Raw genomic sequence first — 125688 nt, 5'->3', positions numbered from 1 at the left:
TGGAGTTTCAGAATGTAGGCTTGCATCAGAATTGCCCGGGCTGCTTGTTATTCAAGTCCCATCACCGGCCATCTAAGTGCTCAGGTGCGCTCTCTCAGTATCTTTGCCATGAATGAGTCAGACTCTGCATGTGAAACACTTGGCAGGTTGTCCTGGGACACCCTGCTCCTGACCTCAGATGGACACCTGCTGAGCGCTGGCCTCTGTTTCAGAGCCGACATCTCTCTCGGTCCTCAGGCTCCAGTCACTTGAATTTAGGGCCAGCCCAGGAGGCTAGTGGTCATTCTGGAAAACACACCTCAGGGGTGATGAGGATGACAAGGGCAGGCAGAAGTGGTGAGGGTATGCAGCCTCTGTCTATGGAGCAGGGAAAGCCTGGAAAGAGTTGTGGCACTGGAGAGAGCCGGGTGTGCCGGAACGATGCTCACCCTGCATCTCCAGCTTGGCCGCCGCCTCCTTCAAGTGCTCAGGAGTCCTCGGGAACCGGTGCAGTGGGCTCCTGCCTAGATCTCACTCTCCTCAAAGATCTCCTCCATGGTGTGCACCAGGGTGAAGTCACCCTCGCTGCTCTCCGACAGGCTGCTGCCGCGGGGCCAGGCTGCGTGGCCTTGACGAGGCGGGGTGCCTGCCACCCCTAGGCTCTCCCTGGTCGAGTGCAGGAGCCGCCCACCACCAGGCGAGGGCCGCGCCTTCTGCAGCGACCCAGAGTTGGTCCCTTTCGAGAGCTTCTTGGGACATTTCCCCAGGAATCGGAAGTTCTTCCCCAGGACCCAGGCTCTGCAGCCCGAGTGGTGGGCTAGCAAGAAGCGGGCCCACTGCTTTCGCAGCTCGGCCTTCACCTGCCAGGTGAGAAGAGAGCAAGGTTACTGCCCGGGAATCATTGAATCCTGCATCCACTCAGCAAATGCGTGTTGAGTGGCTACTCAGGACCACCCTTCGGAAACTTGCATTCTCACTAGGGGAGAGGAAGAGAGAAGCAAACAGACACATTTGAGCAGACCAGAGGGTGGTAACACCTGAGGCTGTTAAGCAGGACCACGGGAGGAGGCAACAAAAATATGAGACACAGTGTTTAGAAAAGGACTGTGTCAAGGTGGCATTTGACACCTGCTTGATGAATTAAGGGTCCCTGCGTGAAGACATAGAAAAGGCAGCAGTGAGCAACAGACAAGGTTTTGCTGTCAAGCAGCTTACATTCTAGTGGAAGGTGGCAGAGATCAATATTTAAACCTGGGGTTGGGAGAGGGGAGGGTGAAAGGGAGCTGGAAATCCCACCGGCTCCTAAGTCAGGAGCAAACTGCTCCAGCCTGGGCCCTTCCCGCTTGCAAGCCTCTTTCCAAGTGAGCAGAGAGCTGACTGGGGCTCTGCGCCATAATAAATGTAACCATTGTTACGAGGCAGGGGACCTTTACCACACACACCCCAGGGTAACACCGCAAGGCAGGGACTGTTGCTACTCCCATTTACAGACTGAGGTTCCAAGAGCCGTGGTGACCTAACACAGAGCTCCTAAGCGGGTGAGTCTTCACGGCTTGATGCGAATTTTTGGACTCTAGACCTGCAGCTGGTTCCCTCTATCACACTTTGATCCTCCTGGCTGGCATAGCTCCAGCAGGACCATGGTTGGGTTCTGTAAAGAAAACGCACCCCAACCCCTTGTCCCCGGAGTCTCAGCTGCCTCTTCTCTCCACTGGACACTCGAGGTGCCCGTTTGTCCCAACACATGCTGGTCACTGCATGTCTCCCCATGCCACTGTCATATAAACTGAACCCTCCAGGGGGCAGCAGGATGCCAGCCCCAGCCTTGCAGGAAGCTAGAAGTCAGCACAGAAAGCTTACCTCTCCGTTAGCGAAGCAATACTGCGAGGCCACCAGTAGCCCCTGGAATGAAAGGAAGAGGTGGTGTGAAGCTCTGCTCGGTAGAAGATGTGTCTGAGGGTCACTTGGAATGTCCGCAGGCCAGCCCTAGTCTCAGCAGCTTCTACAAGAGGCAGGCAGCTACTTGCTTGTGCTAACTAGAGTTAGTCTAGTTAGTATGTACTGGTGACATTAACTCGGATTTCCATGGGGTCTCTTCTTACTTTGACACCCACCGCCCATATCAGCCAAGGCATTTGCTTAGGTGGTCATAGGTCAGTGATGTGTGTGTGTGTTAGTCGCTCAGTCATGTCCGACTTTTTGCAGCCCCATGGACTGTAGCCTGCCAGGCTCTTCTGTCCATGGGAGTCTCCAGGCAAGAATACTGGAGTGGGTTGTCATTCCCTTCTCCAGAGGATCTTCCTGACCCAGGGATCAAACCCAGGTCTCCTGCAATGCAGGCAGATTCTTTACCATCTGAGTCACCAGGAGAAGCCCAACATCATTTATCCAGTTAAACAAATACTGAAAAAGGCAAATGTCCCATTTCTACTTGTCCATAGTGGGCAATTAAACTATTTTTGTTTTTGCCTGACTTGCATCCTTTCCTGACCCTTCCCCAGTCCCTGGGCTTCTGGCAGGGCTGTCAATCATGTGGTCCTCATGTTCTGTGAAAGCTATCATCACCATAAGCTGCTCAAATGGTCATGTGACCCTAGCAGGGCCAATCACAGTTCTTTTCACTAACAAAGAAGGCTTCATCTCTTCCCCACATTGGCCAACTTCAGAGTCAAAGTCAGTCTGGAGACACTCAAGGGCATCTCTCCCAGCCACACAGAGTGAGCCCATCTGAGTAGGCCAACATAGAGAAAAGTTGAGGCTGGAGATTGTCAAGAGATGGGTTTCGGTGATACTGCTATGGCTTTCCCTGAGACACGAGGGTCTCTGGGACTTAGACTGTGTGTCTGATACAGTGGAGCTCCATATGTGTGCAGGACCCAAGGGCTTGAGTGTTTATGGGAAGAACATCATAAAATGCCAGGACTCACAAGGAAAGGACACATTTCCAAACAGAGAGTGAAGGTCATGGCGTAGGCTGACTCCTCCATCCCTCTTGATAACATTTCCCTCATCTACTGTTGCTAGGGTGGGAGGTTTGGTGCTGGGAACAGAGCTGGAATTGAAAAGGAATTATAAAATGTTGTTCTGGGGGGGTAGATTTTTATGCTCGTCCTCAGGGAAGCCAGAGATCGCCATGCGGGCTGACATGACATCAGTCACGTGTTTGGATTCTGCCCAGGGGCTGGGAATTTTCCTTCTCCTGGGCACCTTTAATCCATGGCTACAGAATGTCTCTGCTCTAGGGCTCCTAAAGGGGGCACAGTGCAACCAGTTTACCATTCTCACACACTCGGTCTCCTTGGAGGGTCAGAGCTGCTCCGTGCAGTTGGCAGGGCAGGTGTTATTTGCCTCTGGGTCTAGGATATTAGAACAGGGTGCTGGAACTCTCGTGAATCAGTTGGCTAAAATAGGATTCCACATCACAAGTGTGTCTTTCACTTCTTTGCATTCCTGAATCATGGATGGAGGAACATCCTGGAGTCTGGTTAATTCTTGTTCTAGATGAAGCAGGTGTGAAGGGCTCGGCCCCCGAGCAGATGGCTCTCACCCCATATGTCACCACCACATGGCAGTCTCTCCACAGATCCCTTGAGAGCAGAGGGAGGCTGATGAAATCCTCTAAGCAATAAGACCTTGGGAGAGCAAAGGCTCCCCCACCAAAGCAGTTCAGTTCAGTCGCTCAGTTGTGTCCGACTCTTTGTGACCCCATGAATCGCAGCATGCCAGGCCTCCCTGTCCATCACCAACTCCCGGAGTCCACCCAAACCCATGTCCATTGAGTTGGTGATGCCATTCAACCATCTCATCCTCTGTCGTCCCCTTCTCCTCCTGCCCTCAATCTTTCCCAGCATCAGGGTCTTTTCCAGCTCTTCCCATCAGGTGGCCAAAGTATTGGAGTTTCAGCTTCAACATCCGTCCTTCCAATGAACACCCAGGACTTATCTCCTTTAGGATGGACTGGTTGGATCTCCTTGCAGTCCAGGGGACTCCCAAGAGTCTTCTCCAACTCCACAGTTCAAAAGCATCAATTCTTCGGTGCTCAGCTTTCTTTATAGTCCAACTCTCACATCCATACATGACCACTGGAAGAACCATAGCCTTGACTAGACAGACCTTTGTTGACAAAGTAATGTCTCTGCTTTTGAATATGGTGTCTAGGTTGGTCATAACTTTCTTTCCAAGGAGTAAGCATCTTTTAATTTCATGGCTGCAGTCACCATCTGCAGTGATTTTGGAGCCCCAAAAAAGAAAGTCTGTCACTGTTTCCGCCGTTTCCCCATCTATTTGCTATGATGATGGGACCAGAGGCCATGATCTAGTTTTCTGAATGCCAAAGCAGTAAGGGAAGGAAACTGTTGGATCCAGTGCTGATTCCTGTGGCGGAGCCACTAAGACACAGCCCCCTGATTATGCGCCTGCTCACCTGAGCTCCCACCTCTGCCCAGTGGCCTGGAGGGAAGAGCACAGGGGTATTCAGGAGGGCAGCCTCTGCCCCGGCACGAGGCTCTCAGTGTGCTTTTGGCTCTTTCTGGAGAGCCCATCTGATTCCTCACCCTCCTCGGCAGTGCTCCGGGGGAGCGGGGCTGTAGGACCAAGTGAGCAGTGCAGTAGCTGATCTCCAGAGACCCCCCCAAGGTTTTCTCCCCTTCCTTTATGTGACTCCAGACATCAAGAGGTGGATCTTATCTTCCCTCCCCTCGAGGCTGGGATGATCTTGTGACTCCTCCTATGAGCACAATGTGGTGGGAACTGACATTCTGGGAATTCTGACCCTCCCTCTTAGAACACTTGCTCTGGGGATGTTCTGGGAGTCCAGCTGCCATGCTTCGAGGCACACAAGATACATGGAGAAGCCATGTGGAGGAGGATGGAGGCTCTCTGATCCATATCCTCAGCGGAGCTCCCACATAGCCGTCCATGGCAACATCCAGCGTGTGAATGAGCCGTCTTGGATGTTCCAGACCAATCCAGCCTTCAGATGTTTGCAGCCTCATTCAAAGATGACATGTATCAAGAGGATCACTCTGACCCCAGCTCACAGAATCATTCAGGATAATAACATAGTTACTGCTTCAAGCTACTTCTTTGGGGGCTAGTTTGTTACACAATAATGGGTGACCCAAACATGCTTCCAGTCACCAGAGAGTTTGATAGGCTAGGATTCTTTCTCAGAAATCTGACCCATGAGACTCCACATGAATGTCTGATCTTCAGCTGGCTTTGGGTATGTGAGATCAGCTGATCGAGGGGTCGCTTGACGGATCAAGCTCTCTAAGGAAGAAAGGGCACCAGATACTTCTGACAGAACAGCTGTAGGCTTTTTTGTTGTCATTTCTCATTCGGGATTACTTTTTAAAGAAGATTAAGACCAAGCAACATAGGAAATCCAAATGACTAAACTATATAGCCTTTGAAATCCCCCCAAAAGATTGAAATAAACATGGTTTCAAAATGAAAAAAATTATTAGTGTGTGCTCTCTGTTCAAAACTACGTGCAGTTCAGCTCTAACAGAAGGAAAAAAGGGCCATTGTCCAGTGACCCCTACCACCCCTCAGGCTTGGTCTCCCTGGCCTCTGGTGAGTGTGCAGTGGTCAGGGGCATTTTCTTCACTCTGCCCACAGAATCTCAGTACCTGACAGTGTCTGCTGGTGGTGGCTACAGGACTGTGATATAGGGACTTCCCTGGTGGTCCAGTGGCTAAGACCCCATGCTCCCAATGCAGGGAATCCAGGTTCGATCCTGGTTAGGGGACTAGGTCCCACATGCAGCCACTAGAGTTCATAAGGCACAACTAGAAGATTCTGCCTGCCTCAACTAAGACAAGGTGCAGCCAAATACATAAATAAAAATAAATATTAAAAAAGAGACTCTGCTATAGGTAACTTGGGTCTGACCTTCACAGAGCACCTGAGAAGCCCTACTGCATAGTGGTTACAAGCAAGGCTTAATCTCTGAATGCAAATCTCATCTCTGTTACTTGTTAGCATATGCAAAAGTTCCTCTGAGCCATGGATTTCTCAACTATTAAAACGATAGAATAGTCACTCCCTCACAGTGAGAATGTGAGGATTCAATGACATTTATTTTGACCCAAACAAAACCACTTCTGGTGGCATCTCTGCCAATGCAGGAGATGCAAGAGACGTGGGTTTGATCCCTGGGTCAGGAAGATCCCCTGGAGAAGGAAATGGCAGTCCACTCCAGTATTCTTGCCTGGGGAATCCCATGGACAGAGGAGCCTGGTGGGCTGCAGTCCATGGGGTTGCAAAGAGTCAGACGTGACTGAGCACAGCACAGAAAATCACTTCAGCCGGCCTCAGCCATCTGGGTCTGCAAAGCTTAGGCTCTAGATGAGTGGGGAAGTCATCTAGAAAGTTCAGCCCAGGAATCCCATGAAAGAGACGTGAGACAGACCTGCTATGTCCTACCTGGATTCCTGCCCCCCAGAATCATGAGAAATAATAAAGATGACTGTCATTTTAATGCGCTAAGTAATGGATGACAGTTTAAGCGATGGATGAGCAAAACGCCTAGGTACCTCAGCCACAGCTGGCATCTTGTTTCTAGATTCAGCTCCCACACAACTGTCAAGGTTCAAGAGCCTCCTGGTCTCTACTCACTGTTCATTTTGCACAAGCTCTGCGGAGAACCCAGCGAAAATAGGCACTTAATAAAAGACTCCATGCTGACACTCGCAGAGAAAATGATCGTGAGTCACGCCAACTATTACAGAGCGGGAAGCAAACCACTTTCCCTTTTGTAGTCACCAAGTCATGCTGGCAAGATCAAAGCAACATTTCCCTCGCCACACCCTCCTAATTTAAAAGGCCCTAGCTGATCAATCCTGCCATTACTTTTTTCCACCTGCAGGCTCTCGAAATTCTGAGTCTGTATGGATCAAAGGCATTAGGCTTCCTACAAAGGCAAGAAGTCCTTGTTCAGACATCTACTTACATGGAAGGAGCTCAGAGTCAATTGAATGAAGAGTCGTATAAGTCTTGGAAATCCTTCAACTTGATCATCAGTGATGAAAGAGAAGAGAATCTCATGAACGCCCAATAAAGGGATGAGGACCAGTGTGGACTTGGCCAATCTGCAAATAATAACCGAACAGGTGTCATGAAAGCCACCCTGGGAACAGGCAACATTTTCTCCTCTTCTGTGTACTGATTGTGCTTAGTCGTTCAGTCGTGTCTCTTTGTGACCCCATGGACTGCAGCCCGCCAAGCTCCTCTGTCCACAGGGACTCTCCAGGCAAGAATACTGGAGTGGGGTTGCCATGCCCTCCTCCAGAGGGTCTTCCCAACCCAGGGATTGAACCCAGGTCTCTCGCATTGTAGGTGGATTCTTTACCATACAAGCTACCAGGGAAGCCCAAGAATACTAGAGTGGGTAGCCTTTGCCTTCTCCAGAGGGAATTTCTCAACCCAGGAATTGAACTGGGGTCTCCTGCACTGCAGGGGGATTCTCTACCAGCTGAGCTACCAGGGAAGCCCTTTAGGGTAGCTCTAATCGTATTGATAAATAGTTGGTTTTTCTGTTTGTCTCCTTGGGTACATACACATTGAATGCCCTAAGAGCCAGTATGGTCTTGTTCACAGATGCATCCCCACACTTGACTCATGGAAGATGCTCAAAAACCATGAATTAGATGGATGAATGGATCCCCCCATACAGATTATGATATACCTACAGATCTTAACGTTGTGTTTGATGGATATATTTACATGTACATGAGTGTCCCCCTGGGACATTACACAACAAGTTTCCTATTACCTGGCCACCAAGTGTCTCTACTTCTTTCTCTAGTCAGGACTTCAACGTCAATGCCTTACAGAGCCAGAGAAGGGAAAGAAAATGACTTGCCCAGGGTCACACAGCCACTAAGCGGTACCTCCCAGCCCGGAAGCAGGGCTTCTGACCTCACACTCAGGCCTTGCACACTACAAGCAGGATTTCATCATCTGTCCCCATGCTGCTCCCAACCCGACAGCGAGGGCAGCAGGAAATGAGATACTGATCCTTCTCATAAAAAGCACCGTGTGGACACCGCTGTTGTATACACTCTACACAAAAAAGACAAACATTCCTTTGTACCACCCACATGCAAATACACAGCTGGGACCCAGACATTCCGTACCGCATACCGGTGGTTCCCAAATGGGCTATGAGAATTCCTACAAAGCTTTGGGGGGGGGGGGAAATATATATATATTATATATATATATATATATATTATTATTATATATATATTATATATTATATATATTATATATATATTATATATATATTATATATATATTATTATATATATATAATATATATATATTATTGGTTGGCTCTCAATACAGCTTCATGGGCCCCATGTCAACCCCCTGAATCAAAATCTCTGGAGGCTGGGTCCAGGGAATGAGGATTTGTAAAGGACTCCCCATGGGATATCAAGCAGCCACATTTGGAAACAACTTCTCTTCACTGTTGAGCAGCTTAATTTCAAACTAACTACATGAGCAAAGGTGACTCACATTTAGGGCATAAACAAAGCTACTGTCTGATACACATTTGGGGAAAAAAGAGCTTAAATGTAATGATTTTTTTTTTGCCCAAGTCACTTGTCTTAAAGGGCCAGACTAGAAGTTTCCTTTCTCCTCACTGAATAAAAACCCATGGAGTTAAAGATGTGGAGGGACTTCCCTGGCAGTCCAGTGGTTAAGACTCTGCACTTCCACTGCAGGGGTTCAGTCCCTGGTCAGGGAACTAAGATTCCACATGCTGCATCTTGAAGTCAAAAAAAAAAAAAAAAAGGTGTGGGAACAGAGAGGGTCAGCAGCCCCCATGTGCAGTATCTTCAGGGAGGCTTAATTTTATCCAAGAGAAAGCATCTACTATGAATCTTGTGTTTGAATGTTTTCAGTGAAATGAAAACCCTCACCTTTGCACCCTAAAAGGACCTACAGCCAATAAGAGTTGAGCAGGAGTCACCGAGGAGGGGGACACCCCCCACCCCCAGCACGTGGGCTGAGCGTCCCAGGACAGAGCCCTGGGACTGAGGCGTGGAGAATCTGAGATGCAGCCACCGGTTAGGTGATCCTCCTGGGCCGAGCGCACGCCTACTAGAGCTCCCACACCCACCTGCACACGCTCACTCAGCTGAGCCACATTAAGGTGTTCCCATGCAGAGACTATATCAAGAGTTTTGGGTTTTGCTTGTTTGTTTCTCTAATTTCCAGGAGTGTCTTAAATCAGAGGTGGCAAATTGGCATCCATGGGTTATATTTGACCTGCTGACAGCTTTTGCTTATGCTAGGTAGTGATCTTTGCTATTGGAGCCGCCCTTAAATAATGAGATTTCAAGCAAAGAGGTCCAGATGTTCAGCTTCTTTTGAAAAGTGGGGAGATCTGGCCAGGTTGGGCCCCAGTTCCTTGTTGCCAATCGGCATCTACAGCCGTTAGAGGGAACACGTTTCTCCAACCCAAAGAGACTGTTTGGCCCTTGCAAGTATGTGAGTCTTTGACCCTTGCTCTGAGTTACTTAAAAAATATTTATTTATTTATAAAAATATTAAAATATGTATGTATTGATTTATGGGTTATTTTTTAAAAAAGATTTATTTAGCTGTATTGAGTCTTCGTTGTGGCACATGGGATCTAGCTCCCAGACCAGGGATCAAACCCATAGCTCCCTGCATGAGGAGCTCAGAGTCTTAGTCCCTGGACTACCATGGCAGTCCCTATTTTGAATTTTAATAACACATACTTTCATGCATGTCTTATCATCAACTTATTCTCAGGGCCATGCTATGACATTATGTTTTTTAAATAAACTGTTCATCTTGCAACACTTTTAGATCTACAGAAAAGTAGCAAAGATCACACAGAGAATTCCCACATACCCTTTCCTTCCCCTAATGTTTAAATCTTACAGACCCATGGGACCTTTGGCAGCACTAAGAAACCAGTGTTGGCACGTGGCCAATAACTATCCTCCAGACTCTACCCAGATTTTCACCAGCTTTTCCAATAACGTTCTTTACACATTCCAGAATCCAGTCCAAGGTCCCCACACTTAGCATGGAAGAATTGTTAAGGAATGATCATCTTCTAATGACTTTTTGGGTCATTTTAGTAACTGCTATCTCTCTGTGCATATTTCAAAGGAATTTCCCATTCCTCATATGATTCTGAGTTCTCTTTGGACAAAAGACTATTTACATCTCTGTTTGGATGAAAATCCATAAGTACCTGTAGCAGCTCCTCTTCTGAACTGTGTTTATGCCCCGTTTTCATCTACAGTCGTTTGTTTATTTTAACGGTTTCGTTTACTGCAGTCAGTTAGCTCTTCAACTGGAGAAGGAAATGGCAACCCACTCCAGTATTCTTGCCTGGAGAATTCCGTGGATGGAGGAGCCTGATGGGCTGCTGTCCATGGAGTCCCACAGAGTTGGACACAACTGAAGTGACTTAGCATGCATGCATGCATTGCAGAAGGAAATGGAAACCCACTCCAGTACTCTTGCTTGGAGAATCCCAGGGACAGAGGAGCCTGGTGGGCTGCTGTCTTTGGGGTCGCACAGAGTCAAACACGACTGAAGCGACTTAGCAGCAGCAGCAACTCTTCAACAAATATTTATTGGGCATCTGTTCTGGACATGTGAGTAAGTACAGAGAGTAGGAGGAGGAGCTGGGGCCAAAGGCAGTGGGACTCGAAGACAGTACCTGGGGCTGGGGTTTGAATCCCAGCACTGCCAATTACTAGCGATGTGGCCCTGGGCAAATTATTTAACCTCTCTACCTGTAAAAATAAGGATTATACTACTACTATCATATGCAATGTTAAAATAATAATACAAATATTATTATTAATAATAATTCCTAACATTGCCATTTTAAGGACTAACTAACATGGGGCCAACCCTCAGACTAAACCATACCTGATATGTGAAGCATAATCAATAACATTTAGTTGTCACTATTTTTAAAGAAGCCATCTCTCCCTCAGGTTGCTCACAGTCTCAGTGACTTGGATCAATTTGTCTTCCATTTGTGACATTTTTCTGAAAGTCCTTTATAAGTTCACTAACAAATGGTTCTGGGCTTCCCTGGTGGTCCTGTGGTTAAGAATTTGCCTTGCAATGCAAGAGACACCAGTTTGATCACCCGTCCAGGAAGATGCCACATGCGGCAGGGCAACTAAGGGCATCACAACTATTGAGCTGCAACTGCTGGAGCCCATGCTCCACAACAAGAGAAGCCAGTGCAATGAGAAGCCCATGCACCATAACTAGAGGGTAATCCTCGCTCTCCACAACTAAAGAAATCTGCAGGCACAGCAACGAAGACCCATCACAACCAAAGACAGATAAATATATTTTTTTAAGTTATGTACTTTAAAAAATAAAATAAAAATAAATTTTTAAAAAGACATGATTCTCCTTTATAAGTTCATTAAGAATCCTGCCCCACGCATCACACAGAAAGTTAAGATCATTTATCTAGGAGGAGCGTGTCACCTCTGTGCCGTGAACCACAAGGAACAGAGAACTCCCTCCAAGCTGAGGGTCTGCTGGGGTCTGTCCACAATCCAGGGACACTGCTCTCTCTCCAGGTCTGCCTCAGTTGTCCTTTGCCAGACCATGCAGCTGGGCTGGTTACAGTTTACTGCTTGAATGATGGAAGCCGGGGAATGAGGGATAGGATTACAGAAGGTTCTGGAGTCCTAGCAACTTGCCTCTTTGGCGAGTCTCAAGTGTGTCTAATTTAAACTTTCCTAAAATATACTCCTGGAGGGGGTCCAACTCTTGAGAACTACATTCTGAAAGTTCTCGAAAACCTGGGAGAGTTGGAAGCCGGACTGTTCCTACCAGAGTTTGGACAAAATGCATTGGCTTCATCACCCCCTTCTCCTCATCCTTGCAGGGGCCCCAGTAGAGGGGAACGTGGAAGAGGAGGACCTTCCAACATGGGGGAGGGCAGTATGAGCTGAGTGTGCTCATGACCCCTTGGGGTGACGGGAAGCAGCCCTCCCAGCAGTTAGAAATGAGGGAGTTAGCACTGCTCAGACAGAAAGATGGGCAAAGGCACAATTCCCTGGACCAGGTGGTAAAATATGGTGGCCCAAGAGACAGATCCCTGGGGACTCCCCTCGTAGTCCAGTGGTTAAGAATCTGCCTTGCCATGCAGGGGCTGTGGGTTTGACCCCTGGTTAGGGAACCAAGACTCTGCATGTCACAGGGCAACTAAGCTCAAGCACAACTATGGAGCCTGCATGCTCGAGAGCCCACAAGACACACCTGGAGAGTCCTCGTGCTGCAATGGAAGATCCCATATGATGTGTCAAAGATTCGTGTGCCACAACTAAGACCCACTGCAAATAGATAAAAATAAGTAAATGTTTTTTTAAAAAAAGAAAAGAGAAGTTTGAGAGCCATTGTCTTGGATAACTCTAGAGAAGAGCTTGGAAAAGAGGACGTCAGGCTGCTTAGAAACATACTTTTCATGGTACAGCAAGAAAATTCCATGCATCTGGTCCCATGGTCTGTGTATTCTGACTGTGTATCAGAATCTTCTAGGAACTCTCCTGCAAATGGGCGGGGAACACTGGTGGTCCAGTGGTTGCAATCTAGAACCTGTGTTCACAACAAGAGAAGCCCCCCACGCAACTAGCGAAAACCTGTACACTACAACAAAGACCCAGCAAAAGAACCCCCCACCCAAAAGAAGTCCATGTGGTGGGGCTCCATGCCTCGATACTGAATCTAATACCCAGTGGAGGGGTTCATGAGTCAGGGCTTTGGGGCTGGCTATCTGGTGATGCTTAACATAGCCAGGATGGAAAGCTATCATGGGGGCCACTGAGGGTCTGCAGCTCAGGGATGACCCAGTGGTCCATGGTGGACTTTGGCAGGGTTTAGGCACTCTGTCTGTGTGAAAGGTGGTGCCTTGACACTTGTCTGCCCCTGTTTCTGCCTCTTGGGAGTGCTGTCCTCTGATGGGTTTTCATGGTGACTGGGTTTCCCCGGTGCCTGGTTAGTGAGAGGATTCCCCAGTGAATGGACCCAGGCAGGGTAGGGGGGAGAAGCCCTGCTCTTGGCCTTGGATCTCCACCCTCAGAGAGGGGTGAGACTCTTAGCCTTGGGAAAAGGGCCAGAGAGGCTGTCAGCCACTTGGAGGCTTGGCCAGAGGTGCCCAGAAAGACACATAGCTCTGTGTGGTCCAAGCCAGCCCAAATACCCCCCGGCAATGGGGGTTTGCATAATATCTGAGTCAACAACTGTATATATTTGCCTGGTCCTGAACTGTATGTGTTTATGCTTCTGAAACTCCCAAGGGTAAGGGGTTCAGCTGATAGGATTTGGGGTCTGGAAACCCCAGGCAAATACTATTCATTGCGTCTAATTAGGACCTCCTTGAACCCTCATCACAAGTTGAGGATGGGTCTGGGGTGACTCTCCCAGGTGACACACCAAAAAGCAGACCTGGGGAGGCCAAGCGACTTGCCCAAGGTCAATCCAGGGTGAAGGTCAGCGTCGGCCCTCCTGATTCATCCTACACCCACATCCCCAGCCTTGGCGCGCTGGAATGTGTGCTCCTCACAGATGGGGGCCCCATCCTACTTTCCTTTTAGTTGAAGAACAGTGACGGCACAGCATAGACCCTCACTGAACGTCTGTCGGAAAAATGAAAAGCGACTTTCCCAGCACACCTGGCTCAGGGTGGCTTCTGGCCTTAGAGAGGGAGAAGTCCAGCTATATAACCACTCTCACGCACATCTCTGCCCCTGGTCTGCCACGTGGACTAAAACCTCTTAGGTTTTGAGCAAAACTTTGGGTTAAAACACTGCATCCCCAAGAAGCACACACATGCTATAGAAAGTAGAATAACGGGGAAAAGAGGAGGGGAGGGGGACCTTTGTCTCGCATTCATTCAGCATTTGATTGACAGCAACGCAGAGGTAAGTAATCACCCACGATCTGACACTGTGAGATGGGACTGTGGTCGCCATGGAAACAGAACAAGGGATGCAGCAAAAGTAAGTCCCAGAGAAAGCATGACTGTGTTAAAAATGTACTTCTTTGGGCTCCAAAAGTTTGTGATCTTATTACTTGAGGTCTTGCTGCTGCTGCTGCTAAGTCGCTTCAGTCATGTCCGTCTCTGTGCGACCCCAGAGACGGCAGCCCACCAGGCTCCCCCGTCCCTGAGATTCTCCAGGCAAGAACACTGGAGTGGGTTACCATTTCCTTCTCCAATGCATGAAAGTGAAAAGTGAAAGTGAGGTCGCTCAGTCATGTCCGACTCCTAGCGACCCCATGGACTGCAGCCTACCAGGCTCCTCCGTCCATGGGATTTTCCAGGCAAGAGTACTGGAGTGGGTTGCCATTGCCTTCTCCAGCTCAAGGTCTTAAAAATACCCAAATACTCTCTTCTGAGTTGTTGTTGTTCAGCTGCTACGCCATAACCGACCCTTCTGTGACCCCATGGACTGTAGCCCCCCAGGCTTCTCTGTCCATGGGATTCTCCAGGCACAGATACCGGGGTGGGCTCCCATCTCCTTCTCCAGGGGCTTCTGAGTTACGCTGTCTTTTATTCTGTTACCTCAAACAAGGCAACTGTCCAGCTCCCCTTCATGTGATTCTTTCCTGTCCCTGTAAACCACCCACTCTTAGGGGCATTTTTCACCGTTTCCTCCTGGGAATGTGTTTGCCCTTGATTACTCACCACTGACTTCATTTTCATGGGACCAGAAGGTCCTCGATCTTTAGCAAAAGCCTTACATGACACCCTAACACTTTTCTGAGGGGCTCTCACAGACACCATCATCTCAGGAGAGAAACATACGAATGCCATTTTCCCCCTTCCTGGGACATTAGCCAGAATAGCCAGAAGGGGTCAAAATAAACTTTGACTGTTCAGTACTGACCTCAGGCCACTCACCTGTATTTATAATCTCTGAAGCACATTTGATGAGCTTTGAGCTTAGAAATGAGAAGCTTGAGAATTTTCAGGAAGATGAAGAAATTGACCTTGAAATAAAAAGCAGATATAAATAAGTGATCGACTCTATGTGGCTATGAATATCAAGGTCACCCTAGACCCGGCCATCAGATCCTTGTCCATGGAAATGGAATGGGGCAGTTAATAGGGTAGTCACCTCTCCCCCAAAGGCCAGCTCAACTGAGAGCCTGGAGAGGATTCTAAAGAGTCACTTATCCTTCTGGTTCTGGGAGACCCACTGCAATAGCCATCTGAGAAAGGCAAACAGACATGTACATTACTATTTTTAATTAAAATTATTGAGGGACTTTCCTGGTGGTCCAGTGGTTAAGAATCCACCTTGCAATGCATGGGACACAGGTTCGATCCCTGGTCAGGAAAATAAGACCCCCACATGCCACAAGACATTGCCAAAAAAATTTAAAAATAAAAATAAGTAAAATAGAAAAGGCTTTAAAATGCCTCTATGCAATGGAGAAAGAGCCCATAGAGATGGTGGTCAGGTTACAGTTAATGTAATGAAGTCTCTATAGACATTGAGCCAACACAATACTGATGTCCTTGTCTCAAACCACAGATTGAAACACAAGCTGAAGAATCCAACATGTACCTGTTATTACTTGTCTTATTGGCCTGGGGAAAATCGATACTCAAAGCTAAGAGGACAGGGTTTCAGGCAAGAGGCTATGTATCCAAGCTGCAAGCCAACAGGGAGAAGGGAAATTCCCAGCCAAGGAATATTTAGTAACAGAACACTTAGAGGCAAACTAAGTGTAACCAAGTACTTTATCCCCTTTAATGGGATATCTGTTTTTCATCACAAAGAGAAAACGTTGTGTCCTTGGCTTAGTGGCTTGTTGAACTTAGGCATTTTTCTGTAAGCCTAACAGGGAAAGGCACGTATTTCAGGGAATTAATTTCAACCAGGACTGTCTCGTAGGAAATGAAGGTTTGTGATGAGCGTGTTGATTCATTGTCCTTTGCACCTTCCAGAGACCAGACAAGAGAAAATGGGCATCGACCACTGACACGGAATGAAATACCAGCCTAGTGGACCACAGAACCTCCATCCATCCAGGTACCCCAGGACTCAGGGCTCAGCAGTCACAGTGGGATGGGGTGGTTTCTCATCTGTACACCATCTGGAAAGGGGCTGAAGGGGGACATTTTTTTTAACAAGATTTTTTTTTTTTTTTTGGCTGCACTGGGTCTCCATTGCTGTGTGCAGGCTTTCCCAAGTCACAGTGAGTGGGGGCTACTTTGTGTTGTGGTGCGCAGGCTTCTCATTGTGGTGGCTTCCCTCCCTCGGCGCACAGGCCCCAGGGCACGCGGGCTCAGTAGTTGCAGCTCCCAGGCTCTAGAGTGCAGGCTTCCACAGTGACGGCACGCGGGCTCCGTTGCTCCGCGGCATGTGGACTCATCCCAGATCGGGGGTTGAACCTGTGTCCCCTGCATTCGTGGGCGCATTCTTATCCACTCTGCCACCAGGGTCCTGAAGGAGGACATTTTTGAAGAACCAAGCCAACTCCTGTTGGATTCTGTGACCAGACATGGGACACTTACGATCCCAAACATATTCAATTCAGTTCAGTTCAGTTGCTTAGTCGTGTCCGACTCTTTGCAACCCCATGGACTGCAGCACACCAGGCTTCCCTGTCCATTACCAACTCCCAGAGCTTACTCAAACTCATGTCCATCAAGTCAGTGATGCGATCCAACCATCTCATCCTCTGTCATCCCCTTCTCCTCCTGCCTTCAATCTTTCCCAGCATCAGAGTCTTTTCCAGTGAGTCAGTTCTTCACATCAGGTGGCCAAAGTATTGGAGTTTCAGCTTCAGCATCAATCCTTCCAATGAATATTCAGGACTGATTTCCTTTAGGATTGACTGGTTTGATCTCCTTGCTGTCCAGGGGACTCTCAAAAGTCTTCTCCAACTCCACAGTTCAAAAGCATCAATTCTTCAGTGCTCAGCCTTCTTTGTGGTCCAACTCTCATATCCATACATGACTACTGGAAAAACCATAGCTTTGACTAGATGGACCTTTGTTGGTAAAGGTCCTAGATGGACCTGATGTCGCTGCTTTTTAATATGCTGTCTGGGTTGGCCATAGCTTTTCTTTCAAGGAGCAAGCATCTTTTAATTTCAGGACTGCAGTCACCATCTGCAGTGATTTTTGGAGTCCAGGAAAATAAAGCCTCTCACAGAATACATACAGTCAAATGTACTGTTCTTGATGACATTTCTTTGGCACCACCCAGCTGCCATGCTCAGATCTGGGTCTGCAGGTTGGCAGGGGTGGTTGTAGCAAGGTGGGGGCTCAGAGTTTGCTGTCATGTAACCCAAAACTCATCTGCCTCCCCGCCACCCTGTCAGCCCCCTCAACCCCCTCTTGCTCCTGCTGCATGGACTAAAATGCCTACATTAGAACTACTCCTTTGGGTTAAAACACTGCATTCCTAAGAGTCCTGCTTAAGGAAGGGCACACCAAAGGTGAAGGGTGGCTGGAGGGGGATTTCTCTTTATCTGCTCACTCGTTCATCTTTACAACAAGGAAGGATTCAATAAATACCTATGATCTGGCTTGCTCTCATCACGAGAAGGAGAAGATAGGATACAGCAAAGGAAAACAACCCACATGCTGCAACCACTGAAGCCCAAGCACCTAGATCCTGAGCCAAGAAGAGCCACCGCAATGAGAAGCCTGCACACCGCAACAAAGAGTAGCCCCACTCACTGCAACTAGAAAGCCCATGCTCAGCAATGAAGTGCAGCCAAAAATAATAAGTAAATATGTATGTTTTAAAGAAATAAAGGCCCTTCCTCTGCAAGGTCTCAGAGTAGCGTCACCAACTGACTCTAACCCTCAGCACAGTTTTGGGTTAATAGTGATTGATTGTATTTTTTCCCCCCTCTAAAAGAAGCTTCCTTAGTCTCCCCTCTCTCCTGCTAATAGTGTTGAAATCCAGGCCCATAGCTTTGCTGTCCCTGGACTTGTCCATGATTGAAGACCCTGCGGCCCCAGGGTTTGTCCACATCGAAGACAGTTGATAGGGGGTCACCGAGCTGACTACGGGTTTCCTTACATAGTCTGAAAACCCAGAGAGAGAGAGGCTTAGAGTGTGAGCCTGGATTTAGGTCCTGAACCAAAACAAGAAGTTTCTTTCTCGTGGGAGAGGGGATTATATGGCACACTTACTTCTGCCATGACACAACACCCAAGAGGAGTTTCTTACTTGTTTCTTCTTGTTCAACAGATCGAAATCACGGCTCAGCATCTTCATCTCGAGGGATCTGGCCCAGGTTCTTTCTGAGCCAGAGGATTTGATGGGAGGCAGGGAAGGGGGTGGGGTCCTCCACAGCTGCTGAGCTCAGAGAGGGAAAAGGGTGGGTGGGGTGGTCCTCACCATTACGCAGAGCAGCATGGGTCCTCGGATGATCCACCAGATATTCTTGTTCCTGTTGGTTCCCCAGCACCTAAGGCAAAGAGTGGGCTGTAGAAGACTTACAGCTGAGACAGTAAAGACCCAGAGCTCCCTGGAAGAACGCTCACTTGGTGTGGGGAGGGAGGGCTCAAACCCCTTCTTATTAGGTTGACACTGTCGACTTTTTTTTTTTTTTCGTGAACCAGGAAAGTGGTCTTCATGCTAACAGCTTGCAGTGTATCCTTCTACATATTTTTCCATGTTCACACAAACATAAACTCTTTATTATATGGGCACACCTCATTTTCCTATGCTTCTCTTTGTTGCACTTTGCAGATACTGTGTTTTTTACAAATCGAAGGATTATGGCAAGCTTGCATCGGGCAAGTCTATTGGCGCCATTTTTTCCAACAGCATTTGCTCACTTCATGTGTGTCTCTGCGTCACATTCTGGTAATTTTCACAATATTTCAAGCTTTTTCATTGTTGTTACACTTGTTATGGTGATCTGTGATCAGTGGCCTTTGATGTCACCATGGTCATTGTTTTGGGGTGCTGTGAACTGTGCCCATATAAAACGCTGAACTTAATAAATGTGTGTTTCTGACTGCTCCACCAACTGCCCGTTCTCCCATCTCTCTCCCTCTCCTCAGGCCTTACTATTCCCCAAGACACAAACAGTGAAATGTAATCCTACAAAAGGCCTCTAAGTGTTCAAGTGAAAGAAAGAGACATATCTCTCACTTGAAGTCAGATGTTAAAAATGATTAAGCTTAGTGAGGAAGGCATGTCACAAGCTGAGACTGGCTGAAAGCTAGGCTTCTTGCCCCAAACAGAGAAGCTGTGAACACAAAGGAAAAGTTCTTGAAGGAAATTAGAAGTGCTACTCCAGTGAACACACAAATGATAAGAAAGCAAAACACCTTTCTGGCTGATATGGAGACAGTTGGAGTCTGGAGAGAAAATCAAACCAGCCACAACATTCCTTTAAGCCGAAGCCTGGTCCAAGCAAGGTCCTAACCCTCTTCAATTCTGTGAAGGCTAAGAGAGCTGAGGAAGTTGCAGAAAAAAACAGTGTGAAATTAGCTGACATGGGTTAATGAGCTTTAGGAAAGAAACCTTCTCTATGAGATGAAAGTGCAAGGGGAAGCAGCAAGTGCTCGGGGCAGAAGCTTCAGTGAGTTGTCTGGAAGATCTAGCTAAGACCACAAATGAAGGTGGCTACGTTGAACAACAGATTTTCAAGGTAGGCTAAGCAATCTTCTATTGGAAGAAGATTCCATCCAGGACTTTCATAACTAGAGAGGAGAAGTCAGTGCCTGGTTTCAAAGCTTCAAGGGACAGGCTGACTCTCTAGTTAGGGGGCTAATGCAACTGGTGACTTTAAGTTGAAACCAGTGCTCATTTATATTCCAAAAATCCTAACGTGTACTAGAGCTACCCTGCCTGTGATCTATACATGGAACATCAAAGCAAGGATGACAGCACATCCATTTACAATGTGGGTTACTGAAAATTTTAAACTCACTGTTGGAAACTACTCAGAAAAAAAAAAATCCTTTCAAAAAATTTTCTGCTCATTAACAATCCACCTGGTCACACAAGAGCACTATATGAGAGTATTTGATCTTAGTTCCAGGACCAGGGATCAAGCCTGCATACCCTGCATTGCTAGGTTGATTCTTAACCACTGAACCAGCAGGGAAGTCCCTGTTTTGTTTTTAACTTCTGAATTTCTTATTGTGTGACTCCTCTCTTCAATCTCATTTGAGACATAAGAATCAGGGACACACTTTTCTTGTGCTTATGTTCCTATCTTCACACATACCATTTTTCAGTCTTCACCCAAGAGCTCCGATGAAGATGTGCAACGGGATTAATGTTTTCATGCCTACTAGCATAATGTCCGTTCTGCAGTCCATAGATCAAGGAGTAACAGATGAATTACTACAAATCTTTGATTCTTTTATCTATCAGTTCAGTTTAGTTCAGTCACTCAGTCGTGTCCGACTCTTTGCGACCCCATGAAGCGCAGCAAGCCAGGCCTCCCTGTCCATCACCAACTCCCGGAGTTCACTCAGACTCATGTCCATCGTATCAGTGATGCCATCCAGCCATCTCATCCTCTGTCGTCCCCTTCTCCTCCTGCCCCTAATCCCTCCCAGCATCAGAGATTTTTCCAATGAGTCAACTCTTCACATGAGGTGGCCAGAATACTGGAGTTTCAGCTTTAGCATCATTCCTTCCAAAGAACACCTAGGGCTGATCTCCTTCAGAATGGACTGGTTGGATCTCCTTGCAGTCCAAGGGACTCTCAAGGGTCTTCTCCAACACCACAGTTCAAAAGCATCAATTCTTCGGCGCTCAGCTTTCTTCACAGTCCAACTCTCACATCCATACATGACCACAGGAAAAACCATAGCCTTGACTAGACAGACTTTTGTTGGCAAAGTAATGTCTCTGCTTTTCAACGTGCTATCTAGGATGGTCATAACTTTTCTTCCTAGGAGTAAGCGTCTTTTAATTTCATGGCTGCAGTCACCATCTGCGTGATTTTGGAGCCCCCCAAAATAAAGTCTGACACTGTTTCCACTGTTTCCCCATCTATTTCCCATGAAGTGATGGGACCAGATGCCATGATCTTCGTTTTCTGAATGTTGAGCTTTAAGCCAACTTTTTCACTCTCCTCTTTCACTTTCATCAAGAGGCTTTTTAGTTCCACTTCACTTTCTGCCATAAGGGTGGTGTCATCTGCATATCTGAGGTTATTGATATTTCTCCCAGCAATCTTGATTCCACCTAGTGCTTCATCCAGCCCAACATTTCTCATGATGTACTCTGCATATAAGTTAAATAAGCAGGGTGACAATATACAGCCTTAACGTACTCCTTTTCCTATTTGGAACCAGTCTGTTGTTCCATATTCAGTTCTAACTGTTGCTTCCTGACCTGCATATAGGTTTCTCAAGAGGCAGGTCAGGTGGTCTGGTATTCCCATCTCTTTCAGAATTTTCCACAGTTTATCGTGATCCACACAGTCAAAGGCTTTGGCATAGTCAATAAAGCAGAAATAGATGTCTTTCTGGAACTCTCTTGCTTTTTCGATGATCCAGTGGATGTTGGCAATTTGATCTCTGGTTCCTCTGCCTTTTCTAAAACCAACTTGAACATCTGGAAGTTCACAGTTCATGTATTGCTGAAGCCTGGCTTGGAAAATTTTGAGCATTACTTTACTAGCGTGTGAGATGAGTGCAATTGTGTGATAGTTTGAGCATTCTTTGGCATTGCCTTTCTTTGGGATTGGAATGAAAATTGACCTTTTCCAGTCCTGTGGCCACTTCTGAGTTTTCCAAATTTGCTGGCATATTGAGTGCAGCACTTTCACAGCATCATCTTTTAGGATTTGAAATAGCTCAACTGGAATTCCATCACCTCCACTAGCTTTGTTCATAGTGATGCTTTCTAAGGCCCACTTGACTTCAAATTCCAGGATATCCTGCTCTAGGTGAGTGATCACACCATCGTGATTATCTTGGTCATGAAGATCTTTTTTGTATAGTTCTTCTGTGTATTCTTGCCACCTCTTCTTAATATCTTCTGCTTCTGTTAGGTCCATACCATTTCTGTCCTTTATCAAGCCCATCTTTGCATGAAATATTCCCTTGGTATCTCTAATTTTCTTGAAGAGATCTCTAGTCTTTCCCATTCTGTTGTTTTCCTCTATTTCTTTGCATTGATCGCTGAGGAAGGCTTTCTTATCTCTTCTTGCTATTCTTTGGAACTCTGCATTCAGATGCTTATATCTTTCCTCTTCTCCTTTGCTTTTCACTTCTCTTCTTTTCACAGCTATCTGTAAGGCCTCCTCAGACAGCCATTTTGCTTTTTTGCATTTCTTTTCCATGGAGATGGTCTTGATCCCTGTCTCCTGTACAATGTCACGAACCTCCGTCCATAATTCATCAGGCACTCTATCTATCAGATCTAGTCCCCTAAATCTATTTGTCACTTCCACTGTATAATCATGAGGGATTTGATTTAGGTCATACCTGAATGGTCTAGCGGTTTTTCCTATTTTCTTCAATTTAAGTCTGAATTTGGCAATAAGGAGTTCATGATCTGAGCCACAGTCAGCTCCTGGTCTTGTTTTTGCTGACTGTATAGAGCTTCTCCATCTTTGGCTGCAAAGAATATCATCAATCTGATTTCTTAAATATATTCTAGATCGCCCAAATGGAAGGGAGTAAATATACTCTTTGGGAAAATGATTTATTTCCTTATATTGGGGCCTGTCTTGGAATGCGGCTTCTCAGGTAGCTCAGTGGTAAAGAACCTGCATGCCAATGCAGGAGATCCAGGAGATGTGGGTTCAATCGCTGGACTAGGAAGATCCCCTGGGAAGGAAATGGTAACCTGCTCCAGTCTTCTTGCCTGTGAAATCCCATGGACAGAGGGAGTCTGGTGGGCTGCAGTCCATGTGGTCACCAAGAGTTGGACATGGCTGAGCACACCACATAGTACATCTCGGAATAACTAGCTCATGGAAGTTCAAAAAAAGGTGAGCTACCTACCCGGTATTCTCCAGCTGAGCACGGGCAATGCTCCAGGGCACAACGAAGAGCACCGGGAAGGCTGGGAGAAAACATGGACATGGAGTCAAGGGCTGGTTGGCCACACTTGCCTACTGCCCACCCCACCCTGATGGGCCAAGTACACCTGGTTAAAATTATAAAAAACCAGACATCATAGAAATGTGGACTGTGAGAGCTGGAGAGACCTACAGATGGCACAGAGCCATCCATTTGTTGGGAAACCTGGGGGCAGAGAGGAGAAAAAATTTGCCACCTGTCACAAAGTAGCTTAGAGTAAATCCAAAGATGTTAATCAAGCCTCCTGAATCCCAGGCCAGAGTTAGTCCCTCTGATTATTGCAACCTCAACTTCCCCAAGAATCTATGGCAGCAAGAGCTCCAGATCTCATCCTGGAGATTTGGTTGGCCCATGGACTGAATGTTTGTGTCCCCCAAATGCATACGTTGAAGCCCTAAACCCCAGTGTGATGGCATTTGAAGAAGGGACCTTTGGAGGTAATTAGGTTTAGATGGCATGTGTGTAGGAGCTGGTCATCATGATGGGATTACTGTCCTTATCAGAAGAGACCAGAGAGCTTGCTTCCTCTCTCTCTCTCTACACTGATATGAGGCTACAGCTAGAAGGCAGCTGTCTGCAAGCCAAGAAGAGGAACTTCATCAGAACTCAACCATCCTGGTGCCACAGTCTCACACTTCTCAGCCTCCAGAATCTTGAGAAATAAACATCTGCATTTTAAGCCACACAGTCTGTGGCATTTGTTATGGCAGCCCTAGTAGATAACACAGTTGGGGACAGGTTAGGAGGAAGGTCATCTGATCCTACCAGAAACCTTCCCAATTTTTGAATGTGTGTATTGGGTCTACAGCACCTATATCTACATAAATGTACACGCAGGTGCATGCACACATGTGTACACACACGTGCATATGCGCGCACGCACACACACACACACACACACGCACACTACCTCTCTCTTCAGAGTCTCTTGTCATTGACAAATTATCTATCCCAGAAACCTCCCTCCAACTCCAACCAAAAGCTCTACTGGGCTCCCATGTTCAGACAGATCCCGGTTCAGGTCACTCACCCCAACCCACCAGCAGGTATCTGGGCCACAGCCGCCTTTCTGAAAACACTATGGGCTCCAGCAGCGTGTGAAGGTAAAGGCCTTCGACGAGCAGCCACGAGTAATTGGCGCCCACAAAGTAGTGCAAGAGGACCTGGGCTGAGCGGCAGGAGGCAGAAATCTGGAAAGGACAGAGTACCTGGGGGTGAGTCCAGGTTCCTCAGCATCTGGACCACAGCGGAGGGGAGCAGGGCCTCCCCACACAAGTCCCTGCCTCTGAACTCCCCTCTCTCTCAGACACAATAGTTTTTTAGACACAGTGTTATTGCACACTTAATAGACTACAGCACAGTGTACATACACCACGGTCAGTGTTCTTGTTATATGCACTCTCTGCTATGCTTAGTCGCTCAGTCATATCCGACTCTTTGCAACCCATTCTCGGGATGTTGGCTTAAAAAAAAAAATCATGTGATGTATCTCTTACTGGAAAGACTGACACCCCTTTCTCTCTGTCATCCACTCCCCAGCCTCACCTTCCTGCTCTCTGATTCCCAGGACTGATCCACCAGGTAGAGCCCAGGGATGGGGAAGCACATACCTCCGACACGTAGGACAGCCACTCTTTCTCACTGTTGGGCTTCTTGGAGTAAGATTTGTAGAAGATGACGTCTTTCACCAGCACAGCCAGGGCTCTCAGGATGAAAGAGGCAAATAAGTTCATGTGGATGTAGTTACGTGTGCAGTGGAGTTTTCTGGGCAGGGAGAAAACCAAGGGTCTTCCCTCAGAAAAGAATGGCTCAGACCAACAGGCGTGTACCTGAAACCTGTGTATGCGCCACCAAAGGGCACAGGTTGCAGAGTGTAGGCTGCAGAGCTGGATGGATGGCGTAAAGGATCTTACCTCTCTCTGCCTCATTTTCCTCATCTGTAAGACGAGGAGAATAACAGGTACCATTTGATAACATGCCAGGCCACGCTCCAAGCTATTTGCATGTGGACGTATTTAAGGGCATCCTTACTCCTTGCAACCACTTACATCACAGTCCCAGAGAAGTAAGTGCCAGAGGTGAGATTTAGATTCAGATACTCTGAGGTCCATATATGGCTCTCCAAGTCTCTACTCCCTCTAAGAACATGAGCACTCGCCGCAAAGGCTACATGAGGATTCAACCAGTTAATGGGTGAAAAGTGCTCACACAGCACCTGGCACTTAATAAGTACCCAGAAAATGTCAACTCTCATGACCTCCCTCACCTACCTGAAGCCTCCAGCGCCAGTCGACGTAAAACTGCACCCTTGGTCTCTCTAGGCAAAAGGGCCCCTTTCCATCGCTGTGTTCTCAGAGCCCCGCCTATGCCCCCGTGCGGCACATGCCCTGTCCTGCCTCCCTCTAGAGCTATTATTACTTTTTCAGTTTCCAAAAAGATTTGAGCAGGTCTGGGTTTCATGATTCATGCATTCTTCTCCCTAGGCTGGGCAGGGACTGGGTCTTGCTCTCCTCAGAGCCAGAGACAAAAATGAAGACATGGTCGACCCAGGGGCTGCTCAAGTTACTTCTTCTGGGGCTGGGCAGTTATCTTCTCCTGGCCTTGTTCTGAGACTTTGGGAACGTGAGTGGAGGTGGTCACCGACGGCAGTGGGCACAGGCTGCAGAATTCTCTCCTGTTATTCGGCGATTGCTCTCCCACTGGGGCAGGTGGTCATGACCCCGCTCTCTGCTCCAGGAGCTAAAGAACATCATGGGGTTGAGGGAGCAGGTGGGGCCTGACCTGGACCTGGCAGAGCCCAGGTGGGAGTGGCTCTGGAACCAGCATCCAGGGTCCCCATCCAGGTCTCCGCATCTGTGTTGAATGCTCACTCTACCACGTTACACTCCATTAGGTTCTTGAATTGACCAAGACCAGGAGACAGCCCTGGAGGGCTCCTTAATGGGTCTGTAAGTATCTCACTTGAGTGACTTCTAAAATTCCTTAGTAAAATACACTCGTTTTGGATTCTGAAAAACACTACAATGAAGGAATGAAAGTGCTCAGCCTCTGGACCACCTGCTTATGATCTTGGCTCCATGACTCACCAGCTGTGTGACTGTGGGCAAGTCACTTCATCTCCCTGTGTTTCAGTTAACCCACTCATAAAATGGGGGTGATAATAAGGCTAATCTCCAAGGATTAGAATTCATCTTAATTCTGATTAGAAAGAGACTTAAATGACTTAATGCATGTAACATGCTTTAGAACAGGGCCCAGCATCCTCAAATGGTTAATGGCTAATTGGAGTCCGAGGGTCCTGGGTTAAAACCCCAGCTCTCCCACTCACTAATATGCTTTGGGGAAGTTTCTTAATCTTGTCCATAAAAATAGTGCATCCAGTGGAGCTATGGTGAGAATGGGCTGTGGCAGGCATGGGTATGTAGAGCAGGAGTTTAGAGCAGGGACCAGGAGTTTGGGCAGAGCTCATCTAATCCAAAGAGACAAAGGCAGAGTTGGGAGCCCCAGATTCCAGTCCTAGCTGTGCTTTGCAACCCAGGGTGGCTCAGTACCTCTCCTTGGACCTCCCAGATCCCTTCCCTTTGCCTACAAAAATGGGATGGGTGGACTGGAGACTGTCACAGATCCCCTCCAGCTCTGATGAGCCATGGAGTCACCCAGCCTGGTCTCCTGCCTTCTCAAGGGAGCCAGTGAGCACATGCCTGGATACCTGCCTGAGCACGTGCAGGCAGCAGTTCCACTCACCGGAGAAACAAGAGGAGGGTGAAAGCCAGGAAGAGCGAGACGATGGAGAGAGAGTAGCCCACCGTGTACAACAGCTGCAGCGTCGACAGCAAGGTGCGGCGTCCAACCTGAGCGCAGAGGAACAGCAGACGTGACCAGTAAGCCAGGCAGCTGTGGCATCCGACCCTGGATCCATGCCCCCGACCACCACGGATCTAGGTTTGAACCCGAGGACACTTGTTGATACCATAGCCCTCTGGCACATCTCGGAGTTCAAGGAACCTTCATGAGTGAAGAATGGGTCTCACCTCCGTGGTTGGTCCCACCACCCAGCAGTGATGCACCAAGATTCACAATATCCTATGAGAACTGTGCCCAGGACCAGGGGGTGCCTTGGGAATGAAGACAGCTTCTTTGCCCCTGGATGTGCTGTTGCTAGAGTGTAGGGGCCTCTCTCTCTGGAAGACAGGGCCAGCTTTCCATCTCGATATCTCCCCCCTAAAATAACTCTTCATAGGTGATCCCTTAAACAAAGACCCAGTTGAACACTGGAATATTTTCTGAGTCCCAGGATAGCCCGATGGTGAACAGAGGATAGTTTACTGGAAATTCTGTGGGATTTTCTAATGGAATCCCTTCTCACTCAATCCATTGTGCATATAGCCATCAAGATAGGTTTCTGAATAAATTTTTGCACAAGAACCCACAGTTAATATGTATTATCTGCTAGATTATGCCTAAAGTTCTCTGCATAACCATAACAGAAGTTCATCAGCTTCACAGAAGTATAATTGGGATACAGAAAACTGCACATATTGAAAGTATAAACCTTGGGGAATTTGGACATGACCATATCTCTGATGTCATCACCACATTCAAGATAATGAACATTTCCATCACCTCCCCGAAGTTTCCTGTGACCCTTTGTAATTCATCTCCTCTGTTTCTTGCCCTTAGAGACAAGTTTGCATTTTCTAGAATGTTTATAAATGGAACCGTATACATATTCAATTTTCTGTCAGGCTTATTTCCCTCAGAGTAATTATTTAGAGATTCATCCTTGTCATAGCATGTATCTTAGCTCATTCCTTTGCTGTTGTTTTTGTTGTTCAGTTGCTCAGTCATGTCCAACTCTGCAACCCCATGAACTGCAGCATGCCAGGCTCTCTGTGTTACACTGTCTCCCAGAGATTGCTCAAACGTGTCCATTGAGTCAGTGATGCCATCCAACCATCTCATCCTCCCCTTCTCCTCCTGCCCTCAATTTTTCCCAGCATCAGGGTCTTTTCCAGTGAGTCATCTCTTCACATCAGGTGGCCAAATTATTTGAGCTTTGGCTTCAGCATCAGTCCTTCCAATGAGTATTCAGAGTTGATTTCCCTTAAGATTGACTGGTTCGATCTCCCTGCTGTTCAAGGGGCTCTCAAGAATACTACTCAGCCAGCATTTTTTGAAAATATGGATGAAGCTCGAGGGTATTATGCTAAGTGAAATAAGTCAGACAGTGAAAGATAAATACTGTATTATTTCACTTGTATGTGGAATATTAAAAATGAACAATCAAAAACAAACAAAACAAATAAATGATCAAATCAAACAAAAATAAACCTGTATACACAGACATCAGAGTGGTGGTTATCAGAGGGGGAGAGGCAGGGAGAAAGGTAAATTTGGTAAAGGAGATCAACTCTATGGTGATAGATGGAAAGTAAGCTTTTGGTGGTGAGCATGCTGTAGGGTTTACAGAGGTAGCAATACAGGGTCGCTCACGTGAAACTCAAATAATGTTATAAACCAGTATTACTGTTGAGTAGTATTCTATTATGAATATACCACAATTTACTTATACACTCACCCATTGATGGACTTTTGGATTGCTTTCAGAGTTTAACTTTCACAAATAAAGTTGCTCTGAAAAATTCTGTACAAGATTTTATATGGACACAGGTTTTCATTTCTCTCAGATAAATATCTAGAAATAGAATGACAGGGTAGCATGGTATATGCTTTAACTTCTTAAGAAACTGCCAGACTGTTTTCTAAATAAGTTGTGTCAGTTTACATTCCAGCCAGAGTGCCAGCTGCTCAAGAATCGACGAACGTTTCCTGTAATCAGTCTTTTGCATTTCAGTCATTCTAATGGGTATGCCGTAGTGTCTTATGGCGGTTTTATTTGCACTTTGCTAATGATTAATGATGTTGAGAATCACTTCATGTGCTTATTTGCCATCTGTATGTTTTATTTGGTAAAGTATCTATTCAAATATTTGGCTGTCTTTTAAACTGGATCATTGGTCTTAATTTTGAATTGTAAATCTTTATATATTCTAGACATAAACCCATCAGGTACATGTTTTGCAAGTATTTTCTTCTGCTTTATGGCTTGCCTTTTTATTTTTTTCAGTTCAGTTGCTCAGTCATGTCTGACTCTTTGGGACCCCATGGACTGTAGCACACCAGGCTTCTCTGTCCATCACCAACTCCTGGAACTTGCTCAAACTCATGGCCATTGAGTTGGTGATGCCATCTAATTACCTCCAGCATCAGGGTCTTTTCCAATGAGTTCTTCACATCAGGTGTCAAAGTATTGGAGTTTCAGCTTCAGCATCAGTCCTTCCCATGAATATTCAGGACTGATTTCCTTTAATCAACTGGTTTGATCTCTTTGCAGTCCAAGGGACTCTCAAGAGTCTTCTTCAACACCACAGTTCAAAAGGATCAATTCTTCAGCACTCAGCTCTCTTTATGGTCCAACTCTCACATCCATACATGACTACTAAAAAAACCATATCTTTGTCTAGACTGACCTTTGTTGGCAAAGTAATGTCTCTGCTTTTTAATATGCTGTCTAGTTTTGTCTAGGTTTATTTTATTTTTTAAGTGTCTTTAAAAGAGCCTAAGTTTTTAATTTTGATAAAGTCCAGTTTATCAACTTTTCTTTGGTCACTTAGTAGCCCTCTCGGTTATTAGCTAGACTGTCTTGGCACAGCAGAGTCTGTGTTTTAAGTGACCCTTATTCTACTTAGTTTGTTGTTGTTTAGTTCCTAAGTTGCATCTGATTCTTTGCAACCCCATGGACTGTAGCCTGCCAGGCTCCTCTGTCCATGGGATTTCAGGCAAGAATACTAGAGTGGGTTATCATGCCCTCCTCCAGAGAATCTACCTGACCCAGGTATCAAACCCATATCTCTTATGTCTCCTGCATTAGCGGGTGGGTTCTTTACCACTGAGCCACCTGGGAAGCCCCATTCTACCTAACAATGGCCCCCAAAAGTAGTGATGCTGGCAATTTGGATGTGCCAAAGAGAAGTCATAAAGTGCTTACTTTAAGTGAAGAGATGAGAGCTCTTGAGTTAATAAGGAAAGAAAAAATCACATGTTGAGGTTGCTAAGATCTATGATAAGAACCAATCTTCTAACTGAAATTTTAGAGAATCAGTGGCGCTTGTTGTCACACTTCAAACTGTACAAGTTACGGCCACCGTGCATGATGAGTGCACAGCTAAGACAGAAACGGTATTAAGTGTGTACAGTTTTGAAAGACACTCACAGACACACACACACAATATCCTCAAAAAGCACCAATTACTATGCATAAGGACCCCCAGTGTGTTGTTAGTTGGAAGAACATAACACATCTCATTTTCCAAAACCCCAAAGGGCAAAGACTTACTAACACTAGCCTTGTTTGGGCAAAAATTCAACCCTCTACTAGAAACACAGGTAAACACGGCCAGAAACATTTTGTGAAGTGTTTGATTTCTTAGAAATATGATCGTTCACAGAGGAGGAGGCAATGTCTGTGTCTCACTGCTCTAAAGAGAGAACCTTTCCTTCCTGTCTTGAAAAGTTCAGCTTTTCAATCTTGTTTTGCAGTCCCAGTTGCCTGACCTGAGCCCAAAGCAAGTGGCAGGCATTTCACACCAGCTGGTGAATTCGGTCACCACTATATCCCTTCAGAGTCACCGGGGGAACCTCCCCATCGGTATGGATGCCTTGACCCCACCACATCCCCACTGACTCAGAATCTGTGGAACCATTCAATATTTATGAAGTACTCACTGTGCCAGAGGGTGGCAGCTGTTCAGATATGACTATGACTTTGTTATTATTCTCAAGCAGCTTTGTCCAGTAGGGAAGATAAGAAATGTATACAGTTTGCCCAAATCACAGCATGAAGTTAACAAGAGCATGGTGCTGTCACAACAGTCAGACAAAATCTTGAGATAAGCTGAATCCAACCCAACCGCAGGCATGATTTTAATAACTTTAAGAGGTGTGGCCTGTCACATGGTCTAGGGAACATGGAATTCTGCCAACGCCAGTCAAGGAATAAAGTTAAAGAGAGGTTTAGAAAAAATTCCCTGCAGATAGAGAGGCTGTGATGGAAGGCTCTTCATGCCTGATGGGAAGACGTGATAGACCTGAGACTCAAGGCCCGGCCAGTTCCCACTGGGGAAAGGAAGTGAACCACAAACACGATGATTCACTGCCCAGCAACCCAGATGGATCCTAAGGGTGGAGCTGGCACTCTTACTTTACGTCGTGGTGACGAGGGGTCAGGCTTTATCCGGAGACTTGTACGTCTGTCAGCTCTTTAAACCCTCGTGCGGTCTTGGGCAGTAAATGTGCTCTGCTGGGGCAGGGGGAAGCAGAGGCCCAGAGCAGTGAAGGGTGTGGTAAGAAGAGCTAGAAAGCAAAGGGGCTTCCCTGGTGGCCCAGGGGTTAAGGAGCCCCCCGCCAATGCAGGAGGCACGGATTCGATCCCTGATCCAGGAAGATCACACATGCCTCAGAGCAACTAAGCCCGTTGACCGCAGCTATTGAGCCTGTGCTCTAGAGCCTGGGAGTAGCAACCACCAAAGCCCGAGGGCCTAGAGCCCGTGCTCCACAGCAAGACAAGCCACAGGAACGAGAAGCTGGCTGGCTGCACCCAGAGAGCAACTCCCACTCACCTCAACTGGAGAAAGCCTGCGTGGCAACAAAGACTCAGCGCAGCCAAAAATAAATAAAATAAATTAGAAAAAAATTTTTTTAAGAATTAGAAACAGGGCTTCCCTGGTGGCTCAGTGATAGAGTCTGTCTGCCAATGCAGGAGACACGGGTTCAATCCCTGGTCTGGGAAGATCCCACACGCCAAGGAGCCACTAAGCCCATGCAGCACAACTCTCTAGAGCCCGGGAGCTGCAACGGCTGAGCCATGTGCCACAACTACTGAAGCCCGAGCTCCCTAGAGCTCTTGCTCTGCAGTGAGAGAAGCCACCACAGTGCGAAGCCTGTGGACTGAGACGAGAGCGGGGCCCCTGCTTGCCACCACGAGAGAAGAGCCTGCTCAGCAATGAGGACCCGCACGGCCCAAATAAATAAAACTATTTTTAAAAAAGAATTAGAAACAGTAAAAGAAAGAAATGGAAATTCCATATTTAAAAAAAAGAGAGAGAGAAAGCTAGGAAGCAAAGACTCTGGACATGAAGGTGGGCTGCCTGGGCCCTTGGCCTTGAGCTTGTAACCAGATGCTAGGTGTGTTCTCTCAGGACACTCTGTCGGAGAGTGACAGGTGCTGTCAAGGCTGGAGAGACCATTCTCCATGGGGTGGCCTTGGAAGACTTCGCTTGAAAGGAGACGTTGACTTTGAAATGTGACTTTGGGGAAGGAGAAGCCGAAGAACAGCTGGGGAAAGGTGGGCCAGGCGGCAGGAGCAGCAAGCACAGACGCTGGCTGTCTTTCCTTAGGGGTTCATGTCTCAGCCCAGCAGCAGAAGACAGGCTGTGTCTGCCACTGGAATTGCGGTTTTGTGTGACCAAAGACCTTGCCAAGTGAGTCTGGGGCCGATGCGCTGGGGCAGGCTCCTTGCGTGGAGCCCCTGCACAGGGTGGTTTGGGCCCCGAGGTCCGCCCTCACCGAGCCCAGCCAACTCACTTTTTGTTTGAAGCTGTGATCCTCGGCGCATTCAGAGTTGTCCTGCCAAATATCTGTGGAGTTTTCCAGCGTCTGCCAAGCACCCCGAGACAGGCAGTATCTGTAGGCCCTTCCTGAGTTCTCTGAAAGTAAACACAGCTCTAGGGGAAAGGTCAGAGCACGCAGCCCGCTCTCCGAGCACGTGGGAAGGCCCTCATTCTCACTGCAAAGCTGTGGAAAAATCCCAGGGAAGAGGAATTTTCACTTCCCCTTCGGGGGACTCGTTAGCATCCTCACTGTTTATTTGGGATGGAAGGAAAAACACGGAAGCCTCTACATTTTGTAGCAAACCACAATCCGTTAATGTCTGCTGTGTTTACCCAAAGTCCTTGGTGACTCAGATGTGACAGCCCTTCAAGGTGCAGCCCAGCTGGGAGACACAGACCTGGAGCCTGCTGATGCCCAAGAGGCCATACCATGGAGAATAAAGGGCACGACCAAGCCAGTTTCGCCTCCTACAAGCTCTGTGCCCTTGGGTGGGGTCCTACCCTCTCAGTCCCTCAGTTCCCACTTCTGATGACAAGTCTTGACTGTTCCACCTCCAGTTCTTTTCTTTCCTCTTTCCTCTTCTTCCCAACCTATTGCCTCTGCCTGAATCCACATCCTCATCCTCTTTTTCTGGACCACTGCAGGAGCTTCCAGACTTGCCCTTGTGATCTCCCTCCATCCCTCAGTCCATCGGCCACAGGCTACCCATGTCAGCTCCCCACACCACCTCCTCATGCCTTAACACCTTCAGTGGCTCCACATCTCTACAGAGGGGAGTTTAAAGCCCAAAGCATGAAGCACAGGCCCGGCTTCATTGCTCGGTCTTTTTCTGCCAGTATGCTCTCTTCCTTGGGCTTCCCTTCTAGCTCAGTCAGTAAAGAATCTTCCTGCACTGCAGGAGACCAGGGTTCAATCCTTGGGTCAGGAAGATGCCCTGGAGAAGGAAAGGGCAACCCATTCCACTATCCTTGCCTGGAAAATCTCATGGACACAGGAGCCTGGTGGGCTGCAGTCCATGGGGTCACAAAGGGTTGGGCATGACTGAGCAACTGACACTTACTTACTTATTCTCTCCCTTCTTACATTCTAAAATGCTTCTTCCTCTAAGCTCATCTCTCGAGAACTCTGCAGCCACATCTGTGGTAGCCAGGCCTGGATTTTCAAAGGAGAGAGGACCAGGATACAAGCAGAGCCTCCAGGCACAGAAGACTTGCAGGAAGACAAGAGAAGAAGCAGAGAGGAAAAGGAAGACGTGCTACTGACAGCTAAGAGGAGACCTTTCATGGGAGAAGAGGGCTGGAGAAAACTATCTGATTGGAGCCCCCTCCTAACCAAACCCTGGCTGCTCTATCCAGGGAAGCCTTAAAGGAAATGTTAGATATTGGTAAAATAAGACTTATTACCTTCGCGCCACCAAGGTAAGTAGGAAGGGCAGGGGACAGAGACATTTCCAGGTGTGGAATGAGGCCAGCACACGTACTGATCGAAGGTCCCATTACAGACTGTGCCTGCAGAGAAAAATGGGCAAAATAAACTGGTGGAGCCCAGAGCCCACCTCACTGGCACTGAAGCTGGTGTGGCCCAAGCAGGGACCAGCCAGGGCGTCCCACTCTCTGGTGTCAGATCAAGGATGAGGAGCCATGCGGGGAGGACGGGAATGCTTCACGCAGCCCCACATGTGGCTCTGTCTACCCAACCTGACCCCTGGCGGTGGTCCAGGCTTTCATGTCAACACACACGTCACACTGGTGTTGGTTTACTTTACACGGGCTGAACTCTCGCAGAAACTCAGGGTCAGGAGGACACTTAGAGGTTCAGCCAGCGTCTTCTGTCCTGTAATTAACTAAATAATTCTCAAACCCTCACCAGTTATATCTATGAAATGTGCAAAATGACCGGTGGATGGAAGGGCATCTGCAGGGTTGAGGTTCTCGTCACGTGTACCTGAGTCAAGCACTACTTGGTCAGATTCCTCTGTTTGAAGACGAAGCCGATGATCATTATGAAATATCTGGGACTCTCAAGCAGCTCAGAGGATGAGCTGGTGCTTGGCAATGAGATGCTATTAAGTAAGCATCAGCTTTATGAGCCCCCAGGATCAAACGAAGGGGCTTCAGGCTGGACCCCAAACTTCCACATTGCAAGCTCCTCACTCCTGGTTAGCAAACATCATTTCCTACCGTGGGCTCCCTATTAGGCTAGAACTCAGGGGCCACTCAGAGTGAAGAGCCAGGTTGTTGCTATCAGGACTGAGCCACAGGTCTGGAGCTTGGGGCACCCTGTAGACTGGCTGCTAGATCAGCACCCAGTCAGCACCTAGCCTGCGTGAGCTTGTCGAGATGAGCTGCCCACAGGGAGGCTCCAGATCAGCAAGGCCTCCCTATTCTTAGAAAGCAATTTTCCTCAAGATGGAAGTGGTTCCTATAATGAATCAAGCCTTGGCGGCCACCTGCTTAGCTAAAGGATATTTAAAAGGAAGGAGGCATGGCTTGGAGACCGGACTGCCTTTGGGTCAGGAAAAGGCAGAGAGAGTTTCTAGTGTCCTGTCAAGCTCCAGGTCCCTGAGTGAAGTCATCTGAAAGAAGCCAGGAGATGAAGGATGGGGCAGCTTCCATCCACAGCTGACCAGTCTCAGAGGCAGGGGGCCAAGGCTTCTTACTTCTTTCTTTTCTCGACAAAAAAGAATCTGGATGAACCCAGAGACCCAGCATGTAAACAGGAAAGGCTGTGGGCTGACCAAACTATTAACATCTTTGCTAGAATGCGCTCAACCTAGGGCAGTCCTAGATAAAAGTTAGCTCCACGGGAGACTGAAGGACACCACTCCCACACACACGTATGATAGATTCCTGGGTTCATCTATGACAGGGGCTCATGTCATGTGATTAGGTGGTCAAGGTACCATGACACAAGGCTTATATCAAACGCGGTCACAGGCATGTATATTCCATCTTGCATGCTCTTTTACATTGGAGGTGGGTAGCCTTTGTAACTGTCTGACCCAACTGAACACAGCAGAAGTGACTTCCAAGGCTAGGTCACAAAAGGCAACATGGCCTCTGTTCATGCTTGTGCTTGCAACCCAGCCACTGTGCTGTGAGGACGCCCAGGCCTTAGGAGAGGCCACGTGGATGTGGCCTGGCCAACAGCCCCAGCATGACTCCCAGCATCAACCAGCAGATGCAGGCATGAACCAGACTTCAGATGATTCCAGCCTCCGGTCTTTGAATCTTTCAGCTAAACTCCAGACATTGCAGAGCAGATATAAGCCCTCCCCAATATCCTCAGCCTGAATTCCTGACACACAGAAGCTGTGAGAGAAATGTGTGCACTCTAAGTCGTTCCAGTTGTGTCTGGCTCTTTGCAACACTGTGGCCTGTACCCCACCAGGCTCCTCTGTCCATGGGATTCTCTATGCAAGAATACTGGAGTGGGTTGTCATGCCCTCCTCCAGGGGATCTTCCTGACCAAGGGATCAAACTGGCATCCCTTACGTCTCCTGCATTGGCAGGCAGGTTCTTTACCACTAGCGCCACCTGAGAAGGTACATGAGACATAATAAATCATTGATATTACTGTTTTGAGCCACTAAGCTTTGGGACTATCTGTTACACAGCCATAGATAACTGATACATGTGCTTACCAGAAGTTTCCTTGAGTAAGTCTCTCAGACACTTCTCTTTGTACTGAGCCCACTTCCGAGTTGTCTCCTCAAGCAGAGATCCTGTAACCTGAGCAGAAAAAAAAAAAACAAAACATAGTGAACTCCAGTTACCAGCAAGCATGTTATCACATTTTATCACAAATTATTACCTCACACCATGATTCTCAAACCTCCCCACTGATAAGCCCACAATGGCCTGCACCACGGAGCAATTTCTTTTGTATCTTATGTCCTATCTTAAATATTGCTGCTGTTGTTTAGTCACTAAGTCACACCCAACTCTTTTGTGACCCCATGGACTGCAGCCCACCAGGCTCCTCTGTCCACTGGGATTTTCCAGGAAAGAATACTGGAGTGGGGTGCCATTTCCTTCTCCAGGGGGTCTTCCCGACCCAGGGATCAAACCTGCATCTCTCGCATTGGCAGGCAGGTTCTTTACCACTGAGCCACCTGGGAAGCCAGATATGGGGGAGGCTATTGTAAATTGCAGAGATATTCTATTGAAAGGCACTCAAACACACACATGCACACAGAGAGAACAAAACAAACGAAAACCATCCACGAGCCCTACAGGTAGCCAGTTTTCCCCTCCTGAGTAGTTAGTTCAGTCCACCTCACCCTCGCCCTCACCACTGCCCAGCATGCCCCAGACCCAGTCCCATGGCAGCCTCAGGGTCTGTGAGTAGTTCCTTCGCAAGTTTTCCAGACAGCTTTCTGAAGACAGCAAGTGTGGTCATCGTTAGACTAGAGGTTCCCAAACTTTCTCAATTCTTGCTTCCTTTCCAGTCTTAATAATTTTCCCACAGCACCCCCAGGCCAATAGAAATACCGAATCTAAAGTTCCATTAATCAGACTTCCCTGGAGGTCCGGTGGTTAAGAATTCGCCTGCCAATGCAGGGCACACGGGTTTGACCCCTGGTCCGGGAGGACCCAGCTTGCTGCAGGGCAACTAAGCCCCCATGCCACGAGTACTGAAGCCCGCACACCTAGAGCCTGTGCTCCACAGCACGAGGAGCCCCCTCACGGAGACGCCCATGTGCTGCACCTAAAGAAAGCCGTGCAGAGCAGAAAGACCCAGAGCAGCCAAAAACAAACAGAGTGCCATTAATTAAGTAAATAGGCCAAGCAACTTACTAAGTATCTAGTCTACCTCCCAACAACTTAGTACCTACTGGGGATGATGTGTGCTGTGCTTAGTCGCTCGGTCATTCCGAATCTCTGTGACCCCGTGGACTGGGGCCCGCCAGGCTCCTCTGTCCATGGGGATTCTCCAGGCAGGAATCCTGGAGTGGGTGGCCATGCCCTCCTCCAGAGGATCTCCCCAACCCAGGGATCGAACCCATATCTCCTGCATTGCAGGTAGATTCTTTACTGTCTGAGCCACCAGGGAAGCCCAGTGGGGATAGTAAAACATCTCAAGCCTAACAGTCAGATTGACCACTACCACCTGTGTTCCTGTTCCACCCTGATTTTTGCAGTGTTTGCTTTTTGTCACAGCAGCTGCAAAGAATCCCAGCTTTGCAAAGATACATCATCCAAGGGAAAGTAGTGCCATATAACGTTGAAACCATGGATTACCTCGAGTTCGTCATTCGCAGATGGAGTGTATCCCTGCTTCCCTCAAAAAATTAAAATTCCTAACAGCACCCCTGCCCGTTCACAGCAGGGGTGCCCTGGGACATGTTAGCACACAGTTTGGGAACCATGGGATTAGCCAGTAAGTAGTTATCATGATGATAATGATGATGAAATAATTGGTATTTATCCCTTGGTTTCTGTTTCCAGTGCATTTTAAATCTCCATTAATAATCTCTCTTTCTCTGTTATGGCCCGAGAGGCATGATGGTACATTAGCAACACACTGTTTAAAGAAATACACGTCCTAATGGGAACATAACTGACTATATTAATTTTACAAATTTGGCAAAGATGTTGATAACCAAATCGTCAGCTTCCAGAATCCTCCAAGTCACCCAAGTGACGACCTTTCCTTGGAAAAAGTAGTTTATATGCACCAGGACCTAACAGAGAGAGAGAGATAATAAAATCAATCGTATATGTGAGCTGTCTATGGACTAACATTCTCTTATCGCCCTGTTCTTTGCCATGACTAACAGCCATAGTCAAAAGGAAAAATAAAACCAAAGTAGCACTCAATCTGATCAGTCTAGAAAAGCTGGACAAACTCTGATCATCTTCCCAGGTACTTGTCCTAAGGACACCAAAAACATGAAAGGCTAATCTAAGTTCAATCACAGCCAAATCCTAATAAAGTCGTGATGAGTGGATATTTTCTAGCTGGAAAAATCCAGCTCAATCCTGATTCCTCTTTCTCTTGCAACGGTAACCAGCACCAACTCACTCAACAGAGAAGGGATTAAGAAAAAGGCAAAAAAAAAAAGCTTCTGTTGACTTACTTTCAACAAAACCTCTATTATTCTTTGTTACCAAAGGAATAGACTTCACTGTCGATAAAATAAAAAATGAAGACAAGCAGAAAGGGGAGAAGAAATGGAATCTTAGTCTTTTTACCCAGAAATAACTATCTCCCTTCAGACTCTTCTCTCTGCACTCATATACAATCCCTTCTCTTTTTTCTTTCTTTTCTCTCTCATTTTAACCCAAAAGAAAATCATATTGTTGTGCAGTCTCTTTTTCCACTAGAATATACACTGTGCCTATATTTCCATTTCAAAAACTATACTCCTAAAACACCATTTTAAGAGCTCTGTAATTTTCTATGGATGAATGTGATACAGTTTATTTCTCAAATCCTCTAGCAAATTGAACACCTACATTGTTCTAGATGTTTGCTAATATAAATTATGCTGTAATGAAAATATTCACAGCTAAACACTCGAGCACATCTTTGTTTTCTTAGGGAAAATTCTTTGAGTTGGAATTTCTGGGTCATCAACTATACATTTTTAAAAGCTTTTGACAATATACTGCCAAATGATCCTAGCCAGAAAGAATTTTTTTTAATTTATGCACCTTTCTATTAGGAAAGTATGAAAGAACCACACATTCACTTCTTAAAAAGCCTGAAGAGTTTATATTTTTTGACACCAAAGCAACTCCTAATTAACTCAGCTGAGCTGTGGGAAGGGGGCATGAAGATATAGTACTGTTTCCCAGCTTGAATTTAGAATCTAAACTATCCCTGAGAATTTCTCATTAAGGGAATTTTATGGTGACTTCCTGCCAAAAAAACATGCCATGGTCATTTATATCCATGCAGGGCGAACGTCTACGAGCAAAAGTCATCACGGAAATCTACGCCAAGGCTCGTATAACATAAACATCTGGAGAAAGAAGTTGGGTTTTAAGATGGGTGACCAAGAGGAGGGTCTTCAGGATTTTATACACATAACACAGGACAGAAAGAGGGAAGCGGTTCTGAAAACAGACTGGGTGGTGGAGGTGGGGAAGACAGGCTGCCCATAGGCACATTATCGATTATAAATATACCAAGGTGTGGCTTGGGCAGCGTCATCTGCCAGCCTGACTCACTGCAGATTCGGCTGTTGTCACATAGAAATATTCGTATGTCAACAGCTTCCAAGGAATGCTGGGGAAGAAAGAGCACAGGACTTTCAAGCACCCTGGGGGTAGGCGCAGTGTCTCCACCGCTCACAAGCTATATCATTGCAGGTGATCAGGCAAGATCCTGCGAATCTTGGTGGTCAGTGACAGTCACCTTCTCAGAGGCTCGTTGTGGGACTTGGGCAAGACCATTATGACAAAACGCCAAGTGCTGCAGCAGAACTTGGCACCTAAGGGACAGCTGACCCCTGGTTGTGGAGAAGAGATGCACAAAACCAGAGAGTTAGCTGGATATAAACTCCATTTGCATATGAGACAGGGAACTGGAGCAAGGGTGAGAGCTCTGTATCAACTCTTCCAACAACGGCCGCGCCACTAAGTCCCAGGCCACCTGCCCCCAGGAACGTTACGGTCACTCGCCGAGAGGCAGCCCCCATGGCAAGAATCCCAGGCAACCCTGGACTGGGTTCACACCTACTGTCTACAGCCTCTGGGAGGACGTGGATGTAGAGAATTTGGTGTGGGTTTTCTGCCCATCCAGTTCTGGACCAGCATCAGAGAAAGTCTGATAAGGTGAGCACTGATGAGACCCAGCACCCCAGCCCTCCCTCTGTGGGGGCAGGAGGGATACAGATTTTCAAGGCTGCAAGCAGAGATGAGCTCTGCCCATGGACCAAAGGAAGAAGAGAAGCATTGAGTTCTCAGAGTACTTCCTCACTCAGGTGAATGGAACTGAAGCTCCTTCACATCATGGCCCAGAATAAAGAAGAAACCTTGAGGGACCTCCCTGATGGTCCGGTGGCTAAAAATCCTCACTCCCATTGCAGGCGGCCCAGGTTCCATCCCTGGTCAGGATACTAGACCCCACATGCTGCAACTAAGAGTTCTCAGCTGGTTGGATGGCATCATAGACTCAATGGACATGAGTTTGAGCAAACTCCAGAAGATAGTGAAGAACAGGGACGCCTGGCATGCTGCAGTCCATGGGGTCACAAAGAGTCAGACACGACTTAGCGACTGAAAACAAATGCTGCAACAAGACCCCGCTCAGCCAAACACATTTTAAAAAATTGAAAAGAAAGGAATCTTGCAAAGGGAAGGGGCAAATGTCTCGTCTCCTTGGATACGAAAGAACAAGCTACCAGAATGCCCAACTAAAGAAGATAGTTACAAACATACATTATGATTTACCCCTGAAGTCCTTAAACATCATGCCGTGGAGCTCAATTTTCTGATAGAAAAACGTTCAACTTCCTTGAGCTTCAGTTTTCTCAACTGTAAATAAGATAAACAGGAAAACCTCCCTCCTAGGTTTGCTGAGAGCATGAAATAAGATAAAGAGCCCCAGACCTGCCACCAGACCTGGAGCATAGTAAGTGTTCAACAAAAATGTTAGCTTGGGTTTAATAAGTATTTTGTTAAGGAGAAAAGCAGATTGCAAGACAATATTTATAGTTAAGCCTCTGTTGTTTTTCTTTTAAACTATATGTAAATAAATGGTAGAAAAGTGTGAGTGTAAGCCAAAAAATGTGAATAAGGGTGATCTCTGGGTGGTGGGAGTAATTTGTAATTTGTAGTTTGTATTTATACATCTCCAGATTTTATGAGTTTATTTTTGTAAACAATAAGCATTCTGTATTTTTATAATAGGAAGGAAGGAAAAAGGAAGATAGGAAGGAAAGAAAAAAAAGTCCACTCATTCAATCTAAATACTCAAACCTGGAATAATGATGAACGTGAACAAAGGAAACATGCAGGAATCTTTAAATGCTATTTGCAGAGTTCACGCTGACATGCAAAAATGCTTATCATCTGATGTAAAGGGGAGACCAGGATACAAAATGTTTTCCACATCCTAATTCCAGCTGGGGAAGAAAAAAATGCATAGAAAAAGGATCTGAGGAACATATGCCAAAATATCAACAGTGATTACCTCTGAAGGCTTGGGTTATGGTTGATCGTCATTGCCTTAATACCATTTTACATTTTCCAAATTGCCTACAAGAGGCCTGAAGTGCTTCTATCATCAGAAAATACATACGACTGATAATCATAACAATAACAATAATAATACAAACGGCTCTTACTTGTTTGATGGAAAGCAGAAGCAGAAGGGCCAGGAAGGGCCTCGCAGGGGTCCAGCGAGCCAGCTTGCAGGGGGAGGAGAGAGGCCCAGCCCCCTGGGCAGCAGGGGTGCCTGTGAGCAGCACGTGGGCTCCGGGCAGGGGGCTCACTGCCCTCCTCCGGGACCCTGCCCAGCTCGGCCCCAGCCTCATCTTTCTCGCTGTGGGTCACAAGTGTCAGCACATCCTTCGAACAGTCCAAGATGTGCCGCCGGCAGCCGCCTCCTGCATTCCTCTTCCTCCAGCGAGAAGATGTTTGCACAAACCCTCCGCACGCCGCCCCCGAGAGCGTCTGGCCCAGTCTAGAGCCATCTACCGAATCTCCAAAGTTTCTCATCCCCCGCCCGGCCTCCCCCTCAAAAGGCAGGGAGATTTTTCCCAGACCTCCCCCAAGTGCTGGGACTTCCTGGGCAGAGGCTGCCCAGGAGAAGAGGCAAGGCAGCTGGTGGGTTCCACCTCTGAAGCCCCACCAGCTGCAAAGGACCAGGGTGGGACTGACCTGGATTCCAGGCCCTGAGGACCAGTGGAGGGAGGATGGGCCTCCAGTTCTGAGGTGGGCATCTTCATCACAGGGAACACTTGTTATTGAGGCTTTAAATTTGTCCAGGATGGGCTGAGCCCAGCTACCAAGGCAGGGTCTCCTCTGGGCCCTATTTATGCCAAGACTTCCAGAAAGACAGCTTTTCTGCCCAGGAGACAGCAGCTCCTGCCCCAGGGCCTGAAGCAAAACCCCCATCGGTGGGCTTCCCTGGGGGTCCAGTGGTTGGGAATCCACCTGGTCAGGCAGGGGACATGGGTTCAGTCCCTGGCCGGGGAAAACAAGATTCCACGTGTCGTGGAGCAGCTAAGCCCGTGTGCCACGACTATGGAAGCCTGAGTGTGCTAGAGCCCGTGCTGCACAAGAGAAGCCACCGCAATGAGAAGCTCACGCAGCGCAACTACAGAGCAGCCCCCGCTCTCTGCAGCTAGAGAAAGCCACTGCACAGCCACAAAGACCCAGAACAGCCAAATAAATACTTAAAACAAAACCAAACCCCATCACCAACTGGAGCTCCTGCTACATAGCAGCCAACCAACATGCTGAATAGTCGGAAACGTGCTCGCCTCTAGATGGCTCTCACCTGTGAGCAAATGTTGCTGAGTCCACCAGGCAGATCCTTTGTCAGAACCCATGATCCATTACTGCCAACTAACAGGTGTGTAGTTTTCCACGACAACCCACATGGACAAAATCTTCTCACCCGACAGCCTACTTCTTTCATCCTTACAATAACCCTGTGAGGGGATGGTTAGTTCTCTCCTTGATGGCCGCAACATTGAGGTTCAGAGAGGTTAAGTGGCTTGCCCAAGGCCACACAGCATGTTAAAGGCAGAGCCAAGATACCCAGGTCTTCTGACCAGTCACCTGACTGCAGAAGCTTGGTAAGGTCCCGTATCTGACCCTAACCCTCTAGGTGAGTTCCTTTTTTCTAGTAGGTTCAGCACTGTGTCTCTGAGACACTCTGCTTGGCCCTTCTCATCCACCGCTCCCTGTCCACCCCCTTCCAAGCCTTTCCTGAACTTGAGATTCCACAGAAGACGTCCTGATTGTATGAAATGCAGGTCAGCAAGAGACAGGAACACCATGTTTCCATTTAGGCTATTTTTTCCCCCATAAACTGGACCAGAGGCTCTCATCCTGGTTAGCTTTCCCAAGTGAGTGAACTTTGAACAGTTGGGGCAAAACAGGTGAGCATCCCTTAATAGAAATCCTTCAACAGCTTAAAAAAAAAAAAACTCACATGGCAAGATTTTAAATACCAGCAGTAAAACATTCAAAATGAACACAGACTCCCTACCCCAAGATGGACTCACATAATGATGAATGATGCGACCTCTGGAATCCATGTGGTCATCCCTTTGGGACAGCAGAGAGAGGAATGAAGTGACCCAGAGGGAGAAAACTGCCCACATGGTGGTTCTGATCCTTCCATGAGGCTGTAATGCTAGTCTGTGCTGCACTTTACAGATCGTCTTCCCAATCGCCTACTGGCCAAAACAGTGCCGCCTGCTTGAGAAGAATATTCTATCTAGCCTCTCCGAACTTTTTCTCAAAAACAGCCTTTTTCTAAAGGGACAGGGGTTGTGGGGAGGGGACAGCTACACAGGACTTCCCCACTCGTTGGATGGATGCCATCTAGTGATAAAATGAGGTAACTCCTCTTCCCACAAGACTGGTTGGCAGCCACACAGACAGACACAGCTCACAATACAGTCTTTGCCAGCCGGAAAATCCAGGCTAAGCGGTGTGGACCCAGATAACACCAGCCTTTTCTCCCACCTGCCCAGGTTGATTCACCGTCATAATGGGGAAGGGGAGTTTGTCTTTGGGAGGTGTCTAACATAGAATGGAGAACCTTTGTGTTCCAGATGCCACGTGGAACCCTTGAGGACATCATGCTACGTGAAATAAGTCAGTCACAAAAAGACAAATTCCACGTATAACTCGGATGACCAAATTCACGGAGAGTATCATAGGGGCTGGGGGAAGAGGAATGGGGAATTGGTGTTTAATGGGGACAGAATTTCAGTTTTTGCAAGATAAAAAGAGTTCCGGAGCTTTGTGGCAGACTTGAATGTACTTAAGAGTGCACTTAAAAATGATTAAGACAGTAAACTCTGTATTATGTGTATTTCATCACAGTTTAAAAAGAACAAAAATGGCTGTGTTTTGCAGCAGTCTGGATGGGAAGGGAGTTTGGGGGAGAATGGATACATGTATATGGAAGGCTGAGAACCTTTGCTGTTCACCTAAAATTATCACAATATTGTTAATCAGCTATACTCCAATACAAAATAAAAAGTTTTTTAGAAAGTGATGGTGGAAGTGTGAATAACACGAATCAAATTTAAGAGCATTTCGAGTTGGATCTGTAGCTATTCTGTTGTGCCTAACACAAAATGGAAGGACATTTTCTTCCAGTATCTAAAAACAGTCACCCAGTTTGACAAAAGAGTTGCTCACATCACATGGGAAAAAATGATGTTCTGGCCTGGAAAAAAATAAAAGAAGAACAAAAACAGAAAACCAGCACCTCTACATCGCGGGGAGGACCGAAGGGCTGACAGTGTTGAAGGGAGCACGGCCCAGCTCTGTGGCTCCTTCGGGCACAGATGTCGCACCCTGCAGAGCACCAGTTCCCCAGCGGGACGTGCGGGGAGAGGTAAGGATGCCAGATGGTGGACCGAGGTGGGGCGGGGACCAGGATGAGGCAAGCGAGGGGGACCCCACTGCTCATCCTGCCGCCGCACCCCGCATTCAGCCATGGACCAGCGGGCCAGGCAGCAGCGGGCTCTGGCCCTCCTCCCGGTCTGCCTGGCCCTCACCTTCTCCCTCACGGCCGTGGGCAGCAGCTACTGGTGCGAGGGCACGCGGCGGGTGGCAAAGCCGCTGTGCCGGGATCGTCCGGGGGTGCTGCACTGCATCCACTACAGCCGTGGAGGCAGCGACAACGGCAGCCAGGCCGTCCAGTACATTTGGGAGATGGGGGACGACAAGTTTGTCCAGCGCAGGTTCCACGTGGGGCTCTGGCAGTCGTGCGAGGAAACCCTTGGGAGCACAGGTGAGCTCAGCATAAACGGGTCCTCTGGTGGTTCGGGGATGTAAGCTCTCTGGCTTTCCATGTGAAAACATCACCCAGACCCAAGAGAGCCTGCCTGGGAAGACTGCAGCCTGGGGCGCCTGCAGGGAGATTGCTCCACACACACATCTGCTAGTCAGTCTAATTCAGCACAAATGCCTGGGCGAGTTGATACATAAGGAAAGGAGCAGATTACAACTGGAGGTGGATGGTGGCACCCACAGAGAGGGACAGGAAGCGCGAGGGGGGCTACGGAGACCTGGCCGCAAGGACTCCAGCCTGGGGAGGATGCTCCTGGGCCCTGAATAAGCGCAAGAAGGGGATCTCAGGGTGTCTGATCACCCCCAGCTCTGCTGCCCACTGCAGCTCCCTGGGTATTTCCCTTCTTAATCAGCTTCATCTGCATCCCCCTAAAAGTTGACCCTCCTTCGGACACCCTAATAGAGTCCTCCTGGGGAACCCCTACCTGGAGTGCTAGGTAGTGACCCCCTACCTGGAGGTCATTTTCTAAATAGCTCTGCACCTTCTTCCCAACGCCTCTAAAGAGAGAACGCATCGTCTGAAATGCAGATGTAAAACAAGAACTCTTCTTAGAGAACGAACTTATGGTAGGTAGCCAGGCGGAAGGATAGTTAGGGAGCTTGGGCTGGACATGTACACTCTTCTGTATTTAAAATGAATAATCAACAAGGACCTGCTATAGAGCACAAAGAGCTCTGCTCAATGTTATGTGGCAGCCTGGATGGGAAGGAGCTAGGGGAGAATGGATACACATTCCATGTATGACCAAGTCCCTTTGCTGTTTCCTTGAAACTGTCACAACATTGTTAGTCGACTCTATCCCAATACGAAATAAAAAGTTAAAAAAAAAAGAAATAGGAAAAAACAAAAATTCATGGTTGGGGCAGCTTTTCAACTCAATATTCTTTCTATTGGGTGAATGAATTAGTCAGCAGAATGTATTGATTCCCGACTCTGTGGGATTCTGCTGAACCAAGAAATTCAAGAACAGAGGGGCCTGGGCACACCGTAGCGGGTGGGGGTTTGGGGAGAAAAATCAGACGGTGTTCCACAGTCCATCCCCAGGACGCTGACACTATTTCCCAGGCTGGCTGGCTGTACCACTTGGCTGGCAAACCTCTGTCCAGCTATGTAACACCTGCCTGTCTGGCTTCATGGGATTTATAAAGATTTTTCCTTTTAATCCTGCTGGACCTATTCAAAAGGAACATCATTTCTGAGGATTCATGTTAATCAAGGGGTCACTGTGGTCTGATCCATGCTAAACTCACCCTTCTAAGCTATTGTGCATTCTCTTAATCTCCTTGGCTGGTCCCATTTTCACCTTGCCCTGCCCCTGGCTCTGGACTTGCCTCCTCTTTACCCCACATTGAGATAAGGCAGCCCTCTCCAGAAGGCTAGTTAGATGTTCAGTCCTCCATGCATTAAGCAGAAAGAGTGCAGTAGGGCTTAAGTGCATATTAACCAGGAGAGAAGCTTTCCTATCTAAGTATTATTTGCTCAGTTGTGTCCGACTCTTCAACCCCATGGACTGCAGCCCACCAGGCTCCTCTATCCATGGGATTTCTTAGGCAAGAATACTGGAGTGGGTAGCTTATTCCCTTCTTCAGGGGATCTTCCCAACCCAGGGATCAAACCCAAGTCTCCTGCATTGGCAGGAGGATTCTTCCTATCTAGTATCTCACTTAATCTTCAAAGCAAGGCTAACGTGGGGACTATTAGACCAGTTTTAGAAATAGGAAAGCCATTCCTCTGAAGAGTCAATAACGGGTGGGATGGGAGGGAATCTCAAGAGGGTAGGGATATATGTTACTGAGAGCTGATTCACATTGTTGTACGACAGAAACCAACACAACACTGTAAAGCCATTATCCTCCAATTAAAACAACACAAAAAAAGAAGAGTCAATGATCTATGCCCCTAACATCCGCCTCTTTTAGCTCCTAGCAGCCCAGACTGGGAGCCGCAGGATTGTCTTCCCGGCACCTTCCCTACAGCCCCTGGATTGAATCAGTGACGTGGCAGGACAGTCTTGGGACAGTACTGGGCCCCTGCAAGCCCAGTTCTAATGCTGAAACTGCCTCTACCCGTGTTTTCTGTACCATGTTTTCCCCTCAGAGGTCCTCAGACCCACTCTTCTTAACTGTGCAGAGACAGATCGGGCAATGTCCCCAGCTCCTCCCACTCCACCACCTATGATTCAATTCGGAGCTGATGTGTTAATGGAGCAAGATGAGGGTACCCATCTGGGACAACATCCCAGGGGGTGATTCGCCCTAGTGTCAAATCCTCCATCCATTACTCACCCCCAAACCGGAATTTGGTGACATCAGTATACTCAATAGATAACCAAGGACTCATGTCCTTCAAAGGGACTACACCTCACGGGGGGCAGCACAAGCTTTTCTACCCAATATGTGCAACATGACTGACGATACAGGCAAAGCACACCCCCTGGAGCACAGAATAAGTCTGAGGATGGGTTCTGCTCGTTACCTGGTACTCACACACATAACTCTTCCCTTTCCTCTCACACTCCAGAAAGCAGGATGGAGTGCAAGTAACTGCCTCACAGCAGAGATAGTTCTGAATCTGCTCTATTTCATTTCTTAAAATGATTACAAACACTGTCACTTTCCCCTTGCCCTCTAAGAAATTATTTGAGACTCACGTCATCCTGGATGCTGCTTGGGAAGTCCAGCATCAAGTCTTGCAGCATCAGTCCAGATGGGCTAGGGTACACTGTAATAACAAACAACGTCCAAGTCCCACAGGTTTAAACCACCAAATTCATTTCTAGCTCTTGCTATTTGTATTTTGCCGGTTGGCAAGTGGTTCCTCCTCACTGGAGCCACTCAGGGATCCAGGCAGAGAGAGGCTCCACCTGGACATATGCTTCTGTGATCTCAGAGGCAAGAAAATGAGAACTTTTAGGCAAAACACTAACTCGTAAAGCTTCTGACTGGAAGTGACCCCCACCCACCCACCCCATAATTTCCACCCCCAGTCCTCAGCCATAACAAGGCATTTGACCCAGCCTGGATTCACTGGGGCCGGATTGTGTCATGATGCTCCAGGGAGGGGTACCACCTCTACGGGAACAATAAAGCCACACTCCCCAATCCTTGTCCAGAATGACATGGATGCACTCAAGGGGGGCTGGAAACACAGCTTGTCCCTCGTTGTCAAGGTTCACCCTACTTGATTCCATCTTCTTTTACTTCCAGGTGAAAACTGCAGAAGCTTCCAGAGTGTAATACCAGCTGAAGAACAAGGTAAACACCTTCGTCATGTTCTGTCCACCAGCCCTTCTCACCATTTGGACAATGTGTATGGTTTTGGTTGGGCTGGGGGGAAAACATGAAAGAGTTATTTATAGTTTTTCCATGAATTCAAGTCCCACAGAGCTACTGGCTCTTTTCATGGGCCCTGTAGGCAGTAATGCTAAAAAACGTTAAACCATCAACTCTGCAGGGAGGAGGGGATGCCCTCATGGGCAGTATTTGTAGCTTTTCAGAGTGTGAATACTCCCACCAAGGCCAATTTCAAACTGTCAATGCAAGGTGACCGCAGAGCAGGGAAAAAGATGAGTCCAGTTCATCACTGCCACTGGCGGAACACTCATCAAATTTAAACTTACTTTCCTAGTATCGTTTCCCCAGCAAGAATTTAACTTTTGTGATGACATGGACCATGTCTCTTTCATTCATTTCTGTGTCCCCACAACCAAACTGCCTTATAGGAGGCTTTTTGCAAAGAACAGTTTCTCTCCCTGCCCCTTTTATTCACTCCACATCCAACCTATTTCCTTGAAGCAGCAGGAAGGGTCCCACCGAAAGGATAAATCATAGGTTGACATGGAAACAAACGAGATTTTTGGCATCTCGAATCAGGGGGCCTCAATTCTCAGACTCCTTCGTCCCCCCTGGTGAAGTTTATCTTCTCCTTCAAAAAATGAAGATAGTGTCTTCTGGTGGAATCAAAACTTCTGAACTGGGGAACTGGACCTCCAGCATCCTTCAGGCCCTCACAGAAGAATTTTGCTTAGTACTTTTTTCCCTCCCAGCTAATGACAATCTTTCCAAAACTTTTCTTTCAAGCCCCAGGACTCCCTTGCATTGTCAACTTTCCAAGACTCAGCAGAGGTTTCTGTGGTTTTCACCCCGTGGTGGTTTTTATTAATTTATTTTTTGTTTTAGAAGTGACCCAAATCACATGATTGAATATCCTAGTATTTCTAAGGGGCTCCCCTGATGGCTTAGACGGTAAAGAATCTATATTTCTAAGTCCCAGCATCTCTTTCCTCCTTACGTTTGCAGGTGTCTTGTGGCTGTCTATCGGGGCTGAGGTCCTGAATATCCTACTGACATTGACAAGTGCAGTCCTCCTGGGCTCCAGAGTGAGGCATCACTCTGGGTTCCACTGGCTTAAGGTGGATGCCTCAGTAGCCATCCTCACGGTGCTTGCAGGTACTTGCCAAGAGCATCATCAGAACAGGCAAATTCCCTAGAGCCTGCCCCCAAGGGAACTGGCAGAACTCCAGGCTGGCTCTTCCTATCACTGGCCCATTCATTGGGACAACTGGTCCACTGGAGAAGTTACCAAATTAATCCCGTTGGTGGAAGCAATGGGGAGGCTGGTGAGAAAAAAAAAAAACAAAAAACGGGGATAACACAGATGGAGAGCAAAATTTATCAGCATGTCTTTGTCATGACTGTGGGGAAGAAGTCCACTGGCTTTGAGGACAGAGACTGCCCTATTTGTACAATGGTTAAGCATGAGTCTGTGGAGAAATACTGCCTGGATTCAGAGATCTCCAACTTGCTGGCTGTGTGATTCTGGGCAAGTGGCTTCACTTCTCTAACTAGCTGCCTCAAAAAGCTGTGATGGAACTTCCCTGGCAGTCTAGTGGCTAAGAGTTTGTGCATCCACTACAGGGAGCATGGATCTGATCCTGGTCAGGGAAGATCTTGCATGCCACTGCAGCCAAAACATGCAAAAACAAGCAAAATGCCATGGTGAGGACTAAATAAGAACACATATAGTAAGTACTCAAAAATGGCAGCTTGTTAAAAATTGTCCAAGTGGGGTCAATAGCCCTAGGAGTAAAGAACTCCTCTTTTTGGTCGTCTGCGTTGTCCAAGTAGTTTTTCCATTATTCTTGTTCAGTTGCTAAGTTGTGTCTGACTCTTTGCAACCCCATGAACTATAGCTAGCAGGCTCCTCTGTCTAGCAACAAATGGAATTCTCCAGCAACAGTACTGGAGTGTGTTGCCATTCCCTTCTCCGGGGGCTCTTCCTGAGACAGGGATGGAACCCGGGTCTCCTGCATTGCAGACAGATTCTTTACTGTCTGAACCCATAGACCAGGGAAGCCCCTAGACCATCAGAGAAGTCCCAAAACTACTTTCTATTTGACCACTGAAGCCACAGTTGGTCACTCCCTGACATACATTTATTAAATTAAAACATAGCCCTGTAATGGGAGCCCCTGAAAAAGAAAGACAAAATAATTAATATTTAAAAGTAATATTCAAAGAAACTTTCTGGAACAAAAGACCAAAATCTATGCACATAAAACTCTCTAATACCTGGGGAGACATATCCCACTAAAACTGTTAAAGAAAAAGAAAACCGTCTGGGTCCTCAGACAAAAAGATCAATTCACTTACAGAGAACAGAAAATCACATTGGGAAGTGACCAGTTCCCACTGTGAAAGTCTACTGTGGTCAGAACCTACTCCAATTTTTATGCAAAGTTTTTCTGTGTTAGCAAACAATCCACATTCAAAAGAAAAAGTGACAGAACTTAGTAAAGTATGGCTTCAGGCTAAATGTAGCTCAAGGACCTCTTCCCTGTTCTGGAAAACAGAGGATATAAAATCGGTGCCTCTGGGGACTTCACTTGTGGCCCAGTAGTTAAGACTCCGAGCTTCCAATGCAAGGGGCGCAGGTTCGATCCCTGGTCAGGAAACTAAGATCCCACATGCTGTGCTGTATGAGCAGGGGAGCAGGGGAGCAGGGGGGCGCGGCGCGGGGGGAAACACCCCACAGCGACATGATAAAACAGAACAAGGAGGTGATCTTGAGACAGATGACATGGCAAAGGAACATTCACCGCTGTGTAGATTGGTGACTCTAAGAAATCAGTAGATGTGTAAAACATGAAGGCTGCTTGGAAGGGCTCAAGGAGGATGTTAGTGGGCTAGGACAGCCAACTCATGTGCTGTAAAAAAAAACTGCATTCTTGATTGTGGCTCACAAGCTTTCCTTGTGCAGGGCTCCTAGCCATGGTGGCCCACATGATGTACACAACCATTTTTCAAATCACCGTGAACCTTGGGCCAGAAGATTGGAAGCCTCAGACGTGGGACTATGGCTGGTCATACTGGTGAGTCGCTGGCCACAGTCGGCCAGCAGGGATGCACACAGGTTTTCTGGGACCACCACCGCCCTTGGTCACAGCTCCACCACCTGCTACTCTTGGGACTTTGGGTTAGTTTCTTAATCTTTCTGTAGCTCAGATTCCTCATCTGTAAAAGGATAATACCCAACTCAGATATTTTTATGAGAATGTAAGGTTACGTTTATACAAAGTGAAGCACTCAAGAAACAGAGATAGTGCTGTTGTTACTTTCTTGAACACGGTTTAAGGAGAAAAGTCCTATTATAATTCCTAATAAATATTTCAGTTAGGAGAGACCCCGTCCCCGATTCTAATGGAAAGACAGGCCATGACACAGATGTTCTATCTCTATTAGACAGACTTGATGCAGAATTGGATACAGAAATGTGAAGTCGCCAGCTCAAGGTTGCACAGTTAATGAGAGATGTGTGCAAACCCACAGCGCATGAGTGACTCCCGAGTCTGGTTCTCTTCACCATTCACACGTTCCCAACAAAAACACGTTGACTGCTCTCTGAGATCTGTGATCCAAAGCATTAGTCGCTCAGTCATGTCCGATGCTTTGTGACCCCATGGACTGTAGCCCGTCAGGCTCCCCTGTCCATGGAATTCTCCAGGCCTGAATACTGGAGCAAGTAGCCGTTCCCTTCTCCAGGGGATCTTCCCAACCCAGTGATCAAACCCAGGTCTTCTGCATTGCAGGCAGATTCTTTACTGTCTGAGCCACCGGGGAAGCCCAAACCCAGGCCCAAATCGGGCAGAACCGGGAGTTGATCTCCACCCCAGCAGGAAGCCCTGGACCCAGCCCCGCGCCCTTTCCTAACCGTGCCTTCTGTCGGCAGCCTCGCCTGGGGCTCCTTTGCCCTGTGCATGGTTGCATCGGTCATGGCCACAAGCAGATACACAGCAGCCCGCCGGGACCTCGCAGAGAAAAAGAGCGGACAGAAGGGCAGTCGGCACGCTCCACCAGACTTCCAGAAACCCAAGGCTTCAGAAAGTGAAGCAGAAGCTGCTCCCAGCCCTGCGGGGTGTGCCCTCACCAGTGTATCTAAGCACCTGCCTCCACAGGCTCCAGGCAAGGTGTCCATGTGCTAGCCCGGGCTCATGGCTGGCAGATCTGCACAGGCAGACCAACCAGACAGGAGTGGGCTTCACAAGGCTGTGAACTAAACCTGCCACCTGCCATCTTACCCTTCCCTAAACACCTTTGCCTTCAACTTCTGATTCCTGTTATAATGCCAGTGTTTTTAGATGAGACAACACCTACAGAAAATATCAGCCATTAACACTGTAGTATAAGTGAGCATCCCAAGCTTTCCTGACAGTTTAATAAGGGTAACAGAAAAAGTAGGTGCATGTGATCCCTAAGAGTAAGAGCTGAAGAGAGGAGAAAACAAGGCTTTGACTACAGACGGTGTAGATTTGTTGCCCACATAGTTATGTTGACAAAAGAGTCTAGAAAGTCTTTTTCCTTAATTAACACACACAGATTAATAGTACCTGTGACTATCCTATATTTTTTACTATTTTAATCAGGGAGAAATGAATTTTAAAATCAGGTTTGTGTTATTTTTAAAATACAGTTTCTTCCAAATTTTCTACTTTCTACCTATAGGAAAATCAGTTTGGAAGGATAATCAAGTGATAAAACAAAATAAGAAGGGTTGAAAGGAATGACGTCTCGTCACAGCTAAGTGGAACAAATGTTTGAATTGTTGTACTTAAATTAAATTGCCAGGCACTTCTGCTTCTAAAAATAAACATGGTGAAACCTGCAAGTCTTGTGTGAAACAGTGGTATGCTTCACGTTTCCTAACTTGTTCAGTTACAATATTATATACATCTATTTTGCATTTCAAACTAACATGCTATTGAGGCCACCGATTGTTAAACACATAACTTGGGTTTTAGAGGGGAAAGGGAACTGCCATATCCTAATAACCCTAAATGCATCCTAGCTTAGACTCATTTTTTTAAATGTATTTATGTGTGTAGCGAATGCATCATTTCTGAAAAAAAGTCTGAATGTTTCAAATAAAATCACTCAATCTATTTATGCTGAACTGTACCATGTCTCGGAGAAGGCAATGGCATCCCGCTCCAGTACTCTTGCCTGGAAAATCCCATGGATGGGGGAGCCTCGTGCGCTACTGTCTGTGGGGTCGCACAGAGTCGGACATGACTGAAGCGACTTCGCAGCAGCAGCAGCAGCAGCAGTATCGTGTATGCTGTCAGAGAATAAGGGGCAGTTCAGCTAACTTCTTCATAGTTGTGGGTCTGCCTAGTGACGGATGGGCCTATGGAATTTTGTGCTATGTTGAACCAAGCATATTTGAAGTGGTATTAAATGGCTTTTTACTGGAATGAGTCCAACACAAGGAAGGCATGCTGGGGTCCTCTGGAGCAGAAGAGTTCATACTCAAAGGCCCCTGCCCTCCACAGTGTGCATGTTCTTTTATAGGATTTGTCACCCTGGGCGTCTGTGTAGGTAAACCCTGTGTCAATGTCACAACACTGAGATAGAGTCTGATCCTACAGAAAAGGAAATCCAAAAGAAAAGTCCCCAAACAGACACACAGTTCTTTAAAAAAAAAAAAAAAAACTTATGCCTGAAGGTTCCAAGGAAGAAATGAATGTTCTGAAGTCGTGTGAAAGAAGCTGACATCAGCAAACAGCATACACGGCATCTGGGGAAAGGAGTCAGGGATGAACGAGACATCGGGCAGGACAAGAGGTGACTAGTCCCCAAGGCTCAGGTCAAAACCGACTTTGCTGCATTCTCTGACTTTCCAAGGCCCTCTGCTTCCTTTTATTTTTTCATTTTTGGCCACACCACATGGCATGTGGGATCTAGTTCCCTGTCTAGGGACTGAATCCATGCTCCCTGCATTGGAAACACAGGATCTTAACCACAGGAACCCCAGGGAAGTTCCCCTTTTATATTTTTTAAGTCTTGATTTTATTCAAGTACAACATGCCTACAAAAAAATTACCCAAACCCTAAGTGTACAGCTTAGGAATAATCAGACAGTGAACACGGTCCCTCAGATCAAGGCATCTCATCTCCATCTGTCTCTCTTTGCTATAAGACAAATTCAGGTGGATTTTAACTCCTCCATATATTGCAATAATCTGTTTGCAGGTCTATTCCCCTCTTATGAGCTTTTAGTTACTTCTCTATAGCACGAACTGTCCTCTGTACCTCCCAGCATTGAAAACAATCAGGCATATAGAACTCTCCAACACACACACACACATATATATGTGTGTGTGTGTGTGTGTGTGTGTGTGTATACACACATACACATCTATGTTTATAGAATTGATGCTCTTGAACTGTGGTGTTGGAGAAGACTCTTGAGAGTCCCTTGGACTGCAAGGAGATCCAACCAGTCCATTCTGAAGGAGATCAGCCCTGGGATTTCTTTGGAAGGAATGATGCTGAAGCTGAAACTCCAGTACTTTGGCCACCTCATGCGACGAGTTGACTCATTGGAAAAGATTCTAATGCTGGAAGGGATTGGGGGCAGGAGGAGAAGGGGACGACAGAGGATGAGATGGCTGAATGGCATCACCGACTCGATGGACGTGAGTCCGAGTGAACTCTGGGAGTTGGTGATGGACAGGGAGGCCTGGCGTACTGCGATTCATGGGGTCTCAAAGAGTCGGACACGACTGAGCGACTGAACTGGACTGAACTGATGCACACAGTTTGCCTGACTGAGCCGGGGCATCTCTCACCTCTCAAGCCTATCCAGGGTCCTGAGGAATGAGCCCTGATATGCATTAAGGAAAGGCAACCGCCGAACCGATGCAGACGAGGAAAAAATTGCCAGAGAGAAGGGAGAAACTGAAACCAACAGCGCGGCAACGGACCAGACCCATTCTGGGGGTGGTGCACAGTCACCTCCTGTATTCTTTCTTTCTTTCATTATTTTTGGCTCTTCTGGGTTTTCACTGCTGTTTGCAGGCTTTCTCTAGTTGCAGTGCACGGGCCTCTCACTGTGGTGGTTTCTCTTGTTACAGAGCATGGGCTCTAGGCACACAGGCATCAGTAACTACTGCAGCACGCGGCTCTGCAGTTGTAGCACAGGGCCTCATTAGTTGTAGCTCAGGGGCCCTAGAGCATGCAGGCTTAATCACTAAAGAGAACAGAGCGATCTTCTCAGAGTCTGTTACTAAGCTGCAGAATCTTATTCTCCCAACAGTCCTGCAAGATGAGACTATTGTGCCCACTCTACAGATGAGGAGACTGAGGCTCCAAGAGCAGGAAGCACTTGAAAGAGGAACAGCCCCAAACTGCCAAACTGCCCCTTCCCATAGTTCATGTCACACCTTCAAGTGGTTCATCCGTTCTGTTTAACAGATTTTCTGTGTTTTTTTCACCTCCATCCAGAAAGTTCTCTTGCTGCCGGAGTCTGAGCTACCTGGAAGTTACCTGATAGGAGAGTTAGGATGTGAGGGTGGGGATTTTTGTGCTGAAATCCCAGGTCCTGATCCCTAAGGTTCATCCCTGAACTGCAGAGGAACTTCTACAAGAGAGGCACCCAGGAGAGCTTTAAAAGGCTTGGCAGGGACTCTGAAATCAGACCCGGCCAGCATGTGTTCCTGAATATCAGCAGAGACACTATATTTACCCTGAAAGCCCTTTAGAGCACTGACAGCTATAAATAGCCATTAGGGCCCAAGCAAGTGGCCTTAATGCATGGCTTTCCTTCAAAAAATGCAGACACATTTTAATTAAATTTGTAATTAACCTCTGGGAGGGCAGGTCCCCGGATTCCATCCGCTTCTGAAGACACTGTGAGTAATTCCCTCTTCATGACCATTTGGGGATTAGCACACGGCCAGGAGCTCTGGAAGCAGCACTCAGGGGGTTTGCACAGAGCCTGGCTCCTGGAGAGGAGGCTCCGGGCTCAGGGCTTGAGTGTGCCCTGCAGCCTCGGGCCTCCTCTGCCCCAGGTTCTGAGTCTCTTTGTCAAGCGAGTTCCTTTTCCCCACTTTCCCCAGAGCAAGATGGGGGTCACCGCCGTGCTCATGCTGCCCCTGCTGCTGTTAGGAATCAGTGGCCTCCTCTTCATCTACCAGGAGGTGTCCCGGCTGTGGTCCAAGTCAGTCGTGCAGAACAAAGTGGTGGTCATCACCGATGCCATCTCGGGACTGGGCAAGGGTAAGCGAGCTTCGGGCTTCCCCGACGGCTCAGTGGTAAAGAATCCGCCTGCAATGCAGGAGACTTGGGTTTGATCCCTAGGGCAGGAGGACCCCCTGGAGAAGGGAATGGCAACCAACTCTCGTATTCTTGCCTGGAGAATCCCATGGACAGAGGCACCTGGTGGGCTGCAGTCTATGGGGTCACAGAGTTGGACACGACTGGGCACACACAGATGAGCTTCACAGCCTCTTGTGCCCACTTCTGCCCTGAAGGATGAGAGGCCATAGGGTGGGGAGTGGGTGTGCCCTCTGGGCAGCAGGGTGTGGGTCAGGGCTGAGTTCTCTCCCAGCATCTGTTAATCAGCCAATGTCTTCTCTCTTGGAGGCTAAAGCTTGCTTGCCTGAGAAATGAGGGGATTGGAATACCTAGGGTTGCAAATACACAGCCTACAGGCCAAAATCAGTCTGCAGAAGTGATTTGCTTTGCCTGCAGGGAGTTTCTAGAAATTTTGAAATTCAAAGCCCTCAGCTGGGGTAGCGAACTGGTGATGAGGCCAGACCTGTGAGCTGGGTTCAATTCTTGGCTCCACCAATTACTAACTGGTGATGCACTGTTCCGCCTTGGGTTTCTCATCTGAAAGCAAGGATGCTAATACTCTGTGCCTCGTAATGCGGTTGTGATGACTAAATGAATTAAGAAATGGAAAGCCCTTAGGACAGTGCCTGGTGCTGTCGTGGGCACCTCTCAAATGTTAGCAGTGGCGATAATAATGAACAAATCACACAGAGCATGCAAATGCCAGCATGCCACTCACCCCATAATCCCTGTTGTCTTACGATTGGCCTGATTCAGCCACATCACTTCCCGGTTTTGAAGGCATTTAGAAGTAACTTGAGAAGCTGGGAGTTGGGGTGTGACCTTCAGTAAACTCTTATGGTGGCTTTAGCATGCTGCTGATCGCAGTGATTCTGAGTTCAAAGTGCTCCATTTCTCAGGTCCCAGGCAAAAAAAAAAGTGAGGGGCATTGAGCAGATGAGGTAAGTTACACATAGCCCACAGCACACACCCGGTCCCACAGAACCTGACCAATCCCAGTGGGTAGCACTGGAGAGCAGCAAGACGGCCAGAGCCAAGCTGTCTCCTAGGGAAACCAGACAGAAAGAGATGTCAGGACTTCTAACTTTGCCCCAAACCCACATAATTCGGCCAAGTCAGGAATAAAGTCACCTTGTACCCACTGCGTCTGCAGCAAGAATGATCTTCAAAATACTTAACCACTGCACTTAAACTGCTTCAGAGAACACAAACCTTGCCTGTGTTTCATCACCTCTAAGACACATCATTTTCTTCCTTTAACCGTTCCTGAAATTGAGCTGGTGGTGGGGGTTTAGTCACTAAATGGTGTCCGACTCTTGTGACCCTATGAACTGTAGCCTGCCAGGCTCTTCCGTCCATGGGATTCTCCCAGCAAGAATATTGGAGTGGTTTCCCAGAAATGGAGCTAATTGTCTCTTAATCAACGGTCTCTTACGATGGCCCTAGGCCATCTTTGTGTATTTTAATATCGCTGAAATCATAAAGTCTCTTTCAGACTAATGGCCTCTGGTCTGTGAAACACGACCTCCAGGGCTGCCCACACCCAGCGCAGCTGCCGCTGCCACTGAGGATTACAGCCCAAACTCGGGAAGACTAGCCATTCTCCCTCCGAATGGTTTCCTTTAGTGAATTCTCTTATTATAAAAACCACATATATTTAAAAGGATCTTTCAAGAAAAAAGAACCGAGGGACTTCCCTGGTGGTCCAGTGGCTAAAACCCTGTAGGTTCTGTTTCTAGGGAACTCAACGTAACAAACCACTGCGTGGGATGACTGTGAGAATCAAATAAGCTAATATGCGTAAACCTCTTTCAATAGCCACTCAAGCAAGTAAACTGCCAAAGGCTGTTAGCTCTTATTGTTTCATTTGTTGGCTGTGCTGGGTCTTTCTTGCTGCGTGTGGGCTTTCTCTAGTTGCAGCAAACGGGGGCTGCTTTTCGGTACGTGGGCTTCTCATTGCAGGGCGCGGGCTACTTCGCAGCGCATGGCCTTCTCCCTGCAGGGCTTCTGTTGTTGCCGAGCATAGGCCCTAGGGAATGCGGGCTTCGGTAGCTGTAGCATGTGGGGTCAGTGATTGTGGCCCATGGGCTTTAGTTGCTCCACAGACTGCAGGATATTCCCGGACCAGGGATCAAATTCTTTTCCATTGCTCCACCAGGGAAGTCCAGCTTTTATTGTTCTTAAATATCAATGTCATTGCCACAGAAAAATACTTGTATCTACCAATCACTGCCCAGTTGAGAACATTGAGCAAGCAAGAAATTCATCTAGAATAAAATGAACTAGACAGAAGACAGCTTCACTTTTTTTTTTTTTTTAAATAAAAAAGAACCCTAGCTGGGGCATCAACCCACAATGAAAGTGTAGAGGAAACTAGTGACATTTGATCTGAAAAAAAAAAAAAAAAAGTAGCAACTGTCTCCGATATCCTCAGACTGAGATATACTTAACACTGTGCTTCTGGGGGTCTTATTGGACAGAGTCATCTTTCTGTCCAGTTTAAGAAAGAATATACCAGGATTTCCCTGGTGGTTCAGTGGTTAAGACTCCACTCTCCCAATGCAGGGGGCACAGGTTCAATCCCTGGTGAGGAAACTAAGATCCCATATGCCACACATGGCCAAAAAGAAAGAAACAGTGCCCCCAAAATCAGAACTGCCCAGTGGAGGAGGGGCTATTTCATGCCCATGTGAGCTGCCCTTCACAGAAGGCAGCCATGCTGAGGCTGGAAACAAGAAGAAATTCCAGAGGAGGTTGAATGCAATGTCCTCTAAAGGAACTCATAGCCCTAAGACTTCTGAATTCTTTGAATCCTCAAATTTGTAACCACCCCATCCCCCATCAGCAGTTTCATCCACACAGTGCGTCCTGTCCTCCTTCCTTCTTCCCCACAGAGTGTGCTCGGGTGTTCCATACTGGTGGAGCCAGGCTGGTGCTGTGTGGAAAGAACTGGGAGAGGCTTCAGAGTCTATACGATGCCCTGATCAGTGTGGCTGATCCCAGCAAGGTAAGGCCTTCGGGCAGCCAGCATGGGCAACCGCTGGGTACCCTTAGTCTTCATGCTTGTCACAGAGCAGCTCTGGGTGAAATCTAGTGATAGCTTTGGGGAAAGGTAATCTTGACACAGCCGACTTGGGGGTTGATTCATTTTGAACCCTCACCACGCCAAAAATTTCTTCTCTAGCCTCTGAGCCCCACCCCATTCTATTTAAGTCAGACTCAGAGGACCCAGAAGATACAGTATGTCATAGACACAGCTCTGTTTATAAATTCTCATGGCTGACTTTTTAAATAATACTTCAGTTAATATCTCCCTCAAAGAGGGACTTCCCTGGTGATCCAGTGATCAGGACTCAGTGCTGTCACTGCAGGGGCCATGTTCAATCTCTGGTCGGGAAACTAAGAGTCCTCAAGCCATGATGTGCAGCCCCAAGTTTTTTATTTCCTTGAAAGAAATCAGGGAAATGACGTCCCCATCCATGAAGTTATAAAGGAGGTAAACACATTTCAACGAAGCTGGGGTTTTCAAGGCATTTCTGGATCATTGTTTAAGAAATTGCTTTCAGAGTTCTCTTTAAGAATTTTTTTTTTTTTTTTTTTTTTTGCCCCTCTACATGGCATGTGGAAGTGCCCAACCAAGGGTCAAATCCAGGCCGCCTGCATTGGAAACAGAGTCTTAACCACTGGACCACCAGGGAAGTGTCAAGAATTTTTTTTTTTTTTTAATAATCTTTGCCCTTGATGTTGAATTGGATTTTGGATAAAGCCAAAAATAATTCAGAACTAAGTCTGGTATTTGAGGAGATGGAGCAAAAGGATAACACCACAACCCCAAAGCATGTTTCTTGGGATTTTATCAGGTATTGGTTGTGAGGTAGTAAAAAGGATGGTCTGAGGTCAACTGCGTGGGAAATACTGAGTTAGAGAAAGCTTCTCTGACTGATTTCCTTACTGCAGGACTTTTCAGAAACTTTGTTATGTAAATATGCATTGTGTTACTTCCAAGAAGAATGTTTAGTAGTCTATATTTCCCAAATATATTGAACCAGAGGACATGCTTTTTTAAGGGCATATCTCAGGACTCATATTTGTGAAACACTGGAATTGTATCTGCCATGTGGCATCATCAATTTTTCCACCTGTAGTCCTTCTAAATCATGGAAATCTTGATGACAGCATGTTTAGAGTTGAACACAATGCCTTGTACCTATACAGATGGTGTTTCAAAAAAATTATATTGAGTATATGATTTTGGCCAAAAAACAAATGTGGCTACAAAGTACTGGGCAGATTCTCTTGTGGCTTGGAAGCCAGTCTGAAAGCCATTTCCAAAGAGAAGCTTAGAAATGTCATCCAAAAAATGACATCAGAGAGCCTATGCACAGCTTCCATTTGGATTTCTCAGTTCTGGCCCCTTAACCAGAAGATCAAACTTTGTAGTGCATGTTTACATGTTGGGAATGGTATTGTTGCCTTGGTCCCCAAGGATGCATTTTCTCCATCAGTTTCCCTTCCCCAGTTATCTCTGCTTCACTAAATCATCTGTTTGTAGTCATTCCACAAGCTCTGAGTTTCAAAAGGGGCAACTCTTAGATGGAAGGGCCCCAAGGTCTGTGGGGATATTCCCACACGTGCCTTGACTTTCTCATTGGTCCAGCAGACATTCACCCCAAAGCTGGTCCTCTTGGATCTCTCAGACATCAGCTGTGTCCAGGATGTGGCCAAAGAGGTCCTGGATTGCTACGGCTGCGTGGACATCCTCATCAACAACGCCAGCATGAAGGTGAAGGGACCTGCCCATAAGATTTCTCTGGAGCTCGACAAAAAGATCATGGACGCCAATTACTTTGGACCCATCATATTGACCAAAGGTCTCGTGAGTTTGACCTTCCCATGGAATCCTGGGTCACTGGGCTGCTCAAGAGGTCTCTGTTATGTCTCCATATAGTCATCCACTTCCGGATGGAGCCTCTAGTCCTCTTCAGAAAAATCCCTGCTTGTTTGGTGAAAGCTTTCAGTGTTTGATTATAAATGCTGATGAAAGAAAAGGGATTATGAAAGTCTCTTAGTGGTATATTCCTATCTGCCTCCTCTGTGCAGTCCCTTTCCCAAACCCTGCCCTTTACTTCCCTTTTCTTACTCACATCCCTGGCTCCCCTCCAATCCCATTCCATGTTTCTGGACCATTGTCTTCATCCCCTGCAAACCTTCTGCTATATCCACCTTGTGGTTGATCTGCTCCTAATAATGACAGTTGGTCCAGTGTTGAAATTCTATTCTCAGTCACGAAGAAAAGAGTTTATCCCAAACTGCAAAAGACCCAGAATACCATCAATTCCTTTTCAGAAACAGGAAAGTGTTAGTTGCTCAGTCGTGGCTGACTCTTTGTGACCTCATAGACTGTAGCCCACCAGGCTCCTCTGTCCATGGGATTTTTCAGGCAAGAATACTGGGGTAGGTAACCATTTCTTTGTCCAGAAGACCTTCCCAACCCAGTGATCAAACCTGCATCTCCTACATTACAGGCAGATTCTTTATGGTCCCTTTGTGGAGATTCTAACAACCAAGTTCAAAAGCAGGTCTGAAGCTAGGGTGGGGGTTGTGGAATAGCTAGAGATGACATGGAATAGAACCAAGAGTTACAGCCCTTCCCCCATCCTAAATAAAGTTTATCAAAGCAGAATCACAAAAGGAAGAATATAAGAATATAAGGATATACATTTAGCAAAGGCTGAGAGAGCAGGATCTTCTCAGCCCAGTTGCCGTGGACACGCCCAGCAGCCCAGCCAAGGTGTGTCCTCCCCTCAACCTCTGAGAGCTCCGGTTCCCTGGCAACAAAGTGAGGCATGCTAAGTTGAGTCTTGATTTTTTGCCATCTCCTGATTCCACCTGTGCTATCATTGCTCTATAGCTTTTTCTAAATTTCCTAATTTGTCAATTAATTCTACTTAAGAGGAACTTTTTTTTTTAACCATAAATTAAAAATTCCTTTCCTCTCCATAAATGGAAGAAAACCTGAAATCAAAACAAAGTCTTCAGTTTTCCCAAGACACAGGGCTGAGGTCTTTCCTTGTTTCTTTTTTTTTTTAAAGATTAGCACATGCAAAAAAGGTTTTAAAGACCCGCCTGAACCAACTTTCCTACTGGAGGAATGGGAGAATTGAAAGGGAGCTACCTTTCTTACCACTGAAATCAGTGTCACTTCAAGGACATGGATGGGTCATTTAAAATCACCCAGGGTCGGGGACTTCCCTGAAGGTCCAGTGGTTAAGACTTCACCTTCCAATGCAAGAGGTGTGGGTTGGATTCCTGGTAGGGGAGCTAAGATCTCACATGGCTAGTGGCCAAAAAACCAAAACATAAAACAGAAGCAACACTGTAACAAATTCAATAACGATTTTAAAAATGGTTCCCATTAAAAAAAAAAAAAAAAACTTTAAAAAATATAATAAAATCACCCAGGGTTAGGTTTAGTGGTTAGCACTCGAACTTCAACTGCAGGGGGCCTGGGAATTAAGATCCTGCATGACACAAAAATAATAATAAAATAACCCAGCAATTTACCGGTCAAGCCCAGCCCACTCTTAGGCAACACTGGATAAATGGTGGCTGGGATCCAGCCCACCTGTGTCCCACTGTAATCTAGTTAGCAGGGAGGCAAAGGAGCCTGCGTGATGAGGGGTCTGGGGAAGGGGTCTGCTGGCCGCTGCCTGACTCCGTCTTGGGTTTGTAACCGTGAGTCTTCATCTTGCACTTTCCAGCCCTGCTCCCCAACATGATCTCCCGGAGGACCGGACAAATTGTGTTAGTGAACAACATCCAGGGGAAGCTTGGAATCCCCTTCCGCACAGCCTGTAAGTTGCTAAGACAAGTTTCATCTCAGGTTATGTGTCTTATAAAACAAGAGATGCGGTGTCTAGGACGAAGCATATGGTTACTGGGGGGAGGGGGTTCAGAGATGAAAGCATCCTTTGGCTTTTCTTTCATCCCCTCAGCTCCTATTTTTGAGCACCTACAGCACACAGGTGACTGAGAGATAAAGATAAGTCCTTCCCTCGGACCCCAGAAGCTCATCTTGTTCTATGCTCACAGCAGTTATATCTGTTATTTATGCACCTCACCATATCCTCATTCTACAAGCCAGGCATCTGAGCCCCGGTACCTGCATTCTTAACCCTGACGGCCTCAGGACCCTGAGAAATCAGTCTTACATGGGGAACCAGGCTTCCCAGGAAGGAAATGGGAATTCACACCTGTGTCAGGCATTTTACACACATTTTCTCACTTGGCAAGAGTGATACTACCCTTAATTAATTAATTAATTACCTCTATTTTATGATTTATTTTTACCTGAAGTGGTTTAATACTAGTCTTTTTAAAAAAATTATTTAATATTGGAGTATGGTTGATTCTGGGCTTCCCAGGTGGCATTACTGGTAAGGAACCCACTTGCCAATGCAGGAGATGTTAGAGACATGGGTTTGATCCAGGGTTGGGAAGATCCCCTGGATGAGGGCATAGCAACCCACTCCAGTATTCTGGCCTGGAGAATCCCCATGGACAGAGGAGCCTGGTGGGCTACAGTCCATAGGGTCGCAAAGAGTCAGACACGACTAAAGCAACTTAGCATGCATGGCTGATTTACAACGTTGCGTTAGTTCCACGTGTACAGCAAAGTGACTCAATTATACATATACATACATTCATTCTTTTCCAGATTCTTTTCCTATAATGGTTATTACAGAATATTGAGTAGAGTTCCCTGTGCCATACAATAGGTCCTTATTATCTCTTTTATATATAGTAGTGTGTATATGTCAATCCCAAACTCCTAATTTATCCTTTCCCTCCCTCCTTTCCCCTTTGGTAATCATAAACTTGTTTTCAAAGTCTGTGAGTCTGTTTCTGTTTTGTAAATAAGTTGATTTGTATCATTTTTTTAAGATTCCACATATAAGTGGGATCATATGATATTTGGGAATACCAGACCACCTGACCTGCCTCTTGAGAAATCTGTATGCAGGTCAGGAAGCAACAGTTAGAACTGGACATGGAACAACAGACTGGTTCCAAACAGGAAAAGGAGTACATCAAGGCTATATAGTGTCACCCTGCTTATTTAACATCACGAGAATTGCTGGGCTGGATGAAGCACAAGCTGGAATCAAGATTGCTGGGAGAAATACCATTAACTTCAGACATGCAGATGACACCACCCTTACGGCAGAAAGTGAAGAAGAACTAAAAAGCCTCTTGATGAAAGTGAAAGAGGAGAGTGAAAAAGTTGGCTTAAAGCTCAACATTCAGAAAACTCAGATCATGGCATCTGATTCCATCACTTCATGGCAAATAAAGGAGGAAACAGTGACAGACTTTATTTTTGTAGGCTCCAAAATCACCTCAGCCATGAAATTAAACGATGCTTACTCCTTGGAAGAAAAGTTATGACCAACCCAGACAGCATATTAAAAAGCAGAGACATTACTTTGCTGACAAAGTCTGTCTAATCAAGGCTATGGTTTTTCCAGTAGTCATGTATGGATGTGAGAGTTGGACTATAAAGAAAGCTGAGTGCTGAAGAATTGATGCTTTTGAACTGTGGTGTTGGAGAAGATTCTTGAGAGTCCCTTGGACTGCAAGGAGATCCAACCAGTCCATCCTAAAGGAAATCAGTCCTGAATATTCATTGGAAGGACTGATGTTGAAGCTGAAACTGCAATACTTTGGCCACCTGATGTGAAGAACCAACTCATTTGAAAAGACCCTGATGCTGGGAAAGATTGAAGGGGGGAGGAGAAGGGGACGACAGAGGATGAGATGGTTGGATGGCACCACCGACTCAATGGACATGAGTTTGAGTAGGATCCAGGAGCTGGTGATGGACAGGGAGGCCTGGCATGCTGCAGTCCATGGGGTCACAAAGAGTCACACAACTGAGCAACTGAACTGAACTGATTTGTCTCTGACTTATTTCACTTAGTATGATAACCTCTAGATCCATCCATGTTGCTGCCAACGGCATGATTTTATTCTTTTCATGGCTGAGTAAGATTCCAGTGTGGGGCATCCCGGGTGGTCAAGAATCTGCCTGCCAAACGCAGGAGACATGAGTTCGGTCATTGGGAAGGTGACCTAGAGAAGGAAATGGCAACCGGCTCAAGTATTCTTGCCTGGTAAACCCCATGGACAGAAGGACCTGACCGGCTACAGTCCACAGGGTCGCAAAGAGCTGGACAGGACTGAGTCACTGAGTGTACACGCACAATATTCCAGTGTATATACGTACCACATTCTCTTTATCCATTTATCTGTTGATGGGCATTTCGGTTGCTTCCATACCTTGCCTAGTGTAAACTGGGCTGCAACTGGACATTTTAAAGACAAGAAAACTGAATCTCTGAGGGTAAAACTGGCCACTTGCCCAAAGTCACACAGTGGAATACTAGCTAAACTGGACTGGGTCCCATCTCTGCATCTGCCCACTGCTTCACAAGGGCTCTCTGTCCGCATCTACGAAGTGAGGGGCAAGGCTGGGGATTTTGCGGCCTCACCCAGCAGAGCCTGTAGGGATGTGTGTCTCCAACCCCCTCCTGGGAGGCACAGCGGGATCCGCGCCCACCCCTGGGTTGGTTTCTCTTCCAGACGCCGCCTCCAAGCACGCGGCACTCGGCTTCTTCGACTGCCTGCGGGCGGAAGTGGAGGAATACGACGTGGTCGTCAGCACCGTGAGTCCCACCTTCATCCGCTCCTACCACGTTGATCCAGGCCAAGGAAACTGGGAGGCCTCCATATGGAAATGTGAGCTTTCAGAGCACAGCTGGAGGGAACGGGGCTGGGGAGGGCTTGTGGAGGAGCAGGGTACGCCCAGGGTGGCGCGGGCGGGGGCGGGGGGGGGGTGAGGTTTGGATACCGTGGGGGCGGGGTGTTCCTGAAGCGTGAGACTGGGGAGATGGGGTATCTGCACCCAGCTGGCAGCGGGGAGGGGCCCCAAAACTTCAGTCCCAAGGCACCAGGTAGAGGGAAGCCTCCTTAACCCACAGCCAGCAGACCAAAGCCGCTGGGCTCCATCACTCACAGGCTGTGTGACCTTGGTCCCGGGACTGCCCGTCTCTGGGGCTCAGTTTCCCATGTGGAAGAGCCAGGATTTGGTTTTGGAGAACCTTCTGCTCCCCTTCCCTAGGTGGCAGCACAGAGGAGAAGCTCAGAGTGTGGCCCAGAGTGACTACTCTGAAGCTCCCCTCTGTCTCATATTAAGTATTGGAACAGCAGCAACTCCCTTCACCCCTCTATCTGTTTCCCCTTTGGAAAATGAGAGATGATGGTAAATACCGACCTGGTAGAGTCCTAGAAAGGAAAGTTCCAGCTCACAGAGTTTGGAACAGCAACTAGCACATCCTGAGTGCTCCGTAAGTGCACCTGTGATCTCTATTCTAGAATGCTCTATACAGAGCAGCTGCCTCACAAGGCTCAGTGGTAAAGAATCCACCTGCCAATGCAGGAGACGTGGGTTCAATTTCTGGGTGGGGAAGATCCCCTGGAGAAGGAAATGGCAACCCACTCCTCGGAAGTCCCATGGCTATACGGCCTGTCATGAGGTTGCAAAAGAGTCGGATGCCACTTAGCGATTGAACAACGAGGACGTGGGCAACCTGTTCCCGGAGGCACTGGACAAGCACAGCCTGGCAACAATCATGAGTAGCAGCCCCTTCATATATCTGACACCTTCTTACCTTCTAAACTCTTTCTCATCCCTTCCACTACTCATAACTACCCTGGGATGTCAAAGGGCTGGAAACTGCACCCACTTTACAGATGCAGACGCTGAGGCACGGCGGGTAAAGTGCCTGCTCATAGGGCATGGCCAGCGGCCAGCACATGCAGGGTTGGCCCTGAGGCTGGGTCTCCAGCACCTCACACCCCTCCCCACCTCGGGGGGTAGGGCTTTGACCACCTCCCCCCTCCCCCCTTCCTGGGGGTGCTTTTCAGTCTTTTTCAGGAAGCTGACCTATGGGGTGCACCCTGTGGACGTGGCGGAGGAGGTGATGCGCACAGTGAGACGCAAGAAGCAAGAGGTCTTCCTGGCCAACCCCATCCCCAAGGCCGCTGTGTACGTCCGCACCTTGTTCCCCGAGCTCTTTTTCGCCGTGGTGGCCTGTGGGGTGAAGGAGAAACTCAGCGTCCCGGAGGAGGGTTAACCGCTGGGCTTCAAACAGGTCTCCTCGAGGGGAATAAAGGTTTTGCTGGTAGGTGGTGGGTCCTTCCATCTTCTCAACACGGGGGTGGGGGTGGGGGTGGGGAGGGAACAGTTCCCCCCAGCTGCACTCCATGTGGGAGATACTCACCATCACAGTTAGGGTGGCCCTCAGTCACTCCGGGCTTCCAGGTGTCTCCCATGCGACATACCCAGGACAGATTTCCAGAAGCTTCTCAACTGTATAAGGTGACAGTCCAGCAGAAAAACAGGACCCGTAATGGGCTCAACACACACACGCCATCAGCCTGCCCAGGCACTCAGAAAACCACCTCCATTTTACCTAAGGGTGATCTGTCCAGTCAGCCCCCCACAGTAGAAGCTGGGCTTGCAGCTCCTTAGGGAAGCGCTGCTAAATAGAACTTTCTAGAATGATGGAAATATTGTATCGTCTGCCGTGTCCAGTGCAGCAACCACCAGCCATGTGTGGCTGTTTGGTACTTAAAATGTGGCCCGTGCAACTGAGAAAGGGAATTTTTTATTTTATTTAATTTGCATTAATTTAAATTTAAATAGCTGCATGGGGCTAGTGGCTCCCAGGTTGGCATTACAGCAGAGCTGTAATCCTTGGTCTTGGCAGCAGAATCAGCCCTTTTCCCTGGATTTCATTTGTCCCAAGAGGAGCCCAGGCACAGATGTTTAAATTTTTTTTCCAGTGGATTCTAAATTGCAACAAATCTTGAGAACTTCTGCCCCGGGGCATCCAGCTCATTCCAGCCTTTTCTTACATTCTCAAAGCAAAATTCATTTAAAACTGCCATTGTTATTATTGGTGGGTGTTTCCCTTAGTTTAGTTTTTCTTAAACACAACAGTTAATGATTCTTCAGATCTTGGAAAATGTAGGATATATTTTTTGCACTAATTTTGTAACTACTGCTTCAAACTTTTTCTAATATTTATAGTTGAAAGAGGGCCCAAATTTCCTCCCTGAACCCAAGCCATTTACAAAATTAACACACGTGGTACACATCCACATGTACATATCCCTGAATTTATAAAGGAAAATGTCAGGGACTTACTTCCCTGGCGGCCCACCTTCCAAGGCAAGGGACTCAGGTTTGATCCCTGGTTGGGGAACTAAGATCCCTATGCTGCAGGGCAACTAAGCCCAAGAGCTGCAAACGAAGACCCAGCGCAGCCAAAAAAAATAAAAGCACAGTGTCCAGACTATATGATCACCAAGGAACCCAGGCAGCCCCAGGATAAGGCAGCAGGCCAGGATGGGTCTCCAGAATTTAGGACTCTTAAGTCAGGGCAGGCCTAGAGTCAGCAAGATGACCTTCTGTGTCATTATTGTTGTTGGGTGTCAGGGTGCCTGGAGGTGGCTAGGCCAGCATGATGGAAGGTCAGTAGGGGCTGGAGGCAGGGGAGGGACAACACCAGGAAGAAAATGACTGATGTGATTGGTGACTGGAGACAGAGAAGGCAGCTTCGGGACGAGAAGGCTGGAGCCAGCCCTGCAAGCAGTCTTGGGGTTGCACCAGGACAAGGTCAAGCTTGGCCACCACTCGGCCCCAGACCTGGGGTCCTGACCTGCTCTCTTTAGGGCTCTGCTTCCTCTCAGGGTGGAGTGGGCTAAGGGGCCCCTCCTTTGGTGGTGGGGGGTGGGGTGGGGCTGCGTCCATGCTGGCCCTGATCCACATTCCGGGAGAGCAAAGACTCGAGGACTCCAAGGTGAGGGAAGACCTCGGCCCCTGGGGTTCCTCACAGGAAGCCGCGTGGAATGACAGCTCAGGAAGAAAGGCCTCAGGGAGAAAGACATCCATGTCATAGCTCTGCTCCACTGTCCCTGCAAGCCAAAGCGGTCAGAGACCTACGGGCGGGTCCATCCTCAGCCGGACTGTCTGGCCGGGACCCCAAGCTCCCTGAAGTTGAATTTCCTGTTCGGGGACTTTGATCTCCCTCTGACTGGATGCCTCCACCCCATTGCCTTCCGGATGTCCCTGTGTCCACGCGGGCCCTGCTGCCTTCTCATGATGGGATATCTCACCAGTCTAGCAAATGAAAACCCATAGGTTGAAACACAGGGGAAAAACTCTTCTAAGTTGTTGAGGGGAAGGCGTCATGCAATAAGAGAAATGGCCACCAGGGGTCACTGTGGCTCCAAACCTATTTTATAGCTGCATTCTCTGTTCAGTTCAGTTCAGTTCAGTTCAGTTCGGTCGCTCAGTTGTGTCCGACTCTTTGTGACTCCATCGACTGCAGCACGCCAGGCTTCCCTGTCCATCAGCAACTCCCGGAGTTTACTCAGGCTCATGTCCATTGAGTTGGTGATGCCATCCACCCATCTCATCCTCTGTCGTCCCCTTCTCCCCTCTTCAATCTTTCCCAGGATCAGGGTCTTTTCAAATGAGTTGGTTCTTGGCATCAGGTGGTCAAAGTATTGCAGTTTCAGCTCAAGCATCAGTCCTTCCAATGAATATTCAGGACTGATCTCCTTTAGGATGGACTGGTTAGATCTCCTTGCAGTCCAAGGGACTCTCAAGAATCTTCTCCAACACCACAGTTCAAAAGCATCAATTCTTCAGCACTCAGCTTTCTTTATAGTCCAACTCTCATATCCATACATGACCACTGGAAAAACCATAGCTTTGACTAGATGGACCTTTGTTGGAAAAGTAATGTCTCTACTTTTTGTTATGCTGTGTAGGTTGGTGATAACTTTTCTTCCAAGGAGTAAGCGTCTTTTAATTTCATGGCTGCAGTGATTTTGGAGCCTAAAAAAATAAAGTCTGTCACTGTTTCCTCATCCGTTTGCCATGAAGTGATGGAATCAGATGCCATGATCTGAATTTTCTGAATGTTGAGCTTTAAGCCAACTTTTTCACTCTCCTCTTTCACTTTCATCAAGAGGCTTTTTAGTTCTTCGCTTTCTGCCATAAGGGTGGTGTAACCTGCATATCTGAGGTTATTGATATTTTTCCCAGTAATTTTGATTCCAGCTTGTGCTTCTTCCAGCCCAGCATTTCTCATGATGTACTCTACATATAAGTTAAATAAGCAGGATGACAATATACAGCCTTGACGTACTCCTTTCCCGATTTGGAACCAGTCTGTTGTTCCATGTCCAGTTCTAACTTGCTTCCTGACCTGCATACAGATTTCTCAAGAGGCAGGTCTGGTATTCCCATCTCTTTCAGAATTTTCCACAGTTTGTGGTGATCTACACAGTCAAAGGCTTTGGCTTAGTCCATAAAGCAGATATAGATGTTTTTCTGGAACTCTCTTGCTTTTTCGATAATCCAACAGATGTTGGCAATTTGATCTCTGGTTCCTCTGCCTTTTCTAAATCCAGTTTGAACATCTGGAAGCTCACAGTTCACATACTATTGAAGCCTGGATTGGAGAATTTTGAGCATTACTTTACTAGCGTGTGAGATGAGTGCAATTGTGCGGTAGTTTGAGCATTCTTTGGCATTGCTTTTCTTTGGGATTGGAATGAAAACTGACCTTTTCCAGTCCTGTGGCCATTGCTGAGTTTTCCAAATTTGCTGATGTATTGAGTGCAGCACTTTCACAGCATCATCATTTAGGATTTGAAATAGCTCAGCTGTAATTCCGTCACTTCCACTAGCTTTGTTCATAGTGATGCTTCCTAAGGCCCACTTGACTTCACATTCCAGGATATCCTGCTCTAGGTGAGTGATCACACCATCGTGATTATCTAGGTCATGATCTTCTTTGTATAGTTCTTCTGTGTATTCTTGCCACCTCTTCTTAATATCTTCTGCTTCTGTTAGGTCCATACCATCTCTGTCCTTTATTGTGCCCATCTTTGCATGAAATGTTCCCTTGGTATCGCTAGTTTTCTTGAAGAGATCTCTAGTCTTTCCCATTCTAATTTTTTCCTCTATTTCTTGGCACTGATCACTGAGGAAGGCTTTCTTATCTCTCCTTGCTATTCTTTGGAACTCTGCATTCAAATGGGTATATCTTTCCTTTTCTCCTTTGCTTTTCACTTCTCTTCTTTTCACAGCTATTTCTAAGGCCTCTTCAGACAGCCATTTTGCTTTTTTGCATTTCTTTTTCTTGGGGATGGTCTTGATCCCTGTCTCCTGCACAGTGTCACGAACCTCCGTCCATAGTTCATCAGGCACTCTGTCTATCAGATCCAATCCCTTGAATCTATTTGTCACTTCCACTGTATAATTGTAAGGGATTTGATTTAGGTCATACCTGAATGGTCTAGTGGTTTTCCCTACTTTGTTCAATTTAAGTCTGAATTTGCTAATGAGGCGTTCATGATCTGAGCCACAGTCAGCTCCTAGTCTTGTTTCTGCTGACTGTATAGAGCTTCTCCATCTTTGGCTGCAAAGAATATAATCAATCTGATTTCGGTGTTGACCATCTGGTGATGTCCATGTGTAGAGACTTCTCTTGTGTTGTTGGAAGAGGGTGTTTGCTATGACCAGTGCATTCTCTTGACAGAACTCAAGAAGAAGCCTTTGCCCTGCTTCGTTCTGTTCTCCAAGGCCAAATTTGCCTGTTACTCCAGGTGTTTCTTGACTTCCTACTTTTGCATTCCAGTCCCCTGTAATGAAAAGGACATCTTTTGGGGGCGTTAGTTCTAGAAGGTCTTGTAGGTCTTCGTAGAACCATTCAGCTTCAGCTTCTTCAGCATTACTGGTCGGGGCATAGACTTGGATTACCATGATATTGAATGGTTTGCCTTGGAAATGAACAGAAATCATTCTGTTGTTTTTGAGATTGCATCCAAGTACCACATTTTGGAAATGGCAACCCACTCCAGTCTTCTTGCCTGGAGAATCCTGGGGACGGGAGCCTGGTGGGCTGCCGTCTATGGGGTCGCACAGAGTTGGACATGACTGAAGCGACTTAGCAGCAGCAGCAGCACTGCATTTCAGACTCTTTTGTTGACTATGATGGCTACTCCCTTTCTTCTAAGGGATTCTTGCCCACAGTAGTAGATAAAATGTTCATCTGAGTTAAATTCACCCATTCCAGTCCATCTGAATGGACTGATTCCTAAAATGTCAACATTCACTCTTGCCATCTCCTGTTGGACCACTTCCAATTTGCTTTGATTCATGGACCTAACATTCCAGGTTCCTATGCAGTATTGCACTTTACCGAACCGGACTTTGCTTCTATCACCAGTCACATCCACAACTAGATGATGTTTTTGCTTTGGCTCTGTCTCTTCATTCTTTCTGGAGTTATTTCTCCATTGATCTCCAGTAGCATATTGGGCACCTACCGACCTGGGGAGTTCATCTTTCAGTGTCCTAGCTTTTTGCCTTTTCATACTGTTCATGGGGTTCTCTGTTGAGCAGAGCAATAACAAGTCCACAGAATTGCATGTGGTTCACCATCTCCAATGAGCAGCCCCCTCACCCCCCCACTCAAGACTCCATTTAGTCTTTACACCAGCACTGAGTCACTGAAACAGCTGAAAAATCCATTTCACCAATGACAGAACTGAGGGTGGTCCTGCTGTGTCCGATAGTCTCGGCCTCCAATCTGGGCAGAAATTTGACCCCATCCTTTCCCATGCCCTGTTCTCCCAGCCTTCCCTACCAGGTCCCTCTAGATGAGAAAGTGATACAAGGGAACTCGGGCATCCTTGTGGAAGGTGTGGCATGGCAGATATAAGCACAGGGTCCAAGTGTAATTGCCTCTTCCTATTCCAAATCCATAGCCTACGACAAGTGCTCCACTCTCTGGTGTATTACAGAGAAAACTGCTAACAACTGGGCCCTGCTCATGATATCCAAGGATGTTCAAAAGGGAGAACCTGGGTCACAACCCAACCCCTTAAGAGGACAAAGGAAGTGGGGCTGGGTTTAGGAAGAGCTTGGGAGTGAAAGATGATAAATGAGAGTCAACAGAGGAGAAAGAACCAGATACAGCAGGAGGACTCCTAGACTCCCGGAACCCGGGAGGACAAGTGTGTCTTCCCCATCACCTGAGAGCACGTGGATTAAGACTTGAAGAAAACCCCCTGCTCATTTCCTCTGTCATCTCAGTTCTGTCTTGGAAGTGGTGCTCCAAAGTACATGGTCTCCACAAATGAGCCAGTTTCGTCCATTCTTCTGCCTGAGTAATATTTCATTGAATATGTGTATCACATCGTCTTTATCCACTCATGTGTCGATGGACATTTAGGTTGACTTCCACGTCCTGGCTATTGTCATCTAGAAACGTGGAACAGATGAACCTATTTCATGAGGGCAGATGTAGACAATGGACACAGCGGGGGCAGGGGAGGGTGGGATGACCTGGGAGATTAGGGTTGACATACACTACCATGTGTGAAAGAGCCAGTAAAATAGATGATCTGTGTGGCTCAGGGAGCTCAGCTCAGTGCTCTGTGATGACCTAGAGGGGTGGGGTAGAGGGGACGGTGGCAGGGAGGCCCAAGAGGGAGGGCATTAAGTAAACATTCAGCTGATTCACTTCCTGTACAGCTGAAACGAATGCAATATTGTAATTATACTCCAGTTTTTCCAAAGTACAGTCTTTCTTATGGTGAAGAAAAAGAACCTCATTCTTCCTTCTTAGAAAAAGAACAGTAGCAGAGACACACCAATGAGTCATGCCAAGTGTATGAGGAAAGACTTAAGTCGGGTGTCTTAAATGGAAAGGAGGTATTTCTAGAAAATGGACTGTTGGAGACTCTCCAGTCACCTTACCTGTCAAGCCCTCTGTCTGATATCATTGCTGATATCAATATCTATGAGCTTAGATAACCAACAAGGAACTATGCTCAATATTTTTAAAAACTTACAGGGGAATCTGGAAAAGGATTTCTGTATCAGAGTCAGGTTTAGCAGCTTCCCCATATGAGAGGCAATATTTGTTAAAACAGCTACTGAAAAGTGTGCAAAGTTCTAGGAAACAGAGGACAGTCACCTTGAGACAGGCTAGGACCTGGGACCCTTTGCAGTGCTTGCACCTGGACAAATGTCCCAGAGGAACAGATACAAAGAAACTATAAGGGGACTAAAAACAACTGCATATATAGGCTGCTGCTGCTAAGCCGCTTCAGTCGCGTCCAACTCTGTGCGACCCCAGAGACGGCAGCCCACCAGGCTACCCTGTCCCTGGGATTCTCCAGGCAAGAACACTGGAGTGGGTTGCCATTTCCTTCTCCAATGCATGAAAGTGAAGTCGCTGAGTCATGGCCGACTCTTCATGACCCCAAGGACTGCAGCCCACCAGGCTCCTCCTCCCTCCATGGGATTTTCCAGGCAAGAGTACTGGAGTGGGTCGCCATTGCCTTCTCCACATGGGCAGTTGGCCCAAATTATAAACAAGAAGATAAAAAAAAAGGCCAAAATCAAACTGCCACTTCTGAGGGGCAGCGAGCAATGGCAGGGTCCTGCCCGTCATCCCTGCACACAGCACCACCAAGGGGGTGGGCAGACCATCTAAGCTGCCCCTCAGACCCAACCACCCTCACCCCATTTTAGAGACCAGCTGCCCTCCGCAGGGAGGGAACAAGGGCACCTGCTGCTTGCCTTCGCTCCCTCCTGCTGCAGCACAAGCCCCAGTAAAGCCTTGCCTGAATTCCTGCTCTGGCCTGTCATCAGTTTCCATCATTAAGGAGTCCAAGGACCCTGGCGACGATCCATCAAGACAGGCTCAGACTCTGGTCCTTGAACGTATATGTTCTCTAGGGAGAGACCTGGGGAGACTTCTGTTTCCTTAGCAAACAGCAAGTGATTTTAATTAAAAGTACTTAAAATTTTCAGAAACAATCAATGACTTTCTGATATCAACAGCAATGAGCTTAGATAACCAACAAGGAACTATACTCAATATTTTTAATAACCTGTAAGGGGAAAGAATCTGAAAAAGGATCCATCTATCTGTAACTGAATCATTGTGCTGTACACCTGAGATGAATGTGACACTGGAAATCAACTTATTTTTTTTGACCGTGCCATGTGGCATGCAGATCTCAGTGGGGTCAAGCCAGGGTCTTAACCACTGCACTGCCAGGGAAGTCCAATTATACTTCATTTTTTTAAAAAGGGTTAAATGAGGGGGGGGGGGAAGCAATGAGCTAAGTTTATGCAGCAGAAACAAGAGCATTTGCCTAACTTTAATAATTCAGAGAGCTATTTGCATGTTTCATGGATGAACTTTTATTAAAATTGTACATAGATCTCACAGTTAATTAAAAAAAAAAAACTTCCTTTTCCCCCAGTATCAAAATAGTTTTCTTTTTTAAATACCTTGAAAAACTTTAATACAATTGTTATATATTAAATACTCTCCTAAAATCTCAGTCATTTCTCTCCCATTCATTCTAGAATCCTGCTTTAGTATAGCTACCACTTGCTTTTTTGGCATCCTTAATGCTTCATCCCAGAGAAACATCAGGAGGAAAAGAATTTCCTGTTAAGTCCATTATTAAAAAAACAAGGTTTAGGAGAAGCTAATGACAATATTTGATTTAGTACTGAAGATTCTTATTAATCAATCCTTAATACAAGTACTCAGGCCCTGGAATTACTTAAAACAGCAGTTCTTGCCCTGAAATGGTTATACTGACCAACCAGCACCCTCTGGTGGTCTGGAAACACACAAACAGCTAACAACAAACGAAGGTCTTTTCAGACGTTTGGTGTTGGAAATACAGATGCAGAGACCAGAAATTTTAATTTTCGGGGGCCAAGAGAAGACAACTGGCTTCCCCCAATCCCACTCTCAACACGAACTGCCCACAGGTGCTCGGTGCAGAGCCGAGAGAATGGCAGATCCCCTTAGAGCACACAATCAGAAGCTGGACTCAGGCAAGGATTTCTTCCGATGTAAGGACAGCGTGTGGTACTTCACCTTCGGCAAGGTGCCAAAAGATGTCTGCTCCCCGGGGACACTCCTCTGTGATGTGCCAAGGGCGCTGGCCCTCGGGGGCCTGCCAGTCTTGCGAGGGAGGAGCAGAGAGCTGGGCGCTGACCGGACGTCCCTCTCTCTTTCCAGGTGGCCGGCTGGGCCCCTGGCCAGGCTCTCTCGAATCCTGAGGGATGGAGACGAGCCTCGGGCCTCCCCATCCACAGCCGGGCTCCGCCTGCCGCTCACCAGGGAGACGGGGGCCACCTGGGGGGATGCCTCTGGCCTGTCCCTCTTCCTGATCTCCTTCTTCCAAAACACAGACCTCAGAAGGGTGAGGGTCCCTTGTGGGAATCTGTCTGTCTCGGGGTCCCTTCTCTCCCCATTAGCCCTCATCTTGCCTGAGCTGTTTGAGCGACTGTCTGCACTCTTTCTAGGTAACGTCGCAGCGCTGGGACCCTCTTTGGGGGAGGGTGCTTGGCCACTGCTCCCAGTTAGGCCACTTCCCTTACAGCTTGTGGTCCTTTGGCCCTCAGGCCGGGCTCGTCTCCCATCATCTTCTGTTGAGGACATCACTGTGAGGGGCAAGTCAAACTGTTTGGGCAGCCTGATGTCCTGACTTGAGTTTTCCTTGAGCTTCCTGGCTGCATTCGGGCCATCTGAGTTGCCAGGGACCACGCAGTGGCCAGGATGGCCAGAGGGGCAGGGCGCTGTGGCCAGCACTGTGTTGCTGGTTCGCCTACTGTCTTCACTCTCCACAGAGAGGGTGGCGTGTGACTTCTGGTGACCGCCAGCAGGACCCGTCAGCAGCTGCACGATGGACTGGCTCGTGGACCGAGGTCTCCGTCTGGACTCCAGGTATTCCACCAGCTCGACGGATGTGCCCAGCGGTTTCTCCCTGGGGCCAAAAGACCAGCGGAGGGGCATGGTCTTGAAGGCCCCCTGCTTTGCTCGGGAAGGCGTAGGCACCTTCATGCTGATGCTGCGGCCTTGGATGCCCCGTGCCAAAGGCCTGGACTCCAAGCCTCCTGAAAGAGACACCAAGAGCATCAGTGCCTGACCCACCCTCCAGCTGCAATAAGAGTGGGGGCTTCCCTGGTGGTTCAGATGGTAAAGAATCCACCTGCAATGCGGGAGACCCGAGTTCCATCCCTAGGTCGGGAAGATCCCCTGGAGAAGGGCATGGCAACCCACTCCAGTATTCTTGCCTGGGGAATCCCATGGACAGAGGAGCCTGGCAGGCTACAGTGCATGGGGTTGCAAACGAGTCAGACAGAACTGAAGCAACTTAGCACCCAAGCAGTTAAGAGTAGCCACATCCAACAAGCACTGACCGAGCACCTCTGATGATCAGGCACCATCCTGAGTGCTGGGGACATAGCAGTGAACAAGACTATGGCTCCTGCCCTTGGGAACATCAGTGTTTTCACTCACTGCTTCATGGGCTCCATTTATATATTTAAAGCCACAGGGCAAGCCAGGGCCAACGAAGGTAGCTATGTGCCAGGCAGTGCAGACTCCCAAGAAAGCTCAGTCTCTGAGGCCACAGGCCTAAGATTTAAGATTCTTTTCGTTCATCTTAAATATGGCCATGGAGCAGAATGCTCAGCAAAACTCCCTGCCTTTTCAGGTCAAATTAGGTGCTTGTACCTTTCAAATGCACCAATCTCCCTTAGGCTTAAAAAAAAAAAAAAAAAGAAGAGGCTCATGTGTTTAATTTTATCAGAATTGCCAGATTCTCCATTGTGCGTTTTGTGACACAGAAAGATATGTGCTTTTGATATGTACTATTAAGGATGATACAGAGTCTAGAAAAGGAGTAATCCAACTTGCAAATATATATATATACACACTCAGGTGTGAGTATAGGTCTGTGCATATGTACATATGAAAATATACAGAGAAGTATGGAGAAATAAATACGAAAATGACAAGGTGTCGAAAGAACCATGGGGGTGCTGTGTGTTTTTTATTTTCTTCTCAATTCTTTTTGTACTCTCAACATTTCTAAAGGGAACATACGTACACCCAAGACTGTGTATCCTTCCTGAAGACATAGTCAATCAGTGTCAAAAAAAAAAACCGTAGGCACTAACTTAAGCAAGGGGGTGACTTGTACACTGAAAACTGATAAACAGTGCTGAAAGAAATGAAAGATGACATAAATAAATGCAAACAGATCTTGTGTTCATGGATTTGAAGGTTGAATATTGTTAAAATGTCAGGACTTCCTGGTGGTCCATGGTTAAGACTCTGCACTTCCAAGGCAAGGGGGCACAGATTCAATTCCTGGTCTGGGAACTAAGATCCCACATGCCTCATGGCATGGCAAAAAAAATAAAAATAAATAGCAATAAGAACAATAAAGAATTTTTTTTTACTCTTCAAAAAAATTGTCAATATTACCCAAAGCGATATATGGATTTAGTGCAATCCCTATCAAAATAACCATGAGGTTTTAAACAGAAACACTCATCCTAAAATTCATATGGAATCTCACGGGACCCCCAAATAGCCAGTCACCGGAAAGACACACACTGTATGACTACACTCTAAGAAGCTGAGCAGCCAAAGGCAGAGACACAGAGAGTATAACGGTGGCCGCCAGGGGCTGGGGGAGGAGGGAACAGGGAATTAGTGTTTAACAGGTTCAGGGTTTCAGATTTACAAGATAAGAAAAGTTATGGGGGTCGTTTTTGGTGGCTGTACAGCAATGTGATTGTACTTAGTACCACCGAACTGTACACTTACAGATGGTCAAGATGGCAAAGCCTATTATGTGTGGGTGTGTGTTTGTGTTCCTGGTTTGTGGGATCTTAGCTTCCCAACCAGGGATTGAACCCAGGAACCCTGACAGTGAAGTCCGGGAGTCCTAACCACTGGACCACCAGGGAAGTCCCTGTTTTGTATGTTTAACACAGTTTTTAAAAGTTAAAAAGTCATTGGTCATTGTACCGTTAAGACGCCTTGATTTATGAGGTGCCTGTCACCACTGAGAAAGGACTCTTCAGCTAAGCCCACGTGGCACAAGGACAGTCACCCTGGGCAAGGGCACCAGCCTCTTGCCCGCAGTCCTCCACTCTCACCACAGGGCACGGTCCGCAGCTCCCAAAACGAGCAGGACTGCAGCCACCAAAGCTGACCTCTGAGCTGTACGAAGAGGGCCCAGGGGGCGGGGGTGCTCAGGAGGTCAGAGGAGCAGGTACGAGGGGTCCCCAAGCTGCCAGCCGCCAGACGCACAAGCAGGTAAGCCAGCTGAGGTGCACTGACAGTCCGTCAACTCCATGAGGCGTCTGATAGCATCTCCAAGGTTCTGAACATCTTGCCTTTCAAGTTTTCCACAGATAATCTTTGGTATTTTTTATTTTTCTTTAAAGCACTTTAGATTAGCCAGCGATGGACACAACATCACTCCCAAATACTTTGTAATTCCAGTCCTGAATGATGTTGTTGTTCCATCATTAAATTCCCACACCTTGGAGGGAAAAAAATAAATAAAATATTTCTGGGGGCTGAGATGTGTGGAAAGGTTTTGTTTCTGGTCCACAGCCCGAGGGAAGGGCAGAAAGAGAAGCTTTGTATTAGGAGTCACCGAGCGGTGACTTTCAGCCTTTCAAAACCTGAGGAGCCGACTGCAGCCCTGGCAGGCGGCGGAGCCCGCTCTCCATCCTTCCCCCGCCCCCAGTCGAGGGGCGCGGGCACCCCGCATCCTGTCACCGGAACCGCAGGTGTCCACAAAGCACCCAGCTCCTCTTTCTCAAGACGCAGTGAGAAAGCACCTTGCCAATCAGGATTTTATTTCATTCTGTTTGTTGGATCTGAGAAGGAGCCAGAGCTTTGGCTGGGTGGAGAAATAAACGCGAAAGCACCCCCTGGGAGCCAGTGCTTCCTGTTCACCAAAGACCTCGCTTTCAGGGAAGGTGGGCGGCGTAGTGGGGGGGCCAAGTGCTCCCCAACAAGAGAAGCCACAGCAATGAGAAGCCGCAGCACCGCAATGAAGAGTAGCCCCCGATCGCCACAACTGGAGGAAAGCTCAGGGGCAGCAACGAAGGCTCAGCACAGCCAAAAATAAAAACGAGGAAGTAAATAAAGACTCTCAGGAGCCAAGGCCACCGGCCCGTCCACCACTCCAAGAACCACCGGCCACTCGAAGAGGCCGGAGCGAAGCCTCTATGTGCAGAAACAGGAAAGTAAGAGCACACTTAAAGGGGTCTGGCTGGAGAAGGACATGGTAATCTACTCTGGTATTTGTGCCTGGGAAATCCCGCGGACAGAGGAGCCTGGGAGGCTACGGTCCTGCGGTTGCAAAGACTCAGACACAACTGAAGGGACTAAGCAGAAAACAAAGGGGGTCTGGCAGTCAGAGAATATGAATAAACAGAACCATCAGAACAGGCTCTTTTGAGCCATCAAAGAAAACAGACAAAAGCTGTCGATGAGACTCCAGTGTAGAAAAACAGGAGACTGAAATATGTGACTTTCAGGTTTTAAATTTCAGTAAATGAACTGAAGGCATTCAGGGTCACTGTTAAGACTCAGATTAGTGCCCTGAAGTGATCTTGAAATTTATGACATTTGGTACACTTCACAAATACTGTAATTGTGAAAGAAGCGTTCGAAGCCACAGAGCAAAATGGCAAAGAGACAGAAATTGCAGGGCAAAGCTAGGAGACTTGAGGACGGATGTAGGAGAGTCAAGAGGCAAATAACAGGAATTTGAAAAATAGGCAAGACAACAATTAAACAAAAAGAGCATTTCCTTAAAGAAAAGCCTGCATCTGGAGAAGGAGCATTCCGAGTTCCAGACAGGGTTGATGAATGAACACAGACCCAGGCATATTCTGGTAGGATTTCTAAACTTCAAGGTCAAAGCTTCCAGCCAGAAAGAACAAGTGACTGTCACATGAAAAAAAATAACTTGTCACCTGCAACCTTGGGGCCTCATAGACCGTGGGAAAACGTCCACAGATGCCCTAGAGAAAAACAACTGTAACCTAAGAGCCCTTCCCCACCAAGCTACCATATACTTTCAGGGGAAAGAAAATATTTGCGGCTCTGCTGAGAGTTAGACAGCATATCACACATACCCAAAAAGAACTCTGAGCAAACACTAAAAAGTCAGCACCATGACCACAAGACAGAGGGTGATGAGAAGAAGACAGACAGCGGCGTCCCAGCAGACACTGCAGTCAGGTCCCATCCACCCTCCCGGGGAACAGGGGGTCTTAGGATGTGTCACCTGAGGCTAAGCTGGCGTGTCTGGGACAGGAAAGCGACAGCAAGAGGAATTCTGATGACAGTCTGGGACAGAGGAGGAAACCATCTCAGCAGAATCCAAGAGCTGGGGAATGACATGGGGGAGCTCCAGAAACAGACCGGAAGGAACGCGTGAGAACATTTCTAAGCTCTCAACTGGGGAGAATGGCATGGAAGTGTTATGCAGGCCATCTTATGGGGGAAAGAGGGAAGGCAGTGCTGAAACAGAATGACTTGCAGGAAACAGCAGGCTTCTCATATCCGTATAATAACAGGACAATACATTTGATTATAAATATTGGGAAGCATGAAGTAACAATAAGATGTTAAAGAACAGCACTTCCAAGTGAAGGAGGAGAAAAAGGGAACACATTGCAATGTGATCAAATCACTAAAAATAAGAAAGAAAGAATGAGTGAGTAATAGAAAACATTTTCAAATGAAAATTCACTATATATAAAATAGGTAACCAACAAGGACCTACTGAATAGCACAGGGAACGATAGCAATATTTTGCAGTAACCTGCAAGGGAAAAGAATCTGAAAAATATATATAATTATATGTTATATATGCGTGCATGATAAGTCGCTCAGTCATGTCCAACTTTTTGCCTCTACGGACTGTAGCCAGCCAGGCTCCTCTGTCCATCGGATTCTTCAGGCAAGAATACTGGAGTGGGTTGCCCTCCTCCAGGGGATCTTCCCGACCCACGGATCGCATCCATACCTCTTATGTCTCCTGCATTGGCAGGCAGGTTCAGGAAATCACTTTGCTGTACACCAGAAGCTAACACAACACTGTAAATCAACCATACTTCCATTTTTAAAAAGGACATGGTGAAATTGAATACAACAATCAACTCACCTAACTTAATACTTAAGATATAAAGCTCAAAAAAAAAAAAAAAAGATATAAAGCTCACATTCCTCAAACAGACAATGTACATTATTTTGTACATTGTGTACACAGAACACTGACAAATAACAAATAACACTGACAAAATAATCATCGTGTACTGACTTGATCACAAAAAGGGAATCGTTTTTGAAAACAACATTCTTGGATCACAATCCATAAAATCAGATATCAAGAATAAAAGAGTGACTAAAAACTCTTAAACAATTGAAATACCCTGATAACCTTAAGATCAAAGAGGAAATCGAAACTGAAATAACATACTATTTGGAAATCACTGAAAAAGAGACAGTAAAACCTTTGAGGCTTAATACAAGCCATAGAGGAAATTCACCATCAGGAGCATTGACACTGAAATGCTTTAGTCCTAGGGCCCCTCCTCTGAAAGGACCTCAGCAATTTTTTCACATGGTCATGTTTTTATATACAATTACACAAGTATTTCTGTGTCTTTTTCTTTTTAACAGAGCCTCTCCTAACGTTCATCCCCAATTATATAAGTTGTGGTTCCCATAAATTTGAATCTGTTCATTTTTGTTTAAATTGCTTTCATTATTATGAGGTCCCATAACCAGAGCTATTGGAAGGATCAAACTGCCAAGCTATCAGTGTTTCTCTGCAGGGGAACTGCTGGCACTTGGGAAAGACAAGTCTGTGCTGCGTGGAACCATCCCTGAGCACTGCAAGACATTTAGCATCCTTGCCTCCTGGGGACTAAATGCCAGTTGTCCCCTCTACTCATTTTGACAGTAAAAAAAATTCTCCCACATACCCATAGGGATAGGAGGTGGTATTAAGTGAAAGTGTTAGTCCCTCAGTCGTGTCTGACTCTTTGCAATCCCATAGACTGTAGCCTACCAAGCTCCTCTACCCATGGAATTCTCTAAGCAAGAAAACTGGAGTGGGTTGCCATTCCCTTCTAAGGGATCTTCCTGACCCAGGGACTGAACCTGAATCTCCTGCATTGCAGGCAAATTCTTTACCATCTGACCCACCAGGGAAGCCCAACCACTGTTGAAAACCTATGGGCTGGATTTTGATCTTGCCCAGGCTTAGTACTCACGAGAAAATAAGGATGGATATTCAACCATCTCAGGGCTTCTCAAACAGGTTCCAAATCTATCACCATTATATTCAAACTCCAAGAGGGAACACTCCTTTTGAAGCAAGGCTCTGACCCGTGTCCTAAATTGAAACTTGAATTTGGAATTTACACCTAAGAGCCACAAAGTCAGGATTCTGGCAGCCAGAAGGAGCAGGTCTTCCTGCAGCCCAGTTCTCTGCAGCTGAGCTTGTGACTGGCTATGTCTGAGGTTCAGCTTTCTCTTTTGTAAAAGGGCGATCATCTCACTTCTCCCAGAGAGCTGGATGAGGAGATGAGATACATAACATGCCTGCAAGGGTGTGGAGGTCAGTGACTCTCCAATACTATTCCTCCTTCCACCCCACCCCTCTCTGTCTCTCTGGGGAATTTTCTAGAGCTATGCCTGACCCCTGTCTGAGTACTATGTTGGAAAGTTGGCTGTCTCTCGAAGTTGCCTCCTTAAGTGATATGAAACACATTTTTCCTTGGGAAAACTGAGAAATGGCCCAAGGTCCTAAACCTCTAAACAGACCTGGGGTGAATTTATGAGCTTGTCAGAGGCTCATGCTAATGAGGAATGGACAAGCTTGGGAAAGAATGCCTTTTGTTTTTTGTTCAACAGACACTACCCTAAAATGTGCAGTCATAAAAAATGTGCACAGATAAAAAATGTGAAGAGAAAAGAAATGCCCAGATAGAGTAAGTCAGAATATAATGCACTGGGACTTCCCTGGTGGTCCAGGGGCTAAGACCTGCGCTCCCAATGCAGAGGGCCCAGATTCCATTCCTGATCAGGGAACTAGATCCCACATGCCCCACCTAAAAGTCTGTAATGCTGCCCCAGCCAAGACCCAGCACAGCCAAATAAATAGACAAATATTCTAAAAAAAGAACATAAAATAAAAATAAGATCAGCAAATTTAACCAATATGATGGAACATACCCTTCTCCTGCCTGGGCAGGCTGTTGGTGCAGAAGGCAGACTCGGGCAGCCGGGGCCGTGCAGGGCCAGGGGCAGAGCTCCAGGACAACAGGCTGCCCCTTGTACTGCCGTTACTGCTCCCGAGCCGGAGGAGCCAGTGGTCAGACAAGGAGGAGCTGGTGGAACCTGCAGAGAGAACACAGAGCAGGTAGGCTGGACCATCCTTCGGGGCCCCCAGAACACTTCTCACCGCCAGATTCCCATCCCCGAGCCCGGAACTACAGAACCAGAATGGAGCTACAGAAACGAAAGTGAATTGCTAGAGGAGACCCTGTAATTGATCAACCATAGCTTCCCTGGTGGCTCAGAAGGTAAAGAATCTGCCTGCAACGTGGGAGACCCAGGTTCGATCCCTGGGTCAGGAAGATCCCCTGTAGAAGGGCATGGCAACCCACTCCAGGATTCTGGCCTAGAGACTGTAGGGCTACTGTCCATGGGGTCGCAAAGAGTCGGGCATGACTGAGCGACTACACTTTCACTTTCTTCTTTAATAAACATAGCTCTCAAGTTGGGTTAAGCAATTATTTCCTATTGAGGACCCACATCCCTTACAACTGCCTCTCCCTTTCTAATAGGACTAATGCAGGGTTATACTACACAAGCGTAACACATTATTGACCTGAGATGTATTAATGTGTCTTTTGTTACCTGAACATTACTGACCGGCGACACATCAACACGTTTGTAGAGAGCGGTACAATTAACATCACCCTGAGAAGGTGTTAGAGCTTAAAATTGATCAAGGGTTTATTATGCAACGTATAAATGTCATTATCATTCACATTTTCCTCCCTTAGGTTTTTAACCTTGTGTGTAGTCTACACTTAAAATGTTCAAAAATAACACATTGCAAAATTTTGAGTGAAAAAGAATTTTTCAGTAAATTTTATGCTGATTGTCCAAATGACATATATACTAGTGTCTTTGAAGATGACAGTTCTTCAGAATATAGTTCTGATTCCAACAACGTAATTATTAGGCCAACAAAAGATGGAAAGTGAAAATGAAACCCATGGTGCTAAAGAAGGCTCCTTTGCTTCTACAGAAGAGAGAACAAAAGACAAAATTTTATGAAAATCAGAAAACTACAGTTGTGTCAGATGTAACAATTGAACATCATAACCGCAAAGTGTTAATGAAATAGCAGAACTAACTTTTGGCTGACCAAAATAAAAATCGGTGGCCAAAGCAATAGTTTCTGCAAAAATCCCTCAGTCAATAATGAGCTAATTAAGATCAGGCTCATATGAGCAAGAGAGAAAATATAGAATGCCACGCTCCCAAGAGTCACCTGTCACAGGTACAAAATGTTATTCCTTTTCCCATTCTTGGATCTCAGTGTGTTCCACCCACATCCTTACAAACGGGACACAGTTCTGTAGGGCTGTACATGCTCTGGAAAGTGAAAGTAAAAGTCGCTCAATCATGACTGAGTCATGGACTCCCCATACAGTCTGTGGAATTCTCCAAGTCAGAATACCAGAGTGGGTAGCCTATCCCTTCTCCAGTGGATCTTCCCAACCCAGGGATCGAACCCAGGTCTCTCACATTGCAGGCCAGCTGAACCACCAGAGAAGCCCAAGAATACTGGAGTGGGTAGCCTATCCCTTCTCCAGCGGATCTTCCTGACCCAGGAATCAAACCGGGGTCTCCTGCATTGCAGGCAGACCCTTTACCAGCTGAGCTGCCAGGGAAGCAAAGCTTCCTCCTTCAGACCCTTGCCAGACCTATCCTGGTCCTTGATGTGACTGAGCATCTTACCTTTGTTCAGTACCCCCCTCTCCCAGGAGGAACGGCAGTACCTACCTCTCATGGAGCTGCTGGCCGACCACGGAGGGATGCTGTTCCTCTTCTGATAAAACAAGATGTAAGCCCCTCGTGTACTGACCTCGTCTTCTAGAAGTGGCTCCACTGTGCTGTCATCGTAACTGTACCACTGACCGTCCAGAGAGTTCCGACAGTAGGCTGCGAAGGTCCAAACCCCAAGTCCCCATTAATTGGAGCCCCCCAAAGCAGGAAGAGATTTCCCACTGGCATGGCTGAAAAACAGATATTTGTCATAGAATGAGAAACGTCGGTTCATTTTTAGCCAGAAAGGAATTTTGTGGAATCAGAAAGGATCAACCAGTTATACATCCAGATGCTCACTGATAAAGTGAGTTGTTACTACACAAGGTGAATCCTTACACTGTAGAGATTGTTCAGGCAAAATTTCTAATAAAAGCATGTCCTGAGTTCCTTATGGGGCTTCCCTGGTGGCTCAGACGGTAAAGGATCTTCCTGCAATGCATGAGACCCAAGTCTGATCCCTGGGTCGGGAAGATCCCCTGAAGAAGGGAATGGCTACTCATTTCAGTATTCTTGCCTGGGAAATCCCACGGACAGAGGAGCCTGGTGGGCGACAGTCAGTGGGGTCGCTAAAGAGTCAGATGTGACTGAGCAACTAATACTTTCGTAATGCTAACGTAAGGTAACAATGCTAAAAGGTCATTCTGGTTCTTTTGAGAAGCTTCAAAATGCACATCTCTGATTCAGTACACAAGGACAATATGCTGTTGGGATTATAATACACTTCCTTCCCACCTAAGAACTGTAGTCAAATATCTAAGAAAATGATTATAGATAAGACTCTCACCACCTTCCAAACAAATACAAGAAATATTTCTCTCCTTTCCCGCCACATCTCAGTAAATGGTACCATAACATACTAATTCAGGAGTAAAAGCCAGCTTTTTTCTGTAATGGGCCAAATAGCCCATTTGGTGCAGGTCACCTTTGGCCACCTACGGTCTCTGTCATATATTCTTGCTGTTATTTGGTTTGTTTTTTTTTGTTTTGCTTTTTTACCCCCTTTTAAAATGTAAAAGCCATTTTTAACTCATGAACCGAACGAATACAGGTGCCAGACTGGATTTGGCCCATGAGCCACACTTGGCTGGCTTTTTTTTTTTTTTTTTGGCTGAAACTTATGGCATGTGGGATCCTAGTTCCCTAACCAGGGATTGAACCCACGTCCCCTGCTGTGGAAGCACAGTTGACTGACTTGCACTGGCTCAAGCCAGGCAAGAGAAGTTCATCTTTGCTCCTGCCTCTCTTCCATCCCATGCTGAGTCCAAAAGCCAGTCTGACCAATTCTCTTTCTCAAATGTGTCTTGAATACCCTATCATCACTGAAGTCCCAGGCAACACCATCTCCCACTTGAGGCCCAGAAACAACCTCCTAATTGCAATTCCAGCTTATATTCTTGTTCCACCCAATTCTCTGCTCGAGCTCAGACCTCACTTTGTGAACTCGATTATGTCTTTATTCCTCTGCCGAAAACCTTTTAATGGCTTCCCACCATGGTTTGGAAAAATGCAATCTCTTTCCCATGGCCTCCAGGGTCTTGAGATCCAGCCCCATCTTGACTTACTTCCCCCTTCAGTCACAGTGTGATTTCATCAATTCTCAACCACCCAGACTCTGCCCCTGGACCTTTGCACATGCTAGAGTGCTGCCCATAATGCTTTCCTACCATTAGTCAAACAGCTAGTTCCACATCTTCTTCCCTAAAGGTAACATGCTCAGGCAGCCCTTATCTGTATGTCAGACACTGCAACCAATCACCTTTTCATGACACCGAGTAGTGAAAGTGTTAAAGGGACAAGCACCTTTTTAATTTCTGTGTCTGAAATTAGTCCCATGAGGGCAGGACTCCTATTTATCTTGTTCATCACTTAGGCTCCAGCACCTAGCCCAGGGTTTGGCATAGAATGGGGACTTCGTAAATATTTGCTCAATGAACAAATGAGTGATGATCCTGGTTGTTTATACGGTCCAGTATCTTTCAAATTGCAGGTTCGTGAGTACACGAGCAATAGCACACTTTTCAAAAAACAAAATATTTCCAAGAATTTTTTTCCAGAAATGACCTAATTTATATTAGCAGAGAACAGACAAAGGTATGCAATTATGAACTGAGCGAGCTGCCAAGCTCTTTGTTTCTGTCTTTCCATCCTTCATTCACTTCAAGTCCCTAGGAGGCAGTTACAATTGAATGTACCCCATAGAAATAAATACCAAATCACTAAGTGGGAGTCTTTGGGCTGAATCACAGATGAGGACAAATGTCACTCTTTGGGTTTCACCTGATATGGTGAAAACTCGGGCTGTAACTAACTTTCTATCCCAACCACCCTCCTAACCCTGCCCCATGCTTGGACTAGCACCCCCTACCCTCTGGCAGGTTCCAGGCATGCAGCAGGTGAGGGGTCAGCTGGTGCTGAGTGCCCGAGTGAGCTTGGCATCTCATGGGTGTCCCTTCCCAGGATATCTGGAGGCCCAGGCCACAGCCACGAATGTGGCCATAGCAGCAGTAGCCGCGGGCCGCGAGGCAGGCTCACCTGTGTAATGCCCACCTTGCAAACTGCCGTGGTGGTTGCAGACGGCGTAGAGGTCGTACAGGAAGTCTGGCGGGTAGCTGGTGGGCAGGCAGGCTGGCTGCTTCCAGGAAGGAGGCCAGGCGCCCGCCATGGCCTTGGGGCTGGTGCTCCTCTGGGCCACGTGGGGAGCCATGTCGAGCCCGGCGAGCGGGAACTTCACCAGCGTGGAGAGCTTGTTCCTCCTCTCGCCCACCTGGCAGAAGCGCTTGAGGTGGATGATAAGGATGTCGGGCAGGGTCCAGAGGCTCAGCTTCACCACCCCCTGCTGCAGGGCCTGGCAGTGGGGGCACCGCCACGCATCGTCCTGGGCCAGCTGGAAGGGAAGCCACCAGGACCGTGAGCCCACCCACTGATGGGCCCTGGCACCCCCGCGTCCAGCCGAGGCGCAGACCCCCAGGGCGGGACCTGTTCCTCCTTGGTGTAGAACTGGAAACACTCGTCCAGGGTGCAGCTGTGCTGCTGGTGGGCCTGCTGCTGCCGCCTCACGCTGTCCGCATCCTGCACCCGCTCCTCCTGGGGGCTCCCAAACAGGCTGCAGGGGGAGCAGAGAGGCCGTGTGGGTGTCTCACCTCCCCACACCCCCCCCAACTGGGGAGTCTCTACTCCCAGCTAACGGGGTGCAAAGCATCTGCTGTGGAGTCAAAGGCTCCCTTCCTTGGGCTCCCGGAGCGTCCACTCTCTTACTGGAATTCTCAGCCTCCCCCATCAGCCCTGAGAAGGACCAAGCCGTTGGCTTACGCATCTTTGTTTCATGTGATACACGACCTGGCACCTAGTTGAGATTAATAAACCCTCACCAGGCCGAACAGTGTCCTTTCCCAACGTTGGAAGATGCCCTCAGGGTTAAAGCAGTCACACTGAGTGACTCAGAGTGTGCACTTGAGCCCGACGGCCTGAGTCCAAAGTCCACCGCTGCCAGCCACGGGCTGTGTGACACTGAGCAACCGTTTAATCTCTCTGTGCCTTGGTTTCCTCATCTGACAACGTGGATTCAAATCGGCCCTACCTTACAGAACGTGATGCATGAAATATCCTGCACAGATGGAAAGTGCTCAGAGCAGTGACTGGCCAGGGAGAGTGGATAAGTGTCACGTCACCATTTACAACTGTGACCCTGACCTCCACGGCCACCACCCACCGACATCATTGTACTAGGCCTACTGTTGTTGTTTATAGACACACAATTGCCACTTGGGCTTCTTGGAGGAAAGGGTCATAGGGCATCCGGGAAGCTTCATACACCCCACAGTGGCATCAGGGGAGCTGGCACAGGAAGGCCTTTATGCACAAACAGGCTTTGTCTCCTCTGCTCGAGCTAGGCTCTGCTGGACTCACCGCTCCTTGGTATCAACATCCCACTCCACAGCCAGTTTGATGTGCGGAGGGCCTCCCGGCCTCCTGAGATGCAGAGCCCTGATGAGAGAATAGGGGGCCCATCTAAGACATGGAGACAGGCTTCCCACTCTCCCCACCCTCCCCACCACCAGGACCGATGTTCCCAACAGAAACATCCAGAGCTGCATGGAAACTGAGGTTGGGGGCCTGGGGAGGCGCTGTCTGCAGAAGGTTTGGTCCTTTATCTACCCTGAAGCCTCTGTCCTCCCTGCCCTGGGAGCTGGTGAGCCCTGAGGGTCTGGTGGCTGCCCGGCCATGGCTCAGTGCTCCCACTGCAGCCCCAGCCACCTGCTCAATGTCAACAGGTCTGTTCTGTCTGAACATCCTACACACACACCCAATTCTGATGATGCCCAAAATGAGCTGCTGGGTTTTCCTCCACTGTGAAGTGAAAGGAGCACCTTCGAGCCCACCTCCACGACCTAAAAGGTCTTCCCCTTCCAGAGCCCCCCAGACCCAGAAAATCTCATTGGCCCATTGCTCTTTCCAGCTGCTTGCACTCAGCCCATTTCAGAAGAGATTGGCTGGCCTTAATGCAGAAAAAGTGGAAGACGTGAAATCAACAAGATGCATATAGACAAGCAACGGGAGGGTTGCCCCTTAAAAGAAGGTTTTGAATGTATTGCAAGAAAAAAGTGGAGATGTCACATGAGCCTCCAGCTGTCACCAAGATGATTCAAAAACAGGTTTTGAGGGACTTCCCTGGGGGTCCATGGTTAAGACTCTGTACTTCCAATGCAGAGGGCATGGGGTTACATCCCTAGTCAGGCAACTAAGGTCCTGCATGCCATATAGCATGGCCAAAAAATAAAAATAACAAATAAAATAAAATTGAAACTATCAAAAAAAAAAAACACAAAAAACAAAAACCCAGGGTTTGAGTTCATGGAAGGTATACAATCCTTAACTAGCCGTGGGAACCCCAGGGTCCCCTCCATCTCTGAAGTGGCCATCAGTCCTGCTTAGACATAAGGACTGGAAGCACAGAATGTATACAAGGACCTAACCCAGTCACTAGTGCTGAAGACCAAGAGCAACTAAGATTGTCATCAGTTTTACTGATACACAGCCTTAAAGGAGTCTAGTCAGACAAGAATGAATTCATTCTCTTATCATGTCTGGAACATCCCCTTACCTGTCAACGGCCCAGTGACAGAGGGGCCGACTGTCCTGTGGGGACAAGTAGCTGCAGGCCAGGGAGAGTCCCACGACCCGGATGGAGAACAGTGACCCCAGGTTCTGCCAAGCCAAGAACAGGAAGCAGGTCAATGTGCATGTTGGTGTGAATCAGATGGTTATGTGTAAAGAAGTTACTCAAAAAATGCAACTTTCTGATTATAGGGTATTTTGAATATGTTCTTAATAATTGTTTTCTAAACCTGGAGATGTAAAGGATTTAGTTTTTTTAGAAGATACACCCTATACCTTTTAACATAGTAATCTAACACCATGCAACATTAAATTTTCTGAAACAGTGAACACAGTGATTTAAAATAACATTTTAAAAAATAAAATAACAAATGGTTAATTGAAGCAAATGTTGTCACAATAAATGGGAAATTAAACCAATTCTGTTCATCAATTATTAATAGGCAATTTAATTTATCAAGATGATTATAATCGTCATCAGATAACCAAAGTGAGGCAATTATCTAAAAGCAAGCTAGGGTACATTTTACTTATCAAATGTTAAGTATTTGTATACATTGAAATAAGCCACACAAAAGAAATGTCACGTTTTTATTCTAAGATGTACATTTTTTTCATATTCTAACTTTTCTGAACTGAAGTGAACCTTGAAAGTGAAAGTTGCTCAGTCATATCCAACTCTTTGCAACCCCATGGAATTCTCCATTGAACCCCATGGAATTCTCCAGGCCAGAATACTGGAGTGTTTGGCCTTTCCCTTCTCCAGGGGATCTTCCCAACCCAAGGATCAAACCCAGGTCTCCCACAATGCAGGCAGATTCTTTACCATCTGAGCCACCAGGGAAGCCAAGTGAACCTTAAACAGCGTTATTTGCAATAGTCAACCAGTAGAAGTAACCCAAAAATCCATCAACATATGAATGGATAAACCAAATGTTATTACACACAAGGGATTCCCTGACAGCTCAGCTGGTAAAGAATCCGCCTGCAATGCAGGAGATTTCAGTTTGATTCCTGGGTTGGAAAGATACCCTGGAGAAGGGATAGGCTACCCACTCCAGTATTCTTGGGCTTCCCTAGTGGTTCAGCTGGTAAAGAGTCTGCCTGTAATGCAGGAGACCTGGGTTCAATCCCTGCCTTGGAAAGATCCCCTGGAGAAGGGAAGGGCTACGCACTCCATTATTCTGGGCTGGAGAACTCCATGGACTATACAGTCCATAGAGTCTCAAAGACACACACAATGGAATATTACTCAGCCTTAACAAGTAAATTCAATGCATGCTGCAACATGAATGGACCCTGAAAACATTTTGCTTAGTGAAATAAACCAGACACAGAAGGGCAAATATTGTATAGTTCTGTTTATATGAGATACCCAGAGTGGTCAAATTCATAAAGACAGAAAGTAGCATGGAGGGTGCCACAGGCTAGGTGCTGGGGGAACAGGGAGTTGTTATTTAATAGGTATAGTTTTTGTGGGTATGATGAAAAATGCAGAGGGTATAGTGGTGACAGCTATGCATCATGAGGAATACAATTAATGCACACTTGTGAATGGTTAAAATTAATGTTACATGCATTTTACCACAATGTTTTAAAAAGATAAAGTCAGGGGTTGCCTGCATCAGAATTTTGCAGGCCCCACTGACTGTTTGATTGGTTTCTAAAACTGAAATGGCTGTAGAGGTGCAGAGGCAAAAGTACATGGGAGACCAGGGGGAGACTAAGAACAGCTGAGTTCAGTGTTTGCATGAATGCAGTTCTGTCCACTTTCAATAGCAAAGAGCACAGCGTTTGGGGAAGGCCAAAGCTATTACTAGATATTCTGACCTACTTAGGGAGAAATTCGAGTTTCTAATTTGGGCAGATCTGCCGGACAGTTCATGGAACAAAAATCCTTTGGAGATAAAGATTTGGTACAAAGGTAGAAAAGGTCATTAACAAACTGATATTTGGGGTAAATCCTGAGTCAAATGTATGGTTTTCCCTGGGCAGGAAAGCACATGAATTATGAATAGTTATGAAGAAATCCCTTTGAAATGTTTGGGACATCCTCCAAATGGGAAGTTCGTACTTAGAGAATAATTGGGGGAAAACGAAATTCTGAGGCTACTGACCTGTCCCTAAAAATGTTAAAAGTCTTCTGTGCCAAGCAGCCATCAGAACAACTTCTGATACTATCGGGGCTAAAAGGAATGGTTTTAGGGAATTCCCTCATGGTCCAGTGGTTAAGACTTTGTGTTTCTAATGCAGGGGGTGGGAGTTCTATCCATGGTTGGGGAATGAAGATACCACATACCCCATGGCACGCCCGAAAAATAAGAAACGGTTTTAAAATTTGTTGCTTTTATTTGGAAACTACAAGACTCTACACATGGACATCACCAGATGGTCAATACAGAAATCAGATTGATTATATTCTTTGCAGCCAAAGATGGAAAAGCTCTATACAGTCAGCAAAAACAAGACCTGGAGCAGACTGTGGCTCAGATCATGAGCTCCTTATTGCCAAATTCAGACTTAAATTGAACAAAGTAGGGAAAACCACTAGACCATTCAGGTATGACCTAAATCAAATCCTTTACAATTATACAGTAGAAGTGACAAATAGATTCAAGGGATTGGATCTGACAGACAGAGTGCCTGAAGAACTATGGATGGAGTTTCGTGACACTGTACAAGAGGCAGGGATCAAGACCATCCCCAAGAAAAAGAAATGCAAAAAGGCAAAATGGTTGTCTGAGGAGGCCTTACAAATAGCTGAGAAAAGAAGAGAAGTGAAAGGCAAAGGAGAAAAGGACAGATATACCCATTTGAATGCAGAGTTCCAAAGAATAGCAAGGAGAGATAATAAGCCTTCCTCAGTGATCAATGCAAAGAAATAGAGGAAAACAATAGAATGGAAAAGACTAGAGATCTCTTCGAGAAAATTAGAGATACCAAGGGAACACTTTATGCAAAGATGGGCACAATGAAGGACAGAAATGGTATGGACCTAACAGAAGCAATATTAAGAAGTGGTAGCAATAATACACAGAAGAACTATATTAAAAAAAAAAAAAAAGATCTGCAGGTCCCAGATAACCATGATGGTGTGATCACTCACCTACAGCCAGACATCCTGGAATGTGAAGTCAAGTGGGCCTTAGGAAGCATCACTACGAACAAAGCTAGTGGAGGTGATGGAATTCCAGTTGAGCTATTTCAAATCCTAAAAGATGATGCTGTGAAAGTGCTACACTCAATATGTCAGCAAATTTGGAAAATTCAGCAGTGGCCACAGGACTGGAAAAGGTCAACTTTCACTCCAATCCCAAAGAAAGGCAATGCCAAAGAATATTCAAACTACCACATAATTGTACTCATCTCACACACTAGCAAAGTAATGCTCAAAATTCTCTAAGCCAGTCTTCAACTGTACGTGAACTGTGAACTTCCAGATGTTCAAGCTGGGTTTAGAAAAGGCAGAGGAACCAGAGATCAAATTGCCAACATCTGTTGGATCATTGAAAAAACAAGACAGTTTCAGAAAAACATCTACTTCTGTTTTATTGACTAAGCCAAAGCCTTTAACTCTGTGGATCACAACAAACTGTGGAAAATTCTGTAAGAGATGTGAATATGAGACCACCTGACCTGCCTCCTGAGAAATGTGTATGCAGGTCAAGAAGCAACAGTTAGAACTGGACATGGAACAATAGACTGGTTCCAAATCGGGAAAGGAGTACATCAAAGCTGTATATTGTCACTCTGCTTATTTAATTTATATGCAGAGTACATCATGCAAAATGACGGGCTGAATAAAGCACAAGCTGGAATCAATATTGCTAGGAGAAATATCAATGACCTCAGATATGCAGATGACACCACCCTTATGGCAGAAAGTGAAGAAGAACTGAAAAGCTTCTTGATGAAAGTGAAAGAGGATGAAAAAGTTGGCTTAAAGCTCAACATTCAGAAAAAGATCATGACATCCAGTCCCATTACTTCATGGCAAATAGATAGGGAAACAGTGGAAACAGTAACAGACTTTATTTTGGGGGCTCCAAAATCACTGCAGATGGTGACTGCAGCCATGAAATTAAAAGACTCTTGCTCCTTGGAAGAAAAGCTATGACCAACCAAGAGAGCATATTAAAAAGCAGAGACATTACTTTGCCAACAAAGGTCCATCTAGTCAAAGCTATGGCCTTTTCAGTAGTCATGTATGAATGTGAGTTGGACTATAAAGAAAGCTGAGTGCCAAAGAATTGATGTTTTTGAACTGTGGTGTTGGAGAAGACTCTTGAGAGTCCCCTGGACTGCAAGGAGATCCAACTAGTCAATCCTAAAGGAAATCAGTCCTAAATATTCATTGGAAGGACTGCTGCTGAAGCTGTAACTCCAATACTTTGGCCACCTGATGCAAAGAACCAATTCATTGGAAAAGACCCTGATGCTGCAAAAGATTGAAGGCAGGAGAAGGGGATGACAGAGGATGAGAAGGGTGGATGGCATCACTGACTCTTTGGACATGAGTTTGAGTAAGCTCCAGGAGTTGGTGATGGACAGGGAAGCCTGGCGTGCTGCAGTCCATGGGGTCACAAAGAGTTGGACATGACTGAGCGACTGAACTGAACTGAACCAGTCTGAGAATCAATAAACGAGCAAGGCATAAAGGTGTTCCTTCTTGGAGTTTTTCATGTGTTTTCAAAAATTGGACAAAATTATTTGAATATCTACATTCTCATATTTGGACATAAACATCAATTTTAGTTTTCCACAGAAGTAATACTTCAAGTCCCTTAAAACTGTTTTTTCATTTCTTTTTTTACGTTGGAGTATAGCCGATTAACAATGCTATGATAGTTTTTGGTGGAGAGCAACAGGACGCAAATCCACTGAAACTTTTGGTTCAAATGTCTACATTACAGTTTTTTACAATAAGTTTCTCTCCAGGAATAACTATGGGAAGCCACAAACGAATGATGTAAATTCCTCTTTCTTCCAGTTTTTCTAAAAAAATATTTATTTGTTTGGCTGCACTGGGTCTCAACTCTGGGATCTTTTCTCCTGGTTGCGGAATGCTAGATCTTCAGCTCCAGCATGGTAACAATTAGTTGTGGCATGTAGGCTCTAGTTCCCTGACCAGGGATAGAACCTGTTGCCCCCTGCATTGGGAGAACGGACTCTTAGACACTGAATCACCAGGGAAGGACCCAATGGTGTTTCAAAAGATTTAACAAGCAAAAGCTCCATCTATGAAAGGTCTTTGTTAATATGACAAAGAGGAACGGCACAGGTCATAAAATGGTGATTTTTCTTGCATAAAAATTAAAGTTGTTTGATATGACAATGTGAATGCTATCATTGATGCCAAATTCTTGTCTCTCTTGAGCTACCCCTAAATTCCTACCCTCCCCCCCCCCACACACACACACACACACTGACCTGTATGGGGACCTCACTCTTCATGAGGTATCGGACTTTGCTGAGAATGCACTGCTGGAGCTGGATCCATGAGATGGCTCTGTCTTCCCTTACCAAGAAAGGAGGCCCAAACCTGGAAATCCAAGTACAAGAGGTTATTTCAGCAAAACAAAAACCAACAATACCCAAGAGTCAACAGTGTTGACTCTACTCATTGGCTTCACTCAATTGGATCCCATATACCATGCACCACAGCCAATTAAAAAAAAAAAACAACTTAAAAACAGTGATGAGAGCAGTTATCATTGTTCCTAAAGCCAACAGAAAAACCTCTGATACTTAATTGTTACGGATGGTGTTAGCCATCTGCTGAGGGCCATCACTTCTGATCTTCTTGATCAGCAAGCACCTTAACCCTACTCCCTGTGGATCAACCTTGAGAATAGATATTTAATCTTTTTCAAATTAGAATTATTCCAGCCCAAATTCCAAGTACATGTTGACACACTGCAGAAATCATGTGAAAAAAAGACAAAGTTAAACATACCTGCTGGCCTGCTGCCCCGAGCCCACCAAATTACAGAAGAGGATTAGCACCGTGGTCTCATTGTGGATGGGCAGGGATAATCGCTGACCCTCACGGGCTGCCAAGCGCGGGGAGACCAGTAGACCAGACGGACGAGCTGAAGATCAAGAATTACATTTGTGTTCTTAAAGGAGCTACTGTGCTGGGTCAGAATGCTGGCTTTTAGCCCCTCTTCTCTTTGAGCATCTATTAACCACCCATGGGAGATGCTGGAGGGCTTCAGGGAAAGCAATATTAAAGTTCATGGCACGTGTGCCACTGGACACCTGGTGCAAGAAGAGGATCTACACGGTAGTGAACTTGCTGCTGTGTTCAGCCACCTTTAAAATATAGAGATTTTAATCAACACTTTTCAAAGCCAATCTGAAAAATACACCAAAATGATTTTGGTTGCTTGTATGCTTTGGTCAGAGAGCTGTAGGGTTTCTGCTCTCTTAGAAAGCCAACATAAGAAGAACAGAGGGAATGCAAAAATCTCTGTCATTGAGAAAGCAGAAGAATTGGACCATCCTCAATTTCCATTCAGCTCTGAAATTTTACTTTTAAGGCACAGATGTGTGACCCGTGATTAAATTTGAAACGAGGGCTTCTTTCACTGAGTTACCACATAATCAGGGCCTATCAATGTTTTATTCCAGGTTCCACACCCAGAGTCTCTCCAGTGACTCAGAGTGACTGCAGATACTTGGTTCCCACAGCCAGTCTGCCACCTAGGCTGGCCAAGGATACAGCCTGGGGCAGAGAAGGTATCTGCGGTACATGGTAACACTGGCACAAGGTGCTCTAATATGAATCTTCTTGACTGGTTAATTGGACCAAAACGTATACTGACCTACAATGAAAGGCTGTCAGAAACTGACCATCTTTGCCTATCCAAAGTTTAGGAAAAGTAAACATAGGGAAGTGAGACTGTTAACAAAATGTCATTTAATAACCTATTTGACCATCTACTACTCCAGTTTATAAGGTTTTTTTTATTAATTTATTTTTTATTGAAGGATAATTGCTTTACAGAATTTTGTTATTTTCTGTCAAACTTCAACTCAACATGAATCAGCCATATATAAATATATCTCCTCCCTTCTGGACCTCCCTCCCATCTCCTTCCCCATCCCACCCCTCTAGGTTGATACAGAGCCCCTGTTTCAGCTTCCTGAGCCATACAGCAAATTCCCGTTGACTATTTATTTTACATATGGTAATGTATGTTTTCATATTACCCTGTCCATATATCTCACTCTCTCCTCCCCTCTCCCCATGCCCACAAGTCTATTCTCTATGTCTGTTTCTTCACTGTTGCCCTGTAAATAAATTCTTCCGTACCATTTTTCTAGATTATGTATATATGCATTAGAATATGATATTTATCTTTCTCTTTCTGACTTACTTCACTCTGTATAATAGGTTTTATGTTCATCCACCTCATTAGAACTGACTCAAATGTGTTCCTTTTTATGGCTGAGTAATATTCCATTGTGTATGTATATCACAACTTCTTTATCCATTCATCTGTTGATGCACATCTAGGTTGCTATAACAGTTTTACTTCAAGCATTGACCTTGAACCATGAGACTCCTGAAGACAAAGATTACTCCAGCACCCATTCTGAATGAAAGTGAGTTGCTCAGTTGTGTCTGACTCTTTGCGACCCTATGAACTGTAGCCTACCAGGCTCCTCCATCCATGGGATTTTCCAGGCAGGAGTACTGGAGTGGGTTGCCATTTCCTTCTCCAGAGGATCTTCCTGACCCAGGGATCAAACCCAGGTCTCCTGCATTGTAGGCAGATGCTTTACTGTCTGAGTCACAAGGGAAGTCCCATTCTGAATAGTGGTTCTCAAAATGTGGCTGCAGAACCATTATCACCAGAGCTTACCAGACAAGTAATTTCTCAGGCCCCACCCCTGACCTTCAAAAGTCAAAAGCCCTGTGGGTAGGGTTCGGAAATCTGTTTAAACAAGCTCTCCAGATGATTCTGATACTAAGGTTTTGAGAATTCCTGTATTAGTTGATTGATTTTTAATAATGAATCATCTGTAAAAAAAAATCAGAGAAAATAAACCTGATATTTCCAAGTACTAAAACTGTATGTCTTATGCCTTAGCACTCAAAAGGTTTTCTCTCAAACCTATAATTCGTAATATCCAAATAAAATTTTGCACAGCACTACTGTACCTGAGAGCATCTCCTGCCCTGGTGATGGGGGAGCGTGGAAGGCATAGACATTATCTCCTTCTGCAATAGTATTCAGGTCCTCTTCATCAAAGAAAGACCGCTGGAGCCCACTGGGGTACAGTTCAACCAAGATCACCTAGAATGAAAAGGATCATTTTCCCTTTTGTTTCTCAAAGGGAACTTAACAAAGAAGCAGTCTAAAAGTGACCAGTTGCCTGAAACCTCTCTTTTACATTTTCCTTCCAAGTGGTTACTTATTTTTAGTAATAAAACACTAGGTGCAACAGTCAGACTAACACAGACTTGGATCTCAACTGCAGCAATAGAATATCAAAGTGCCAAAGGCAGAGCGGGAAGAACAAAATTGAAAAGCTTAAGTTTTATACCCAGCTAAACTATCCTGACAGAATGCGCCTAAAATGAAGCCTACTTCAGACAAACAAACATTGACAGTGTTTCCCACTAACCGATCTCCACTTCAAAAACTTCTAAATAGCACTGCCAACTTTTTTCACATTGTACCATACATGGAAAATATTTTCATGGAACACTGAGGTGAGCGAAAAGGCTGGTCTTGTAGTGGAAGAGATGGGTGACGACTGTTTTGAGGGTTCTGGCTGCCCCCAGATCCAACTCTGTCCCCTGAAGGGTGGAAAGAATCAACAACTGAGCATGCAGACACACATCTTTTCCTTCAACTGAGATCTTTATTAAAATAGTGAGAAAAGTCAGAAGAATTGATTGGGTAGAAGCAGGAAGGAGCCCACTGGGGTGATAGAAAGGTTCTGTTATCATGATGGTTACACAGATGTACACACATGTAAAAACTCAACAAGTTAACTTATAACCTTAAGACGGACACTTCCTTATATCCCTTCCCTTCTGTAACGAAAAGGTTAAAAATATTCCTTAATTAGAAAAAAAATCTCATGAGGTCACCAAGTCACCAATTTTACACCAATGGAAGTATAAAATTTCCATTTTACGGTTAAAGAAACAGGATCAGAACTTCCCTGGAGGTCCAATGGTTAAGGCTCCATGCTGCCAAGACAGGAGGCATGGGTATGACCCCTGGTCAGGAAAACTAAGATCCCACATGCTGCACAGCGTGGCAAAAAAAAATTTTCAATTAAAAAAAAAAAAAATAGGGGACTGATTACTTGTCCAAGGTCCAGAAACTAGAAAGGGACTGAATCACAATTAGAACCCCATTTTGAGCCCTTCTCTTGTTGCTTTTCAGCACCATTCCTTCTATCCTGTCCTTTCCTGGGGGACCCTATTATGGGTCTGTCCACCAAAGTCACAGTTAATCCAAACTCTTTACCAAGACACTTAAAAAAAAAAAAAAAAAGTAGAGCACACCCATCCCACTGTCTCCAAATCGCCTCTCTCATGTACTCATCCCAAGTTCTTCAGTCTCCTGGTTTATATTCTCAGGAGTGAAAATATAGAATAGTGGCTCAGGTTCTGAAATCACTATCTGCATTCAAATCCTGGCCCAATCACTGACCTTGTGTCACACTTGCCCAGAGCCCACTGGTAAAATGAGGATAACTGTAATATCTGCCTCACAGGATGACGGTGGGGAGCAAATTAGCTATAAAGTTCACAGCGTGGTGCTCAGCACTTAATCAGCACTACTGAGAGTCAGCTATTGTTGAAAGGATGATGATCGTCATCATCGTCACCTTTTTGGAAGACAAAGGTGATTTCCTTTCCGGGTTATTCCGTGAAAAAGCAGGGAGCAGTCTAGGCCCAGTCATCACAGACACTAGGAACTATTAATCAAACAGTAACTCATGAGTCACATTGGAGTCACTGAGAGCCAAAAATTAGCCTAAATAGCCTAGAGAGCTGGTGCGGTTAGCATCCCTCATCCCATGCCCAGGTCCCCCATCACACCTCCTCTGGAGAGACGCCGCCTTCCTCTGCAACCATCTTCCTCAGGGCTGCCACCGTGCTCAGGATCGGCACGGCCAGGCCAACGCGCAAGAACCGCTGGCTCTTGGAGGGGAAGACCAAGGTGACACTCAAGAATCTGGAAAAGAGGAAGGAGGCCACATCCTTAAAGGACAGACATGGGCTGTCACCAACATCACTGACACTAGAGCAGGTTTAGCACTTGGGCAAATCTTTGCTTCCTGGTCAGGTCATTGCCCTTTAAGCACGTTGTCACCAGGTGGCAGCGGAGAGCCAATTCCCCAAGGGTCTCAGTAGCATGTACTTTTCCAGCGACTTATAAATAAAAGATGGGCTTCCCTGGTGGCTCAGAGGTTAAGGCGTCTGCCTCGAATGCAGGAGACCCAGGTTCGATCCCTGGGTCAGGAAGATCCCCTGGAGAAGGAAATGGCAACCCACTCCAGTATTCTTGCCTGGAGAATCCCATGGATGGAGAAGCCTGGTAGGCTACAGTCCACGGGGTCGCAAAGAGTTGGACACGACTGAGTGACTTCACGTCACATAAATAAAAGATACTTGATCAAGAATCACACCAAGGTCCCCCCCAACTTACGATGGGATTACGTCATTGTAACTTAAAGTATCTTAAGTCGAAAATGCATTTAATACACCTAACCTATCAAATATCATAGCTTAGCCCTCCCCACCTTAAACATTCTCAGAACACTTACATTTGCCCACAGTTGGGCAAAATCAGCTAACATAGCGCCTCCGTGATAATAAAGTTTTGAATTGCCCCTGTAATTTACTGAATGCTGTGCTGAAGGTGAAAAACAGCGGTTTTAAGTGTGTGGTTGTTTACCCTTGTGATCACCAGGCTGGACTGGGAGCTGTGTTGCTGCCCTGCCCAGAGAGGACCATACCTCACATTGCTTGGCTGGGAAAAGATCAAAATTCAAAATGCAAAGTACAGTTCCTACTGAATGCTCATCACTTTCATACCATTGTAAAATCAACATATTGTACATAGAACCATTGTTAAGTCAGGGACCATCTGTTCCGACCTATGGTCTCAAGATTCTATTTGCTAAGTAGATATTCTAAAGCAAAAAGAAACTTTGAAGTCTGAAAAGTAGAGCAGTCAAGCTTCTCCCTCCAGGACAACTCAACACTACTGACAAGGCTCCCCTTTTTCCCCTGAAGTTCTTTCTCCCTTGTGATGGAGTATATAGCCCTTTTGGTCCCCAACTTCTCTGGACTCTCTCTAGTTCCACTGTCTCCTACACCCAGCAGCACACCAGGGCCTACCCCTCCAACTCCTGCTTCTCCTGCTCTCTACTACAGTAATAATTTAATCCATACGAATAATTAGCAGAGCTGGGACTTGAACCCCGGCAGTCTGGCCCCAGAGTCAGTGGTCCTAACCATGGTGCAATGCTGCATCTGGCCAGGAATCATAGCTCATACCATCTATCAGCAGCCATCATATGATGATAGGATAAGTCAGTTATTAATATATTTATGGCACTGACAATCAGCAGAACAGGAATTCAGAGCAGGAAGGGGGGTTCAGTTGCCAGGAAAGGATATATAAAGCCATCAGTCTTCACCACATCCTAAAGATGGAAGATAACAACAGACAGAAGGCAAGAGAAAAGATTTTGCAAAGCGGGGGAACCCAGGGAAGAAAGGCCCCATATAGGAATTCACTAAGCTTCCATATGCTTGGCGGTGGCCTTAACAGTCCCTGCCAAGACCTGGGCTTCTGGGATGCTTGTACTACGTGCTTCTTCTTTTTGCAGAGCCAAACTTCATCATGTCTCCTACCTAATCCTGCCTCCTCTTTTCTTTTTTTCTCGTATCTCCCAACAACTCCTTTCCATTTCCTTTGCCCCTTAAATAAACCTTTTCCTACACCTTCCCCAAGAGGAAAAAGGATTTAGAAATAAAGCTGGGGAAAACAGAGGATGACAAGTTTTCTCTGGTTCACCTCTGTCTGTTTGAGTGGTACCAACTGGCCCATGCCAGCTTCTAAATAGGCCAAAGATGGAAGCCGGGCAATGGGGCTGATAAACAAAAGCATGTTTATAATTCCTTCTGCAGCCAAAGAAGGAACTCAGTAACCTTTCACGTTAATCATCCCATTAGGTCATTGGATGTCCCCAAGAAGCAAGGCTTGGCTGAGAAGCAAGAGAAAACTTTGCAGCTGCAGGGCCCAGAGATTCCAAAGGATGGATGTCAAGTTCACCAGCATGATGCTCACGTACCTCGTCTGGCGCAGAGGGATGGGCAGGGACACGCACAGGAAAGGGTCGAAGGTGTTGCTCTGTTTCAGGCAGTGGGGACAGGTCAAGGATGATCTGTGAGGGTGGAGGATACACATTAAAGTTGAATTGCAACTTGAACAGTTGGGCAGTTCCTCAAAGAGTTAGAGCCACCATTGCAATTCCTCTGCTAGGGCCATACCACAAAGAATTGAAGACAGGTATTCAGATCTTTGTGCACAAAGGTTCAGACAATGTTATTCACAATAGCCAAAGGGTGGATACAACTCATGTGTCCATCAATGGGTAAATGGGTAAACAGAATGTGTTACAGACACACAATGGATTATTATTCAGTCCTGAGGTCCTCACACTTGCTATATAAATGAACCTTGATAACATCATGTGAGTAAAAGAAGCCAGACACCAGAGGCTACATAATTTATGATTCCATGTATATGAAATACCAGAGTGAGTAAAGCCACAGGGAGAGAATGCAGATTGGTGGTTGCCAGGTGATGAGAGGAGGGAGACCTGGGGAGTGGCTGCTTCATGAGTACCAGGTTTTCTTTTGGGAGTGATGAAAATGGTTACGAACTAGAAAAAAAATCAGTGGCTACACAACATAATGGGTGTACATGCTGCTGAACTACAGCTTTAAAATGCTTAATTTTATGTTATGTGGCTCTCAACTCAATTTCTTAAAAAGGAAAAAGTTTAATCATATGTATGGGGGTTTCCCTGGTGTTCCAAAGGCTGAGACTCTGCTCCCGATGCAGGAGGGTGGGCCTGTGTTCAATCTCTGGTCGGGGAACTATATGCCATGTGCTGCAACTAAGACCCAGCACAACCAAATAAATAAATAAATCTTTAAAAAAGAAAAAAACAGACCAGAGTACAGACTGGTGTATTTAATGTTCAATCACTCTCTGCCTCTGGTGAATTTCCCTTTGGGAAAACCATGGCAATGCTGTAGTAAAAAGGACGCACCAGGCATAGGGCGCCAGCCAGCAGGGGGCCCTGATATTTGTGGGCACTCCTCTGCCACCCTGTTTCTCTCCCTCCCTCCTCCCAACCTCACCCGTCACACACTGTGCCATAACACAGACCTGAAAGATGTCCTTTGTCATTGGCAACTTTCCAAACCCATTTCACATTTAGGTGGACCAATGAGACGGCATGTTTTTCTTTGACTTACTCATTTTTTAAAAATCTACTAAAACTAAGCAAGGCCGAATTTTTCTTGCAGATGCGCCCTAGTCAACCAATCCAGGGACACGACCTTTAGATGGAGCCGTGAGTCTCTGGCAGGGAGCAAGAGATGTATAGTTTGGCAAAAACACAGAACGATCTAATTTTGTATTTAAAGAATAAAGAAAGCATATTGTTTTCATAATAAACCAGAGAGAGGACGTGAGAGGCACCTGTTCCTCAAAGGATGAGAAATGAGGATGATGAGTATGACCAGATCAGGGGGAGAGGGTAGCATCACTTTCACAGAAAACTCCAGAGGTTACGAGGCTCCAGCTACACCTCAGATGTGGCCTAGAGGGGTCCTTTCGTCCTTGCCATCCCCTCCCGTGTATCACAGTCCTATCCTACCATCTCCCAGGCACTCACAGGAGAAAGGACAGAAAATCACCCCAACGCCCTTCACGGTTCACTTGCCCATTCTCCCCAAGCTATTCATCCTCTCTGTCCAATTGCTTCTGTTCCAAAACCAGCCTCTCATCTGCCGCTGGAACTCAGAACTGCTGTCTGCTCTCCATGGGTTACAAATGCCCCGAAACGACACTGCTCGTTTCACACCCTGGCCTCTCGGTGCCAGTGAATATCCATCTAACACCTCCCACCCAGCCAGCTTCACCTGCTCACTGGCTGGTGAGACAGATGTTCACACCGGCAATGGTAATTAAGACAATGCACAAGCAAGATGTCACCTCTCCAAATCTGCGATCTGAAAAACACTTCTAAAACATACTCTTTCTAAAAGGGAATGCCACCTGTAATGGGAACCAGATTAGGATTTCTGTGAACAAAAGCTATGAATGCCGTGGAGAGAGGAACATACACACACACACACACACACACACACACACACACACACACGCACACGCACACGCACACACTGCCTCCTCTAGCCAAAACTCCAACATAGCAACAATCCTTGGCTATTAAACTTGTAGATGTTTTCAAGCCATGACAATAACTGTATAGAATAACCAATTATTCGTCCTCCCGTCCAGCGGTCCTGGACCTTTTCGGCACCAGGGACCAATTTTGTGAAAGACAATTTTTCCAAGGGAAAGGGGTAGAGGAGGGATGGTTTGGGAATGATTCAAGAGCATTACACTCACTGTGCACTTTATTTCTATTCTCATTACATCAGCTTCATCTCAGATCATCAGGGATTAGATCCCGGAGGTTGCGGGACCCCTGCTCTAGCCTACAACCTCCAGCACCCTAATACTATTCTCCCTTCCCTCCTCCAGCCAAAGGCAAAACCTCAGCCCCCTAAAAAGGGGACAGCAAGGGGAGATATAGGGAGAATCTCAGTGAGCAGGGGACCTCTGCACTAACCCATAATAGCACTTCCAGCTTTTGGTTTCACAAAGAAGACTGATACCAGAGGGTATCCTCCCCAGGAAAAGAGACTGAAGAGGGTCCAGATCAGCAAGGACCACACCCAGGGATTCCAGCCTGGAACTGGCACCCACTGATGGCTGCAGAAAACCACTGCTCAGACCTCAAAAGCCCTAACCTAGATGGATGTCCCTAACAATATTTTTTTTCTTTACTCTGGACCAGAAGGCAGAAAGCAGCTATTTTTAGCTGTCACCAATCCTTTTTTTTTTTTTAGCATGAATATCTCGCTTCTTACTCACCCTTCTACAGCAGTCACCCCAAAGGGTGCTTACAGTCCTTAGTATCACATCAGCTCAAATGTCACTTCTTCAGGAATCTGTCCCTGACTCACCTTTTTACCTGTGACACTGTGATTTATAATAAGAAATATATATTTATGTTGAAAAGTATGTATATTCCTGGCACAGAGCTCCTGAAACCGTTGGAATTTCCTAAGTGATGAGAGCAGAAATAAAGGTAAAATGAGCATCTTTTGCTATTCATAAAAAACCCCTTACACCTGAATTTATGCTAAAACCACAGGATGGGGACTGGTTGTCAGAGGAACCCAGCGCAGGACGAGGACTTTCAACTCCACGTGCTAGCTCCACATTAGGATTCAGCTAGGCTAAGATCCCACATGCTGCGGGGGCGGGGCCAAAAAGCAAAGAAAAAAAAGAAAAGTAATGTAAAGGGAAACAAGAGATTTTTTTCCTCTTTTACACTCATAACATGTACTTCAAAACTCCCCCAATTTTTCCTTCAAAGTACCTGCCAGTTATACAACTATGTAAAAACCCAGGAGTCACCCTAGATGTTCACAGATCCCTTGGTCCCTCCCGCTCTTACTCTTAAACCCACTGGCAAGTCCTGTTGACTCTACCTGCCAAACCTGTTCCCCATCTACCCACCCTTTCCCTCCATCTCCATCACTGCCAGCCTCCATCATTCTCCCACTGGGAGCATAGCACATCAGCTGCTATTCCAGCTCCCAGTGCTGCCTCCCTTCATCACCAAAACAACTAGTTTCTTTCTTTCTTTCTTTCTTTGTTTTTTGGCCGCAGGCCACAGCAAGTGGGATCAGATCCCCTGTCAGGGATCAAACTCGTGCCAAGTACAATGGAAGCTCAGATTCTTAACCACTGGACAGCCAGGGAAGTCCCAACCAGCCAATTGCTTAAACGGATAATTAGACCACACGCTGCCTTAAACTTCAAGTGGTCTCCTATGGCCCTTAGGCTACAAACAACCCACGCTACCAGATGCCCATCCATCTCCAGCCTCGCCTCTCCCCACCCTTCACTACTTGGCAGTTCTCTGTTCCTTGAACTTGCATCATTTCCACCCCAGACCCTTTGCTGCTTTTTCTGCCTGGAATACCCTGTCCCCAAGTATCTGAATGGCCAGCTTCTTGTCACTCAGCTCACAGTTCGAATCTCCCCTCTGAAAATAAGCCTCACCTGGTCACCTTATTTAAGGTCGGCTGCCTCCCCAAACTCCCACGTTATCATTTCACTCATTGTTGTATATTATGTGTGTATTAAGTCCCTTCCCAGGTGGCGCTAGTGGTAAAGAATCTGCCTGCCAATGCAGGACACGTAAGAGATGTGGGTTTGATCCCTGGGTTGGGAAGATCCCCTGGAGAAGGATTTGGCAACCCACTTCAATATTCTTGCCTGAAGAATCCCATGGACAGAGGAGCCTGGCCAGCTACAGTCCAAGGATCACACAGAGTCGGACCCAACTGAAGTGACTTAGCAGGCACATATGTATACCATCTAACACTTCCCCCGATACCTGCTTTCGAACTGTGATGCTAGAGAAGACTCTTGAAAGTCCCTTGGACTGCAAGGAGATCCAACCAGTCCATTCTAAAGGAAATCAACCCTGAATGTTCACTGGAAGGACTGATACTGAAGCCGAAGCTCCAACACGTTGGCCACCTGATGCAAAGAGCTGACTCTTTAGAAAAGACCTTGATGCTGGGAAAGATTGAGGGCAGGAGAAGGGGATGACAGAGGACAAGATGGTTAGGTAGTATCACTGACTCAATGGACATGAATTTGAGCAAACTCCAGGAGAGAGTGGAGGACAGAGGAACCTGGGGTGCTACAGTCCATGCGGGTCGCAAAGAGTTGGACACAACTTAGTGTCTGAACAACAACAAACCCCCAATAGAATGTTAGTTAATAAGAACAGTGGCTGGGGTGTGTTCACAGCTCAAGTTTCAGCACCTAGAAGGGGGCCTGGCAGAGTCTATACAAGTTTATATTTTTTATATCCTTCATTATGCTAGCAAATCTAGAACCCCAAATAATGTGTTAAACTCAGCTCTCTGGTAATAAAGAACAAACCAGAAAGATCTCATCCACTTCTCAGCAATGGCCTGGGGAGATCCTAGGCCTTCACTTTCATATTTTACAGAACCAACTTCACCAATACCCCTCCTTCAAGTGGGATGGGAGGCCCAGGAGCCAGCAAGAAAGGAAAAAAATACTGAAGGTTGGAAACAACAGGAGTAGGTGCTTAACTGTGATTAATAATGGGGGAGACAAGGGAGCTTATGGTTTCTGTTGTTTTACAATCTCAGGGTAAACCTGGCAATGTGAGGCTGGTTACCAGCACACAAGTTTGCTGAAGCTTTAGGCAACCCATTTTAAAAACGCTCCATTCTTACCTGTATTGTGCTTGGAAGTGGCTTTGCACAAAGCTTTGGCCCACAGAAAGCGGAGCGGATGGCGACAGAAGGTTCTCAGAGGCCTTCCTGGCTTCAGATTGAAGCTGCAAAGAAATGAGGGGAGGAGACAAAATTAGCCAGGCCTCCCATCACTCCACTGCATCCAGACCAACACTCCACCTCCTCCTGGGTCCACAGCATCCCTTTCGGGGACTAGACCTGCAGAACCAGGCTTTCCATGTTGCTTACCATAATCTACTGCTCCTTCAATCCCTGGACCTCCCCAATTCCCTGAGAGAGTGACAGAGCAAGGAAAGAGACAGAGGTAATATGTGTGTGTGTGTATGTGTGTGTTGAAAGAGCATGAACCTTGGTGAACACTCACACATACTACCCCAGCCCCAACCATTACTTCTGGATTAACAAACCCATTCTTTACCCCCATGCTTCTAGGAACCCTGTGTCTAAATGTTTCCTGTACATTTCACTTGGATGGGCTGTCATCACTTCAAACACACCCACACCAAATCTGACCATCTCCCACCTCCTAAACCGTTCCTCAACATATTTTCCAGTGAGCCAGTCTTCACGTAAACATCATCTTTCTCAGACAAAACAGGTTTGCATCTCAGAATAATGAATGCGTCAGCCTCCTCCCACCACACTCTGTCCTACTATATCCTTCTCTGAATTCCCATACATATGAGTGTCCCATTGCAGCTGTAATAAATGGCCACAAATGAGTGGCTTGAAACGATATAAATGTGTCCTCTTGTAGATTTCAAGACCAGACATCCAAAATCAGGGACTTCCCTGGTGGTCCAATGGCTAAGACTCTGAGCTCCCGATGCAGGACACCTGGGTTCGATCCCTGGTCAGGGAACTAAAACTATATACCACAACTAAAAGATTCCACATGCTGCAAGATCCGGTGAAACCAAATAAATAAGCAGATACTTAAAAAATAAAAAGGAGGGAGGGACTTAATCAAGACACCTTGTGTGACACGCTGTGTGCACAGCTCATAACTGAGCAGCTGATGGGGGAGGGGAGGAGACAGAGGAAGCGGTCCCCAGGGTAAATTCCAAGCTTCTCATCTGGTGCCTGGAGAACCCCTGATCCAGTAACAGAAGTGTGTGTGTGCTCGGGGTGTCCGATTCTTTGAGACCCCGTGCACTGTAACCTGCCAGGCTCCTCTGTCCATGGGATTTCCCAGGCAAGAATACTGGGGTGGGCTGCCATTTCCTTCTCGAGGGGATCTTCCCGATCCAGGGATTGAACCCTCGTCTCCTGCATTGGCAGGCAGATGTTTTACCACTGAGCCACCAGGGAAGCCCATTAACAGAAGAGGGAACGGCAACAGGAGAAAGGGGAAGTTGGGGGAGGGGAGAGCAAGCCAAGTTCCAGGCAGAGACACTGAAGGACAAGTAATGAAGGGCTCGGAGGAGAGAGAGAGACTGTGGACGCAGAGCGGACGCGGGCATTTGGGGCTGCCCAGGACTGTCTCCTCTTCACCGAGCGTAGCCCTCACTTTGGGAATGTTGAATTCAGTCTGAGGGGAGGGGGCAAGGCTCTTTCATCCGGGATCCTTTTCTCCCTCACCAGAGACTGGCACGTGATCCAAGCAGGATGGATGAGATGTCCCTGCTCTGCGTGTCGATCACAGGCAGGCTGATCCACAGGCCGCAAACTGAGACTCCGGCAGAAGTGTCCAGGCCAGAGGATTGAGCCGTTCCTGCCACTGACACCCTCCCCACACCCAGAGCTGTCTGGCTCAAGAAGGTTCCCAGCCTGGTCTTCGGCCTTCATTTCCATTCTTCACACCTGCCCTTGGCCTTCCAACTAATCCTTTTGTTGTTTGAGTTGGCTGATTGGCTGCCTTTCCTCACACCAAAGACCTCACAATGACCCAGGCTGCTTCTCCATTAGGATGATAGGGCAGTGGGACTTCCCTGACAGTCCGGTGGTTAAGACCTTCCAATGTAGGGGGTTTGGATTCGATCCCTGGTTGGGGAGCTAAGATCCCACATGCCTCATGGCCAAAATAACTAAAACAGAAGCAATACTTTGAAAATGGTCCACATTAAAAAAAAAACAAAAAACTAAAAAAGATGATAAGGCAGCATTGGGAACGGCTGCAGACAGGACCGACCAAGGATGGGGATATAAAGAGAAAAGTCCAAACGAGGCTGGGGTGAGAGGCAATGGAGGGTCACTCACAAAGCATGGTCTGTCAGGCAGGTCGGACCAGGCTGGGGCTACCCTGCCAGCTGAGTGATCCTGACTATCTCCCTGCGCCTTGTTCCACACCTAAAAGGGAGAGGAGTATTACGTCAGCTCAGGGAGTCATCATTTAAATAAAAAGAGACGAGGGTATCCTGCCTGGCACATAGAAGGTGCTTAATAGATGTTAGGTTCCTGGTCCTCTCCCCAGCCTCCATCCCTTTCTTAATCCTGCAAGAGTGGCATTTTCAGTAAGATAAACTGCCCAAAATATTGCTGGTGTCACATTGTCCACAGGATAGTAAAAAGATGCCCTATTCACCAGATGAAAACATTTATTGTTACATTAACAGAGAAGAAAGTGGTCCTCATGTTTCCTATTCTGGTTTCAAATAAATTGAGCTATATGGCTTTCATATGTTTGAAACAGAAATAGCCTCAGAAAGAAAAATTGTTCAGAGGTACACAGGGGACAGTCTCTTTCCTTCTTGGAAAGCGAAAATGAAGTTTGTGCCAAATAGTCCAACAGCTCTGCTCTTCTACCTTTAAGCATTCACAGCCAGCCCTCTGCAGGCAGCCCGATTTTCTGAGAGCAAGTTTCAGGAGGAGCTTTGACTCCAGACAGAGAAAAAGATCTTTCCTGGTCTCAATCAGGTCAGATGAAGAGCAGGGCAAGCTCCTCTCTCTGGCCAACAGCCAGCCATGGTCTTGTTGGGTCGTGGGTGCCTTCTTGACACCCTTGGCCATTAAAGGAACAGAAAGCAGCCAGCGTGACTGAGAATCATGAGTGAAGGGCAGACACCAGGCAGAGAGGTTGGTGGGTCAGCCAATTAGGGCCCCGTCAGCTGTATAGGAGTCTGGATTCTGCTGTAAATGCAACAGGGAGCTGCCAAGGGAATTAAAGGAGGAGGGTGATGTGATCTTATTTCCTTTCTGAAAAGATCCCTCTGGCTGCAGCATGAAGAACATACAGTAGTGGGGCACACTGGAAAATGGGAGACCAGCTAGGGCTACTTTCATGAGGGTTTTGAAACTGTAACAGATTATTGACTTAAATAAACTCACCGTCATCTTAAAGACAGGCTGAGGCTAAGAAGCCCTGTTCTAAGAGTTGAATTTTCTAGCTTTGCATCCTGGCTCTTCTACTGGCTTGCTGTGTGACTTGGGGCAAGTTACTTAACCTCTCTGTGCTCTCCCCCACCTCTATGGGATGCTTTTCCTGCCACCAAAGGACGAAAGAGAAGGATTGAAAGGTAACTGGGAAGGCTATTTATCCCTCTTACTTGCCAGGTAGGAAGCGCTGCCTGGCATAGGCAGGGAGTAGGGAGGAGGAGGGGGAAAATGAGACAAGAAGCCTTTTCTTTTTTCTCTTGTTTGGCCACATGGCTTGCAGAATCTTAATTCCCTGACCAGGGATCAAACCCGTGCCCCTTGAAGTGGAAGCACAGAGTCTAAACCACTTGACTGCCAGGGAAGCCCCAGGATGGTTCTTTTTTAAAATAAGAAAACAGGCTTTCAAGCTAGACTCCCCTTGGACTTGAATCCTGACTCTGTCACTTCTTAAGCTGTGCTGCTTCAGGAAGGTTACACAGCCTGTCTGATTCTTGGTTTACCATATGCCAAATGGGGATAATAACTCTTGTAACACTCCACAAATGACTGCAGCTATTCATACTGTGTACAACACTTCAAGATATGCTCTGAAAAGTACAGAACAGGGTACAATCACTATCTTCCCCGTCCCATGCATTTGGCAACCTGCTGTCTCAGACATAAGAACTCTTTCTGCAGCTCTGTCAAGCTCTTCGCTTCTACATTATACTCTGGTTTAAAAGAGTTTCTTCAAGATATGCATGGTGATGCTCTCCTTAAAGCTGCAACTTGTCATTTTAAAAGAAAAAGAAACAGAGACAACAATTGGCCGTGCAGACAAGTTAAAGGAAAAGAGTGACTCGGCATCTTGAGCCATTTTATTTTTAAATAAACATTTTATGTATTTAAGGAGTGCAGCATGCTGATTTGATACACACCAAGGTAGTGAAACAATTACTTCAGTCAAACCAATAAACATATCCAGCTCCTCACATAGTTACCTTTTCGTGTGTGTGGTGAGAGGACCTAACATCTACTCCTAGCAGATTTCTAACACTCAATACAGTATACAGTATTATAGTCACCACACTGCATGCTAGCTATCTAGATTCATTCACCCTACAAAACTGACTGCCATTCAATCTCTCCCTCATTTATTTATTCATTTTATTATATTTACAATGTTAATTTCTACTGCACAGCAAAATGATTCAGTTATATATATATATATATATATATACACACATATATACACACACAGACACACACATTCTGTATTGTATTCTTTTCCCTCATGGTTTATCACAGGATACTGAATATAGTTTTTTGTGTTATACAGTAGGACCTTGTTGTTTATCCTTCTGCTAATCCCAAACTCCCAATCCATCCGTCCCCCCCACCCGCCTTGGCAACCACCAGCTTGTTCTCATGTCTGGGAGTCTGTTTCTGTTTCGTGGATAGGCCCATTTGTGTCACATTTTAGCATCCAATCTTTATTACCCTACAATAATAGTCTCCGAGCAGGTAGCGTAAAGATGGGAGACTAACAGGTGAAAGATAGAAACACTTACAAAGGCCTTTTTAATTGATTTACAAGAGGGATGGGAAAAAATGGTCCAGACATAAAACAAACAAACAAAACAAGTAAAGCAGTTCTTGTAGCTGGTTCTTGATCTGGATCAGTTTTGAGATACATCAAAAGTAATGTGCGACTGATTCATTACCAAAGCTTGTAAAACAGTTTTTAAATTACAATGGATTATTCATGGACATTGTTTTGATAACCTTGCTCACTCATGGTATAATAAATTTACTCACTTTTCCTTCCTTAAGTGAGAGATAAAAGGATAGAACCCAATATTGATCTTTAGATAGCAAAGCCCATAGAGTATAACTGATGTATCAACTGACTGTGGCTATTACAAATGATCGTAGGGCTTTTTACTCCCAAAGGTTTGAGGTTTCATCCAAATCTGGGAATGCTGAGGGCACACATGAAAAGATCATCCATCCTGTGTCTTGAGAAAAATGATTGGGAATCACCTGCTCTGCAGGATAAGTAACTGAGAAAGCAGAGCTAAATTGGTAGCATTTGAAAATGATAAGCAATACCACCAACGGCCTCACTGTGCCACTAAGGCATAGGATACTGACAAAAAGGAAAATTTTTTTTTTGAACTTTAAACCAAACAGAAACCCTATTCACCAAACCACTGGGATTAGAGAGGATGCGGAACAGCAATGGGAGGAAACATCTGATCTAAAACAAACGGGGCAAAAAGGAAGGCGCAGGGGATGATACTGTGTGAGCAGCAGCCAGAATACACAAAAATCTACGGAGCTGAATTTCAAGATTTAGTTTTGAGGAGTTGAGTAAATGTTCAAGGGAAAAAACTAAAATTGAACACAAAGTGTTTTTCGAGGGTGACTGACCTTGTCGGACCCCGGCCCTCGGGAGGAACCCTCCAAGTCCTCGTGCACGCGATCCAACAACCAGAGCAGGAACTCCAGGGCATCGTGCTGGGCATTGCCTTGGAACTGAGCGCCGTACTTGGAGACTGCATTCTGAAGGAACAGAGAAAAACCAGAGGGGCAATGTGGCCTTTCCAACAGCCAAATACATACATCTCCACTCTTTGGAAGGTTCTTTTCCCATATAGGTCATTATAGGGTATTGAGTAGAGTTCCTTGTCCTATACATTTCTGCTCTGTATATAGATTCATTTGTATAACTTTTTAGATTCCACATATAAGTGATATCATATAGTATTTGTCTTTGTATTTCAAGAAGCCCGCTCAGTTGTGTCCAACTCTTTGCAACCCCATGGACTGTAGCCCACCAGGCTTCTCTTTCCATGGAATTCTCCAGGCAAGAATCCTGGAGTGGGTTGCCGTCCCCTTCTCCAGGGGGTCTTCCCGACTTGGGGATGGAACCCGGGTCTCCTACATTGCAGGCAGATTCTTTACCGTCTGAGCCACCAAGGAAGCTCACTAACACGTAAGTAATATCGCATAGTATTTTTTTTGTCTGACTTATTTTACTAAGCATAATATTCTCCAGGTCCATCCCTGTTGCTGCAAATGGCAGTATTTCATTCTGTTGTTTTCTTGGCTGAGCAATATTCCGTTGTCTGTTTCTATGACATCTTCTTTTATTTCCTTATTTTATCATGCCGGTCTTCACTGGGACACGTGGGGTCTTAGTTGGAGCATATGCAATCTAGTTCCCTGACCAGGGATCAAACCTGGGCCACCTGCATTGGGGGTGGGGAATCTCAGCCACTGGACCACCATGGAAGTCCCCATATCTTCTTAATCCAATTGTCTGTCGATGGGCACTTAGTTTACTGCCATGTCTTGGCTATTGTAAATAGTGCTGCTGTGAACAAACAGGTGAGTGTATCTTTTCAAACTATTGTTTTCATTTTTTTCTGGAAATATACCCAGGAGTGGGATTGCTGGATCATGTGGTAGAATGTTTTGATACACATGATTATTCTCTTCCCTGAAGCTCTGGCCCTTGCAGTGCTGGGGCCCACGCTCCCCTGCCCCCATTTGTCTATTTCCACACTCTCTCTGCTCATCCCACAGGTGGACAGCTTCTGGCCCTGCTCTCTCAGCAGTGGTTTCCTTCGTTCCCAATCAGCTCTCCTCTTTGAGAATGACCACATGACCCAGTGAAGTGGAATTCCTTAAATACCATGCCTGTGGTTCCTTCACTGCCTCTTCCTAAAATGAATGGAATTTGAGAAATCCGAACTTCTGTGGTTAGACCACAAAACGTGTAAGCTAATCCTTCATCCATCCCTTTAATAAATGTTTGTTGAGTGCCCACTACAGGCCAGGCACTAGTCTAGGGCCTGGGGTTCCAACGGGGAACAGGGCAGACAAGACTTTCTGTCCTCTCGGCATTCATATTCCCACGCCCTTCACTTTGTCCCATTAAAGGATGGGGCAACTTCGTCATTTTCTGGGTAAACACAGGTTGCAGCTTTTAAAAATTTTATTTCAAAGGGTAATATATGCACCCACCTTTTTAAATAAAGAATTCAAAATATAAAAAGAACAGTAATGAAAAGTCTTCCCTTGCCTGGGTGCCCCTCACCAAAAGGAAGACAACACTCTGAATATTTTCTTAAGCATCCTTCCAGGGTCTTCTTTGTGCAAGCATGAGCATTTGAGTGTAAGCAACCACCCTTGTCTGAGTACAGGGCACATCCTGTATATGTTCCCTGCAGGTCTGTCCTCTGCTCATGCCCACCCAAGGGAGCAATGTGAGCAAAGCTGTGGACCCAGCTGATCTCATCACGTCCAATCAAACCAAAGGTGTGCCGTGTGCTCAGTCGTGTCCAGCTCCTTGCGACCCCATGGACTGTAGCCCACCAGGCTCCTCTGTCCATGGGATTTCCCAGGCAATACTGGAATGAATGGGTTGTAATTTCCTTCTCCAGAGGATCTTCCCGACCCAGGGATTGAACCCACATCTCTTGCATCACCTGCACTGGCAGGCAAATTTTTTACCACTGAGCCACCTGGGAAGCCCTAATGAAAGGGCCTGGGCTTTTTTTTCTTTTAAATCTTCCTTTGGGATTTAAAGGCAACTTTAGGATGAGCTGAAGTAAAATTCAAGATTTGATTAACTGAAATGCTGGTTCTGAGTTTTTATTATTGGAAGCACACTAGCCAGCAGCGGCAGCTTGGGTGCATTGGAGGGTCTAGATTTCTCTGCACTTTGACCCCCCTCCCCCCCCCCCCCCACACACAAGCAGGGCTGCCCAATAAGCAAATAAAAAGAAGCATGAATAAGTGATAAACAATGAGTAATGTTTGTGGTAGAAGTATTCATATGCCCCAGGCAATACTGGGGATACATTTTGACTAACAAGTTATTGTTAATCTGAAATTCAGATGGAGCTGGGCATCATATATTTTGCCTGGCAACTGTACCCCCTAGTCACCCTCAAACCTGTATCCTTAGTACCAACATTCCCTTCTGGGGGAGCAGCCAGCAACCCCCAACTGGAAATCTCTAAAATCAGTTCTTTGTTTTAATGTCAGGGTCCTCTTTCCGGTTCCCTCTCACACCCACATCAGTCAAGAGTTCTGATTCTGGGTTCCTGACTGCGCCTTCCAGAGTCCCATTCCCACTGTTGAGTCCAAATTCCTGTCGACCCAGATGACGATACCCACCTAGAGGGAAGTCGGGCCCGCAGCAGCTCCCCCTGCCCACCTACTGCCTGCAGGACAGGACAGACCCTTCTTCCCACAACCCTGCTGGTAAGGTCAGGCCCCTACCCTAAACCCTCCCTAACTGCATTAAAGCCATATCCTAACATGGGAGGGATGAATGGCAATATCTGGTATTTCTACTCTGCAATATGGCACAGCTCTTACCCATGTGCGTGTTTCTCCCTCTCATCACTGATAATTTACAACATGTTTAAGCAGTATTCCTAGGTATTTCTTATTTCTGGTTTTTAGGAATGAAATCTCATTTTTATGTTTCTAAAAGGGTCTTGCTTTTGACTATTTAGTACCTGACCCCACTAGTGACAGTGATAATTCTAAAACATGGATTCCCTGAACCATTCAGTAGTTTGCCTTCCAGGAAAAAAAAAAAAAGAGTTGAATTTTTTTTTTTTATCCTGTTTCCATTTCATGTCTTACTGTTTTGTCCAGAACTTCCAAAACATACAAGTGATGAAGGTATCCTTTTTTTCTTAAAAAAAAAGAAAAGCAATGCCTCTGGTATATCACTTGAGGCATACTGCATTTCTAAAATTGTTGGTCTAAAATTGATCCTAAAACACATAAGCTAAGATAAATTCCAGATGGCTGAAATCCTTAAATAGCCATAGAAAAATCAGAAGTACATAACATAGAATGTTTATCAAAAGGTATGAAACAAATAAATCTAAAACTTTCTGTAGGTTGAAGAAGGACTGAGTTTGGAGGAAATATTTGCAGCAAGTATGACAAGAGTGAAAGAATTTAAAGAAACGAGAAAAAAGAACATTATGACCAAGGCAGAATGTTTAGACAAACCACGTGAACAGACAATTCTAGGAGCAGTCTTACAACCATTCATAGTGAAAAAGCGTAGAAAGATCCAACACTTCAAACAGACAAAAGTTAAAAACAAGTTGCTATTTCTATTTGTTCAATATATTAATGAGAGAATATTTAATACTCAGGAAAACATGTATTGCTGGGGTATCTACAACTTGATATCATTTTTGGAAATTTGTCAATGCGGGCACTAAAAATAATCAAGCCCAATAAAGTTGATATAAAAACTAAAAAGCAATAAACACTTAAAATTGTGAAGATGATTTATACAGACATCAAAACTCATCAGATGCTACTTAAAATTTTTACTCAGCCTTGAGAAGAAATTCTGCCATTTGCGGCAACATGGATGGACCATGAGGACATTATGCTGAGTGAAATAAAAAGAGAAAAACAGTGTATAACACCTTTTTATGTGGAATCTAAAAATATCAAAATTGAAAAGCCGAAAATAGTGGTTATGAAGGGCTGAAGGTGGAGGGATGGGAGAGGTGTTGTATAAGGTACATACTTGTAACCAGTAGCTATTTAAGTCCTGGAGACTAGTACATGGTACAAGCAGACATCAGGTATGGTGGGTTCAGTTCCAGACCACCATAATAAAGCAAATATTTCAATACAGCATGTCACGTGAAGTTTTTGGTTTCTCAGTGCATACAAAAGTGATATTTATACTCTTCTGTGGTTTCTTAATAATACAATATTACAACGTACAATAATATTATGTCTAAAAAACAACATATAGATCTTAATTTTCTTAAAAATTTATTGCTAAAAAATGCTAACCATCATCTGAGCCTTCAGTGAGTCTTAAATCTGCTGCTGGTGAAAAGTCTGGCCTTGATGTTGATGGCTGCTGACTGGTTAGGGTGATGGCTGCTGAAGCCTAGGATGGCTGCGGCAATGTCTTAAAATAAGACAACAGTGACTGACATCTGCGCTTGGATTGACTTTTCCTTTCACTTGAACTCTTAGAGGTCACTGCAGGGTTATTCATTGGCCTAATTTCAATGTTGTGTGTCTCAGGGAAGAGGGAGGCCCGGGGAGAGAGAGATGGGTGGAATGGACAGCTGGTGGAGTGGTCAGAACACACACATTTATTGATTAAGTTCATCTTAGTGAAGTGAAGTCGCTCGGTCGTGTCCGACTCTTTGCGACCCCATAGACTGGGGCCTACCAGGCTCCTCTGTCCATGGAATTTTCCAGGCAATAGTACTGGAGTGGATTGCCATTTCCTTCTCCAGGGGATCTTCCCAACCCAGGGCTCGAACCCGGGTCTCCTGCATTGTAGACAGACGCTTTACCGTCTGAGCCACCAGGGAAGTCATCTCATATGGGTGCAATTCACAGCACCCCCAAAACAATGACAATAGTAACACTAAAGATCACTGATCACAGATCATCATAACAAATATGGTAAAAATGAAACAGTTGGAAATACTGTGAAAATTACCAAAATGCGACACAGAGACACAAAGTGAACAAATACTGTTGGAAAAAGGACACTGACAGACTTGCCCTACACAGGGTTGCCACAGACCTTCAATTTGTAAAGAACACAGTCTCCGCAAAGTACAATACAATGAAATGTACCTATACAGTGATTATAGACAACAAAACTGTACTATAAATACTAAAGTCACTACAGACTAAACCTTAAATGTTCCCAGCACTAGAAGAAATACAATTACATGATGAGATGGAGGTATTAATCAATGCTACTACTGGCAATCATACAGTAATACAAACGTACCAGATCAACATATTATCAATATATACCCTGCACAGGGTTGTATCTCACACATAACTCAATTTTTTTTAAATGGGTGCATTTCATTGTACATAATTTATACCTCAAAAAGTTGATTTAAAAAGCAAGAAACGAAAAAAAGAACAAAACAGTCATCTTTGCTTTGACCATGTCATTTCACTCAAGGAATTAAGCGTATGGAAATGATTAGAGCTGAGGACAATGATTTAAATATAAGAATTTTCAATGCAGCATGATAGTTGGAAAATTGTACAGTATAAAAATGTCTCCCTAGCAATTGGCTCATTTAGTGAAATAGTATACAATCATTATTAATAAAAACTGTTTCATAGAACATTTTAATGACCAGGAGAAAGTCTTAAGTTAATACTTACATGAAAACAGCAGGATACAAAATTAGAATTTCCAATTGTTTGTACATGATTTGAAACACATCAACACACTAATGATGGTTATCTCTAGAGGGTGGAATTCCAGGTCTTTTTTTAAACACATTTTAGCATTTTTCATTTTTTTTTTAGTTATACATATTTAATTACATCATCAAGAAATCAAAGTATTTTGGAACAGGGTTTTTTTAATATATTTATTCATTTGCTGTTAAAACAAACAGCGGTCCTACTGTCAGTGGGAGGCTGGGTGATTCAGGGCCTGAGGAGAGCAACCCCCACAAACCCATCCCATTTGTGTACCTGGTCTGGGGTCACACACTCCAGCATGCTGGCTTCTCAACTCCCTCTCTTCCTCAGTCCAAAGCTAATAATCCCTCTTAAAGACCAAACTCCTTTGTACAACGTTCTGTGGCTTGTCCCCAACCAATTCTCCAGCCCCTCCTCCCGGCCACATAGGCTTTCATGGACAGAGGAGCCTGGCTGGCTCTAGTCCACGGGGTAGCAAGACATGACTTAGTGACGACACCACCACCACCAATTCATTTTACCAAGCATTTATCCTGTCCAGCCCCACTCCACTCAGTGACTGGCAGTTTCAGTCTCACGCACTATAATGCACTTTTTCTCACCCTCCTTTGTCCTTAGTTGACCCTTCATCCCTCAAAACTCAGCTCGAAGATTCACACTCCTGGGAAGCCTCGCTGCCCCGCCTCCTCACCCCACCTCCCCGGAACAATCACATCCTTCTAGCATAATTGCCTGCTGTCTCAGATTGTAAAGAATCTGTCACGTTTGATCCCTGGGTCAGGAGGATCCCCTGGAGAAGGAAATGGCTACCCACTCCAGTGTTCTTGCCTGCAGAATTCCGTGGATAGAGGAGCCTAGTGGGCTATAGTCCATGGGGTCGCAAAGAGTAGACTACCACTGAGCGACTCACACTTTCACGTAACAGAATTGCCAGAGAACATCTTTATTTTGTAGTTCTTGTCACCAGTTCTAATCATGGGCCCGTGGGATTACTTCACTCATCTCCATCTCTCCCGCTGGACCTTAAGTTCCCAGGATTTGCATTCATCCCCCCACGCGTGTTCCGTGCTCTTTGTATAGTGTCTGGACACAATATTTGCTGAATGAACGAATGTTTCCTCATCTGGAAAATCAGAGGAGCCCACCTAGATTTCAATCCACAAGATTTAAAAGCCCCTGTTCTGGACTCCTCCACTGTCTCCAAGGCTGCCTGCCTGAAAAGTCCCAAGAAGATTTGGACCATATCACCTTTATTAACAAATTAACAGTTTGATTATCTTTCAATTCCCGCAAGACTCACAAGGAGTTTCTTGGCTCTAGGGATTTGAGGCAGAAGAGACACAGGAAATCCTGGTGAGTCACAGATTACTAATTCAGAAGACTTTTCAATTACTCCTGCCTCTCCATGGCTGCAGTCACGGGACGAGAATGCAAAGACCAAGAGAAAAGGTACACAGAGCTTACCTCCCTCCTTCCTCTTGGTCTCTGCAGGTGAGGAGGTATTAATATAATTAACTCATGTTATCATCACAACATCCCCGTAATAAGGTAAGTACTGCTAGAGTCCCATTTTACAGATGAGGAAAGATGAGGCACTATTGAGCTTTTAGTAACTTGCTCAAGGTCACAGAGGTGGTATCCTTCACCACCATAGGACACTGCCTCTCACATTTAAAAAGTGAATGCTGCCAAAAGAGCTATTACTGACACCCATTTGACTCTCTGACGCCTGTAGAACAGTGCTTCCCTAGCGGAAGCAGAAGAGAGGAAGGTGAGGGTTGGCACCCTTGTGGGTCACATGGCAAGGATTGCTTTCTCGGCTGAAACTCAAAGAGTGGTGATGCTTGTGGAATGAACACTGACAACTTCCCCCTCCCCCAAGAACAACAATCCCTAGTCTTCAGGGAGCTTCAGCTCTCTGCCCAGAACTGTGGGTTTTGTTTGGCTTGTTGCTGTTGTTGTTTTAGCAGGAAGCCAGCCATGTGCATCAATTATCAGGACTCTTTCATCCAACTGAGACCCCAAACAAACGCTGGGTTTTAATCCTGGACGAAGTGATACACAGAAATTCCAAAGTCTCTTGACCCTGCAGCATCCCCAGTAAGTAGATGACCCAGGGAAAAAGGATACAAACCCATGCTAACGCGCCTTAGGGGATTTGATTCAGACTAAACCAAAGGATGCCATCTCTGATGTAGCAGATCCACTCCGTCTCCCTGGCACTCAGTGCAGTACCTGGCACACAGGTCCTCAGCTTGCGTTGGGCTTAGACTGAAATCCAAACTCCTTACCACTGCCTCCGAAACCTTACATGATCTGGTCAACTTCATCTCCACCCCACTCTACTCTCCTGGGCAACAGCCACCCTGGTTTTCTTTGATGCCTCCAACTCTCAGCTTCTTCAGGCCTCTGGTCTTGATACTTGCTGTTCCCTCTCCCTGGATTATTCCTAGATCTTGGCCTGGGTGCGTCCTTCTCTTCATTCATCTCCTTCCTCCCAGGCCCTGGCCTTGAAAGTCAGACTCCCCGCACCGCATTGTAAACCAGATTGGAAACTCCGAACCTGGCGTGAGAATCAACCCTCCGAGGCTTCACCTAGCGTTTGCTGAACACAGAAATGCCGTATACACTTAAACCTACCGGCTCCCGGCACTCCCCCTCCACAAGCGCTAACACACTAGTCAGCTCAAAACAAAAGCGATAATCCCAGGCTGAACTGGTAACTGTCATCTCGAGAAGTCCCCAAGAAGCCCCCTTCCTGATGGAGCACCCACTTGTCCAGAAGGGAAACGCGAAAGGCCGGAGCGCGGCTGCCGCCGAGCGGCGAGGACTGGAGGCCGCCGGGAGCTGCCTACCTTGAACTCGGCGGAAAGTTGGGGCGTGTATTCGCGCGTCCAGAGCGCGCGCACCAGCGCCGCCAGCTGCTCGGTGACCTCGGCGCGGCCGGGCTCCGCCCGGTAGCGCCCTAGCGCCAGGAACTCGGCCAGCAGGTCGGTGTTGCTCAGACACTGCACCACGGCGTTCATGAAACAGGTGTTGCCGTGGTTCTTCAAGCCCTGCGCTCCCGGGGGCCGTGCCCCGTCGCCGGCGGGGAGCTGGGGCTGGGGTCCGGGCCGGCGCTCCTCCCCGGGGCTTCCGGGCGCGGCGGGATCCGGGCCTTCAAAGCCCCCCTCCCCGTCGCCATCGCCGTGTCCTGACTGGGGCTGGGGTCGGGCCCGGGGCGGCGAGTCCCCGGGGCGGGAGCGACTGCCCAGCGCCAGTAGGAAGCGGCCGAACAGGCGGCGCAGGGAGCGGCGGCGGCGGGGCCGGGGAGCGGGCGGCCCCTCTCCGGCCGCGGCCCCCGCGCTTGGGTCCATGGCTCCTGCCGGCGCCCCTCCCGGAACCAAGCCTCCAACCCCCGGGGGCCCCAGGCGGACGAGCCGCCGGCACGCCCTTTCAGGCTCGGAAAGGTGCCCAGGCGCCGGCTACCTGCGGGCCAGGTGTGCCGGGACCGGGCGGAGGCGGAGCTAAGGGCGGGGCTGCCCCGCCCCGCGCGGGAATCCGGCTGCGGAGACCGCCCCGGGCAGCGCCCCGCCACCCCCACCCGCCTCCGGGTCCCGCCTCCGCCGCACGGACCCGGAATCAAAGCCCTGGGAATTGGCTTTCAGCTTTCCTCCCCTTTCCTTATCTCTCCTAAACCTACCGACCCAAATTTAACCTCTGCTCTTAGTCCTCTCGCAGCCTTCAAGCTGTGAAAATAATAGAGGAATGATAAATATGAACGCCCTCGTAAAGTGCAAAGCCCTGGCTCTTGCTAAGTTTCTTGGAATGACGTCCGGGCGAAGGTGAAGCCTTCCCAAAGGGTAGCCGCGGGCGTAGCGAGAGACGCGCACAGGGAGCGGCGAC

General features: G+C 46.6%; 4 protein-coding genes and 1 non-coding gene across 6 annotated transcripts; 3 read left to right on the top strand and 2 right to left on the bottom strand.

Annotated features, from left to right (window-relative positions):
- Window positions 1-490: 490 nt before the first annotated feature.
- On the bottom strand, window positions 491-42197 carry GLP2R (glucagon like peptide 2 receptor). Its single transcript, XM_068977454.1, has 13 exons — window positions 42009-42197; window positions 36354-36441; window positions 34114-34218; window positions 32684-32805; window positions 26786-26892; window positions 24652-24805; window positions 24072-24231; window positions 22964-23024; window positions 18378-18447; window positions 14912-15000; window positions 6935-7073; window positions 1840-1881; window positions 491-839 (listed from the first exon to the last, which is right to left on the bottom strand). The coding sequence occupies exons 1-13, from the start codon at window positions 42195-42197 to the stop codon at window positions 504-506; spliced, it is 1662 nt and encodes a 553-aa protein (XP_068833555.1). The 3' UTR covers window positions 491-503.
- Window positions 42198-45348: 3151 nt separating this feature from the next.
- Window positions 45349-53186, top strand: GSG1L2 (GSG1 like 2). Its single transcript, XM_068976201.1, has 5 exons — window positions 45349-45646; window positions 48913-48960; window positions 50005-50154; window positions 51965-52076; window positions 52934-53186. Exons 1-5 carry the CDS (start codon window positions 45349-45351, stop codon window positions 53184-53186), a joined length of 861 nt encoding a protein of 286 aa, XP_068832302.1.
- Window positions 53187-57107: 3921 nt separating this feature from the next.
- DHRS7C (dehydrogenase/reductase 7C) lies at window positions 57108-68534 on the top strand. 2 transcript variants are annotated; one of them, XM_068979094.1, is made up of 6 exons: window positions 57108-57261; window positions 60234-60346; window positions 62000-62210; window positions 64101-64193; window positions 66982-67137; window positions 68326-68534. In XM_068979094.1, exons 1-6 carry the CDS (start codon window positions 57108-57110, stop codon window positions 68532-68534), a joined length of 936 nt encoding a protein of 311 aa, XP_068835195.1. The 2 variants fall into 2 exon arrangements, with proteins under 2 accessions (XP_068835195.1, XP_068835194.1); XM_068979093.1 differs by having other exon boundaries at window positions 61997-62210.
- Window positions 68535-77336: 8802 nt separating this feature from the next.
- On the bottom strand, window positions 77337-125159 carry USP43 (ubiquitin specific peptidase 43). Its single transcript, XM_068977453.1, has 15 exons — window positions 124659-125159; window positions 115978-116109; window positions 110230-110333; window positions 104931-105023; window positions 102667-102802; window positions 100765-100900; window positions 98551-98686; window positions 98025-98136; window positions 92581-92684; window positions 91386-91463; window positions 90456-90582; window positions 90012-90363; window positions 87435-87593; window positions 85590-85754; window positions 77337-78418 (listed from the first exon to the last, which is right to left on the bottom strand). Exons 1-15 carry the CDS (start codon window positions 125157-125159, stop codon window positions 77337-77339), a joined length of 3417 nt encoding a protein of 1138 aa, XP_068833554.1.
- Window positions 103021-103093, top strand: TRNAS-CGA (transfer RNA serine (anticodon CGA)). Its single transcript has one exon. It is a non-coding gene; the product is annotated as a tRNA-Ser (tRNA).
- Window positions 125160-125688: the final 529 nt, after the last annotated feature.

Source organism: Capricornis sumatraensis, chromosome 8, assembly GCF_032405125.1.
Source record: "Capricornis sumatraensis isolate serow.1 chromosome 8, serow.2, whole genome shotgun sequence".
Lineage (NCBI taxonomy): Eukaryota > Metazoa > Chordata > Mammalia > Artiodactyla > Bovidae > Capricornis > Capricornis sumatraensis.
The sequence above is the reverse complement of the archived record's forward strand: the minus strand, read 5'-3'. Positions and strand labels throughout refer to the sequence as shown.

What these genes read in the sequence shown, in the direction of transcription:
- DHRS7C (XM_068979093.1), top strand. Translation starts at nt 57,108, where the DNA reads ATGGGGGTCACCGCCGTGCTCATGCTGCCCCTGCTGCTGTTAGGAATC. An exon ending in GTGTGGCTGATCCCAGCAAG is followed by an intron (nt 60,347 to 61,996) that starts GTAAGGCCTTCG and finishes TCATTGGTCCAG; the next exon opens with CAGACATTCACCCCAAAGCT. An exon ending in ACCCATCATATTGACCAAAG is followed by an intron (nt 62,211 to 64,100) that starts GTCTCGTGAGTT and finishes TGCACTTTCCAG; the next exon opens with CCCTGCTCCCCAACATGATC.
- GLP2R (XM_068977454.1), bottom strand. Translation starts at nt 42,197, where the DNA reads ATGAGGCTGGGGCCGAGCTGGGCAGGGTCCCGGAGGAGGGCAGTGAGC. An exon ending in TTCTGCTTTCCATCAAACAA is followed by an intron (nt 36,442 to 42,008) that starts GTAAGAGCCGTT and finishes TTTTCTGCTCAG; the next exon opens with GTTACAGGATCTCTGCTTGA. An exon ending in GCTCAGCTGGAGAATACCGG is followed by an intron (nt 18,448 to 22,963) that starts GTAGGTAGCTCA and finishes TCTTTGCCTTAG; the next exon opens with GTGCTGGGGAACCAACAGGA.
- GSG1L2 (XM_068976201.1), top strand. Translation starts at nt 45,349, where the DNA reads ATGGACCAGCGGGCCAGGCAGCAGCGGGCTCTGGCCCTCCTCCCGGTC. An exon ending in AATACCAGCTGAAGAACAAG is followed by an intron (nt 48,961 to 50,004) that starts GTAAACACCTTC and finishes TTACGTTTGCAG; the next exon opens with GTGTCTTGTGGCTGTCTATC. An exon ending in CATCCTCACGGTGCTTGCAG is followed by an intron (nt 50,155 to 51,964) that starts GTACTTGCCAAG and finishes TTCCTTGTGCAG; the next exon opens with GGCTCCTAGCCATGGTGGCC.
- USP43 (XM_068977453.1), bottom strand. Translation starts at nt 125,159, where the DNA reads ATGGACCCAAGCGCGGGGGCCGCGGCCGGAGAGGGGCCGCCCGCTCCC. An exon ending in AACTTTCCGCCGAGTTCAAG is followed by an intron (nt 116,110 to 124,658) that starts GTAGGCAGCTCC and finishes CTGTTCCTTCAG; the next exon opens with AATGCAGTCTCCAAGTACGG. An exon ending in AGGGCAGGAGATGCTCTCAG is followed by an intron (nt 98,687 to 100,764) that starts GTACAGTAGTGC and finishes CTTGATCTTCAG; the next exon opens with CTCGTCCGTCTGGTCTACTG.